This window comes from Trachurus trachurus (assembly GCF_905171665.1).
Source record: "Trachurus trachurus genome assembly, chromosome: 8".
NCBI lineage: Eukaryota > Metazoa > Chordata > Actinopteri > Carangiformes > Carangidae > Trachurus > Trachurus trachurus.
The window spans coordinates 32,201,021-32,345,199 of record NC_139905.1 but is presented as its reverse complement, the minus strand read 5'-3'; the positions used below and the strand labels follow the sequence as shown (position 1 = coordinate 32,345,199).

Below are 144,179 nucleotides of genomic sequence, written 5' to 3'. Positions count from 1 at the left end.
ACAATCCCCCACATTGTGCTTACTTGGAGACACATCTGGCATCAACCTTGACAACATATCCATTAGAACACTCTCTATAGCCCTAACAATCGCCAGGAAGACCGTTCTCATGAACTGGAAGTCACGAAAGAAAATTAACATTACACTATGGAAGAATCTACTAATAGAATATATATCAATGGAAAAACTATCTGCCTCTATGAAAAACCAAACTGCCGACTTCAATACAATCTGGCACCCATTTATCAATTATCTAAATTTGTAATTACTGCATAGATTCCTTTTTTCGTTTCCTCTCTTCTCTCCTGGCCTCCCCAACGTTTATCTGCCTGTGCCCTGCTTAATTATCATTTATTCATTTTTGCCTGCCTGCCAACCACATCACACATACCATTAACACACGTAAACGTACAAAGATTCCACACACATCCAAAAGAGGGAGAGTGAGGAGGAGGGGGGGGGGGGGGGGGGGAGTATGTACATACAGTATGTCATTGATAGGGGAGGAGGTGGGAGGGGGGGCTGGAGTGGTGAGGGGTGATGGGGGGTGGGGGGTGGGTATTGCAAATGTTACATGTTTAAACTATGTGTTTGCTCATCGATCTATCTGATGTTTTTTTTTAATTTATTTATTTTTATTATTATTATCATTATTATTTTGCATTAATTAATTTTTATCTGATTTATTTTTTCTCTTTTGTATGTACACCGAGCCAACAGCCCACTACACTACAGTACATGCATCAATTTTCCCCTCTCTACTTTCATTTTCACTCCCACCCTCTATTCTCATCATTCTCACTCCTTGTTTTTGTTTTTTTCTTGCCTAATTATTTCACCCTCTGCTCTGCCCTCCCTTCCTGTCCCCCCCTCCCTCCATTCGTGCATTTATTTAGTCACCTAGTTACCTCCCTCGATGCCAGAGGTGGGGGACCATCTCGGCTGCCCACGGGAGCTGAGGGGCTCCAGGGATGGGTAGGCTGGGGGACTGGGGGGAAGATTGACGGATATGACTGCTTTTGGATAAGACATGAACATGATCGTAACCCTCTCCAATCATAAAAACTGCCCTTCGGACCAACCTGAGCGGAACCCTCCCGTAGGGGTGGGTTCCACTCTAAAAGGAACCGACTTACAACGGACTGGCCACCTCCCTCGGGTCTGGTGGCAGCCCAAAGTACGCAATAATTAATGTGATGGAGAGAGGTAAGAATAATCAAAACGAATCTAATATTTTAAGAATAAAACAAACAAAATAAACCCAAATCAGGGAAGGAAGGGAAAAAGAAAAGAAAAGAGAAAGAATGATTAATTAATTGATACCCCTCCAGTCCCGCCCTCCTCCCACCCTGGAGGTCTTGGCCCCCGGGGCATGCTGGGGATCTAAAACAATGTTACCCTCTATCCTTTCTTACGAGACTATTTTGCTTCTTCCTGTCTCTCATCTGTCTCCTCCCCCTTGTCCCCACCTCCATCTCATGCTTCCATCGCATACTCTCATCCCCTCTATACTTTTCTCTGCAATCTTACACAAGAAGTCATTCACACATGTGTACACACACACACACACACACACACACACACACACACACACACACACACACACACACACACACACACACACACACACACACACACACACACACACACACACACACACTCTCACAAGAGAAAAATAGCCTAAATCTTTACCTACCTTTGATTATTCATTTTCGCATTCTATTTGTATTTATTTCTTCATGATATAGCTATATCCTTCTTTTTTTCTTTTCTTCTTTCATTTATTATGAAATTTACTAACTTTATTACCATTATCATAAGTATATGTCTTGTTTTGTTCTTGTCTCTTCTCTGTTTGCCTATTTGAAGTCTTGTTGGTATGATATTGTTATTTGTTAATCACCCACGTTGCACCTTTGTAGTTTGTCCGTAGTAACTGTATGTCTTTTCACTATATGGCACTATTAAAAAAAAAAAAAAAAATGAAAAAAAAAAAAAAAAAAAAAATACGTAGCTAATAGATAATGGTGTATTCAAGCACTCTCAGGTTGATTTAAAAAAAAAACATATACCATTAGGTGCAATGGTGCACAAGGAATACTGGAAATGCCATGTGAGGTTTCAGATAAAACTTCAGGTAAGATGTACAGCCTGTATGTCATGAAATGTTCGGTCACACAATAACCAGTATAATACAAGCTATAAGATATTAAGAGTTCCCACTGTGCACCTTATAAAGCAAGAAGGGAAGATGTTGTGGCCTTTTTGACTCACCGGACTCAGAAACCAACAATATTGAGTATGACTCACTTCCCACCTGTCCTGAAATACAAGATGAATTCCATTGAAACATTATCGACAGACAATCTCATTTTTACTTTCATTTGTGACGAGGGTAAAGGTGAGCTGAAACTTTAATAGTGGCCTAGTCTATTCTCACAATAGGATGATTTTCTTTGTTGAAAGGAATTTAATCGTGTTTGTTTGATCACTTACTTTATTCTAAGAAACACAAAATGTTCAACAGGTAATTCCACATTGTTCAGCTGACAAACGCAAGACTCCTGTTGTGTCAGAGGTTGCAAATGATCAGAAAAGCTCATTATGCATTCATCATCTCAACATTAAGGCTAAAATGTGGACAATGCCAGATATAAACTAAGGATTCAGTAAAGTATCATCAAGGCTGAAAAATCTTCTCACCAGGCCATCTTGGTGGAGTGTGTACTGCTGGGGTATGGTTGGTCCTATTATGAAATCCACTGTATGGGTTTCATATGTTGAACAGTTGCTTCTTTTCAGCCATTACAGAGCAACATTACGTAATCTCCTGAGGAAAATATAAGATGCTTAGATGCTTCACATTATATCTTCCAGCTTTCTTTTAACCAACAGAAAGTTCCAAGGTGCTGGAAGCAGTCCACGGTGATACCTGTGGCTAAAACCACCACCCCAAAGTTTTTAATGATTTTCTACCCGTGGCACTGACTTCCCTTGTTATGAAGTCTCTTGAAAAATTGGTAAAGAGAGATCTCCTTAATAAGACACCTACTTGACCCCCTACAGTTTGCCTGCCCTACAGGGCCGGTCGTGGAGTTGAAGACGCCACCGCCACTTTATTAAACTGGGTTTTTAAACACCTTGAAGGTAACAGCTTAGCTTGACTTACGAACTTTTTTTAACACTACTAAGAACTTTAAATCAGTTTCGTGGACTGCCTTTTCCTCATCTGACGATCTACCCTGCAACGCCGGCGGCCCCCCGCTGGCAAATCCCCAGCTGTAGCCGACCCTCTGGACCTCACCTGCGGTCTGTTTCTGCTGGATGTGTCCCGTGGCTGTCCCCCGGGTGGACTTCGGCGTCTCCGCGCTCGGCTGGCTCTCAACCACCTCCTTGGCTAGCCCGACCACTTCGGCCTCCGCCTCCGCTCCTGCTCTCCGCATGGTATCTCCTCTTCCCCGCCGACACTCGTCACCCTCAGTTTCACCTCTGTTTTTCCCGTGGATTGTCCTGGTGTGCACAGCCACAGCGAACAGCTGTCCCTCTGCACCAACCGTGCGTCTCACTGCTAACGCCAAGTCTTCTCCCACCACACCCGGCATCATGCTTCAATACTCGTCTCAGCAGCTGCTGAGACTCAACTCCCTTGCCATTCCACCTCGCATCTCAGTTATCAAACAACTTGGACTTTTACTTCGGCCCCGCTATACTCACAGAGGCTGTGGCCGCAAGTTTGTCATCCAGCGTGGTCATTCCAGAGCGATACCATCCATCTGGTCTACCGCGCGTACCGTCAAACCTCTGACGCGTCATCAGGACACTCCTGTTACCGGAACTAGAAACGGGAGAAACATCGCGAGACTACAATGCGCCAACGTAGTAAACATCGCGAGACTGCAACTCGCCAGGCAAAACGGGAAACCTGGAGTGGATTGTAATGATCACTATAATGCACTCCGACCTGTGAAATTTTCCAGCCCCTCAAGCCTAAAAATTGAACTGTTTAATGTTCAGTCACTCTCAAACAAAGCCAGCCTTATACATGATCACATTCTGGAAAAGGAGATTGATCTAATGTGCCTCACAGAAACATGGCAAAAACCTGAGGTGTACTCCTCACTAAATGAGGCCTCCCCACCTGGTTTTAGTTATTTTGAGAAGGCTCGCACTTCTGGCCGTGGTGGGGGCCTGGCTGTCCTCTATCACAGCAAACTTGATCTCTCCCCCATGTCACTGCCTAAGCTGTCTTCTTTTGAGTGTCTAGCATTTAAATGTCTATCCCCACTCCCTACAACTTTTCTTCTTATCTATCGCCCACCAAAGCCAAACCCAGCTTTCATCTCTGAATTTCAAGAGTTACTTATGACAGTTTGCACAACATCAGCCAATGTTGTTATAGTTGGAGACTTAAAGCAGATATCAGCTTCACGGCCGTTTCGGCTAATGCTGCGTTCAAGGCAGGATTTTGAAACCGTAAGTTACAGCTTCAAGTCACAACTACGACTTGGTAGCGTTCCAGGTAACCCGTGCTCATGTTTTTACCATCCTGTTGTCTGTGAAAGTTCCCTATAACGGCCACTCGTAACTTCCGACCCGTGAACTCGTACCAGATCGAACTGGTATGACTTCACAGGAAGGAAAAACACAAAGTACGAGTTTCTTTGAACGCACCATGAGTTAGCAGCCCCCGCCCTTGTCAGGCATCAATTGGTCCTCGTGCTACGTCACCACATTCACGCGCATCCCTTGGCTGCACACACAGCCCTTCATGCCGTTCTCTCTCCTCATTGGATAACACTTGTATCCCACAAGGAAAATTTTCTCCTCGGGTTACAGCAGAGCAGAGTGACGGAGAGACTCGTGTTTAGGCTGAAATACTTCATGTAAGTGATTGCTGACGGAAAATAGGACTATTTAGGACTTATATTAACAAAAACATTCCACTGATATCTGCTTTAAACATTCATGTTGACTCCCCCTCCTGTCATTCTGTATCAGATTTTCTTCAGCTTCTGGACTGTCTTCACCTCAAACAGCTTGTCGATGCCCCCACACACACTAGGGGGCACACATTGGACCTGGTTATCACAAACTCTGATCACCTCACCAACCTCCACATCTATGACCTCGGTGTCTCTGACCACAGGGTCATCTCGATGGATCTGCTGCTATTGTCCTCGCATACCAAGCCCAAACGCCAAATCAGCTTCACAAACCTCAAACGCATAAATCCGGCCTCTTTATCCTCTGACCTCCATAATGTGTCCACCTCCACAGAACTGTTATCTATTGCTGACTTAGTGGACAACTACAATAACTGCCTCAAAAGCATCCTGGACACCCATGCTCCCACTAAGACAAGGACTGTAACTTTCACACGCTCCGCCCCCTGGTTCACTCAGGAGCTACGGAAAATGAAGGAAACTGGGCGTGCTCTCGAACGGCGTTTCCGAACATCAGGGCTTGCTGTCCACAATCTGGCTTTCCGTGACCATCAGAAAACCTACTCCAAATCACTAGCAAATGCAAGATCACAGTTTGACTCCACCATCATCAACAATAGCCCTGGAAATTCCAAGAAACTTTTCTCCACTGTTAATCATCTCCTAAAGCCTCACACCACCTCCTTTTCTAACCCCACAGAGGAGAAATGCAATAACTTCATCACTACTTTCACCACAAAAATGGATACCATCCGTTCCTCTCTTTTCCCCTCCAGCCTCCCACCTCTGTCTGCACAGGCCATTGAAAACCCAGAGACAGCTTCTCCCCATACTCTGTCTTTTTTCTTTGACACCACACAGCATGAGATTGAAGCTGTCATCCGCAAAATGAAACCCACCTCGTGCATCCTGGATCCTTTCCCCACATGTCTTTTAAAATCAAATGTCCATGCCATAAGCCCCCTCATCACCCAAATCATCAACCACTCTCTTCAAGTTGGCCATCTTCCATCCGCCCTTAAAACTGCCGTCATCAGACCCCTTCTTAAAAAGACCACTCTAGACCCCGATGACCTGACAAACTACAGACCCATCTCCAACCTCCCATTCATTTCTAAAGTAATGGAAAAAGTGGTCGCTGCTCAGCTTCACGACCATCTCCATGAAAACCACCTTTTTGAGAAATTTCAATCCGGCTTCCGCACAGCTCACAGTACCGAGACAGCACTGGTCAGGGTCACAAACGACCTGCTGATGGCAGCAGATGCTGGCTCTCCATCCCTCCTTGTCCTGCTTGACCTGACCGCTGCATTTGATACAGTCGACCACAGGATCCTCCTACACCGTCTACTCAGACTTCCTCGTATAAAAAGTAACAGGTACAAGCACTCCTTGATCCCTACAGCCATCTCGCTTTGGAATTCTGTACAGGGTAGGAGTCGTACCTGACTGTTTGACTGATATTCTGTGGTTCTGTTCTCTGTTTCTTGTTTTTTGTGATGTTGATGATGATGTAGATATGGAGAATATGCACTGATTGCACTTTCCCGGCCGTTTAGTTGTTTCAACACACTGTATTGTGTCTTGTATCTGTGTTCTTTTTACTCGCTGCAACACATAAATAAAAACCTTGAACCTTGAACCTTGAACCTCTGTTCACCAGCCGGTCTCCAACTGTGTCTGCTGTCTGGTGCTGAGCAGGTAGTGGAGTGATGACTCTTCTTTTTATTTATTTATTTAAAATTTATTTTAACAGTTTTCTCTCTGAAAACAGCTGCTACTGTTTAGCCTGGCTCTCGCCAGACCCTTGTAGTTCCGCAAAGCTACGCTGAGCTCCACACAAGGGTCTGGGACTGCTCCATAGGCGATTCATTTCAGAAGGCGGGGCCTTGTAAAAAAAAAAAAATAATAATAGCATTTATTTGAATAGGGACAGTGCATATTAATGAACATTAGTATAACTAAAAGAAATACTGCTGTAAATATGCCGGATTATAGCCAGGCGGCTAATTTGCGTCCGACGTCCCTAATAAATAAATAAATAAAATACAGCAGTACACCACAAGGAATAAAAACAAAACAATAAATACAATACATATAGCGAAATACATAAAAGTGCACTACACAGACAAGAAAGACAAAACAATAAAAACAATGTTAGACACGGTACTAGGACAGGACAAACATTAATGTGCAAGACATAACAGTAATACAACATCCAGACAGCACAGTAAGTAAACAATTAATCAGTCATATCGCCCCAGGTCCAGTTAATGGTCACACTCTTGTGTGTCCTTAAGCCACTGCTTAAGATTCCCTTTGAAAGAGGAGTAAGTGGGACATTCCCTTATAGTGGAGGGAAGACTGTTCCAAATGCCTCCCCCCACCACAGACAGCACGTTCCTCCCAAATGAGGTGCGCCTGTGGGGAATCTCGCAGTCACCTCTCTCGCAAGCCCTGGTGCTCATGCCTCTCACTCAGTCTTTAGGGCTTTTTTGTAAAGAGAGTCTATTGGTTTAAGTGCGGTGGTACATGCCAGTGACCAACTCGTAAAACAGTAATCTATGTGTGAGAAAATCATACAGTGTAAAAACATCAGAGCTGCATTATTAGTTAATGAAAAAAAATCTTGTATGTGATTGGATAAACCACTTGTCCGTTATCTTGAATGACGTGCTACTTCTTCGGTCGGAAGAAGAGCGAAAACATCCTTGCCACCAATAAATGCCTTCAAAACCGTTCTCTGTTCATCTTTCAAAGAATTAATATTCGATAGATTCGACAAAACAGTTGAAATAGCAGAATCAATGCCAACGCACGACTCCTCACTGCGAGCCACCATTGTTGTTTGACTCAAACAGTCGCTTCAGCGCTACGTCACACCTCAGAAAGTCCCGCCCGGCGATCCTGATTGGTTCATTATTTTTTGCTCCGGGGAAGAAGTTTGCATTGGCCTCGAGTCCAGACCCTTGTGTGAAGCTGAGCGTAGCGCCTCTGGTGGAGCTTTGCGGAACTACAAGGGTCTGGCGAGAGTGTTATTCATTTTTTTGGGAAACCTCTGACTTTTAAATCTATTAGCCCTTAAACACAAATGTTGTACTTCTGACTCCACTACTTACTCCTTTTAGGCAGAGCTTTTGGTCTCTTATTTTGAAAATGTCACAGACACTTTTTTCATCACAGGAGAGCTCCAGCTACAGATGGAAATTAGCTGGGAGCTAAATCTGGTGCAACCATCTTTTAATTTTTTTTCCTTTAAATGATTAATGTAATTGCACACTGTCCCTTATTAAACTAATAAACTAATAAACTAAGCTCCAATCACAACCAGCTCCTCCCCCTCCTCATGTTGTGCTGCTGTTGAACAGCTCAGTTTGAACTTGGCAGTGTCCTAACACTGGCTGTACATTAGATAAACGTGAAGCAGAGTACTCTTCTTGTTGCCTTACATGAGGTTGTGTATTTTTTTCTTTCATTTTACATGTTTGCTACCTTGGTGCTATGCTGTTTTTTAGGAGCTAAGAATTAAAAAAAAATGTTTTTTTGATGTTGATGTTTTTGATGATTCAGGTGTGTTTTTATGACCATTTCTGTCAGCACTAAAACACAGTCTACAAGCTCTTAGTCTAGTCAGCAAAAAAAAAAAGATAAGTTGTTACTTCTTTTCCTTTACAACAGGGTGTTCCACATAATTAACATGTTGCTCAGTGAATCTTCCTTATGCAAACAAACATAAAACTGTATCTGATATTTCCTGTTCAACTGCATATTGTCATGCTAACTTTGTCATGTGTCAGCGCTGATGACAGCCAGAACTGGAGGCATGTTGTTGTCAGGCTGTTTGTGTGTCTGTACTATGTACGTCCAATTCAAACAGTAATCCCTTGACATATCTACTTAAAATGTGATGGAATCATTCATTAGGACAGAGGTTTAATTTCTTTTTTTGCTTCGGAAGAATCTAGGCAGCAGCCATGGATTTGTGCTTATTAACACTCCTCCAGTATTACTGACCATTCAAAATGCTTTACAGTACTTGCCATGCTCAGCCATTCTCATGGAACAGCCACCAAGTGCAACATGAACATGGGGCCCAAGCAGAGTAAGGATGAGGACACTTTAACACTCAGCCTGGAGGAGCCGGGGAACAAACCATCAACCTTCTTTTTAGTGGTCAACACCCACTGAGCCACAGCTGGCCCAGGAGGACACTGTCTCTGCCAGTGACCTCACAAAAATTTGACTCAACACAAAGGGACTTAAGACTGTCCCCTTTCTCTCTATCTGTCCTTGCTTTAATCAATTTAATTCAAACCATGCAACTATTCTTTATAATGAGGGTGTGATTTTCTTTATTATCGGAACCCACCTTGAACAAAGTGTTTCTAAATTTGGATAAAATAAAAAATATTATATATAATATATTATATTTGGTAAACACCAGACTGATGTCCTGGTTCAAATCAAAATTGAAAATGTCATAATTGAAAAGGTGGAAGAAACTACATTCCTTGGAGTGATAATCCACAATAAAATCTGCTGGAAACCTCAGATAAAAAATGTCTATTCCAAGATTGCAAAGAGTGTCTTGCAAAGAGTCAAGCATAATTACCAGACTTTACTTTCACTATATTATGCATTCGTTTTTCCTTATTTAAACTACTGTGTGGAGGTCTGGGGCAACACATACAACACCAGTTTGCATCCATTGATCATTTTACAGAAAAGAACAATCCGTATCGTTTGCAATGTAAAGCTCAATGAAAAAAAGAGTGTCAGATGTGCCACACAGGCTCAGGTAAACTTCACAGCGTTGGGTGTGCCACAAGTATGCAGCAGGACCAGTGGTTTCTGAAGGGAAATTCATTTTCTGTTTGTTCTAGGCTGGCCTCAGGCTCAGTGGAATGTGGCACTATGTTGGCTGTGGAACTACTTTAAAAAAAAAGAGTGCCAGATGTGCCACACAGCGTCAGGTATGCAGCAGGACCAGTGGTGCAGCGTGTCCTCCCAAGGTGTGGCGCCTGGATTCAGTTTTGGACAGGCCCAGGTCAGGGTTTCTCCTGGTGGTGCCTGCAGCAGCCGCTCGCCGTCACTGAAAGACTCAATTAAATCTTCGATTAAATACGCTGAGCTGCAAGCGTCGTATCTAATTTGGTAGAGGACGCCCGCTGCAGCGACCCTGGGTTTGATTCCACCTGGCGGCCCCTTGTTGCATGTCTCCCTCCCTGTTTCTCTCCAGTTGTCCTTTCAAAATAAATGCATAAATAGCCCCCCAAAAAACTAAACACTGACTCATGAGCTGGTGGCAGTGAGAAATTTAGTCACCATATTCTCTATGCAGGAAAAACCCTGGCTTGAGTCATTTTGGATGGGCCACCTATTACAGAAATTAATACTGACATACAGAAAATGATCCCTGCCTGACCCGTTTGTTTCTATATGGCCTTGAAAGCACACATCATTTCTGTTGAGACAAGCTTTGACAGCGCGGTGTGCCGCTTTCTCTTCTGTTAAAAGTTTTGGTACGTTCACACCGAAACCGCTACGTCTTATTTTGCTCTTGCTGCTCTCTCCCAGACGCTTTCATGGAAACTTTGGACAAGCGGCAAAGTAGATGACGTCAGTTGTGTGATTCTTCTTGGGTGGAGGACATCTATACTCTGATTGGTTGCTGCTGCTCCGCATCATAGCTCATTTCCATAAAGTTCAGGGGGCTTCAACGTTCTCAATGCTCTCACCGCCCAAAATGCAATGCCAAGTTGCCAACACTTTTGATGCTCTTTGCCACTGAAAGATGCCAAAATTAATTGGTTGAATGAATGGTTACGGTGCATCATTCACTTTGAAAAACCGTGGTCTTAAGTATTATATGCTCTCATTTCATTATTATAAGTGTTGTTTTTGTCATAACAGCTACATGGAATGCTGTTTTGAAGAAGGTGTGCAAGATGGCCACCGTGAAACTCATGGTCTATTGGATTCTAAACCCCCCAAAACCTATGTATAGAACCAACAACTTTGTTTCTGTGTTTCATATTCCAATAAGTTTCATGGCAGCCATCTTGCAGACCATCTTCAATACAACATTTCACATGGCTGTTGCAACAAAAACAACACGTATGAAATGTGAGACCAATAAAATACTTTGGACCAAATTGAATTGATTTTTATAATTATATGCTGATATCAGACATATTGGTACAATACCGGCCATCTCAAAATTTTTGAATGGTCAGCAGCTTTTTCCAAAAGAGTGACCCTTAGAGAGTATTTGTGCCAAATATCATGCTTGTATCAGCGAGTGAACGATTCTTGCCATAATCTGCTCCACTATTCGCTGTTTTGGGATTTTCTGTTGTTCTTTTGCTCCTGCTTTTCTTCTGATTACTTTCCCCATTGTGTTTTCATTCCTGGGTTCTGCTTCCATTTCCAACAGATGTGCGGACACCATGAAAATGAAACACTGTAATAATTCTTGTGACAGTGACCACAGCTGGCCATGGTAGTCCGGGTCAGCCCCACGTGTCAATCGCAGGCTACAGAGGTTCAGCGAAACGTGTCGGCATGGGAATTAATATCATTATTGATGACGTACGACACGCATTGCCAGAAAAATCCGATCTGTCTGTTTAAACCACAGACGTTTTGGCGAATATCTGATTTGTATCTGATTTATTTCCACATATAATGAGGGCCTGAATCTGATCTGACAATTTCTGCTTCCATGCGGGGTTTTTTTTCACATTTACACATTGATGTTACAGATCTCTGTGCCACTTGTGAGGAAAACATTGGAATTGGGCCACTTGAATCATGTAGTGTAAAGACAGCTAGTGTGTCACAGATGCAGAAACTGGACCCAAGCACAGACACAGTCGAAGACACAGATGGTAGAGTAAAAATATTATTTACATGAAAAACAAAAGGAAGGAACAGGCTGAAAAAACGTAGGGACACGGGGTAACAACACAGACGATCCGACAAAGGACAATAGGAAGACACTGAGCTTAAATACACAAGGGAAAGAGACACAGGTGATACCCATCATGAGGGGGTGCACAGGAAGAGAAGACTGATGGAACCTCAAAACAAAACAGACAGACAGCAGATGAACCATGACACAGAGAAGGAGAGAGAGTGATACTCTGTGATAGGTGCCATATCATTTAGGCTGAGAGTGAGGGCAAGATAATCTAGAGAAAAGTTATTTGGAGACAATTTAAAAGTGGAATATCTAAAATGTATCTACCTCAGTTCATACAGAAAAATGGTCTACTAATAAAAATCCTTTATATTTTTTCTATGATATGATGCTATACAATTTTATTTTGGCATGGTATTGTGTAAACATGGCTCCAAAGAGCCAAAAGTTTCCATCACTCATGACCTTAAACCAACTCTCATCATGTGTTTGTGCCATCTGTTGCCTTCTCACTACTGTGAACACAGCAGTTACAAGTCGCCTCAATATGACTTGTGCCCTCTTTATTAGCTGAGTAAGCTTAAATTGTAGTGAATGTTTTAGCATTTACTATTTTCTGAATTCACTGAATCAACTTAAATGTTTGGGCACATTTGACTTGATGGTGTATTGGACTTTCAAAAAAACTAAAGAAATGAAGTCAAAACAGAGGAAAAATGATTCACTCACGTCAGGTCAACTCCCTGACTCCTTGGCCCTGTATGAACCTCTGTCAGTGTCAGGTTAAGGTTAGTTAAGGTTACAGTATGAACTGCTGCACCACCTGCAACTATCAGAGGTTTAAACCAAGATGGCAGGAGGAGACTCCAGTTGTCCTCTGCCACTCTGTCCATGGCCCCATCCTCCAGAAACAAATGTCGGGCCTTTTTCTTGATGTGTATTCATAGTACACTGCCAGGAAAAGAGGAAAAATCCACTGGGATTCACCATACTTCCCTTCATGTTGAGAGCACAGACCCCATCCCAGCGATAACGTTAATGAGCCAAGGACGAGTGTCAAGCTGGGAGACATTACAGACGAGCAGTATGGAGGTATTTGGATGTTTTTTGGTGTGTCTTTTTGGACGAAGAAAGTTGGTATCCATTCACAATCATTATATGGGCAAATACTGTTGCGTGGACCCCCCCGTAACTCAGAGAAGCCACGGAGGACTCTGAAAATTCTCACAGCTCTTAGTCGACATGAGGGTGAGTAGATAATGAGTGAAATTTGAATTTTGGGTGAACTATCCCTTTAACATGCAAATGAAGCTCACTTGGTAGAGCTGCCGCCCCATGTTGAGGCTACAGTCCTCACTGCTTGCGGCCCCAGTTCGAATCCCGCATCTGGCAGCCCTTTCCTGCGTGTCATTCCCCCTCTCTGCCTCCCCATTTCCTGTCTCTCTCTTGACTGTGCTATCGCTTAAAGGCAATAAAACGCCCCAAAAATATACTTAAAAAAAAACATGCAAATGAAGAATCTTATAGGGTCTAAAGAATCATGGTCATAATTACTGAGTGTTGTTGAATCTGACTGTTACCAAGTGCATGTGTACGAGCAGATCGTGTGTGCACGTGCATTTACATGTGTCTGTAGCCTATGATTCCTAATTTTGTACACAAAGAAGAAGAACATAAGATAATAAAAGACAATAAAGAAAAGAGTTTAGGTGGATAATATACTACAATATAAATGCAGCCAAATCATAACTGAATCTGAAATTAAATAACATATGAAAATTACATTTTTCAGATATTTGTAAAAATGTTCACATTCACATTTATTTTCACATTATGGGAATGTGGTCAGGGAATCAACTTTATATAACATTAATATTGACATGCTTTGGGGTTCTATAAACTAGATCAACAACCTTCACCAACCTTAATTGTTCTGAAAAATTAGATTTTGAAAGAGCAAACAACTATTTTGTACAGATAAGAGGAGTCGTGACGTCCTGAGCTGAAAACCTGATCAAATGCCCCCCCCCTCCCATGACTGCCATGTTACATCACCTGAAAACACTATACCCCATCCAAGGCTCCTGGTTTCACTCCTCCCCAGCCTGACCAAGTCACATGCACTCACAGGTGAATAAAAACCCCATGAGATACTATCAGTGGGTATACTCAGAGGTTCTCTGCTTTGGCTTCCTTCTCTCCCACACAGACTCACAGCAACAGGTAGCTATGCAGCCCTCACTCTGCTTTTAAAGCTTCAACAGCACATTCAGGTTGAGCAGAACAAATCTGATGACGATTAGTTTGTAGCCTTTTTGCTGCAGTAACGTGTGTATGAATTGTTGAAGACAATTTCTGATTTCAGATTTCAGATTTTTATTTATTTTTGTAAAAATGGGAACAGTACATATTAATAGACATTGACATGTAAATATGTGGGATTATAGCCACGTGGCTAATTTCCATCCCCAGTCCCATTGGCAGGTTGATGTTTAGATGAACAAAAAAAGGCTCGCGCACATCCAGAAATGCAGCCAGGTGCTGAGTCCAAGGAAACGATAATCAAAAACAGGAGCTCATACAGTGTTGCGAGTCCTTTCCAGGTTGATGTTTAGACATAAAAGACAATGACGATAAAAAGTACAAAGAGTAAAAAGTACAAGAGGCAGGACTAGGACAACAAAACACTTTGACATCTTACACAAAACATATATGAAAGACATACATTAACCACCAGTTAACTGACCATAGACGGTCAAAAGAGTGAGTAAGGGGACCAAAAGGTTACTGAGAAGTTATAAAGTGCTATAGTGCTAGTTAAAGTGCTGTTTGCTATAGTGACGAGTGCATAAGTGCAAGATTGAATTGAATTGCACGATACCCCAATAAAGTGCAGGATTGACTTAAATTGCACTATCCCATAGCACACGATTGCACATGCAGATGTGTGTCCAGTATTGCACAAAGTTTGTATACATAAATGTATTATGTACACACCACTGTATGAAATTGAGATACATATGTTTATGTATACACAATACAGAAAAGAAAAGAAAAAAAGAAAAGGAAAAAAAAGAATACAGAGTGGTGCCCCATACAATCAACCAATCAGGCGAACTTACACCTCTAGACTTCATGATCACAGGTCTGGTTTTGCAACATTGTCTGATATGTTTCCTGTTAGAGTTACGGTTCCTCGGGGGGAGTTATGGGGTTGGGGTGGTGTGTGTGTGTGTGTGTGCGTGTGTGTGTGTGTGTGTGTGTGTGTGTGTGTGTGTGTGTGTGTGTGTGTGTGTGTGTGTGTGTGTGTGTGTGTGTGTGTGTGTGTCTGTGTGTGTCGGCTGTGTGTAACCTATATGAATTTTACACAGGGCTACACTTAACTGCAGTGAAAGCTCTGCTGTATGAGGTTATTAGTGAGATGACGTCCTTTATTAGGATTATTAGGACAAGGATGATACCTGCTCTGTCAAAACAATATAGTTTGATCAACTGCTCATCATCAAACAAAGTCACAATGTCTTTCTGTTCCCTGAAGGTTCACATACGTTTCTCTCTCAGTGCCATCCCATACTGGTAACTCTTAACCACTGACACCTCTGGAGCTCTCCTAAATATACGGGGGAGTAGGAGTGATTCTTAGACTTAAGAAGGTTGATAACTAGCTTTTATTCTTAAGTTTGAGAGTAGGACAAAATTTCCCAAATTCTCAGCACTTAAGACTAAAATGTCGCTCTAAGATGCTTGATAAATACGGCCCCTGATCTGTGCCACTTGTGAGGGAAAAATTGGAATTGGGCCACTTGAACCATGTAGTGAGAAGACATGATGGAACTTCAAAATAATTCAGACAGGAGATGAACCATGACACAGAGAAGGAGAGAGAGTGATACTCTGTGATAGGTGCCATATCATTTAGGCTGAGAGTGAGGGCAAGATAATCTAGAGAAAAGGTATTTGGGGAAAATTTAAAAGTGGAATATCTAAAATGTATCTACCTCAGTTCATACAGAAAAATGGTCTACTAATAAAAATCCTTTATATTTTTTCTATGATATGATGCTATACAATTTTATTTTGGCATTGTATTGTGTAAACATGGCTCCAAAGAGCCAAAAGTTTCCATCACTCATGACCTTAAACCAACTCTCATCATGTGTTTGTGCCATCTGTTGCCTTCTCACTACTGTGAAGGCTGTCATTGACCGCTCTCTTGAATATTTATATTTTACAGTTGCATATTGTTGAAATTGAGAACAATAACAATCTTACACAATTTTCTTTAATTCCTATGTACACAGAACACTGGGGTGTTTGCTGTACAGAGTTGAGCCTTAGTCAGAGTCAAGTCTTTACAGTGAACATAGCAGTGGTAAGTCCCCCGGTCCCCCCCCTGTGCCACCATGGAAGACCTGCCCCTGGTTACACTTCCACTGGATATGGCTGATAGGATGAAACACACTGCTGCTCCTTTTTCTCCCCATATTTTACACTCTTGCTCAAGAACCATTTACACCAACTCCAATAAGAGTGCAGCCGGCGCCATGGGAAACGAACTGAGCAATGTTTTATAATACTGACACGATTCCTGCGTCTGCAAAACAAATCATGTCAAACGCTAAATATTTGCAGTCAGATAAACAGCCAGAAGCAGGGAGCATGTCACCTGTCCAGGGCCGCAGGTGTTATACTGTATCTCATTCCCACAGTAAGGTGAAGGTAAGAAGAGTCTGTCATGATCATGTGACTCTTAATATAACAGCAGATTTAACTATATGCACTCCCTGAAGCTGATTACATTTGGATAACCAACATGGGGCAGAAGGCAGAGAATGTGCCAAACAAGCACAACCCACTGACAGTAGTTATAAAATACATTTAATCATACAACCACACAATGTGATTTATTTATTTATTTATATGGTATGTGCATATTTATCTTTTTTTTTTTTTTCCTCTGGCACATTTCATCTACGTTTTTATGATCTTATGTTGTGTGAATGGTTGTATGTCAGTGAAGTGTATAAACTGAATTGCCCCTTGGGGATAACGTTTTCTGTATCTGTATCAAAATGTATACATGAGATCACACAGTGATTAAACCACACAGGTTGGGATGTAATCTGGCTTTAACTGAGAACTAGTGTGAACAGAGAGGCCTATCAGACATTTGAGATTAATAAAGATTATTTTTATTATCAGCAGACCATGTGACTGGCAAATATGTGTTGTCAAGGAAACATGTTGGCAACTCCTGATAGGCTGATCTAATTAACCTGATCCAGCTTGGAGCTTTGCATGACGGACCAGAGCTGGAGCCTATCATACTGCCAGATATCATTTGATTTATATACTTAAAATCATCTTTTTATTGAATGAGTTATGTACAGCTCCCAACACACTGGTTAAATCGTGACAATAAGACACTGTAGTTTAGGGACAAGGGAACAAGAGAAAATTCAGCTCATGTGTGACCTCTGTGACCCAGGATGCGTGTGGTGTGTGCTTTGGGTCTGTTTCTGACCCTGGTGCATCTGTCTACTCCTCTGATGCTGGGAGCCTTCAACATCAGGTCATTTGGAGACAAGAAAGCCTCCAACACCACTCTGATGAACCTCATCACCACGGTCTGAAACTCCACTGTTTGATTTTCCTATGTTATTGTATTTATCATATCATATTTGGCATATGAAAGGAATATACTGTATTTTAAAGGATACCAGTGTTCTGTTTACATTTGACCATCCTTCCACTATCTTGACCTGGTGGCATGTTGTAGTGAATACTATATATCTCACAAACTAACAATTTAAGATATACAAAGTTTGCAGAGTTACAAGGAAGGAGATAATACAACCAACAGCATTGACATGCCTTAATTGGTAAATAACCAAAGTCTTTATATTTTCTGTCCCCAGTTTGTCTGGCAAAGACAAAGATTTTTTATTGTCTTCTCAGCTCGTACAACCCTAGTATAACCCAGATGACATCACTGATATTGTCAGGGTTATTTTCTCTCATTCTGGTCTGAGTGACTACTGAGCAGCTTTGTATAAAATGAGTCTGTTTGTTCATGATATAACACAAAAACACTAACTTTTATCAGACGTATGATGTTTTGTGGTTTCTCGGTGCGTTACAGATCGTCCACCGCTATGACATCATTCTGATCCAGGAAGTCAGAGACATCGATCTGTCTGCAACCAAAAAACTCATGGAGCATGTCAACAAGTTAGACACACTTTGTACAACTCATATATTTCCTGTATTACAAAAGACAAATATCATAGTTATAAAAATCTTCTACAGAGACAACTCATAAGCTGGCATCATAATGTCAGATAAGGAAAACAAAGCTCTTTTTCATCTCTGTGTGTGTATTTTTCCAGAGGATCTCCTGAGTCAAGGTACAAACACATCGTGAGCGAGCCACTGGGCCGTGGTTCCTACAAAGAGAGATATCTTTTCCTCTACAGGTACAAAAATGTTTTACACGTATATGTACAAGTATCCACACAGTAATGTTACATACAGTAAGTACGTGTCCTGTATTCAAAGTACAATCACAAAAGAATTGAAGAAGTATCAAAAGTACACACAGCAGAATGGTGAAAATCAGAGTGATTTTATTAAAATGACATGCTAAAATTCCTGATACGGAAACAGTATGTGGTGCCAGTCACTATAAAGAGTTGTCTTGTTTCTCCAGGGAGAAAAAAGTATCTGTGGTTAAAAACTACACCTTTGATGATGAGAAGACTGACTACTTCAGCAGAGAGCCCTTTGTTGTCATGTTCTCCTCCAAATACACCGGTAGGCTGTGGAGAAGTGTGACAAGATGGGATGAAGTTCCCACTCAGATTACCACTCTACACGCTATAAACACCTTCAAGATCCAGCTTGTTTAAATCAAAAAGGCAGTTAAATGAGTGTGATTTCAGTGATCTATGTCTGCAATATCCTGTCCTCCTTCAATCATCCCTCTCTCCATTCCCTCCTCCCTCCCTCTTGTTTTGTAGCTTTGAAGAACTTTGTCCTGATCCCTCAGCACACCTCTCCAGAATCTGCTGTGAAAGAAATTGACAGTCTCTACAATGTGGTGACTGATGTCCGCAAACGCTGGAAGACCAATGTGAATAAGTCAACTAAACCTATTAACAACATTGAAATCATAAAATCTGAACATTAATTTATCAAAGGATACATTTGATGAAACATGAGATGAGACTAATCAGACTGTCCCTGCAGGACATTGTTCTGCTGGGAGACTTCAACGCAGGCTGCAGCTACGTATCAGGCTCCAAATGGAACGACATACAACTCTTCACTGACAAGAGCTTCCACTGGCTGATCCCTGATGAGGCCGACACCACAGTGACAGAAACTATCTGCCCTTACGACAGGTACATTACACTACACTACACTGACACAGACACTTGTCCGATGGTAATCACACCTGTCATTGTGCGTTTGCAGGATTGTGGTCACCACTGACATGATGAAGGGCATGGTGCAGAAGAGTGCTGCAGCGTACGACTACATGAAGGATCTGCGTCTCAGCCACGAGCTGGTAAAAGGAGTTCCAGCTTTAACCTTTATGATAGAGTTGGCTTCGTTTATAAAGGACAAATGTTCAGTCTGATGGATAATTTAACAGGGTGTGTTCAGTGCATAGTGACATCACTGTTGGGCGTGGCTACATATGTGACATCCTCTGGAGAAGGAGGTGTCGGTATGGTTTCCGTAGCCTATGTTTCTAAGTAGCGGTGCAATTTTTTTCATCTAGCTGGACCACAAACAAGCACTATCACAATGAGACTATGTTTTTTCTTCTCTCTCAGGCACTGGCTGTCAGTGACCATTTTCCTGTGGAGGTGGAGATGGTCAGGTCATAGATACAACAACTGTCCAACAGGTCTCTGGGCTCAATCTACATGATGATCACTCAGTTGAGGAATTCTCTCCAACCACACTGGCAGGAATTAATAGACCAAAATAAACAACTCTACCAAAATATGTCATTATGATCTTGTTTCTTGGAGGAGGTATAACAAGAAATTATAGCTGCTGCGCAACGATGGGTCGGGTCCGGGCTATCTTTTGGCAAATTTAGGCAAATTCTGAGCAACAAAGAGGAGAATAGGAAGACAGGACAGTTGACCATATGATGTTCAATTTGCACCAGTTGAGGATTGACCCCACGACTTCTAGAACCAAAAACCATTGTCTATCGCACTGAGCTAATTGGCAAATGGCAGTTCAATTGTGGCTTCACAAATTGAGTAAGCCATTCACTGTCGTGCGGGCAGATTTGAAACCACTGTAAAAAGAAAAGTCAGTTTTTGAGGTAAGATTCTATTCTAACTATTTTGCACATTTGTTTCACAAAGACCATCTGGTATTTTGATGTGTTATCATCAACTCCCTCCACGGGTCTTGAACCCACATCCTCCAACACCAAGAACCAGCTCCTAACTCACTGAGCTAATTGTCTGTGAGTGAGACCAGGTGTGTGACTTCACAAATAGACTCAGGGAGTCAAAGCCAGGCAGCAGTTGTCTTGGCAGATTTCAAAAATGGTCAAAATGTCAGAAATTCTGTTAACTAAACAAAAATCTGATAATACATCAATTCTATCTAGACAGCATGGAAAGCATGGTTGGTGATTTGTTTTTAACTCTAAGTGTTTTGCTTCACAAGAGAAAATGTGATGTTTAAAAATACCACTCTTACATTGACTGCAGTTGTTCCCATGAGAGCAGAATTCAAAATGTTCTAGAAAATTCAGTTTTGGAGATAAAATTCTGATATTTGCCAAACTTCATCAACCATGACTCCAAAATATTCTCAATTTTTTTCAGGAAGATTGAAAATGTACCGGTATTTAGCAAGAATTTGATGGTATGTTTACAGTCAAACGTTTTCATGCACTGTAGGCTCAATTTTTGCTTAATCAAAAATCCCAGAAACAAGTTTGTTGAGGACGGTCTGGAGATGCTCTGTAGCAAGTTTGGTGACAATTGAGCAAACATTGTGGGAGGAGATACATTTTTGAAAAAAACAGAGTGATGGACTTCATAATTTATGATGAGTTTAAGTGAACAAAAGTTTTAGCAGTATCTGGGCTACATTGTTGTGAAGTTTCAAAACTATAGCATCTACTATTGGTTTGGTTTTTTAGATTTAAACGTTTATTGTGTCCCCCCCCTGTCCTTGGAATTGAGTGAATCTGGCATGGGACTGGACCTTTGTGCAAAGTTTGGTGATTTCTCAGCCATGGGAAGTATGACTTCCTCGGAAGAAGAAGAATTCCAAGGAATACAATAGGGTCCCGGCTACTTAGCAGCCCGCGGACCCTAAAAAGAGGTCAATCTGATATTTAAGTAAATAATAGGGGAGGCACATCTCTGATCATCAATCTTTCAATTATTCAAGAAGGGAATGCTAAATCTTGAGCAGTGACACAAGTTTCTGTGATGGAAACTGAAAATCTTGGAACATAGAAGTTGGGCTGAGTGGATGTTTCTAAAAATCTACTTCCTTCATGATGTTTACAGACACCTTAACTAGGGCCACAAAATGAAAGCATGAACAGAATCAATAAATCACACCATCTGATGATGAAGCTTCCATGAAGCTGACCATGAAGATTCACCTTCATGCGACATTAAAAAGACCAGCAAACGGGTTCAAAAGTATTTATTTGAACAAGTATGAAGGTGGAATTACAACCTAATTTAACCTAAACTACAAATGCGACAGGTGTGAATGTATGTGTAAGAAAGAAAGTGTGTGTGTGTGTATTTATCTGTGTGAAGTGTGAAATCAATCAGTGGACATTTGTTTAGAAATCAGACAATGGACAATTGTCTAAGAGTTAGCTGGTTGATCACTCTGCTTAGTGGCTCCTTTGCTGGCGATCCCAACCAGCAGACCTTGTAAAAATGCAGGTTGGTACTTGGTCTTAAATCCTGTGTTTGGCTCTAGTGTCGTTAACAGGGTTTAGTTCAGCAGCAGCTCCTGTTTAGGAGTATGGAAAATAAAAGAGGGTAGTACTTATAGTACCAGGCTTATATTAAAATGAACCTGCTGTACTTAAAAAACAAACAAACAAAAGACTCTCGTGGCTGGACAATGTGACACATTTCAAAGTGTTGACTTCTTCCATCCCATGTGAGGTCCCTGATCGAGTGTCAGTCAGGTTTCTGGATTCAGACGCTCAGAGAGTTCAGAGCTGTTTTCAGGAGCTGTAAGATCAAAAACACACTCTTTGTAAAGTCCATTTAACCAGCACTCAACTTTTAGGTACAACATGTAGAAAATCAACACAATTATCCAAAAATCTAAGTTACTGTATGAGATAATTTAAAATATTCTTTTACGTACTGGGTGGACGGTCTTTGGCTGAAAATGAGAGAAAAGACATTGTAAATGACAGGATGTGGTTGATTGACCTAAACTCAAAGACTAAAATCAAACTATTGTTAGAGTCATTAAATCAGATCATCTGCCTACTTTCCTCTCTCACCTTTCTTCTGTTTATAAACCATGAATCCAGTGACAGCGATGAGGACGAGAGCCAGAGGAACCAGTGCAGAGATGATGGGGACGGTGGTGTTACTGGGCTTCTCTGGTCAATATAAAATATCACATTTTAAGATCAGAACAGATAAACAGGTCTGAACACAAGAGTGTAGGAGCTGATGTCTGTTTACATTCATCTGGTCATTTACTGCCCCCTTGTGGAGGCGAGGCAAGGCAAGGCAAGGCAATTTTATTTGTATAGCCCGTTTTTACAAACAGTTTGTCTCAAAGGGCTTTACATGGCATCGTGACAACATCCTCTGTCCTTAGACCCTCACATCGACTGAGGAAAAACTCCATGGAAAACCCTTTTAACAGGGAAAAATTGGAGAAACCTCAGGGTGAGCAACAGTGGAGGAATCCCTCACCCAGGACGGACAGTCGTGCAATAGATGTTGTTACAGACAAGAAAGGAGTGGAGGCAGCAGGTTATTGTCTCTGGAAACTTGTCGACCATCTCTAGTTTGTGCACAGTGCTGCTCTGCTGCACTTAGTTGATGAGGTTTATTAACCAAGAGATGAGCTGCTCAGCTTTTAAACCACTGTATCTATGTTCACAACTGTTGTTGGAGATTAATTCACAGCTCAACTGTAGAACAAAGACTAAAATACCCAACAAAGCACAGACATGAGGTCACATTCAGGAGCTGCTGATGTCTCTCTTACCCATGTTGGTCCTGATCTGAGCTTTGTCCAGTTTGGTGACGATGTCGTCCTTCACTCCAGAGAGCTGAAACACACAGTCGTACCTCCTCCAGTCTTCAGCTTTGACTGATGAGACGTCCAGGTCAACACTCATCTGGAAGGATCCATCATGGTTGGGGAGGATCTCTCCTTGGTCCACGTCCTCATGAAGCTCCTCTCCATCTTTGGTCCAGAACATCAGGGCTCTGTGAGGGTAGAAACCTGTAGCGTGGCAGCTGACTGGAGAGGAGGGAGTCTTCTGGAGGAGAGACACTGAGGGGAGGACTGGAGAGAGGAAGGGCAAACAGGGTGAAGAAAGATGAAGAACAGCAACAATGAAAAGAAACAAGGAGAAAGGACGAAGAAATTCAACGTGGAGGTGTCAAGATAAAGAGGAACCTGGACACAGAGAAGCGTGTTCTATTGTGTGTTTTAATTTTGTTTTCATGAACATTTTGTAGGCTAAGTTTTTAGTGTGTGTGGCCAGCACTGGGATCATTTCCCCTAAGGCCCCTGATGGACATGGATGGTGAATGCCTGATACACGCCCAATGAGCTAATGAGTGTAGTGGGCGTGCAAGTTTGCAACGCGGATTGTAGGACAGAGTCAATGCTGTTGCTGTTGGCTTCTCTAGTAAAGCCACTTCTGGCAAAGGAAATGGGTTGGGAGTCGTTGCCACTGAAGGGAAACATTTCTGGTGATGTAAAAAGACATTCTGAACATTTTAGTCTTGCAAAGAACTTTTTATTTATTTATCCTCGTTTCAACTGTTTTATGTGAAGAACCTGCATAAACTTTAGAGTCCTACCGCTGTGTTAAGTCTCTAGGGGGTGTTGTTAAAAACATTTAATAATTTGGCAAACTGCCATGTTCATACAGTTTACCACCACCACCACCACAAGATTGGTGATTCAGGATGATCAGTATCAATACTGTTTTGATCATCAAACTACATCAGGTCGTGTCACTCTACCTGTTGTCAGCAGAAAGTTTTTCCCATAGTTCACGTACATCTTCAGCCACTCAGGACAAGTCTGAGTTAAGAAGTTCTCATTGAGGCTGATTCTGCCTTTGTCAGCATCCCATCTCAATTTGGTGACAACAGCCTGTGGTTTTGGAGCGATCCATGTGTGTGTCTTTAGGTCCAGTGATATGAAGTCTTCTCCATCATAACCATACTGTTGAAAACCAGTAACCTCTCCTGTCTCATCGTCCCATTCACATCCACCCATCCTCTGTAAAATATGGACATCTGAGACAGGGACAGACTAAAGTTAACAACGATGTACAGATGATGTCTCCACTGGACTCTTAGTTCAGATACAGACATTGATGCATCTTCCTCCCATTCATTTTCACTTGTCCCCTAACTGGTCTTATTAATAAAGACAGTCCATCAAAAAGGCCACATCACTTTTACTGAATTGATTCATTTCCAAGCATTAGTATCACCGCCAACCAACCATGTATCTCATTAAATGGCTAATAGGTCTATTGGAATCTAAACCAAAAACTGTGTTTCTATGTTTCATAGATTCCAACTAGTATCGCGGTGGCCATCTTGCACGCCATCTTCAATATGACATTTCACATAGCTGTTATAACAAAAACAACACTTATAATGATGAAATGTGAGACCCATATACTTTAAACCAAAATGAATTGATTTTGATAAGTACATGCTGACATTGGACATATTTGTACAATACCCAGAAGGCCGACATCTTTAAATATGGCCGCCATATTGGATTTTTTTGAGTGGCCAGTGCCTTTTTCCAAAAAAGGTGACCCTTTAGTATTTAGTATTTACCAGATTTCATGGAACGATTCTGATGAAAAAATAATCTTAATCTGCTGAGCTACTTTGATTGATCTGAACTTGTCTCTATCCTACTTGGTTGAATGCTTGGCCTAATGTCTGACTGATTATGATATTGAGGTTTTGTGGAGTCACTTAGAGACAGAAATTAGAAACTGTGAAAGTGAAATATGGCATTTTGCAGACTGTACCTACCTCCACTTTGGTTGTAGCGCTGCTTCAAACTATGAATACTGGCCTTGAAGAAGTAAGGCGAGCCCTCAAAACACTCTCCAGCGTACCACCGTAGATGTTCAGGGTTCTCATCCATTGCTGTTTTCATCCAGGTCTGTTTTGGTTCTACTCTGTTTATGTTGCTGTCACAGTGACCTGCCTGAATGTCATCAAGCAGTGCAACAACCACAACCTCAGGGAGGTTTGTGACTCCAGTAGATACAGTGGTGACATACACCAGGGTGTGTTTCACTGTGGGGGAAAACAAGGCTTTGATTTTAATATAAACCTAGAGTCCTCATACAGTAAATGTGATATATTCAGTCAGACTCAGTTGAAAATCCTGTTGAGATAAAAGTGAAACCAAACCATGCAGCAGTGTGACGCAGGAATAAAATCCAGAGCTGAGCAGAAGGTAAAGTGAAGTATTTAAATGTGATCCTACCTGCTGATGAACTGTGACAGAGAAGAAGAAACAAAATCAACTTTTCCATTTTGTTTTCTTACAGACAAACAAAGGACCAATGATACAGACGCTTTAACTTCTCTCTGCTGTTTCCTCGGGGAGGAAGGTTGAGGTGCTGGCGTTCAGGTATGGTGTTTTGGCACATGATGTCATCGTCAGCACATGAAGTGCATAATGGCATGAAATGTGCTCTGACATGATTCTTATCAAAAATGTGTTTCCATAGAGATGAACTGAGTCTCCTGAAACTGTGACTCATTTCAAAGATTATACAAGTGTCACACAACTTTATAAGAACAAACATCCACTGGCCCAGCATTAACTAGAAGCAACACGACCCACAGGCCTGTGGGTCAAATGATTCACAGACTCATTTTTCATTACCAAAATATATTTATTTCACATTTACATATCTAAATATACAGATGAAAACCAACTGCCACTATATAGTTATTAGATTGTTTTAGGTCATTTTCATTATTTCCATTTTTATTGAGGTTGTGTGTATCATATATTCTGTGTTCTTTCTTCAATACTGTATCTATTTTCCCTGAATATTTTATTTGATTGTATTCTTATTTTTTAATACCGTTTTATTCTTACTTAAAGCAGAAAAGTAAGCGATCCGGTCGTTTTGGCTAATGCTGCGTTCCAGGCAGGCTTTTGAAACCGTAAATTACAGCTTCAAGTCACGACTTACGACTTTGTAGCATTCCAGGCAACCCACTCGTGTTTTTCCGACCTGTTTTACCTGTGAAAGTCACTATAACGGCCACTCGTAACTTCCGACCCGTGAACTCGTACCAGATCGAACTGGTACGACTTCACAGGTCGAACAAACACGAGTTACAGGTTGCCTTGAACGCACCATAACGTCTTGTCAGCCGATGGAGTTAGCAGCCCCCGCCCTCGTCATGGATCTATTGGTCCTCGTCCCTACGTCACCACATTCACGCGCATCCCTTGGCTGCACACACAGCCCTTCATGCCGTTCTCTCTCCTCATTGGATAAAACTTGTAGGATACGAGAAAAGTTTTCTCCTCGGCTCAGAGCAGAGCAGAGTGACTGACAGACCCGTGTTTTGGTCCAAACACTCTATGTAAGTGATTGCTGTGTGAAGATATAACTGTTTAAGACTTATATTAACAAAAATATCGCTTACTTCTGCTTTAATAGGCTACTGTCTGTCTGCTTCAAAAACTTCCTGTTTGTCCGGTTTCTATTTTTTATTTTCAGGCCCACATTGACAAATATTGGATTTTGTCACTTCTCCTTTTTTGTTATTCATGGACAGGATGTCAAAGCGGCTGTATCATCGATCCGTTGATCGTCTGTGGCTAAACAAAGTGAAAATGTGGATTTTGTTTCTTCTTCTCTGTCACAGTTCATCAGCAGGTAGGATCACATCTAAATATTTAATCAACTATTCACTTTACTTTCTGCTCAGCTCTGGGTTTTACTCTTACTGCGTCACACTGCTGCATGACCTGGTTTCACTTTCACCTCAACTAGAGTTTCAACTGACTCTGATGATTGAGTATATCACAATTATGAAGGTTTATATTTATAATAAAAATCCTGTCTGTCCCTCAATGATACACGCTATAAAGTGTCTCTCCACTCTGTCTTCTGGAGTCACAAACCTCCCTGAGTTTGTCGGCGTGGCGCTGCTTGATGACCTTGAGGCTGGTCAGTGTGACAGCAACACAAACACAGTAGAAATAAAACAGACCTGGATGAAAAGAGGACTGGATGAGCACCCTGAACATCTACAGTGGTACGCTGGTCAGTGTTCTGAGTTTCTGCCAGTCCACAGAGCCACCATTCAACATGTCAACCAGCAATTTAACCACAGTGAAGGTAGGTACGGTCTGTTTTATATTAGATTTAATGTTTTGGCTGTTAAACAATGGTCCATCTACTCAGCATCAACATATTAACCAGTAAACATTAGTAGTAGTCAACAAAAATAATCTGTTTTTGAACCCTGAGCAGTAGAGAACTGTGAGAAAGGTCTAAAAGAAGAGGCATCATCTGTCCTTTAACTGTCTCTGTCTCTGTCTCTGTCTCAGGTGTCCACATCTTACAGTTGTTTAGTGGATGTGAATGGGACGATGAGACTGGAGAAGTTGATGGTTTTGTTCAGTGTGGTTATGACGGAGAAGACTTCATATCACTGGACATGAAGACATTGACATGGATTGCTGCAAAACCACAGGCTGTTGTCACCAAACTGAGTTTGGAAGCTGATAAAGGTGGAAGCCAGTATACTGCAGTCTTCTTAACTCAGATTTGTCCTGAGTGGCTGAAGATGTACGTGAACTATGGGAAGAACTTTCTGCTGAGAACAGGTAGAGTCACATGACCTGATGTAGTTTGATGATTTTCATCAGCTTGATTCACCACTGTATCATAAATCCTTGTCTCCTCCACCAGTCCGTCCCTCAGTGTCTCTCCTCCAGAAGACTCCCTCCTCTCCAGTCAGCTGCCACGCTACAGGTTTCTACCCTCACAGAGCCCTGGTGTTCTGGACCAGAGATGGAGAGGAGCTTCATGAGGACGTGGACCAAGGAGAGATCCTCCCCAACCATGATGGATCCTTCCAGATGAGTGTTGACCTGGACGTCTCATCAGTCAAAGCTGAAGACTGGAGGAGGTACGACTGTGTGTTTCAGCTCTCTGGAGTGAAGGACGACATCGTCACCAAACTGGACAAAGCTCAGATCAGGACCAACATGGGTAAGAGAGACATCAGCAGCTCCTGAATGTGACCTCATGTCTGTGCTTTGTTGGGTATTTTAGTATTTGTTCTACAGTTGAGCTGTGAATTCATCTCCAACAACAGTTGGGAACATAGATACAGTGGTTTAAAAGCTGAGCAGCTCATCTCTTGGTTAATAAACCTCATCAACTAAGTGCAGCAGAGCAGCACTGTGCACAAACTAGAGATGGTCGACAAGTTTCCAGAGACAATAACCTGCTGCCTCCACAAGGGGGCAGTACATGACCAGATGAATGTAAACAGACACCAGCTCCTACACTCTTGTGTTCTGACCTGTTTATCTCTAAAAATGTGATATTTTATATTGACCAGAGAAGCCCAGTAACACCACCGTCCCCATCATCTCTGCACTGGGTCCTCTGGCTCTCGTCCTCACCGCTGTCACTGCATTCATGGTTTATAAACAGAAGAAAGGTGAGAGAGGAAAGTGGACATTTTGACTCTATTAATATTTAGATATTAGTCTTTAAGTTCAAGTTTTTATCCAAATTGTAAAACTGAAACGAGCTTGAGTTTAAAAAATGAGTTCAGTGAGTAGAGGAGAGGATCATATTCAGTGGTGATGAGCTGATCAAGCACATCCTGTCATTTACAACTGAATTGTCTTTTCAGGTAAAGACCGTCCATCCCGTAAGTAAAACTGATTTTATCTTGTCTGAAATGATCTTTTACACCAAATTTGATTCTAAATCATTTGATTGATAATCTACAGTTTTCTTCATTTACTGTTAAGTTGAGTGCTGGTTAAATTGACTTTCAAGTTTGACACATTGTTTCTGATCTTACAGCTCCTGAAACCAGCTCTGAACTCTCTGAGCGTCTGAATCCAGAAACCTGACTGACAAACACTGGATCAGTGACCTCACATGGGATGGAAGAAGTCAACACTTTCAAGGAGTATTATCGCAAATCCAAATCCTTAATTCGGCCACTAGATGGAGCCAGGCGGAGCTTATCAGATATAAACAAGTGGGCAGCTGTCAGAGAGAGAGAGCAGCCTCCTTTAGTCCTCCCCCTCCCCCCTCCTCCTCCCTCCTCCCCCCTCCTCCTCCCTCACCAGGCTGAATGAACGTGCAATCGCGGGAAAAAGAAAACTCGCTAGTGGAAGCGGCAGCTCTACGTCGCGCACAACCACAACAACGACAACAACAGCAACTGCAACTTCCTCCTCCTTAATAACGCTGAGAGGACAGCTGAAGAAAGACACAGGGACTTGGAGACAAAGTGTTCTACCAGCGATTCAGTGACTGTGAGCAGCCTAACACTGCTACATTACTTACTGTTGCATATTTGTCCGGTTCGGGGGTCGGATTTGCGAGTTCCGAGTGCATTTTAACGCAGCAAGCGCCGGGCCGGCTTGGATCATAACAAAGACAAATGCTGCATTTGCCCCACGGACACTACACTGTTGGCGATTTTTTTTGTACATTTAGTTATGGCTCCCCCCGACCCATCTTTTGCATATTTCATCTTATTTTATGCTATTACTGCTGTATTTGCGATAATGCTCCTTTAACATTAACTAACCCTGTCATATTATCCAGCTAAAAGAGTTCAGTGTTCAGCAGATTTATTAATTCCTTTTAACATAAGTAGGATGTTTTTTCTCATAGTTCTTGTTTTATCATTAATCTTGTGTTGATTGTACTTTAGTGTTTTACAATGACTCATGAATCACATGTACATGTAAACACTGAATACAGTGTTGAAATCTTCTGTCTTGATGTGTCATTAAAACCATGTTTTTAACTATGAAGATGCAGATCATGGGAGAACATTCATGACATTTTTTGTAAAATTGGTGGAAACCAGATAATCAGTGATGATGGTTGGACTGATAAGTGGGACATGAAGTTTTATATAAACCAGTTGGACCAGTCCTTGTGGTTTATTCTAACCAGATAATAAGGCCGAGGCAGCGGCTGCAGAGCGGCTGCTCTTTGACTGAGTGAGAGGGAGAAATAAAAGCTGCTTGTAGCAACATTAACTGAGGGTCAGTGAAGGTGTCGTCTGTCTGTCAGAGACTCAGTAGATTCATGACGACACAAGCTGACACCCACTGCACTGGCTCTTGGTCGTAGCCCGGTGGTTGCTGGCTACTGTTACAGCTTAAGCTTAAGCTTCATTTAGAAAGCTCTCATTACAATCAGTGGACACACAGTGCTTTATAAAAGATGGGCCTCATTCATGAACTGTTCTTAAGAACAAATATGTTCTGATGTCACTCTTACCCATGTTGGTCCTGATCTGAGCTTTGTCCAGTTTGGTGACAATGTCGTCCTTCACTCCAGAGAGCTGAAACACACAGTCGTACCTCCTCCAGTCTTCAGCTTTGACTGATGAGACGTCCAGGTCAACACTCATCTGGAAGGATCCATCATGGACCATAAGAACAAATTTGTTCTTAAGTCCTACTTACGAAGTTTTTACGAAGATTGTGGCATTCATGAATGTTTTCGGTAACACTTTACAATAAGGTACACAAAATTAGAGTAGTTAATGAGTAACTAATGAAGAACTAATGAGGAACTAATGAGTAGTTAGTGAGGAATTGAGCTACACAAAATTACAGTAGTTACTGAGGAACTAAGGTACACAAAATTACAGTAGTTACTGAGGAACTACTGATTAATTAACTATTAGTTAATGGTCAGTTCTTCAGGAACCCCTGATCAAATTTCAGAGGAGTAGTTACTGAGGAACTAATGAGTAGTTAGTTAGGGAACTGAGATACACAAAATTAGAGTAGTTACTGAGGAACTAATGATTAACTAACTATTAGTTAATGGTCAGTTCTTCAGGAACCCCTGATCAAATTTCAGAGGGGTAGTTAATGAGGAACTAATGAGGAACTATTAATGATCAGTTCTTCATTAACTCATGATCAAATTTCATAGAAAGTTAATCACAACTTGATGATTAGTGAACTAGTTACTTCATCAGTACAGAATCATTACTCAGTAACATGTCCAGTAGTTAACCTTTATGACCTTTTCATTTCTTCATCTTCATCTTTACATTAGTAGTTCCTTAAAAAATCACAGACAGCAGGATTCTTTAGAAGATTTTATTCATTAATTTCAGACCACATACACATCAATATGACCATCCATGTTGCCTTCGAAATAAATATGATAGTTTGTCACATGTTTGGTAGGCTAAATGAATGTATCATGGGGCTGTGTAGTACTGTATACTGATCACACCGTGGTTCACAGTAAAGTTGTTTGAGGTGCACAAAATTTAGAGTAGTTATTTACTATGAAACAAATTTGGAATGAATGAGGAACTCACTATTAGTTAATGGTGAGTTCTTCAGTAACTCCTAATCAAATTACTGAGGAACTAACTATTAATTAATCATTAGTTACCCTTTTTGTGTACCTTAAGGTAAAGTGAGACATCAAAATGAGTAGGTAATGAGTACTGAATCATTACTTAATCATTAGTTACCCTTTTGTGTACCTTATAGTAAAGTGAGAAATCAAATTGAGTAGGTAATGAGTACTGAATCATTAGTTACCCTTTTTGTGTACCTTATAGTAAAGTGAGACATCAAAATGACTAGGTAATGAGTACTGAATCATTAGTTACCCTTTTTGTGTACCGTATAGTAAAGTGAGACATCAAAATGACTAGGTAATGAGTACTGAATCATTAGTTACTCTTTTTGTGCACCTCATAGTAAAGTGAGACATCAATATGAGTAGGTAATAAGTACTGAATCATTACCTAGTCATTAGTTACTATTTTTGTGTAAGGTACACAAACATTACAGTAGTTACTGATGAACTAATGAAGAACCAAAATAATCATTTGCCTCTATGTGCACCAAAATAACTTTTGTCTTCACGGGCACCAAAATAAGATTTTACCTGCACAGGTACACCAAAATAACATTTTTTTTATGTCCACACACAAGAAAATATGATAGAATGTAAAAAAAAAAAAAAGAAAAAAGAAAAAGAGAAAGAAAAGAAAAGAAAAACCTTTGTAGCTTTCTTGTTTAAATAATAGCCTAATAAAAAATAACAAGTGTGTAGCGTCCCCAGCTAAATGATGGTCACAAATGATGAAACTGATGGTTCACATTCCTTCATTCCATGGACCGTATTCAGTTGCAGACACACCGTAAGAGCTATGAGAAGAAGAAAATAAAATACAGTTACCTTTCCTTTTACATAAATGAAATTATTTTTAACTGCTTTTATCACATAAACAATCATGTAAGTTGACTCCCTTTTTATCTATTTAATCAAAAGACAATATCCAAATGGAGTGCTGTATTACCATGAAATAAATATTTTTAACCGTTTGTTTTTAATCCAATAAACCTTTTTTTTTTAACTGGTAAGGTTTTTAACCTTACCAGACCTCACATCAAACAGACAAAACAGTCCTGTTGCATTAATAAAACAATCAACGAGTTAGCTTAGCTTCATCTCACTTCAATGTATTGAAGTGAGATGAAGCTAAGCTAAGCTAACTAAGCCGAGCTGGCCAATGCTAATAGCTACCGCTAACCACAACATGTTCCATACATGAGACTATCAACGGCGACCAAACTCGAGCCGGACATAAATATAACATGAAAAGGTAACAAAAACAAACCTTGTGCCCCTTATTAGCCAGGTGCTAGGGCGTTTCATGTAAGTTAGGCACACTTTTAGCATTGAAGACACTCTGGCCTTGCAGACACACTGCCGGTAAAATCCGTAGCACCGGAAGTTTATGAGGTCTCGGCGAGACGCTTTCAAAATAAAAGCACTGAATATAACGTCGGCTTAATATATAAGAAATAAAGCCCTGACCTTGACTAATGTTCAGAAACTAAATAAATAAACATAAAAACAACAAATTAAGTAATGTTCTTATCATATTAAAGGTAATTTACAAAGTGTCATTTGTCTTTTATTTTGGAAACGAGATCATCATTTCCTGTGCACCTTTACTGTGAGGAGCAGTGAATTCACTTGGCACAAGAGAAGCAATTGACCATGCCACAAGAGAAGCAATGGACCATGCAGGGAAAAGCAAAAGAAGGAAAATCCCATTTCGACGATATCTCGAGGATGAGGGTGTGACCGTACAGTGATATTTTAATGGTATCTGTCTTTTTTTTTTTTTTGGAAGATGTGTAAGATGACTCCTCAAATTTTACTATGCTAACTTTCTCCAAAGTGACCTAGCATAGCATCGATGCTATGGTCGGTTAACAGAATGTAGCATTGATGCTACACTTGCACACGTTGTACAAAACATTAAATAACCTGTTAACTGCATCTGAATCGCGGGATTCTTTGCTTTCCGAGGGTCCTTGAATGGTGCCTCTATGAAAGTATGCTCAAGTGTTGCATTGATGCTAGCTCGGTTTAGCTCTGTTCCCTTACCATGTGGTTACATGACGCATATCGTCCCTTGTTGTCATAGAGGCACCATTCAAAAAATCCAGTGATTCAGATGCTGTTCACAACTCGTCTCTATCATATACGGTTCATAAGTTATTAAATATTTTGACAAAAATGTGCAACCTCAGCATCAATGCTATGCTCGGTTTAGCTTCTCTTCCAGTGTCACGTGTTGTCGTAGAGGCACCATTCAAGGACCCTCGGAAAGCGGATAACCCCCCGATTCAGATGCTGTTCACAGCTCGTCTCTATCATAAACGGTTCATAAGTTATTTAATGTTTTGTAAAACATGTGCAAGCGTAGCATCAATGTAACATTCGGTTAACCAAACTACGGTCGGTTTTAGAGGGCTAAATTCACTTTGGACAAAGTTATCTTACAGTAAATTTGAGGAGCAATCTTACCGAATTTGTATATATTTAAAAAAAAAAGAGAGAGATACCATTAAAATGTACTTATACTGTACGATCACATCCTCATCCTCGAGATATAGAACGTCTCTGATATAGTTGAGATGGGAGCTTCTGCTCTTCCTTGCTCTGTCCATTACTTCTCTCATCGTCGTCAAATGAATTCACTGCTCCTCACAGTAAAGCTGCACAGGTGAGCCACCGGAATTGAAGATCTTGTTTCCAAAATAAAAGACAAATGACTTTTTTTTTTTAAGCAAGTAAGTTACAAAGGTTGTTGTTGTTGTTTTACATTCTATGTCATTTTGGTGCACATGGAGGCAAATGATTATTTTGGTTCCTCATTAGTTCATCAGTAACTACTGTAATGTTTGTGTACCTTACACAAAAAGAGTAACTAATGATTCAGTAATGATTCAGTACTCATTACCTAGTCATTTTGATGTCTCACTTTACTATAAGGTACACAAAAAGGGTAACTAATGATTCAGTAATGATTCAGTACTCATTACCTAGTCATTTTGATGTCTCACTTTACTATACGGTACACAAAAAGGGTAACTAATGATTCAGTACTCATTACCTAGTCATTTTGATGTCTCACTTTACTATAAGGTACACAAAAAGGGTAACTAATGATTCAGTACTCATTATCTAGTCATTTTGAGGTCTCACTTTACTATAAGGTACACAAAAAGGGTAACTAATGATTCAGTACTCATTACCTACTCAATTTGATTTCTCACTTTACTATAAGGTACACAAAAAGGGTAACTAATGATTAAGTAATGATTCAGTACTCATTACCTACTCATTTTGATGTCTCACTTTACCTTAAGGTACACAAAAAGGGTAACTAATGATTAATTAATAGTTAGTTCCTCAGTAATTTGATTAGGAGTTACTGAAGAACTCACCATTAACTAATAGTGAGTTCCTCATTCATTCCAAATTTGTTTCATAGTAAATAACTACTCTAAATTTTGTGCACCTCAAACAACTTTACTGTGAACCACGGTGTGATCAGTATACAGTACTACACAGCCCCATGATACATTCATTTAGCCTACCAAACATGTGCCAAACTATCATATTTATTTCAAAGGCAAAATGGATGGTCATATTGATGTGTATGTGGTCTGAAATTAATGAATAAAATCTTCTAAAGAATCCTGCTGTCTGTGATTTTTTAAGGAACTACTAATGTAAAGATGAAGATGAAGAAATGAAAAACCACTCATTATGTGTCACTTTAGGTCATAAAGGTTAACTACTGGACATTTTATTGAGTAATGATTCTGTACTGATGAAGTAACTAGTTCACTAATCATCAAGTTGTGATTAACTTTCTATGAAATTATATCATGAGTTAATGAAGAACTGATCATTAATAGTTCCTCATTAACTACTTCTCTGAAATTTGATCAGGGGTTCCTGAAGAACTGACCATTAACTAATAGTTAGTTAATCATTAGTTCCTCAGTAACTACTGTAATTTTGTGTATCTCAGTTCCCTAACTAACTACTCATTAGTTCCTCAGTAACTACTCCTCTGAAATTTGATCAGGGGTTCCTGAAGAACTGACCATTAACTAATAGTTAATTAATCAGTAGTTCCTCAGTAACTACTGTAATTTTGTGTAGCTTAGTTCCTCAGTAACTACTGTAATTTTGTGTAGCTTAGTTCCTCACTAACTACTCATTAGTTCCTCATTAGTTCTTCATTAGTTACTCATTAACTACTCTAATTTTGTGTACCTTATTGTAAAGTGTTACCATGTTTTCTTATCCAGAATTTGTTCTTAATCAAGAACAAAATCTACGAACAGTCAGGAGTATACTTACGCACTTTTAAGTGCTGAGACTTCTGCAAAAATAACCGATTATAGCGTTTTCTTCTGTTCTGCAGTTGTATGATATTATATGATTTGAATAAGAATTATTTTCTTATCTTTTATGATGTTTTTAATAATCATATATTAATAATAATAATTGCCAAATCATTGCTGTTTCTTAAAAAAAACATTATAGACACTTAATTCATATCAGTTTTTTTTCCTCTTTCTTTTGGGGGGGGGGGGGGGGGGGGGGGTAAATGTGTTGTTTGTTGTTTGCAACATACAGCTGCCGATATGATTTTTTTTCCTAATTGCGGGCTGCAACAGTGTACTTACTGTAAGTGTTCACACTACACACAACTGTTTTTTTTTTCATATGTGATAATATGATGATATTTATGATGGCACACGTGAGAGTGTGGTCTCTCTGATAACAACTGAAGAGCTGCATCCACTGCTGACGCTACTAAATATAAATATAAAAATATAAACTAAATATAAGCCTTTTGTTTGTTTCTTTGTTTCATTCCTGCTGCAGTAGCTCCACTTCACTACTTAAGTTCTTTTTACGTTTGGAGTCTGGTGCTCCCTCCCAGATTTTCATTTGAGCATTTCAACTTTCTTTCTCACTTCACCTTCTCTGCTCAGTGCAGGGCCGGACTGGGAGACTTTTTCAGGCCAGGAGTCAGTCATGTAACCAGGCCACCCTGGCCTTGCCCACACGCGCACGTTCACGCCCACACCTACATGCATTGGCACGCATGTACACGCACATGCACGCACAAACACACACACACACACACACACACACACACACACACACACACACACACACACACACACACACACACACACACACACACACACACACACACACACAGTGCATTCCAAATAGAAGTTCAAATATGGGACCTATGTACAAACTTAAGTTAGGAATATACAGTAACTTTTGTGTTTGGGGCCGGGCTGGTAAATACAGTAACACAACAATCCTCAGCAAAATCCACTAACACACTTACTAGAAGAGAATAAAGGTTTAACGCAGTGCCAAGGTTAAGTCATATCATGTGGAATGTCAACTGCCTCTTTGGCATATATTTTATGTGTAGCCTACAATATAACCTAATAAACAAAGACAACAAAGTCCAAATCAAACAATTAATCAGCTATGAGGGGACAGCCTTTGAATACATGTTCACAGAACACGCACTGATAGACGCAATGTATAATACAGTCCGAGAGTATAGTTCCTAATAAGCAATCACATAATATTGACTCATATTCTAATATAGGGCTGGGATACATAACACAAGTCAGCAACAGACAGCAAAATTCAACACCACTAGTGCTTAATAGAATGGCAGCTATTACCGTATTACAAATGAGAGCCATTTATGTCAAATGGCAGTGCCTGTTGGTGTTATGTCTGCAACTTGCATGTTGTTGCTCTAGAAATGATTCTGTACCTTCTGCCAACTGCTCTGCACTGGCTTCTCCTGAAGTACCAGCAGGACTCATGTCATCATTATCACCACCTTTGAATAGCAAACATATGCTTACAGTGTTTTTCCATACACTATAGTTTATACAGTAAGATAGAGTAGCCTATGCCTCACTTAATTTTTACCCTTGTATTCATATACATAATAATGGAATGATAACAGTAAATAAAAAAAGTGGCTTGTTTAATTTCATGGCCAGGGCCTAGAGCCTACTGTGTAAAAGTGTACAGCCTCAAGGACCCAGGTCCCTGGACCTCAAAGCCTTCTGACAAGAACCAGTGTTTTTTGTTGTTGTTGTTGTTGTTTTTAGATAACTTACATGCAGAGGTAGGCTATCTTATCTCTTCTTTTTTTTACCCGGGTTGGGGTCCATGGTTTACAGTACTAGTCGAAGCCTCGAATCTCCCTCTCTGCTCGGCGCTCGCTACACACCGCGACTGCAGCAAGTACCAGACACACCACACACACACCCCTTCCTCCGCACGCTGTCTGTGTGGTTGATACGGACTGTTGGGGCGGGTGTTAATCAAAACAAACTAATCGCCTTGTCCTCCTCACATGCTACTGGCCTGAGTGGCCTCTGATTGGCCAGGCCTGCCTCTCTGACTTAGAAAAAAAAAGTCAGAGGCGCCGGCTGACCGGCAGACTTAAAAAAAAAAAAAAAAAAGAGAGAGAGAGACACAGGCCAGCAGGCCAATCATAGGCCGGCGCTTCGGGAAACCTCCCGGTTCTCCCGATGGCCAGTCCGGGCCTGGCTCAGTGCCTGTGGGTTCTGTGTGCACACGGCCCTGCAGTCTCATGCCCTTTTACGGGCATTGATGGGGCGGTTACCTATGCTAATCATATGTTAATTAGACTCACCTGGCACACGCCCTCAACTTACGAGGAGATGGCATAAGAACACAGCTGCGAACAATTCTGAGGCTTACGAACGCGTTGATGAATCTGACGTAGGGTTTTCTTAAGGAACCTCTTAAGAACAACTTAAGAAAGAATCTAAGAAGGTTCTTAAGAAGATATTGGTGAATGAGGCCCAATGTGAGCAGCTTTAATTCTTCCTGACAGTGATGACTTTTTGATTTTCTCTTCTTTACTTTTTTAACAGTGGATCATAGAAGTCTGGTTCATGTGTGTTTGTGAGATGTTTGATGATCAAGGAAACACATATCAGAGATGTTTCAGTCAGTTGTACTTCTCTGGGTTTAATCTGCATCAAGTCCCTTGATTAATAGGCTTTTTTAATATGAATTTCATTGTTTTATATCTTATCATTTTATCATTACCTAGCTACATGACGGTGAATTGTGTAAAAACACCAGCAGAACTGTCTTTTGGACATTTTTTTTTAACATAAGTTAATCTTCACCTTAATCCTGGTCATAGCCCATTGGTTGCTGGCTACTGTTACATTTTAAGCTTAAGCTTTATTTAGAAAGCTCTCATTACAATCAATGGACACACAGTGTTTTATAAGCCTCATTCACCAATATCTTCTTAAGAACCTTCTTAGATTCTTTCTTAAGTTGTTCTTAAGAAGTTCCTTAAGAAAACCCTACGTCAGATTCATCAACGCGTTCGTAAGCCTCAGAATTGTTGGCAGCTGTGTTCTTATGCCATCTCCTCGTAAGTTGAGGGCGTGTGCCAGGTGAGTCTAATTAACATAGGATTAGCATAGGTAACCACCCCATCAATGCCCATAAAAGGGCATGAGACTGCAGGGCCGTGTGCACACAGAACCCACAGGCACTGAGCAGAGAAGGTGAATGTTTCAGTCAGTTGTACTTCTCTGGGTTTAATCTGCATCACTTATATCTCACTGCAACGCTCCACATCTGATCTGATCTCAGCACTGTAACACTGTGCTAAGGCTCCAGTTTTGTTGTTTGTATGGACTGTGTCTGTAGAGAGGAAACCACAGTGGGAGTTTTAACTCCAGCATCAAGTGAACAGGATCATCAGGAGCCACAACGCTGCTGTTCACACAGTTGTTGGCTGTAACAACAGTTTATTTACAACCACAGAGCTGATTGATCTGTGAATATAAAAGAAAGAGCAGAGAGGACTCAGACCTCGGCCGGATCCTGTTTCCTGTCTGTTGATGTAACTAGTACTACTACTCTGCAGCGTTAATGATCATAAATCAGCTGCAGGTTGATTGTCATCCATCTGTGATGTGAGGATCCTCAGCTGATGGTTTAATGTTTTCATAAAAGTGTGTGAAACTTTCAGAAACTTTGAAATGAGTCACAGATTCAGGAAACGCCCCCAGCCTGATAAAACAAGACATTTCTTGATGGTGATGATGATGACACCATTGTACCTGTGCCAAGACTCCGTACCTGAGTTCACCTCCCCGAGGAAACAGTGGAATTACAGCGTCTGTATCATCGGTCCTTTGATCATCCGTCCGTGGCAAAACAAAATGGAAAAGTTACTTTTGTTTCTTCGTCTCTGTCACAGTTCATCAACAGGTAGGAGGATCACATATTTACTGAACTCTTCACTTTACTTTCTGCTCAGCTCTAGACTTTGCTTCTGTGTCACACTGCTGCATGATTTGGTTTCACTTTGATCTCAACAGGATTTTAAAATGGTTTATGGAAAATCTTGTCCATCCCACAGTGAAACACACCCTCAAGTATTTCTCCACCATATCTTCAGGAATCACAAACTTTCCTGTAGTTGCGGTCGTTGGACTGCTTGATGACGTTCAGATAGTGTACTGTGACAGCAACATAAACAGAGTAGAACTAAAACAGACCTGGATGAAAACAGCAGTAGATGAAAACCCTGAACATCTGGAGTGGTACACTGGAGAATGTCTCAAGCGTATACCCGTCTCCTTCAAGGCCAGTATTGAGAGTTTGAAACAGCGCTTCAACCAAAGCGGAGGTAAGTACAGTCTGTATTATCTTATTCTTATTAATCTAATTCACTTGTTATTGCTTAACTGCTCTGATGTAAATTTTAATTACTCTACAAAACCTCAACACAAGAATCTGTTGAACATTAGACGGTATATTAAAAGGAGGATAGAGTGAACTCAGATTGGTTTATTTAATCCGTGAAAAAACAAGGTCCAATTTGTGCAGTTTTCCTGCAGGATATTGTGCTTTATTAAATTAGAATTTAAAGGGACAACAAGGAGTTTTGGAACGCGAAGTGTTTTCACACTACACACGTTTTATCGAAAATGGAGCCATTAACAAGTGTGGGTAACGTAGATTCATCCACATTAATATGAGACTTTTTTTTTTTTTTTTTACATACAAACTCCTCGTTGTCCCTTTAAGATTTAAAAATTGTAACAAACTAGACACAACCAAATATACATTTTAAACTCCTCTAGTGTCAGTCACCACCCTGAAGAGATTTTAAAACACTGTTACATCCTATAATCTGGCAGCTTTTTATCTGGGAGCAATTTATTTGCAGTTGATAAAGACAGAGTGAGGCATGGAAGTCAGACTGACAATAACAGAAACACCATGAAGCAGCAGGTCCTACAGTGAGACTACAGGTACAGCTGCTTTAAAGCTTGAAGGGAAAAACGCTTTTACTTTGGACCAGAACGGAGGCAGAGTCAAGAACTGATCCCTTTGTAGCAGCTATAGGCCTTTGTACATGGGAGCGCTGCGCTGAAATGAAAAAAAAAAAAAAGCAACAGGCTTCACACGCGTCAAGTAGAAGGACAAAAACTCAAAGATTTCATTCAATTATAAGAAAAAGAGCTGTTTGACAGAGAAGGGGAGGAACATCAAGTGTTTAAGTAGCTGAGAAAAAGATCCGGTCTGGTACACGACATGTCCAACTCCTGACAGAAACCAAACATACGATCACCACATTATGAAATGATACAGGATTGAAATAGAATAACACAAAAAATATCACACAGTTTAACTTGTTGATGGCATAAAACATTAACGAAGGTTAAACACCAACTCCGCAGGACGATGCTCACCAGCCTGTGAAACAAGGAGCTAAAGAGTGGGGAGGGGGGGCACATCCTGCTGTACTGTCAGATGTTGACCCCCCATTTTTTCAGCCTCCTTTCAAAGGTCAATGGTGACCTGGAGTGAATATTTGTAATCACTTATTTTACATTACATATTTTAAATGAACTGACATCACTTTGTAGTAATGTTTTCACTTTGACATTAAATACTTATTTTGTAAATGTGAAAGCAAAATTAAACTGATCATGATTCAGTTTCTGGGAGCTAAACCTCACTGGTTAAAATCCTCCACAGTCTCTGACATCATGGCGCTGAAACAAACCAATCTGTGTCCTTCAGTCAGAGTTTGACTTTAAACCGAGTCGTTGCTACAGGACACATATGAGCTAAATTCAATGAAGTCACATCTGAAACCTTTGCTCCACCAGAGCTGAAGCTCAACCTTCAAACAAGCTAGATAGCACATCAACATCACTGTGGTCCATGAACTGGCCGTCACCATGACGCAACTTTGTCCCTCAGCAAGAATATTTTTTCAATGATATTTTAACTTTTCTCTTGTTTTTCATGTGTGATACTGATCAAGTCTGATCAATACTCATCAATAGTGAGTCTGCAGACTGTGAGTCAGTAGATTCAGTAACGTCCTCTTGTCTTCACCCATCCTCCATCAGCTGCTTCACCTCCATTTTATCTCTGGTCCAAAGTCAGAGCCTTTCAATAATCACAAACTGATCAAGAGACCAATCAGACTGATTGATCAGCCACCAGAGGAGTTGGATCAGTGGAGCTGCTTCTTTTCCTCATGTTGTCTGTTTCAGCTTCGACCTGAGTTCTCCCTGTAGACGAAACAGAAGACAGTGAGACAGAGACAAACAGAGACAAACAACCAGAGACAAACAAACAACTCTGACCTTTGACCTTGAGAAACACCAATCTCCATCTCACTAAGTATCCGTCCTTGTTGTAGACTTTGCAGTAGTAGTCTCCTGTGTCTATCACTCTGAAGTGTTTCAGGGTCAGACTGAGGTCTCCAGTCCTCAGCAGGTCTTCATTCATCTCTGTTCGTCCTCTGTAAACCTGGTCCTGTTCTTTAGAGCCGTTCTCATACACATGGACCTTCCTGTCGTCTCTGTCCGTCCACTCCACTCTGACGTCTTTAGACAGACCAGCTGTGGTCTTGAAGGGCAGCTGGACCGACTCCGCCCCCTCCTCCACCTCCACCTCCACCTGTTGGCCTGAGAGACAACAAACCACATGATTGATCAGACAGATCCTTTACTGAAGGATCACAGGGCTGTAGAGGGGCCTGAAGGACAGAACCAGACCAGAGGGACAGTGGACACATGGAGGAAGTCAAACAGATGTTGAAGGTGTTGGACATGATCAGAGTTTAGTTTTGTCTCCTCTCAGTCTTTTCTCTGTCACGTTGACATGTGGATGAAAACTATCCACTGAAGAGAAGAAGATGGTCGGTGATAGATTGGTCGTCAAACTGTTGTCTTAGGCCGCCCGGGCAGTTTATGCCAGTGTCGAATCAAACCCATCGCTGGCGATAATGCTGCCAGAATGTTATCAAAATCTGCATTGTTTTGACAGGAAAGAGGCAAAGGAGAAAACCGCAAAATCGACTGGGTCAGTGTGGGTGGGGCACCAAATCCACTTTTGGAGAAAAAATACGCTATTAAAAAAAAGAAAAAATACCTTCATTCCAACCATAGGAGGCAAAAATTGTGGGAATGATGGGACATTTGATAGAAAATTAAGTGTTCCCATTTAAACAATTAGAGGCCTATGTCGAACTGGTGGGATGTCGGTTATTATGTCTGTGGCGCCTTAGGGCAGATCTTTTTTTCAAGGGCACAAGGGCAAATGGCACAGGCACGAGGGCCATGGCCCTTGTGAAATTCCTGCCCTGCTGTCAACGCTGCTTTGGACCAATAACATTGATCCTGTCAAAGAAAAAGTCTGGGATGGTGCTGCTGATATTGATCACTGTTGATCAGGATTAGTGGCTGGTTTGATCTGAGGGACAGAAGGACACAGAGGACAGTTGGACAGAAAGTCCTCACTATGAAAAGGAGAGACAGCGGAACGAGACAAAAAACTGTTGGACACCATTTTACCCAGAGTTCAACTCTACAGGAAACAGGAAGTTAAAATTAACAGTTGGATAAATGTAAAAGCTCTGTAGTGTCTGGAGTCAGTGAGTGATCCTCAGGGTTAATTATCCAAGACTGATGGCAATAAATAAATAAATAAATAAATAAATAAATAAATAAATACACTCAATACAAACATCCTACCTTTTACAAGGCACCAGGCGACAACAAGTAGAACCAGGAGACCAATGAAAACGATGACTTCAACTATGACGGAGTACTTTTCTGTGGATGAGATGAACATAAACAACAACATGACCTTTACATGACCTCTGTGGCGCTGGTCCAAAGCCTAGCCAGATCTGACCTCAGACCTGGATCTACAGCTCTGATCCTATACTATAGGTGTTAGGGCCTGTCCCAATGTGCACACTCAGTCACACTTACACGCTTGGGCACTTGGTGTGTGCGTTCATGGTGTAGTGTAAGTGCGCTAGTGTGTCCCATTTCTCCAACAACCAAAAGTGCAGCGTGCTTGATTTGCACTTTAACCACACTTACGGTAAGACCGCATCGGAGCGGTATTTGGCCAGGTATCAATCCCACAATTTTTCAGTTTCAGTTTTGTTGTCTTTTTTTGTTGCTACGTTTAAACTTTTACATCTGATCATTTTTGACCTGTTATCACATAATTATGAATTTTCTCTATTGATTATACCTTATGTGAATATTTTTCATCACGCTCTGTTTAATCGTATGTGTTGTTCTTTTTTCTTTTACTTCTATTTTGTTGGGCACAATAGCACTCAGATGACGGACTGCACTTGTCCAGTATGTTTAAATATCCCTGCGCGCTTGGCCAATTGCACACTAACGGTAGATGCAAATGTACATTCCACCGGCAAAATGTCACCAAAGTGTGTGCGTAACCAAGCCCACTCAGCCAAGAGTGGAGATCAATAACTGGGTTTCCATCCAAATGTATCGAATTTAAGAGCGTTTTTTGTGAATATGCGCAAAAAGCAAATGCGAATTTATGCCCATTTCCATTCGTTATTGTTTTGCGATTATTGGGAGAGGAGGAGTGCGCCGTGAGATTACGTCATAAGAGAGCATGAATGTATCCATGACAACAGTTGACACTCAGCTGACACTCAACATCATGGACAATTTACATAGCCTACTTTCCGGACTATTAGACGCACCTGTATATAATCTGCACCAGCTAAATTTGAAAGAAAATACATATATAGGCCGCACTTGAATATAAGCGGCAGGTTTTCATGTTGTAACATGATATATTTACACAGAAAGACAGTTGGGAACTGTGCAAGTCCGCTCACTTTTCTGCTGTTTTGGTTACGCTCCTCTCGCCCATGTGCATCTGTTGACAACGAAGCCGGAGAAAAATCAATAAATGGAGCAGTGGATAACGTAACTAGGGATGGGTATCGAAAACCGGTTCCTCTTCGGAACCGGTTCCAACTTGGATCAATTCTTGGAATCGTGTGCGTGTCTGCTTTAACGATTCCCTTATCGATTTCGTTTGGTTCAGAAACTCGCGCATTAATTGATTAATTACGTGAAGTTACGTTAAAATCAATCTTCATTATAAATGGGGGTGCTTAGTGTTTATATCCACATGTCACCGTTTGTTCTCACAAAATAAAGTTAGTAAGGTGTCTGCGTGGAGCGGAGCTGCTGACAGATGCAGCTGACAGTGACGTTTCCTCATCACTAACCTGTGAGCCACCATCCGGTCCTCCCTCCCTCATGTCGTGAAGACAGGTCAACATCTCCTGAACAGGATACATTGTCTATTCTTTCTGTTTTTCTCTCTTTATTCTAACCTCTTCCTTTCAGGTTTTGCTCGTAGCCACGTGAAACGGTGCGCCGTGTCTATTCTCTTGCGCGCTCTCTCTCTTTCGCTCGCTTGCTCGCTCACTCCGCATAAAAACGAACGTTATGAAAACAATAACTAGTGAGAAGAATACAGATGCATAAAAACCATGTAATGGAAACATTGTTAAATTCCTCCTGTGAGCACAGCTGCCCCACAGCCACAGTGGTCTATAGTGTTAACCTGTCCAGGCAGGTCGGTCCTGTCTACTTTTTTAATGTTAGAGCCATTAATGCAGTGTTTTCAACCTTGGGGTTGGGACCCCATGTGGGGTCGCCTGGAATTCAAATGGGATCGCCTTAAATATCTAGTAATTGATTTTAAAATATATATATATAAACTAATTATTTTTCACAATCTTAAACAACTATATTCTTTATACATTCACTTTATTGAATATAAATCAAGATCAAATAAAATGCAGCATATACAAATATCTGAGCTTGCTCATCTTGAATGAGGGTCACCAGAAATTTGTGATGTCAAAAGGGGTCATGAGCCAAAAAAGGTTGGGAACCACTGCATTAATGCAAACAAACCCATTTCTCTTTTATTCCCTCACCCAATGAGAATCAATAAGGAATCGAATCGATAAGCAATATCGATAATGGAATCGGAATCGCTAAATTCTTATCAATACCCATCCCTAAACGTAACATAACATATACGATGTTACAGCGTGTGTGTTTGTGTAGTCTTAACCGTCATAAACAAAAGATTACGGGTTACGGAGTGTGTTCGTGTTGCGGTGCAGAGACGAGAGCTGGGACACCCGGGCGTCGTTCTCCATTTGTTTGAACGCCGGCGGGTAAAGGACTTTTGGGAAGTCGTCCTCCAGCAGCACTTCACCCACAAACTCTGGCTCAATTCGCATAACCTGTTTCCATAACAAAAAGTCGCATTTTCCTTTTATCGATACGCTGACAAATCCACCATCCAAAACTTTTATGCGCATTTACTGCCTTATTTCGAATTTCCGGCGTTTCCATCCAAGCATTTATTCGCAATTTTTGAAAATGCGAATAAAAAAGGTGGATGGAAACGCAACTAATGATCAATGTGGAGGGCCTTAGGGTGTGTTGCTGACCTTTGACCTTCAGCTGTATGTCTCTCAGTGTTCGTTTATTTCCAAACACTGAGATGATGCAGGTGTAGTTTCCGCTGTCAGAGAGGTGGAGGTTCCTCAGAGTGAGACTGAGGTCTCCAGTGGTCAGAGCGTCAGTCTTCATGGACGTTCTGCTGCTGTAAACCTGGTTCTGGTCTCTGAGCTCGTCACCCAGCTGGTGTCTCTGGTGGACGGTTGAAGGGCGGAGGTCGCGGCGGCTCCACGTCACTGTGGGGTTTCTGGGTAAGGGAGAGTCCTCACAGGTCAGCAGGACATACCACCCACTGTAGACCTCCACAGTGTCTCCATGCCAGGACACTGAGGACAGAGACAGGAACATGGATCAGTGACGTCTAGGGATGTCCCGATTATACATTTTCTTGGTACGATTATTGTCAGAGAAATAATCGCGGTACTACGATTATCACGATTATTATGGACTAATTAATTTCACAACACTGTGAATGTGTAAAATCAAATATAGTCAAAATATAATTACATTACTCACTGTTTACACAAAATATTTCAAGTATCTATTAATGTATGACCAATTCTTAATCCCCAGGGGAAACATTTGAAATATTCAGGTCATAAATTGTCATCTATACCAAATGTTTGCGTTTATTTTAATCATTTTTTGTTTTGTTTTGCTTTATGTTTTTATTATAAATGACACGCTAACATTTAAATTCCTACCAATTCAATGTTACGTTAGATAAATGGACCAGTATCTGTGCATTTACCTTTATTTTTGCGCACATCTGCCAATAAGGTTCCAACAGCAAATATTTGTGAAAGTGACGGTATTTAGGAATCTTTACGATCAATTAATTCTGGCGTTTAATACCGCGATTAATTGTGAAAACAAGTAATGTGACATCCCTAGTGACGTCCTCATGTCCACAGAGTGAAGCGAGACAGGTTAATTGACACAGATGGGATTTATTATAAACTGTGGTTATTGGCAGGAACATCAGCTGATAGAGTCTAATGTCTGTTCACCTTCAGTCAGGTCACATCATCTTACTGCAGCAGATCAACATACAGAAGATGAAGATAACACCACTGTGAACCTGAGGGCATTTATATTTAAACTGGGCTCTGATACTAAACACTAAATAAATGGAGGTGCTGCTCTCTACAGCTGAACTTCCTGTGTTGTCATGATGTTTTCTACAGGAGACGTCTGAGGACAAAAGAGGTGATTGTGTTTTAAATGTTGCATCACTAGAGGCTCAGTTTAGCTCAGTTGGTCCCTCCCCATTTCCTGTCTCTCTCTCGACTGTGCTTCCAATTAAAGGCCAAAAAGCCCCCCAAAAATATACTTCAAAAGAAAAAAAAATGTTGCATCACTAACGGGACCATAGACTCTGTGTTTCATAAATAGAGCCAATGAAGAAGTACCTTAAACCTGTTTTCTCTTAAATGACCATTAGGGGGCGACTCCTTTGGTTCCATGAAAAACAAATGTTTCCTAAACTTTGTTTCTAGTTTGAACTTTTCCTCAATAAAACATAATGTTCATTTTTTATTTGCTCCTATTTAAAACAAATAGATGATAAAGCAGAGTGGGTCTGGGGGCGTGGCTGCCACTCGACTGACAGTGAGAGACTTGTCAATTCTTTCATATCAGCTGATTAATCAGCTGTCGGCTTTTTCCTGCTCCAAACTATCGTTACTACATCAGCCTTTAAAAATCCACTATCAGTCCTCCAATGTGAAGTGCACAAGACGTCCTGGACCGAGACCATGAGGACGTCAGTCCAGGATGGAACAGCTGAGGCGAGCTGCAGCCAATCAGAGTGAAAGGCCCAATCCGCCCCCTGAAGACTCAGGCCCTGAACCCTCACTGACTGAAGTGACGTCAGCTCTAAGTGACAGAGTGTGAGAGTCTGTGAGGGTCCAGATGCTGTAAACATGAATGGAACAGCACTTATCCACTCACACGACACATTACCTTGACAACAAAATGTTGTTGACACTGCTCTTGGACCGATAATTTACCGTACTTTCAACACGCACAAATATGCGTGAGGGGGACGGACTCAAAACAAAATGATCAGATCTGATCAAATCATCATCAATAATCACAAACTGCACGTTAATACTGACAGTAAATTTATTCTTTTTTTCTTTCTTCCTTTCTTTTTTTTGCTCCTGTCCATTAACAATAAACAAACTGGCGGAGCTCTCTCTGACTACGTGTGTTAATTTACTTCTTCTTTTTTTTTAACACTCGCGTTCCAACGGCATCCCATGTGTTTGACTGCAACGCTATGAACTGTGGGTAATTTGCTTACCCAAAGTCAGCATCAGTGCTGACTTTTGGGTCAGCAGCTAACGGCTAACTGCTAATGGCTAAAACAACTAGAGCTGTGTGGAGGGGAGAGGGACACACACACACACTACGCACCCTGTGTGTTTTTAATCCCTTTATAAAGAAAGACTATGTAAACAGCAGCAGTAGCAGCGTACAGGAGAACCAGCAGAACCTTGACCCAGACTGGAAGACGTCCTGTAGCCAAGACAAACAACATCAAAAAGGTGAGATTAAAATACTTAGAAACAATAAAACAACGTTTTTGATCAAATCACTACTGAGTTCAATTCTATTCTGACACACACACATATACTAACCTCCTCTCTTCTTCATTTCTTTATATATTCTGACAGCAACAAAAACACCAAAACCCAGGAGAGTCAGGAACATCAGCAGACTCAGTAGAACAATGGCCCAGACTGGACGAGGTTCTGACACAAACAAGATGAGATTAGGTGTTGTTGTCAGTCGACAGTAGGGGTTGCACAGACTAGTCGACTAATCGACTAGTCGACTTTACTGCTCCACAATGACGTTTTCAGCTTGACGTCGACTAGTCGCTGATCATGTGACAGTCCAAGAGTAGCAGCTTGAAACAACAGCTGAGTGCGCTGAATGAAAAAAATACGAGCGCCGTCAAGCTGGATAGAACGAGATCGTACCAGACAGGAAGTCGGGCACAGAAAAGGTGAGAGAATCCGGTCGATTTTCAAAATAAAATAAATGATGATTAGTTTGCTTGTCCGTCTATAAATATTTATCAGTTGCGTCTGCAGCCGAGACACACATCCATACATACAGCGCTAGAGACAGACCTGTGTGTGTGTGTGGAAAACCGAGTAGCCAGACGGGTTGATGTTTGACTGGCGTGGAGAGAGCAGGAGAAGCTGCTGCCTGCGAGACGCCAAGCGCGGCGCGCCTGTGAGGCGTTGCGCTTCCGCGGGGAGTGTGTCGGGCTGCCGGCAATTAAAAAAAAACAAACAACTCCGCTCATATCGACAGCTTTACGTCGCGCACAACAACAACCAACCAGGAAAAAAAGCTGTGAGTGAAACTGTGACTGAGCAGGACTGTGATGGTGACGAGGCCTGTGTGTCGTTTTTCTCCCTAATTGTTTAACGGACAGTAGGTACAGTAGCCTATTATCTTTTGCACTTGTAGGCTATAGGAGTGTATGTTACAAAAAAACAAACTGATTTACAGCTTGTTGTTTATAAAGCTGCTGTTCTGTGGACTAATTTCTGTGCATGAGCGTCTGTCAGTGAATACAGATTGTTGCAAAGCATTTCCCTCCTCCTGGGATTTTAGTTATGATGGGAAATATGAATGACGTCATCAGCGACTAGTCGACGTCGACTCGACTTTCATAACATTAGAGTCGACTTTAAAAAATCTGAAGTCGTGCAACCCCTAGTCGACAGTGAAGTGACTTGAATGATCCAGACCAGGGGTTCTCAACTAGTCTCACTCTGGGCTCCACATTTTCCCATGGTCATTAAGTCGCGACCCACTTTTATAGAATTCAAACCAATATATATTTTTTAAAGCCTTTAAAGGGACAACGAGGAGTTTTGGAAAAGCGAAGCGTTTTCACACTACATTTATGAGCCTCCGCACCGTGAAATTCTTTTGACCGGCGCAAGACGGACTCATGTTTTCATTCATCAAGAATTAAAGTCAGAGGTTCAAAGAGGTTCACATACCGTCGTAGTTCCGACCATAAACGGCGATTCAGCTGCGTTATTCTCATGATTCGTTGCGAAACCGAAAGTAAAAAACGCTGGTTGGCTCGACCAGCATCTCCGCCACCACTAATAATAACAAAATAACGATAGAGACAGAACGATATATTTATCGAGAATGGGCCCATTAACAAGTGTGGGTAGCGGAGATTCATCCACATTAACGTGAGACTTTTTTATAACCGAATAGAAACTCCTCGTTGTCCCTTTAAAAACTCATTTTGCTCTTTATCTTTATCTTTAAGTGCATTTCAGAGCACATGAATGAAACTGAGGAGGACCATGACAACTGCATGTACGGAAGTGAATAAAAAAATATCAAACTGCACAAAATGGAGACCAACAAAACAATATATTTGACTTCTAATGCATCTCTGCATTCAGAGCATGTTCACAAAAGTGAATAAATATCAAATTGCACAGAATAAAGACCCACAAAACAAATCAAGATTCACTGCATTCAGGCCACATTAATAAGAAACTGATATCTTTGCATTCAGAGCAAATAATAAGAAAGTGAGGAGGAGCATTACAACTGCATGTGTTCACGGGACGCATGCCTTTCAATGTAAGTTATTTTTCAAAATAAAAGACATGTCCAACATCAGATGTGCTTTAAATATTATTTACTTTTTTGACCAGCTGTCCGCGACCCATCCAGAACCGGTCCGCGACCCACCAGTTGAGAACCACTGATCCAGACCAAACAGAGACTCAAAGCCTTGGTCATGTGTTTCATCACACAGTGACACACTGTGTTTCATCACACAGTGACAGTGTAGCAGCTACAGCACACACACATTACAGTACATACCCACTGGTTTCTCAACTACTTCATAACGAAAGACAAAGCAACTGGTGGCACCAGCTGCAAACAGGAGAACCAAGGAAACCATGACAACCATCTGGAAAACTGGAGGACGTCCTGTTGACAACACAAACAAATATTAATAAACAGTAAAACAAGGTTGAGATAAACTCAGTCTACAGCTCTGACATCACACTGACTTACATTAATTTCCTGGGCAAGTCAACGTTCCCACAAAAAGAGTCTCACACACACACACACACACAGACACAGACACACACACCCTACCTCTTTTGTCCCTCTTCCATTTATACGTTTTGCAAATCACCAGAACAGCAAAAGCCAGTGAGAGCAGGAGGCAACTGACACCAAAGACAACGAAGCGCCGGTTTACAGGATGTTCTGTCGTTAATACAAACAACAACATGAGATTAAAATATCACTACAAACAATAATGTGAAACATTAAAACACATTTCTGATGAGTCCATGTCCTCCGACCTTTGACCTGCAGTGTAACTTGACTCTTCCTCTCCTCTTGCCCCCTCACTCTGATGATGCAGGTGTAGTTGCCACTGTCTCTGGTGGTGGGTCTCCTCAGAATGAGGCTGAGGTCTCCGGTCCTCAGAGCGTCAGTCCTCATGGACGTCCGTCCTCTGTAGTCCTGGTTCTGGTCTTTGAGTTCGTCTCCGTCCGGCTGACGCTGGTGGACGGTTGAAGGACAGAAGTTGGATCGGCTCCACACCACTGAAGGCTCGTCCAGGGCAATAGAAGGAAAGTTACAGGGCAGCAGGACAGACTCCTCCCCCTCATATATCTCCACAGCTGAGGCATGCTGGGAAACTGAGGACACAGACAGAGGTGAACCAGAAACCAGAAGATAATTAGACCCTCTGATGAAGATCCAGTGTTTGACCTGGAGCTGCAGTGAAGCACTGACCGTCTCATCAACACAGACTCACACACCACAGACCTGAGTGTCGTGTCGTCAGACTGTGTGGATGTGAAAAACGACGACCAGTGCTAGCAGGCAGCAGCCATTTATTCGCCGTTTATGGTCGGAACTACGGCGGTATCTGATCGTCTTTCATACGTCTTTCATACTTGATGAATGAAAACATTCTTGGCGAGACGTCCGTCTTGCGCCGGTCCAAGAATTTCACCGTGCACGCGGAGGCTCATGGTAAATGTAGTATGAAAACACTTTGCTTTCCAAAACTCCTCGTTGTCCCTTTAAAGCAGAAGTAAGCGATCCGGTCGTTTTGGCTAACTCCGTTAGTTAGCAGCCCCCGCCCTCGTCATGGATCTATTGGTCCTCGTCCCTACGTCACCACATTCACGCGCATCCCTTGGCTGCACACACAGCCCTTCATGTCGTTCTCTCTCCTCATTGGATAAAGGTTGTAGGATACAAGGAAGTATACAAGACGTTTTCTCCTGGGCTTACAACAGAGCAGAGTGACTGACAGACCCGTGTTTCAGACCAAACACTCTAGGAAAGTGATAGCGGTCGGAAGATAGAACTATTTAAGACTTATATTAACACAAATATTCTGCTTACTTCTGCTTTAAGTACAGTAGGCCTATTGAAAAATGGGTTGTAGCGACTGTGAATGTGGCAAGGTGAAGAGGGCCCGGGCGGGCTTCGAACCCCAGACTCCCGGGTAACAGTTATGCGCGCTAACCACTTGGCCAAAGGGACATCTCCTTGGCCAAGTAGCCAGGGCGCATGATCAATTGGAGGCAGAGATGGGGACTCAAGTTTGCGACTCGAACTCGAGTCGCACTTAAGTCGCACCCATAGAGACTTCAGACTTGACTTCGACTCGTGTTTTGAGACTCGTGAACAATCATTATTTTTTTGGCTCGTGCCTCCCTCCTGACAGGACGACCGACGATCTTTTTTTAATTAATTTTTTGCCGTTAACACACCACTAGCGGAGCAGCGCCATATGACCGGTAACATTATTCAGATGGAGTTTAGATCTTCATATTGAACTCCTACAGAGTGCAGCCAAACACCAGTGTCTAAAGAGAGAGGAGCAGCAGAGCTCCTCTGACAGCGCAGTCAGCTGCGGGTGAGTGTGAACTGGCTTTTTTTTTTTTTTTTTTTTTTAATAGCCGCACCGTCCGTAGCCTACATGTGAGGTACAACGTCCGTTTGTTGTCAGACCCCATATGGAAAAGATATAGATAAATCTTATAAAATTTCTATCTGCTTTGTCTGAAACTTGTAAGTAAAGTATACAACCGTGAAATCAGATATAAGATCCTTAGTAAATTTGAACAAAATTAAACTTGTATGATTTGGGTATTTATCAGAACAATATATGACAGTGATGTTGCATACAATATCCTTAGTAGGAAAATGTAATATCAAACCTATATAAGTTGGGCAATCATTAACTGTTGCAAATGTTATATAAAATACTTACAAATTTTACTTGTGTTGCCACAAATGTGAGACATTTACATAAACAACATGATTTGACAATGTGATTACAGGTGAATGCATGATTGACTAAAAGCAGCTGCTTTTAGTCAACTGATAATGACAATGGACTTTTTTTGTTGCTAATATTGTGTAACATTTTACAAGCAATTATATCCAATAATATTCATTCCATTCTTTTTGAAGATTTTTTTTATTTTTTATTTTGCACAAGATCAGCAGTTTACATTAGATTAGTACAGTACAGTACAGTACAGGAGTACTTGTTTGGACAAATATTTCATTTTTTTTCAATTTTTTTTGACTTCCTAAATACATAGTCAAAAGAGGTGCACGCAAAGACCACCATGAATTATAGATATAAATATACAGATATAGATACAACACGTACTGCTCGTACATTTGATCACAATTTTGTGATGTTATGACATCTAAACAACTACAGACCTCAGTAGAAACCAAGAAAATAAGTTATCATAGTACCAAAAAAAAGATAAGAGGGATATTAGTTTAAACATAGTTTTTTTTGTCTCATCATTTCTCCAGAAAATACTTGCTTGTTGGAACTGCACTAGTCCGAGCAGAATGCAATTTGAGCAGTTTCAGCAGGTCTTCCATTAATACACCTGTTGTGTTGTGTCTCAATGCAAAGGAGAGAATCGAGATGATGCTTTGCCCTTCTGTTAGTCCATGGGAGGAGTGGTCATCATGTACCTCTTGAGGGACATTGTCCTAAATGATAGAAAAAGAAGCACTGCAATGAAACGAATCATGTTTCATTTGTTTTAATCATAACCTTGTTTTGGCAGACTGCACTTAGCAAATAGACAGAAGCTACAACACATGAGAAAGAAAAAAGAAGCTGATTGATGGAAAGTGTACATGTCAATGAACTGCAGAATATGTTACAATTAGTCCAATTGCAAATTAATCTAATGTAAAAAAAAAAAAAAAAAAAAAACATGTAATCAACCTCACATGTGAATGCTTAAGTTTTGTCTCACCTGCACCGGTGTGAAAGATTCTGCTCTCTGTTCTTGTCTTTGGCTTCCATCTTCATTGTTTTCCTGAGAAAGACAGTAATTAACAACTCATTAAAGTGAAAGAGAGGGATAGCGGTGGAGCAGATTATATGACACTGTAGTTTTGTCACCTGTGGCACAGTGAGAGGTTCTGCTCTCTCCTCTTCTCTCTGGCCATCATCTTCATCAGTTTCCTAAGAATGACACAAAGAAAAAACAGAGATAATAATTGTAATTTGACTGTAAGAGTAAGCAACAGAGGTAGAATGGTCTAATATTGTAGTTTTGTCTCAACTGGGCGGCTGAAGAGAAGCCAGGCTCATGTGAAGACATCAGTGAACTGTACATCTCTCTCTACTACACTGTGATTTAGCAGTGTAGAGACTTGATGTGCAAAGAACAACATAAGATTAAAGGAACGACTGTAATTTATCGTCTGATCGCCTATATGCAGATTTTAAAATCCAGGAGAAAAAAGGTTAGGCTACATAAATTAATATGTAATCATACACATAACACCAACAACAACAGTAAAGTTGATGTTAATAACAATATTTTTCAAGATAAAAAAGAGTGCTAATGTCAGAATCAGATCTGAACCGAAACATTTGGTAACGTTACACACAACCTTGACTTGGGATTCAATTATTATAGTGCTGTGGGCAGCTCACTTTACATTAGCTGTTAAAACAAAGAGGGCAATAAATAAATTACACTTAACATGTTGCGTCGTGTGCTTCCCGCTGTCACTCAAAGCTCTGTTGATTTTCCTAGTGAAACAACGGACAGTAACGACAGTAACTAGTAACGATAACGTAACGTATCGTATAATATAACGTATAATTGTAACGTAAACATCACTTGTGAGCTGCAGGGAGCGCGCATACCTTTTTTCCATCTCGACAAAGTCCGTGTAGGAACGTTTCTCCGCAGCCAGTCTTTTTCTGTTGTGCCAGGTGTCACGACTTTTATTTTCGGCATGAGCAGTCTGTTTACCATGCTACTCAGGAAGTTAAACGGTTGTTTTTAGTGTTGAGAGCGTTGATTTGCTAGGAGTAGGTAAAATCAGAGCGATAGATATAACAGAGTGGCGACACTCCCATAGGACTCCGTTGTAAAAAATGGCGGGCCGACTTCCGGGTTATGGAGCCCTCAATAGTTCCAAACATTCCTCCCGCGGCGCTGGACCACGTCTGTTTCTATGGCTGCACAGCAAGAAACTACTGAGCTACGTTGATGAAATACCGACCAATTTTAAGTTATAAAGTGGTAATAATCGTTCCCAAGTACAGTAACCATGTTGACTTAACAAAATAAAAATTATTAGACTGATCGGTATAAAATAAATAAATAAAAAAAAGGGCACTTTTTAATACGAGGCAAAAAGGGCAGGGGCTCAAGCACCCTTTGGGCCCTATGTGTGCACGTGTCTGTTTTGAACGTTGTTTCAAACTGTGTGGGTTTGATTGAACATCTTTGATGCTTAAATGTATATATTCCCACTTAATATATTGCTTTACTCCTCTTCTTATGCCATTTTTACTGTAGGGCAGGCTAATCTTCACTTTAGAGTGACAAATAAATCCTTGAAGCAAGAAGATTTTGCCTTTTGTTTGAAAACTGACATTGATGTACATACAGTAATTCAGTAACAGTTGTAAATATACCTTTGTACGGTTTATTTTTTAATATTTACCGTCCAAAAGCAAGCTCAGTGCTGTCTGTCCCATAGCAGAACATGACAGCGGCAGCCTCGTTTGGAACTATTGGGAGCTACATGAACCACGTGACCGCGCTGGCGGCGACATCAAAGGCTGTCGCCACTCTGTTATATCTATCGCTCTGGGTAAAATATCAGAATACGCCAATCAAAGGCAGCGTAGGGCGGGTCATCATGCCCATCATGCCCAATGCCCATCATGCCTGGCAGCGATCGCGAGACCTTGGCAACACGGGGCCGGGGTAGTTCATTTTGAATGCACGGGCGGTGGCGGCGGCAGCGGCGGCGGTAGGCCTCGGTTCGGCTGACGGTTGCAACGGTTGCTGCTCTCTGCATATCGTCGCCTATTTCGGATGCAATGGAGACAACTGAACCTCCCGTTAGTGGTAAGTAAAATAACGTATTTGAAGGAGTTCGCTTACATCAGTTTTTCGGTTTATGTAGCATTGCTAAAATTGATAGTTAGCTTGATGCTAAAGGGCAACACACATTTAAAAAAGTGAGAAATGTGGTTATTCTCTCTCTTCTTTTTTTTTTTTTAACAGATAACAGTTAGCCTGTAAAAAAAATAAATACAAATAAATAAATAAAATAAAATAAATAAGAAGAAATATTATTTGGCTGAGAAATAATAGATTTTAATTTTTTTTTAATTTTTTTTTCACTTTAGAACACAAGGACAGGAAATTTGCAGTGGTGCAGTGGAGTGAAGGGGAAGATTCTGGGAAGCTCAGTGAAGTAAAGACTGACAATATACGCGGGTATGATGATTCCAAGATGGACCAACATGGGGATCCCATTTCCACCTACTCAGCCTTCATCGAATGGCGCCATGGGAAGAAACAGCGTGGAGGGTGGCCCCACTACCGGGCCACTGTTATTTTTGTCAGTGGTAAGTTGCTATGGTTCAAAGTGAAGATTCTACATAACTTGAAAATAGGTGACTAAAGTTAGACAAAAAATTTTACCTGTCTGAATTTGTGTGCTTACTTTCCTTGCCAGGTGGGCAAATGCTTTCCAACAAATGCTTTGCAGGATACATAATGATTAATTACAGTATTATTGGTGGGGAAGTCATGTCAAATGAGAGATCAGAAATGATGAGCCCTATTTAAATAAGCCAACTTTTGATTTAAAATGTTACGCATATTATTTACAACAGTTTTGTCACCATTTTATCATGTGTAAATTACTGCTCTACAAAATGCTAATATCTACACAACTTCCCTCCTCTCTAAGTGAATGCCTGAACATCACTATAATACAGCAATCTCATGATGTTAACGTCTATAGCAGTGGTTCCTACTTAAGTACCCCTAACCTAACACAAATTGGAACACAAACCCCTGTCTGATAGATTTTTTTTTATAGCTGTTTAGTACAGCCCACTGAACCACAGCTCTCTACACAACACATACTATGATACTGACATTGTCATAACATAACATGGTGATACAAAAACTGCTCTTGAGTATTAAACAGTTTGTTATTAAATCTGTTTGTTTTGTATTCTTTCTTCTTTTGTTCTCTAGCTACTCGTTATGAGGCAACCCGTAAACTTAATGCACTACTGAAGGAAAATGAACCTGCAGAGCTGACCAAGAGGATACTAGTCCGCCCTCAAAAATATCAGGATGATTCAGATGTCTCGGATCCAGATGAGACAGCCATTGCAAGTCAAGGTGATATCTATTTGCTTTTAACTATTTTGAGGTTACCATATTTTTTCGGTTGTATCATGTAAATATAATGATATTTTTCTCTCTCCCTCTCTCTGTATACCCAGAAGTCAAAGGCTCTCACAAGGAAAGACCCTGCAGAGGAATTCCTTGCAATGTACAGCGATTCACCACCTTCAGTCATTCATCGTGGTAAAAATCTGACAAAGACAGTGGCTGAATTAAAGCGGGAGATCCAAGATCTGAAAGAAGAAAATGCTACTTTGAGGGAGTTGGTTGTCCAAGGTATCACTTCTTATCACTTATTTAACAGTTAGACAACCAAAACACTCTAGCCATACTTTATATTGTACTAAAGAATGATGTACCGTTTTTGTTTGTCATCTTCTGTGTATAGATGTGCCTGAACTCCTAAAGACCATGAAGAATGTCATTGGTTTGGCTGAAACTCCTAAGAGATCCAGTTTGGAGCTGACCACACCACCACTGCCCCCCCAAGATTCTCCACCGTCCAGGCCCGGTTCATCATCTGCAGATTCACTGCTGTCCCTCCCCAGATCTTCAGCATCCAGCTCCACATCAGAGACTGTTACAAGGGGCTGCCAGTCGTCCAAGGTAATTGATTTTTAAAGAATAAATAAATCCAGTGCATAAATTGAATCTACAGTACTGCCTCTCAGATGTACATGTATGGGAGATCTTATTTTTGTTTTAATATGTTAAGTCTCTAGGGGTGAGAACATTATTTTTAAACCTTAAATACTCACAATGTCTCCTTGTTTAGACAGGTGGAGATCCATCCTGGGACTGGAGTCATGGTAGAGAAACTGGCGTGGGCCTATGCAGTTAATGCAAATTCGGCTACAGTATTTGTAAGGCATCTGCTCACAGCAGTCTTCCCAATGGAGATACTGCTGGTGAGCAATCTTCGAGGGGGGAAACGAGGCAGAGGAGATGCTCGTCTACCTCTGGACAAAACTAAACTGGATGCCATCTACAGTAAGTTTTCAACCTTTTATGGTTTGCTTTTTTTAACCGATTTCATACACCATACCAGCATTCTACAGTGTGAGACTTTAGTGTCAGTTGTGTTAAATTCTATGAGACACACAGAGAGCATACAATATATACCCAACATTTCTACATTGTATAAGTGGTAATGAAACAATGCCTTTGCCAAATGGAAGAACCTAATTCATAGAATACTGTCTGATCTTCCCTTGCTTATATACTGTATTATATACACAGGTGTAATATTGGTCTACTCATGACATGCTATTGTAGGCTACCTTGTTCTCTCCTCTTTCAAGTGCCTCTTTTTTGTCCAACAGCAAATAAACAAATGAATACATTTAGGAAAATAAGTATATTTTAGTCTGAAGTATAATCTTGCCTTTGATAGAGGCATCTCTTCATCAAAGGTTATACATTTCCTTTAAGTTAACTTCTCTATGCATCTCCAATACAGTGCAATAAAGATAGCATCATTAGACATTATATTATGTATAATATGTAATTATGTGGTTTTTTTGGGGGGATTACTTTCAGATTAATAATTGTACTGTCATTCTTTTCCATTTTCCCCTATTGTGTTCATAGGTGCAACGCTTGAGAGGTGGCCTGGGACCCAGCCCTCCAGCATTGGCAGCACAATCAATGCCAAGATCACAGAGCTCCGTGCCAAAAGTAAAATTGTTTCTGTCACAACAACCCCTTAAAACACTGTCTACCACACCACAAACATGATCCACCTGGTAGTAACTGTTACTGTTACAGTGTCACATTTGTAGCCAGGTTTTTACCTGTTAGAGGGAAATTTTTATCCCTCCCTCGTTTTGCCCATGTTGATGTAATATCAGTTCACTGCAAATAAAGTCCATCAAATTAAAAGTTTGCCTAACAGCCATTTTTTCAGCATTACAGATATTGAAATATTGCATTTATAGACTGCAGTTATTATGTAGCTGGGATGGTAGAAAGTAGTATTGCAGTAGTAAAGAGAAAAAATAAGTTTTGTCACTTTCATATGTGAGTTATGATAGAAATGTATATGAAGTTGTATTAAATCATTCATAAAAAAGTATGTAATTTTTATAATCATATTGCAAATTTCATAGACTGAAATTTAAAAATTCTTATACAAAAAACATAAAGAAAACATAGTTTACTATGGCATTACAATGCCATAACATACAAAAAATCTATATGTAATGGTATATATTCCTATATGTTTTTATACAGATTTTTATTATATGCCATTTAATAAACTTATATAAAACATATAAAGACAGCATAATTCACCTGCAAAAAATATAAACTTTTCATACAGAAAACGTACATATAGTGGTATTTATTCATATATGTAAAGTATATGTCTTTAAACAGACATAGTAAAAAAACTGCAAAAATTATATGAAACGTGTATGGAAAATATACGTTGACATGTGCTTTCCTTATCTTCAACATATATAGTTTTCATATGATTGTTATATAATTCTTTTTATTATCTTGTATGAAAAGAATGCAAAAGTGGCCACTTTCAGGAGTAAATCATATATTATACATGAAACATACAATACATGAAACATAAACTGAAGCCGATGGATTTTTTTATAAGTTTCTTCTATTTCTTTTCCGTATGGGACCTTCCTTCACGGGGACTAGCTGCTGCATAACTGGCACATATCAGGCTACTGTAGGCTAAATCCTCCTGTTTATTTATGCTTTTGCTGCGAAATATGACTGAAGGCCAGTATGGAAGTCTGGACGTGTCGACACGCCCCCATGAGTTGACGGAGCTAATTAAAAAAATAAAAACAACCAGTTCTTCTCTCAGAAACATGCGGTTCCAGAAAGGTTTTGCTGCACATAAAGATGTGAACTATAGGTACCATACAGATCTTATGACCTATAATTAACAGCCTAAATCATTTTCCATGTTGTTCATCTGGGTTTTCTGAATTCAACAAAGAAAAAAAAAAGAGAAAGGGCCAGTGCAGAGGGGCTGAGCAGCCATAATTCTTTCTTGAATCAGAATACAGTTTCCTTTAAAGGAAAGCCTTCATTGTGTGTTTTCTTCGTATTGCATTGCAATATCCTGTTCAAAGTGATCATATAATAAACAACCAATCAATACTGTATGCTAATAGATAAAGCAGTGATAATAACCTACAGTAAATGCTTTGAATCTCTTAGATATAGCTGTGCAGTATCCTTAGCAGCAGATGATAGAAGGGTCATTACAACCAGAAGAGACAGGAGACTTTTATTTTTTAGAGACTTGAGACTTGACTTGGACTTGCAAAAAAAGACTTGTGAACATCTCTGATTGGAGGCATAGTAATAGGACCCTCAACCGTCACATAAACAAAAACAGTAAATTAGGAAACCTATCCTCAAGTACACAGAGTGTGTGTATATCTAAACAGAGTATGATGTTCTCACCGTACAGCAGTGTCACAAACACCAGAAACATCTTCATCTTCTCTAAAAACCACAGTCCCGTTAAAGCCGCTTCTTCCTGGACTGAGTGACGATCAGAACCAGACTGAACCACATATCTGCAACAAACGTTTACTTTCGATTTCAACACAAAGTGAAGACAGACCAACTCCCACAGAGTGTCAGGTGACAGAGAGGGTTGCCAGGTGTTGTGCCGAGAAGTGCCTGCATGCCGGTCACGGAAATGTGCACAAATGCAGAAATACCTGATCACTGAAATGGTGGCTAAGGCAAAGTACGGCTTGAAAACAGTTTAACCTGTGATCATAATTATATCGGAGGTTCATTTGTTATGAATGTTTTAATACATTTGAAAGATTATGAGAGAACAACATTCTTGATACACTCAATTTGAACATTTCCCATTTCTTCTGGCTAAAAAGCCAGGGGATGCATTATTCGGCAGGACCAAAATCAGCTCTATAAATATAATAATTTGTTAACACCAACTTACAATTCAGTAACTTCATTGTTACACAGTTAAATGTTCCCAAATGACTCCACACATCAATGGTCTCCTCTTGGTTGTAGGACAACACTTGCTTTTGCATAATTGAGGGGAATTTATTTTGGGATATATATTAAATAATTTCACTATTATACAGTGTAGTGACCCCAAAATAATTTTCTTTCCCCCAAACTGACACTTCACTGTATCGTAGTGGACTTGTTGAATATATTTCTCCTTAAAGATTTCTCCAAAATCAATCAAAAGCACATTTTTCCAGACAAAGTGGTCATCCATGAGGAGACCATTGGTGTTGATCTGAATTTTTAGTGATCTATCCAGCTGGTTTTGTGAAATTCAGGTTTATAGCTCCTCGTAGCTCGCAGTCTACCTTAGCCTACTACTTTCTGAAAGAGGCATCATGACATTCTAGAATGCGCTTCAACTTCTGTGAAGAGAAGAGTTTTCTCAAGTGAAGAGCTTTTTTCATTGAAGTGGAGAAAATCTGGGGTGTATCACACTATTCCGGCTGAGTTGAGGAGGCGTTTTCGTGGTTGCCGTGGTGCAGGTTTAAAGGCAAGGAAGTGGAGATACAAGCCCATTCTGCCGTCTGTCATCATGGGGAATGTCAACTCTCTGACCAACAAGAGTGATGAGCTGGAGATATTGGTGAAGACTCAGAAAGTTTAGCTCTCAAGGACCTGGCAGAGGAGGCAGAGCAAGGCAGCTTTTGGCTCTGGCTCCGGAGAAGAGACAGAGCATGGGGAAAGCAAGGAGCAAAGGACCCCCAAGTTGGTTCGGTATGCGGTCAGGCCTACACCTGGCTCAGGGAAATGGACAGCCCTGCCATGCATAGTCCCTTGGGGTTCATTCCACATCCACAAATACAATAAAACAAGGACAGAGCGTGGGGAAGGATTCGCAAGCCAGCTGCAGGGAGTGGCAGGGAGACGTCCCTGACACTGCCCCACCACCCTGAGATGTTCCGGGATTAAAGGGGCGAAACATCTGTGAGGGGTGGCTCCCGGCTGACGACCCTGCAGCAGGCCCACTGGCACCGTCGGAGGTGCGATAGGCAGCAATGCCCTGCAGGTTGCGTTTACCTGTATTTACACCGTGAATGTTCCAGGTAAATGTTGGCACAGATCAGTCAAAAGGGGGCGCTGTACTCCGGCTGAACAACAACGTGCCTGTCTGCTTCAGTAACAAACATGCTTCTCATGGATCTTTGACTGTTGGTAATCTGTAATGAGTTTCTCAGCTGTACCTGTTCATTGTGCGACCATGGGATTCAGTTATTTGTAAATAAAGTATATATACTGTATATACACTGAGGGGTCTGCTCCATGTGTCATGAAATCAAAAAAGGGAATCAAGAAGTGTTGGTGAAGATTTTTTTTTATTGATTTTGACATATAGAAAATCAGTTCTTATCATTTATCTCCATATTCCTTGTGTTATTCAAGCCAAAAGAGATTCTTCTGTCTCTTTAAGAAAGGTGAAGTGTATGCACAGACACACCCTGAGAGTCACGTGATTTACAGAATCCCCAAGAAAACTCTTAACAGGGAAAAAAACAGGAAAAACTGTTTACAAATTGCAATATGGAAAAACATGGAAATGGAATTGAAGTCTTTACTCAGATCAGAGCAGGAGAACAAGGTGAGTTCTGTCCTAATGATCCTGTTGGCTGTGTGTGGACTGTGGAGAAGATAAGGATCTGTTGGTTGTATGAGGTGCAGTTTTGAGTTAAACCGTGTACTGTGTGTGTGTGTGTGTGTGTGTGTGTGTGTGTGTGTGTGTGTGTGTGTGTGTGTGTGTGTGTGTGTGTGTGTGTGTGTGTGTGTGTGTGTGTGTGTGTTTGTTACTTCCTCTTCTGTCAGATCTGGATCTACTTCCTGTATTTATGCACTAACCGTCAGTGTTACTGGTTTCACTCTCAGACCGAGTGAAGTACAGAAGATGAGTGATTGTGCAGAGGAGGGGGGGAACACGGGAGAGACTCCAGGATCTGAAGACAGTAAACCATCCAAATATGACCCGTCCTCCAGTCATGAGCCTCTGGCTACAAGGTAAGAGACCTGCTACTAACATGCAGCATTTTGTTTCTGTGCTGATGGTCGACAGTTCAGAGAAGGAAATTATAGCAAGACAAAGAATATCATGAATGCTGCAGGTGCTTTCGTCTTAAATCCACTATGTCTCCTCGCTATGAAGCATTTATCAGTTTCAGAGCTCCTCTAAGGTTCATCAGGGCCGACATGCAGGAAGAAAGCCGATCTGAAAAACTACATACAGTAGATCAACATGTAGATAGATACATGTTCCTCACTTCTGGGAAATAGAAACTATGATTGAGCAACATTCAAAACTAGAATCTCTAGGGTTGCCGGTGGGGGGGGGGGGTAGGATACAAGGAAGTATACAAGACGTTTTCTCCTGGGCTTACAACAGAGCAGAGTGACTGACAGACCCGTGTTTCAGACCAAACACTCTAGGAAAGTGATAGCGGTCGGAAGATAGAACTATTTAAGACTTATATTAACACAAATATTCTGCTTACTTCTGCTTTAAGTACAGTAGGCCTATTGAAAAATGGGTTGTAGCGACTGTGAATGTGGCAAGGTGAAGAGGGCCCGGGCGGGCTTCGAACCCCAGACTCCCGGGTAACAGTTATGCGCGCTAACCACTTGGCCAAAGGGACATCTCCTTGGCCAAGTAGCCAGGGCGCATGATCAATTGGAGGCAGAGATGGGGACTCGAGTTTGCGACTCGAACTCGAGTCGCACTTAAGTCGCACCCACAGAGACTTCAGACTTGACTTGGACTCGTGTTTTGAGACTCGTGAACAATCATTATTTTTTTGGCTCGTGCCTCCCTCCTGACAGGACGACCGACGATCTTTTTTTAATTAATTTTTTGCCGTTAACACACCACTAGCGGAGCAGCGCCACATGACCGGTAACATTATTCAGATGGAGTTTAGATCTTCATATTGAACTCCTACAGAGTGCAGCCAAACACCAGTGTCTAAAGAGAAAGGAACAGCAGAGCTCCTCTGACAGCGCAGTCAGCTGCGGGTGAGTGTGAACTGGCTTCTTCTTTTTTTTTTTTTTTAATAGCGGCACCGTCCGTAGCCTACATGTGAGGTACAACGTCCGTTTGTTGTCAGACCTTCCTTCACGGGGACTAGCTGCTGCATAACTGGCACATATCAGGCTACTGTAGGCTAAATCCTCCTGTTTATTTATGTTTTTGCTGCGAAATATGACTGAAGGCCCGTATGGAAGTCTGGACGTGTCGACACGCCCCCATGAGTTGACGGAGCTAATTAAAAAAATAATAACAACCAGTTCTTCTCTCAGAAACATGCGGTTCCAGAAAGGTTTTGCTGCACATAAAGACGTGAGCTATACAATCCTGAGTGTGTGTGTGTGTGTGTGTGTGTGTGTGTGTGTGTTTGTTACTTCCTCTTCTGTCAGATCTGGATCTACTTCCTGTATTTATGCACTAACCGTCAGTGTTACTGGTTTCACTCTCAGACCGAGTGAAGTACAGAAGATGAGTGATTGTGCAGAGGAGGGGGGGAACACAGGAGAGACTCCAGGATCTGAAGACAGTAAACCATCCAAATATGACCCGTCCTCCAGTCATGAGCCTCTGGCTACAAGGTAAGAGACCTGCTACTAACATGCAGCATTTTGTTTCTGTGCTGATGGTCGACAGTTCAGAGAAGGAAATTATAGCAAGACAAAGAATATCATGAATGCTGCAGTTTGGTGCTTTCGTCTTAAATCCACTATGTCTCCTCGCTATGAAGCATTTATCAGTTTCAGAGCTCCTCTAAGGTTCATCAGGGCCGACATGCAGGAAGAAAGCCGATCTGAAAAACTACATACAGTAGATCAACATGTAGATAGATACATGTTCCTCACTTCTGGGAAATAGAAACTATGATTGAGCAACATTCAAAACTAGAATCTCTAGGGTTGCCGGTGGGGGGGGGGGGGGGGGGGGGTTATAAATGCAACATCATTTTTATTATTATTATTTTATTGTAGCTGCATAAAACAGTTAATGTTTTTTTTGTTTGTTTTGTTTTTACTACAGTACATTACATTTTTACAAGATATATAATTATCATCATATTATTATAGCTGTACATAATACAGTTAAGGCTTTTGTTTGTTTTTTACTGCACTACTGTTAGAGTAGACCATAAATATGATGAACTTTTGGTAGCCTACAGTCACAGTTTGAAGAGCAGTGAACTACATGTGATTAAACATCTTGCAGCAGGCCTTCCACTTCCCCATGAACTGTCCTCCTGACAGGTTCAGCTTCTCCAGCTATGCTTTCAGATTACCTTCTCCTCTGTCACTGCTAGCCTATCTATCAACCAGATTTGGGTCAAATTAAATAAATATAATTATTAATACATGGTACTGTATATCAGCCTCCTGAGATACAGTTGTGCTCAAAAGTTTACATACCCTGGAAGATTTTGTAACTGTGTACCATTCATTAAGGAAAACATCAGTGATCAGATTTCTCTTATTGTTAATGGGACTCAAATTAAACTGTTGAGACATCCAGAAATGACACAATCATTTTCACTGCACTGAGTCATTAATAAAAATCGCCTGACATGGATTTTCAAAAATACGGGACAAAGTGCGTCCCCTATCAGTTCAATACGGGACACGTGTTTTAGTTTCCAAATACGGGACAATTCCGTATTTCAAGGGACGGTTGGCAACCCTACCGCCTCCTCCGTCTCAGAATCTGAATTGTTGTGTAAAGCCTTTGACCTTAAAGTGGAAGTGAAACAGCCAGCCAACTAAACACAATTCATTAAACTGATTTCCAGTATACTTAAAGTAGGCACGTGGCTCAGGCAGTAGAGTGGGTCGGCAAATAACCAGAGGGTCGGCAGTTCAAATCCCGCTCTCTCCCAGTCTCTGTCGTAGTGTCCTTGGGCAAGACACCTTACCCACCTTGCCTCGCGTGAATGTGTGGTGGTGGTCAGAGGGGCCGTTTGGCACATTGACAGCCACACTTCCATCAGTCTGCCCCAGGGCAGCTGTGGGTGCAGACTAGGGATGCAACGGTTCTCGGTAAAATACCGAACCGTTCGGTATACGGCCTGCACGGTGCAATACGCTCTTGGACCGCGGTATTTCAGATTCAGCTTCCATCAGCTCTTACTGCTTTACAGGCAGCTGTGCCGTGTATGTGTGTGCCTGGCCGTTTAACCCTTTAACAGTTTCTGTATCCTGGGGGATACAGACATTTGGCAGGCTGTGGGGGGGAGGGGCATTAAGTATCTGGACTTAATATCATGAGAAAGTCTTAAGGGGGGATGGGTCAAGTACCCAGGTCATGTGACTTTATGGCAGCATTCAAAACTAAATTGATACTTTTATGTCAAACTCCAAAATGTCCACCTACGTGGACAGAGACACTGGACATAAGTAAAGTGTTTTGGTTTTTCTTGTTAATTACATTCTGGGGGGATTTGTTTTTGAAATGATTTTTCTTTAAGGATAATTTTATGTATTCTTGTTGAAAAATAATGAATACCATTAACACAACTTTGATAAACAGGCATTGAATGTCTGTATCCTGGGGGATACGTTGTCCAGATAGGGGTATGTAAACAGACATAATCACTCTCAGATATACTTATGTTTGGAAGCCTAAACTCTACAGATAATCAATAATATAAAGGTGTTAAAGGTTGAATATGGAATATTACTAGAATACCACCATCTATTGATCAATACAGGCAACAAATAATTAGAAAAGGGAGCGAACGACAGTAAAAGAGGGAGGATGTTCAGGTCATGATTAGAGTAGTATAGTGAATTCTTATGTAAAAGATCCAGTGATAGATACAGCATCTGTCTGCAACAAAACATGATGTGTTGTGGAGCGGTGTTTAGCTCAGTGTGGAGGCTATAGTCCTAATTGCAGGCGATCCCGGTTTGAATCCCGCGCCAAGTGGTCCTATCCTCCACACATACAGAGCCACAGAGAGTGGCTAATTAATTGCTTATAATATGTTTTAAAAGTTCATAAATGAAATATTTGATAAATTGGTAAATGGCAAATTTATACCCTAAACGGGCAATGTATCTTGGGAGATACAAACTCTAAAATGAAAAATAAAGGTCATATTTTGAAAAAAATCATAAAATTGTGTAATTCTATCCTAGAAACATTAGAAAATAACATTTTTTTATTTATCCAAAATGTTTATATATGCTTGCCCATTAGGCGAAAGCCCGCGGAAAGATGTCCAATCACTGTTGAGCCTCCACACACTCACAGTGACTCCCCCCCTATCACACTGAAAGTGCAGCTCACACACAGAAGAGGGGGGGAAAAAAAAGAGAAAACAAACAGGCGGCAGCATAAGCGGTCGCTGATCGTGATCGCGGGGGAAATTAATTAGTTATTAGCGCGATTTAGCACATATAGCTTTTATTAGAGTTCCAGCAGGACCGCGCGCGATAGAAAGACGATGTCCAGCAGGAGGAGTTGACTGACAGGGATGAGAGGTAGTCAAAGGCTGTTTAAAAAAACACAATAGACTAACTCCTTCTTTCCCAGTAAGAGACTGTGGCTGCCAGCATAGTCAGGGTTCCTACAGCTTAAGCCAAGTTAAATTGAAGACTTTTTAAGGATCCGTAAGAACCCTGATAGTGACGGTCTTCCATGACGGCAATATAGCGCGATCTCTGTTTGAAAGTGGTTCACCTACTGAAAGACTAAAGGAGTGTGCAGAGGGAGGAGGGGCTGTTCACAGACAGATTGTGTGTTTGTGTGTGTGTGTGTGTGTGTGTGTGTGTGTGAGAGAGAGAGAGAGATAGAGGAGAGCTCTACAAGGAGTAGCCTAATATTAGAAATAATATATTAAATTTTAAACAATATGTTGGGAGAAAAAAAAAGTTCTCTGCACAAAACACATACCGAAACCGTACAGAGAACCGTGGCCAAAAACCGAGGTACGTATTGTACCGTGGGCTACCTGTACCGTTGCACCCCTAGTGCAGACACAGCTCACCACCACCGGTGTGAATGTTGTATGAATGAATAATGGTTACTGTCCGCGCTTTGGGTTTCGGGTAACAAAAGAGCGCTATATAAAGCGCTATATAAATGTAATCCATTATTATTAAAGGAGCATTAACGCAAATCCAAATTCTTAATTCGGCCACTAAATGGAGCCAGGCGGAGCATATCAAATATAAACAAGTGGGCAGCTGTCAGAGAGAGAGCAGCCTCGTTTGGTGATAAGAAGAAAGAACAAGCCAGTGGAAGCGGCAGCTCTACATCGCGCACAACCACAACAACGGCAAAAACAGCAACTGCAACTTCCTCCTACAAATGTATGATGGTCGGTGTGACGTGCAGAGCGCAGTGGGACGACGACTCAGTCCATGAGTTTCATGTCTCAGACCGGATCATGCAGCTGCAGACACACACACACTCTCTGTGTGATCACGTCTGGAGAGAAGCAGCCTCTCGCGGTTAATGTGCTGTTAAAATCATTTTTGCGTTAAGGCGTTAATAACGCTGAGAGCAGCTGACAGCTGAAAAAAGACACAGGGACGTGGAGACAAAGTGTCCTACGGAGCGATTCAGTGACTGTAAGCAGCCTAACACTGCTACATTACAATTTACTGGGCTATTGCATTTTTCCGATTCGGATGTTGGATCTTTCCCAGTTCCGAGTGCAATCGAACGCAGCAAGCACCGGGCCGGCTTGTATCATAACAAAGACGAATTCTGCATTTGGACACTACACTGTTGGCTATTTTTTTTGTAAATTTAGTTATGGCTCCCCCGACCTTTTGCATATTTTAGCTTATTTTATGCTATTACTGCTGTATTTGCGATAATGCTCCTTTAAACATGGCATGCAAACATTAAGGAGAAAATTTAAGTTTAGTCGATGCAGCCCATAACACCACGTCCGAACATGCAGCGGTCTGTGTACAGTACAGATGGAAGACAACAAAGTAGAACCGGCCGATCAGACATGGCTGCTGCTGCGGCTAAAAACCTTTTTTCCTTTTTTCTTTCACACAATGCAAGTGGATGAAACATGCTGACCGCGTGGAACGAGATGTAACCGGGGATAATATAGATGGATTAATAAACAGCAACCAACCCAGTGATGTCACAGACTGTTGAACAACAAGATGGCCGTACCCTAGCTAAAAAATGCTAAGTTACGCCGGGTTCACACCGGACGCCGAAGCGCCGCGAAGCGGAGCGGCCGCGGAAATCGCGCGCAAGCCGCGTCCCTCCAGTTCACACCAGACGCTGATTTCTCCGCGGTGGTCGCGAGCGCCTCTGCTCCTCAGCTGTTGTTTACTCACATTCAGAGCTGTGTTTTTTACATCATGGATAAGTAAATAACCTCATATAATTATAACACCATGTGCTGTGGGTCACACAACTCCCTGTACTTCTCCACTTCCAAGATTAATTTCACGTCCTCCTTCACTTTACAACAACTCGTCTCTGCCTCTCTCTCTCTCTCTCCCTGTTTGTTTGTGTGTTTTGACCCCCCCCTCCTCCCCACTCCCCTCCTCCCTCCTGCAGCCAGCCCACCGTGTCTCCCTATCCTGTGTGTGTGTTTTCATCTCTCTTGCTCTCTGTTGAGAGTCTGACAAATATAAATACGGTCGCATTTGTCAATCGCTGTATTTTATTTTGAAAAGTGTTTTATTTTGAAAATTGACCGGATTCTCTCGTTGTTTCATGTGTGACTTCCTGCCAAGATTGACGCGATTGCTCGCGGCTCGCGCACAAAATAGAACAGACGCCGAAACGATAAATGCACGGCGCGAGCAATCGCGGCGCGTCGCCTCTGGTCTGAACTACAGAACCTGTTAACTTGGGCGCCGAAGGGAAGCGGTCTCCGTTCCGCGGCTATTCGCGGCGCTTCGGCGTCCGGTGTGAACCCGGCGTTAAACTTCAGTTTTCTTCTAAATGTTTTTGACAATTTTTAAGTACACTATAAATCCATGTTATCAATTTTGTTAAATTGTCATATCAATTCATCCTAATTTAATCTGAAAAATCTGTCTGAGTGAACTTCTTCAAGTTTGGCACAACAGTTCACCTGGACTCAAGAACAAAGATTTTTTCAGTAAAGATCAAAGTCCAGACAAAGTAAACATGAGAAGATGTCTCACAAATAGGGTTCTAAATTAACTTTTTAGATCACCAGCCAATGTGGCTAGCAACTTTCTAATTTGCTCCTTTCTCTTTAGCCTGGTGTTTGGCTGCACTCTGTATGAAAGCCAAGGAGTTCCATTTGAAGATCTAACCTCCATCTGAACACCGCGGCCATGCGCCGCTGCTCCGCTGTAGTGGTGTGTTAACAAAAAACAAACAAAAAAAAAGATTGTCGGTCGTCCTGTCAGGAGGGAGGCACGAGCCAAAAAAAATAATGATTGTTCACGAGTCCCAAAACACGAGTCTGAGTCGAGTCTGAAGTCTTTTGGGCACAAGTCCAAGTCAAGTCTGAAGTCTCTGTGTGTGCGACTTAAGTGCGACTCGAGTTAGAGTCGCAAACTCGAGTCCCCATCTCTGCTGAGAACAGTAGAGCGGCTCTGACCGTCATGATTGCCTCATGCATCACTGGCCAAACTGGCTGGTAAGTCTTTATTAACACCCGCCAAAATGATTTTTAACCCACATTTGGCGGGTGTTAATTTAGAACCCTGCTCACAAACTATGAATATTCTCTGAGACTCTGGATTAACAGGGGTCAGATCATCTGGAACTAGTCTGAGAGGAGGAGGAAACGACCTAGAGGAGGGGACTCTAGTTTAAACAGAAATGTGTCCATGTCTTCACAGTGAGAGGAAGAGGAGTGGTGTCTCTGTGGACGAGCAGCCGTCCTGTTGTGGTCTCTGTCAGGACGTCCTGAAGGATCCTGTCTCCACCAGCTGTGGACACTGGTTCCGCAGACAATGCTTCACCTCAGACTGGGACCAGTCTGGTTCTTCAGGAGAAGCCTCCTGTCCCCAGTGTGGAAAAAGACCCAGAGCCAGAGGCGACCTGCAGACAGCCAATCAGAGCAGCTCTGTGATGGACTTGGCAGGTAAGTGTGTGTAACTGTGTTGTCTTACTAGTTCAATAACACAAACTCACACAAACATGAAAATGTAGGTCTATCAGTAAACAAATGAAACCAACAGGTGTTTGTTAAATTATAAAATATATTGATGAACAATCACAGCACTAACTAGAAAATTTCCTCTCGGGAAATTTTGAATGGGCCACGGCTACTGCCGATTTTGCCATCTCTGTGAACATGGGAATCAAACCCACGATCTTAAGGTCAAGACAGAGCTGATCAGACAGACACATGATCATCTTTCTATAAGCACTGATATGGAGGAGCTGTAATCACATTAGGTTAACTGTGTGTGTGTGTGTGTGTGTGTGTGTGTGTGTGTGTGTGTGTGTGTGTGTGTGTGTGTGTGTGTGTGTGTGTGTGTGTGTGTGTGTGTGTGTGTGTGTGTGTGTTTATCTTGTGTAATAGGGCCAGGACTCAATTAAAACAATTAATCTAATTAATTAGAGGCTTTGTAATTAATTAATCACAATTAATTGCATTTTAATGGCATATAAATATTTGACCTGAGAACAGTGAGAAGCATTTTTTTCACATGGATTTTAGTATACCATTGAATGACTGAATAGCTTAAGCAACAAAACATTGTTGTTTTTTTCAAGGTGGTACTTAACCAAGACCAACATGCAAATTATCGATTAATTCATTAATCGATATTTGATACAGATTTAAATGGTCTTTCCTGCCAATACACTATGATGATTACTGTAGTATTTAACTAGGCTACATAAATCACAGTAGCATAAACTGATTTGTTGAATAGACCAGGTGATGGGCTGACTGGTCCTGTCTAACTTCTGTGTACTGGGTGCCATTGTGCAGGGTGTTAAGGCAGCCTTCCTCCACTGCAGTCCCTATGGTCCTGGACCCTCTGGCTGGTGGGGTGGGCTGCTTTCAGCTGGGGGGCACTCTATCAGCTGCTCCCACGAGAGGCATTTGACGCATTTGACACCAACCAGGTTTAACTTTAAAACCAGATTAAATCATGGTTTAAGTTTAAATTCTGTTGCACGTTAACTGTGTTTTAATCACATGAAGGTGTGTGTGTGTTTGTGTGTGTGTGTGTGTGTGTGTGTGTGTGTGTGTGTGTGTGTGTGTGTGTGTGTGTGTGTGTGTGTGTGTGTGTGTGTGTGTGTGTGTGTGTGTGTGTGACTGACTTGACACATAGTTAGTTAGTAGCTGCATCCTGTGTCAGTCTGATTTAGCTGTGTCGGTGTTTATAAACATTTAAACGAGCGCCAGGTGGATTGTTTATGAAGTTAACGAGCCCCCGCAGGCTGAGACAGACAGAAACGTGGAGAAAAAGAGCCATTTTCTGCCTCTGCACCGGTCTCACATTTAGGCTTAGCATTACAAAACGGTAACTCCTATCAGAACAAAACACAGATCAACGTTGCTCTAAGGACTTACTGAAAATGTTGGTACGATTTGGTGTTTCTACAGTAAATATTTTGGCGACGCTGGCAGTTTTAAAACATCAGGCCGTTCTGCTTCTCTCCCTGTGCTGTTTTTACCCATGAGCCAAACATTTTTAAAAACCAGAGTGTCTCTGATGTTCTCAGTTCTAATCCTAGAACTTGAGAAATTAAAAAATAAAGATCAACTATGAGTGATGACATTCACTGTTTCCTGAGGTGGGAGAAAGTCCCTATGTTGCAAGTCCAAGTAGAGTCTCAAGTCTTTGCTCTCAAGTCCCAAGTCAAGTCCAAGTCCTAAGATCTTTGTTTCGAGTCCCAACCAAGTCCTAAGATTTTTGTTTCGAGTCCCAAACAAATCGATTATAATTAATGATCATGACCACACCTCAATTGTTAAGTTGTTTATATTTTATTGTTAATGTTCTGCCACTTATTCATCTGTTTATTAGGGCCACGAGCCATCGCACCGGGCACTGATCCCTACAGCTATGAAATAGCTGCAGGGACCAGTGCCCAGGCACTACTGTTATTGTGTGTATTTTTTTTCCTTCTTATTCCTCTTCCGTACCAAATTTCGATTCACTACTAGTCGAGTTGCAGGACAGATTATATATCAAAATGTGCGTCTTGATCGGGATCGGTATGCTATTACTTTTCTGAACAGTTTACGAATTTTTCGCGACGTAAGTTTAAATTTGTAAATTGTAAATTTTACATTGAAGTCAATGGGACGGACGAAAAAAAAAGAGCGAAAAAGAACAATCACTGGAGTTTAACAAACGTCTACTGCTTAGGCATACTTTCACCTAGATACTTGATTTGAACTTTAAACAGTAGACACAAGTCTTGTATATTGGCGTATTACTCCACGTTTTGATAGGTCATATAGTTTTTGATCAATCCCTGATCAATGACCATGATCATTTTTGGAGAAATTATGAGATTATAATGGTTGTGTCGTGTCAGAGTGGGTGACATCATCGGTTAGAGTGGGAGAAAGCCCAGAAAAACTCTCCACACTCGGCCCAGCCACAATTTACACTCTACACACATAATTTTTTCAGAAAAGAGAGAAGCAGAACGGACCGATGTTTTAAAAATACCAGCGTCTCCAAAATATTTACTGTAGAAACACCAAATCGTACCAAAATTTTCAGGAAGTCCTTACAGCACCGTTGATCTGTGTTTTGTTCTGATAGGAGTTACCGTTTTTGTCACCGTAAGCCTTTTGCGAGACCAGTGCAGAGGCAAAAAATCACTCTTTTTCTCCACGTTTCTGTCTGTCTCAGCCTGGGGGGGCCCCTATCGCCGTGGTAACCTCTGATCCTCAGGCCAGAGCTCGTTAACTTCATAAACAATCCACCTGGCGCTCGTTTAAATGTTTATAAACACAGACACAGCTAAATCAGACTGACACAGGATGCAGCTCATAACATGTGTCAAGTCAGTCACACACACACACACACACACACACACACACACACACACACACACACACACACACACACACACACACACACACACACACACACACACACACACACACACACACACACACACACACAGGTATGGGTGGTTTACAGGGCCACTGTCCCCATACCAGCCCAGTGGTGGTTTATGAGGACCCTGCTTTCCCGTTGTCCTAGAGAGGTGGCTAAAAGATCAAACTGGTCTAAAAAAAATTAAAAAAAATCCTGTCTACTTAGAATTAAAATACTGTGTAAGAATCCAGAGAAACGAAAATCTAACATTTTGGTGGATTGAGAGGACGGGGCAGGAGGAGGCGTTTCCTAGCACAATGGTGATTTATGAGGACCACCCTTGTTTATTAGGACATAACCCATACACACACACAATCAGGACAAAACCCTTGTTTGTGAGGACCACACTGGTTTAACTGGACATTACCCATACACACACACACAATCAGGAAAAAACATTGTTTGTGAGGACCACGCTGGTTTAACTGGACATTACCCATTCACACACATACACACACAAAATCAAGATAAAAACATTGTTTGTGAGGACCACACTGGTTTAACTGGACATTACCCATCCACACACATACACACACAAAATCAAGAAAAATACATTGTTTGTGAGGACCACACTGGTTTAACTGGACATCAGCCACACACACACTTAAGCAATATTACCCGAGAGGGTTATATTGCGAAATACAACCATTACCAACAAAATAGAATGTATCATCAAAATATATTCATTTTGATGGACAATTTGCTCTCAAATTTGAATGTTTTTTGCGAGTGCACTGACCGTTTCCAGGGAAATACATGGGGTACAACTAATACAGGAAGAAGCAAGAAGCGATAAATCTTAAGGAGATGCACGACTACAGCAGCCGACTGAGAAGGGGAGACATTGAAAAAGACTTTGGTCGAAATGTCTGTGCTTGCCTGTCCTGCAATAAAGAATCGCCAAAGGGATATAGAGAGTGTGCTGGCTTTTTCTCCCCTTCTCAGTCCGACTAATACCTGAAACACAATCAGTTACGTCAGTAGACTCCTATGTGTAATGGAACATAGTTCACCTCTACAGCAAATAATCCGACCCTTAGTAACGACCTACAGTGGGTACTAGTTTCATTTGGACGATTTCACGCGAGATTCACGCGAGAGTCACGGGAGACTCACGCGGATTTTTTGTGGAGGAGTAATTGTGTTTTCACCAGAAGCTGCAATGTGCCCAAACAACCGCCAGGTGGCATCTGTGAGCAGCAGGACGCCTCTATAAGACAGCAGCACGGAGCAGTGAGGATATCCTGAAATAACATCCCCTCGATATCCTGAAATAACATCCCCTCGATAGAAATATGCTACAAAGTTGATAGGTTTCATCCATGTTTTGACAGAAAACACAAACAGCCAGTGATAATGAGACCGGTGACACCGTCAGCCAGCCGGCCTGTACTGCGAAGGAGATCAACTCAGCTTCATGCTCTGTGCGAGTTCACATCGAAGGAGGTGTGTGTGTGTTTTATTGAAAGCGAGGCTGGGTGTGTGTATGAAAATCGCCTTGGACCATGGAACGCATCTTATTTCCAAGTACAGTATAAGGAAATAAAAGTAGCGAAGCTCCGGACAGAGTTGCGGTGATTGTATCCACTTTATGATAGGCATTATGAAAACACATATATATTCCAGATCAAATCCGTTGGATTATCAAGGTGATTATCCATACGAGAGGTAGGCTGCCGGTTCTCACGGCCCGGACTTCTGCCAATGGTTTTTTTTTTTTTGGAGGGTGTGTGTCAGCAGCGCCGGATTCATTTTAGAGGTGGGGGGGTCATGGAGTTTGGGTTGTTACGGGGCACAGATTTACATACTCACTGTCAGTGCAATAGTCATATTGTAGCGTGCGTAATAACAGCATAATACGTAATCCCCCCCCATGCCAGCGTTTCCCAGACCATCATGCCTACCGTAACTTCTCAAAAAAAAAAAAAGCTGTGCTGGTCTGGCTGCATGTTTGAGCAAATAAAATGTTGTGAATACACCTCTTAAAGCCCGTTTGAGCAGTTTCTATAAACTGCTAGGTTCTCAACGACCCGACCCGGTCCAATCCAGGTGTTGAAGCCTGGACCTGATGCAGCCGGACTCACGAGCAGTCTCTCGGCTGGACCACGGCAAAAAAAAAAAAAAAAAGATAAATAAAAGAACCCCGTGGTCCGACCTGACCCAATTTTTAATCAGAATTTTAATAATAGAAACACCATTTGTGAATTTGAGATCTCTAAAATATTAGTAATATTACTTTTACCATGCATTTAGATTTTCTGTAGGTAAATTAATCATCATGGATCAAGCAGAAAATCAGTCTTTGTAAAAGCCGAAGTAACAGTTTATGAGCACTCAGGTCTGTGGCGCATCAGTCTGCAGCGGCTACTTTTCACCTCTTATTCTTGTCATTCATGTTTTAATAATAGGAACAATGCTTAAGGTCAACGCCTGCTGACGTTTGGACTTTATGTAGCTAAATAACTTTGTCTCAGTCCGTGACTGTGCTCGCTTCATGTAGACCACACAGACCACTCGTCCAGCTGTGGTCACATGAGTTATTAGGCTACAATGTTTCCATTTTGTTGTTTTCGCGCGTCTCTTCTTTTTCTCACAAGTTATGGTTTTTACTGGCAAAACGAGCCAGTTAGAAATGAATAAAGGAAAAGAAAAAATAATATCCAGGAGACTTTTGTCCCGTCCTCAGGACGTGAGTGAGGGAGGATCAGCTGGTAGAGATGTCTGTCACTGTCAGCTGCACATCTGTCAGCAGGTCCGCTTGACCGCTCCACACTTCACAAACTTTAGGAATAAGCTAGATGTTGATTCTGTAAACAGACAGTGACATGCTGGAAATAAGCAGACACCATAGGCCTACTCGCCCTCGTTAATATTGATTATTGAATTACGTAACGTCATAAATCTCTCGCCGCTGTAGTCCGGTTCATCACCTGTCTGTGGGTGTGTAGGCTACGTCATCTCCAGGTGAAACAACTGTAACAACTGTAAAACAACTGGAATTGATAATAACTAAAGGCATATCACCAAAGCTGAAAGGCTATTAACACGTCCTAATCAGGTTAATTCATTTTTTCCTCGCATTTTTCAAAGTAAACTTCCCTTGCTCACCGGCAGAGCAGAAGTTGCACTTTATGAGATGGTGCACTTGGTCCACAGTGTTTGTTGATGAAGCCTGAGAAGGTGACGAAGGTGAAGGTGACACTGATCGGACAATAATAAGCGGAGGGAGGACGACGGAAGCTGCAGAAGCTCCGCTCAGCTGTGCATTCACGTGGGCACCATATGGCCGGAGAGACTTGAATTGAGACTATTTACTGGGCTGCACTACAGGCAGAGCATTATTTGATTTAAAATGAAAGATTATTCTATGTTTTACTGGTTTATTTCATTTGATGTGGGTGGGACCGGGGGAATTATTGAAACCGGGATAGCTTGTTGCAACTTTAGAAAATATAAGGGGAAATTACAAACATGGACCAAAACGGCTCAGTACGCACAAAAATCCAAAAGAAACGAAAAAGAACTAAACATCATGAAGTGGTCTCAATCTGTGTTTTATTTTATTTTATTAGGCTACATGAAACACAACGAAATTTCTTCTCTTTTTCCCATCGGCTTCTGTGTACATTTTTGTCCTCCGGCTTATGAAACTTATGAACTGAGAAGTGTGAGGAACCGGTTTTTCTGTTCAAAGCAAACAGCTGTGTGAAGTAGCCTACTGTGGGGAGCAGGACTTTTGTCTGACAATGTACTTGAGTGAAGTATCCACAAACACACCCATTGGTCAGAGATAAAGAGGATGCTAATGTGTTACAGTGTCCAGCTGTCGTCACAGCAATTATTACAAGCACATGATGCAGGTGCTAATGTGTCGCTAATGTGTTATAGACGGTTATAGACCATTGTGTCCAGCTGTGGTCACAGCAATTATTACAAGCACACAGTCTATTCGGTCAGAGATAATGGAGGTGCTAATATGTCTATTAAGCTCATTACTTTCAATAGAGCGAACATGGTTCGTTTGGAGCATTTGTTTTAAAAAAAGTAGTATTTTCTTCTTCTGGTTTTCATCTATTGATATTAGGTAGGCCTTCTGTTATGATGTCAGATGTTATGCTACATTTTAACACAAATATTTCTGATTTTAAAAAGAAATTAATATTATTCAATCTAGTTTTAGAGGCTGCATTTTTTTGATGAATAATGAATGATTTTGATGAAGTTATTACGTTACATCACGTTAATAAGATGTGTGGTATTGTTTCAGACTTCCCAAAAATATATATCTGTAGCCTTACTTTCTTCAAAACGTTTTATTTAAAAAAAAAAAAAAAATCATGTCACAGTACAGTAGACTACTGTATGCTATTTACAGCAAAATGAGTCCCTTGGATGACTTTCTCGGGGTGCGGAGACACTCATTGATCTTGTCAATGCAGTCTTTCAGTTCATGTATTTCCACCCCAGGAAATCTTTTCTTCAGGCTGTCCACCACAAAGTTCTTTACATTCTGTGGCAGTTCCTGCTTGCCCCTTGAACCATCCCAATTTGTGGTTTTACTCCAGGCTTTATAGTTGTCCTCAGAGATGATCCTTCTGAAGAGCAGGCATCCATATCGGCCCACTTGGCCGTAGCTCTGTTGGTGGAGTCGGGCATGTTCCTCTGGTGCGACCATACGCAAGCTCACGTCTGGGTGCTGGCGGCAAATCTGGACGCTGTCGTCCATGGTGGTCAAGGAAAGAGCCAACGGAGACATCTGTGCCTGTGAGGATTCTGGAGTAGAGGCGAATCTGGGGATTGGTCTCACAGGCGTAGCGAAGACCTGGGTTCTCTGTTCAAGAGCAGCTTGCAGTTGTCCAAACCCTGCTCTCACCTCTTCCACAATGGCTCCCTCTCTCTGGCACTCAGAGTGATTGGTTTCCTTGAGGCTGTTGTTTTCCTGTCTGAGGCTTTCGTTCTGCGCTCTCATGGCTTCCAGGTCAGCTTTCAGACTTGCAATCGCGGCGTCTTTATCCGCAAGCAGTGGCGCTACTCTCTGTTTCTCTGCGGCAAGCTCCGCCGTCCTCTGGGCCAGAAGGTTTTCCAAGTGCACCACCCTGGTTTTATCGCCACCCCGCTCGTCATTGCACTTAAGCACCTTTGTAACAGCTGCCTGTAATTTGAAATAGAGATAAGTCATGAGTCATGAGTCAGATAAGCAGCCATGCCTATAGACTTATAGTATTATACACATGTACTGTATAGTTTGCGCAATAACACTTACCGCCTTTTTGGAGATGAGACGCTTAGCTGGCGCTTTGGTGCGTGGCTCCAAAGATGATGCTGGCTGACGTTTAACTGCAGTCGTCTGTAACACAGAAACATTGCAAAGAAATTAGAACCTGGATTTATGAATAAATAAAATAAAAAGAAATACCTTGCATTAATGGGCTTCAATGAAACGTTACATTCGCTGTGAGGCCAAACCCAAGAGCAGAGAGGAACTGATCTCCGCGATAGAGTCATTTTGGAAACATAAGCTCACCAAAGAGGCCTGCAACAGATACATTGACCACTTGGACAGAGTCATCGAGCAGGTCATAGCACTAAAGGGAGGACCGACTGGCATGTGACTGCATTGCAGACTGCGAAAAATGCCCAGGGCCGAAGGATCTCCTGCTGAAAGACTGATGTGCACACTACGCAGATTTGGGGACACAATCTGCTTTAAATTGCCTACTGCACTGTTCTGTATACCTATCGATTTTTTTTAAATAAAAATGTTTTATTGGAAGCACGTAGGCTTTGGGAAGTCTGAATTCCAGTCACTACACATCTGAAACGAACGTGATGTAAAGTAATAACTTTTTTTTTTTTAAATGCAGCAAACCAGAAGAAGAAAATACTACTTTTTTAAAACAAATGCTCCAAACGAACCATGTTCGCTCTATTGAAAGTAATGAGCTTAATAGACATATTAGCACCTCCATTATCTCTGACCGAATAGACTGTGTGCTTGTAATAATTGCTGTGACCACAGCTGGACACAATGGTCTATAACCGTCTATAACACATTAGCGACATATTAGCACCTCCATTATCTCTGACCAATAGGTGTGCTTGTAATAATTGTTGTGACCACACAAGGGTCTATAACTGTCTATAACACATTAGCGACACATTAGCACCTGCATCATGTGCTTGTAATAATTGCTGTGACGACAGCTGGACACTGTAACACATTAGCATCCTCTTTATCTCTGACCAATGGGTGTGTTTGTGGATACTTCACTCAAGTACATTGTCAGACAAAAGTCCTGCCCCCCACAGTAGGCTACTTCACACAGCTGTTTGCTTTGAACAGAAAAACCGGTTCCTCACACTTCTCAGTTCATAAGTTTCATAAGCCGGAGGACAAAAATGTAGGGGAGAGCAGGGTCGAAAGTAACATTTTTCAAATAAATGTCATTTAAAAAGATAGTATTACAGAAAGAGACATTTTTTTGTTGTGATCACCATCTCATATGTGTTCTCTATCAGGTGTTATTTTGTAAAAATGTGAAACAACGTCGGTGTAATTTGACTTTGAAGAGAAGCTGCGCTTTGTGACTTTCGTCCCTCACGGCAGGTTTGTGAGGTGCAGGGAAAGGATCAGGCGGTTCTTTGGTTTCAAAAATACTCTTACTTTATTTACTACAAAAGATTAAAACTTTGGGGAAGGGGGAAGGGGAAGAATAGGGTCGTGGTTCCTGGAGCGCGCTTGGCCGCGTCCACAGCTCGGCTTTAATTAAGGGGGGGACACCCCCCATTCAGGGAGTGACGACACATCCAGCTGAAGGTGATTCCCTCGTTAAGCCGCCGCTGCCAGTAGACGCAACAGCAGGACGAAAGTAACAGGGGGGTGGGTCAAAAGTAACACGACAATATAAACTGGACTTGTTCTTATTTTTCTTGTTTTTATTTAAAATGTCTGACAATGCTCTTGTTAATATGTGATTACAAACATATTGTGACCTTTATCTTATTTAAATTTTTTGGGGAGAGCCGGGTCGATTGATACACTTTTCATTTAAACGTCTTTTTCAAAGATGACGTTATGTACACAAACATTTTTATCATGTGATCAACAACTCACATGTGTATTCTCTTAGTTACAAGTGTAATTTAACACATATGTTGGATGATCGCGCTGTTTTATAACTTTGAACGTAAGTTGACATTTGTCTCAAACGCCCCACCTATGCGGGTCGTTTGAGACACAGAGGAGGATGTTTTAAACAGAAACTACTGTCATTACTCTCGTTTTTATGCAGCATATCAGACAACATACTAGTGTACTCGTCATTGCCAAAATGTCACATAATTTCTCACAATATAAATAGGTCAAATAAATATTTTTGTCCCGTGCGTAATTGTCAAGATCCGCATTTCGATTAAACTCACCTTTCTTCTTTTGTACGAGTTGTTGGACGACTGCATTTTCATTTCATTGACTTATTTCCCTGTCCTAAGTCATGTTTATGGATACACAGTTGAACATATTGTCATTTTACCCTCGGCATTTTCCCCTCACTTTGCTGAATATCTGTTGATTCATGTCATAAACACGAACATTAAAAATATGTGGTGTTTATTAAAATTACATGTTGTTCATTCAAATCGGTTGTTGTTCATTGCAAAACAGTTAGGCTATTAATTTGGTGATTTATATACAGATATTGATCGCGCAGTGTGACCACAGTCACTACGCACGGTGGCGTGAGGGACATTTGAAACAGCTGTATCAATCGTCCCTGCAGCGACTACTGACACTCCAACCTGTTTTGCCTCTAAACTTCAAAACTATGACATTTCATAATTTAGGACCTGTTTATGTACGAATTCATCTGTTGTTAGGTCATATTATTATTGCATGAAACACACAATACAACTTTTGATCACAAAAAAACTATCGCACCTAACATTTTACTTTCCGTAGTCAAAAACCAGTTCGCGCTAATAACTTTTGAATGGCGTGACGTAATTTCACAAGCTTTCCCAGGATTGGTCGGTGTTGAGTGCTGAACATAGTGACAAAATCTGACGGCTCAAGCTTGTGTGGTTTTCGAGGAAATCGCTGTGTATCAATCGTCCCGTGTATCAATCGACCCGGCTCTCCCCCCTACATTTAATTTTTAGAACGAACGATCAATGACGCTCATTTGGATTTTTTTTTTTAAACGTTTGTAGATCGCTTATTAGCATGCTCATTCTCTCAGCATTCTCAGTTCAAAAGTTTCATAAGCCGGAGGACAAAAATGTAGAAGCCGATGGGAAAAAGAGAAGAAATATCGTCGTGTTTCATGTAGGCTAATAAAATAAAACACCGATCCTGTGAGGAAGAAGAGAAAAAGCATGTGGTCCGACCTGACCCGAGTTATTGAATGTTTAGCCTACGTTTATTTAGAAGAAGTTTGATTAAACTTGTAAATGAATGCTGCTCTGGATCGATCAGATTCTTTCCTCATATTCTGATTATTTTTAAACTGTGGCCAAACAGTCTCGCTTTCAATAAAACACACTCGCATTCTATTACAATCAGTGAAATATATGAAAACAATATAAAACACAGTTTTTTGTTTGGATAAGCTTCATTTTTAAAAGCGCAATGTTCAACTGTCAGAAATTAAAAGCAGCCTCCTCTTGTTGTATTTGCAGCAACACTGTTGATTCAGGCTGCAGCTTTTTTGTATGCTCGAGCCTAGGCTACTTTCCATTAAAACAACCTGCTGCTCTTGGCTGAAACAAAGTCACTGGTAACAAAATCAGCATCTAATCTGTCCCTTCAAATTGTGTGTTTGGAGTAGCTGCTGACAGATGTGCATTAATGCTTCGCTCGTGAGTCCAGCCGCATCGGGTCCAGGCTGCTGGCACGGACAAAGCAGCTTAGAAACTGTTAAACGAGCGATCGTCGGCTGAGTGGATTGTTACATTCACCAGAACTTGCAGAAAATAGATATGAGACAATTTAGCCTGCTCAAACTTGGAGCCAGACCCGGCCAGGAGAGATCAAAAATATGGAGGAGTCCAGGACCCCCATGAGAACCACTGATCCTGTTGAACGTAGGCTACAGACCACTGTGATACAATATAAACAACACCATTGATCACCGGCGTAGCGGTCCCTCTCTCCATTCATTGTCTAGCTCTCTCGACCACAGCTGCAAATGAAGTACCTATGGCCTATGAACAGCGCCACTCTCCATTGCAGCTACGTTGTGGTCAAACGTGGAATTACCCCCAAAATCTTTTGAGCTGCATCTCAGTACGATGCTTCCACCTAGTGGCTACAATGTGACCTACAATTTCACGCAACGCGTGAATCACGCTTTCCGTGAGGGAAACGTCCAAATGAAACTAGTACCCACTGTAGCAACAGAAAGGATTTTCTAGTCCCAGATGAGTGAACTCTGAGCTGACGACATTCTTGGTCCCTGACACAGACTTTCCCAAACTAAACCAATACCATGTCGCCAACACAGCTGATGGGGAAAGCCAAACACTGCGATTACTCCAGATTATTTAAAAGCCCAAAAGTCAGAGAGAGAGAGAGAGAGAGAGAGAGAGAGAAACATAGAGGTATCTTCTGTTTCATCCAACGAAATATTCAGCCCCAGGCCATATTTTATTTTCACCGCGGTCACAACTAGTGTCTCTTTGACCTGCACATACAGAAGGGAACAACCACTGGGCTAAAACGGGGCTGTATATACACTAAAAAATGGGTATTTAATTGTTCTAAAATTTGAGTTTGGCACCTGAAAGGAGCACTCTACAGGAGGTTGATTAAGTTTGTGATTTATTTTCATGAGTAACATAACGTTTCTAAAATTATAAAAATAAGTATTCATACTTGTTGTATAATCACACATACAAACTACCAGGAAAAAACCTTTCTTTGTGAGGACCACCTTCGCTGTCTCTACCACCTTCATCGCCTTCATTGTCCCCGATGCTGTCATCATCTCCCTCAGCTTGACTGTCTTCCTCGTCTTCGTCATCTCCATCATCCTGCTCACCTTCGTCCAGCTCTAGGTCCAATTCATCTACAGAAAAGCATATTTGATGCAAAAAATAAATATCATTGTTGTTGCAGGTCTGTACTTCTGACATGTTATTTTTGGTATAATTTACCAAAACACTACGGCATATTTACTTTATACAGTATATTCCAGGGCTGTATTTACATCCTACCAATTCAGAAAATGAACAAAATGCTGCATACAACTTTGTTACTTTTATCAGTCTCACTCATTTGTTGAATTTATACCAGGGGTCTCCAACCTTTTTTCCTCTGAGAGCTACTTTTGGAAATTGAAAATGGCCGAGAGCTACACTGTAACATTAACTCTTTACGTTCGTAAAATCTGTGTTTCCCACTCTTCATGAAAATAGTAGCCTATTTAAGCCTCTATAATACACAATACTAAAATTTTCTACTCGATATCAACACTTAGGAATCTCTCTCTCTCTAACGTCCTCTCCCACTACAGCTGAGTTCTTCTAGTACCTCCTCAGTGGGGCGGGGTTGTGTCCGGGGCGATGGCGGGTCCACATTGTCTCTCTTTTTTTCGAGCCTCTCATCAGCAGAGGAAACATGATCATCTAGTGCTCCCCATCCTAGGCAGGAAAAAAGAAACCTTTATATTAAACCAAAAGAATCCATAACTGAAATGTGTTAGTGTTGCATTGTGACATGAACAAAGTCAGTTAAAATGGTATAATAGACAATTTCCATACCAGGACAAGGAAAATTGGAAATGTGGAATATAAAGTTTTAACCATGTCACTACACTATAATATATTGATTAAAGCAGAAGTAAGTGATATATTTGTGTTAATATAAGTCTTAAATAGTTATATCTTCCGACAGCAATCACTTCTATAGAGTGTTTGGACCGAAACACGGGTCTGTCAGTCACTCTGCTCTGCTCTGAGCCCAGGAGAAAACATTTATCGTATCCTACAGTTTTTATCCAATGAGGAGAGAGAACAGCATGCAGGGCTGTGTGTGCAGCCAAGGGACTGTAAAGTTTTGGAAGGAAGACTCCGATGCACTTTGTGACTCTTACACACTTTTAGTTAGCTTTTCCAAACACAAGAATACAGCATAACTCCTATACAAAACCCGTGTTACACTTCCGTGCTATCCGTCTTTCTCTGAACTATATTTTTTCTCTTCTTCCGGCTTAACCAACACAATACCAACTGAAGAGCGCCTCCTTCTGGACGAACTACAACATTGCATGCACAACAACATTACAACCCTCCTTTCTTCACTTTTCTTTTTTTTTCTTTTAAACATTATTCAAAGTCAGTGAGGTATGATGGTGGCCCTCTATTCATTCTGACTGGATATCTGCGAACAGGTGACTGTGACCCAGACAGGTCAGGGGCCACAGGTCCTGGAGTTTGTTCAGGAAGGATTTCAGTCCAGTCTATGACATCTTGTCCACTCCTTGTGATTGTTGCTCCACCAGACTCAGAGGGGTGATTTTTATCCGCCGGCAGAGTCTTAAAGTGAGATGAGTTTCTTGTGATGACATTGTCATTGCGTTTAGCTGTCACCATGGTACCTTTGACAGCAATGACTTCGTAAGGGCGGGGATTGTAAGCAGGGCATAACTTTCCTCCCTTCCTTTGACGACACAGGACCATGTCACCCACTTTCAGAGTCCGAGGAGCAGCATGGCGCCTCCTGTCGGCATCATGTTTCATCCGGTTCTTTGCCACAGCATCTGCCTGTCGTACTGCTGAATCAAACTGAGACTGGAAAGGAAGAGGAGCTTCAGGTAACTTGATTCTGAGTGGCCTCCCAAACAGTACATCAGCCGGAGCCGTCCCAGTCGAGCAGTGAGGCGTGGCCCGGTAATTGCGGAGGAAAGCATACAGAGTCTGTTTCCAAGGGCGGCCTTCAACATGTGCAGCACGTATTGCCTTTTCAAGGGTGCGCATAAAACGTTCGGCCTCCGCATTAGCCTGAGGCCAGAGGGGAGTGATTTTTCTATGTTTAAATCCCAGGTATGTTGCAAAATCAGCAAATTCTGAGCTTTGGAAGGGTGGGCCATTGTCCGTTTTGACCTCACGTGGAATTCCCAGTGTAGAGAATATTTTGTCAAGTTTAGGGATTGTGGCTCTGGCTGATGTGGATTGTAGAATTTCCACCTCTGGATATCTGGAGTATTCGTCAATGACCACCAGAAGGTAGTCACCAGAGGGGAATGGGCCACAAAAATCTACACCAACTTTTTCCCAAGGTGACGATGGCAGCTCAGACATGTGAAGAGGTTCTACTTTGTGATGGGGTACAACGGCCTGACATGGGATGCAGCCAGCGATCATGTTCTCCACCTGCTTGTCAATACCAGGGAACCAAACTTTTTCTCTGATCAGCTTCTTTGTTTTGACCAGCCCCTGGTGACCTTCGTGTGCAAGTGATATTGCCCGGACCTGCAAAGAGGAGGGAATAACAATCTTTGTACCCCGTAATACAACATCATTAGTAGCAGTCACTGTCAGTTCATCTTTGATTTTGCTGAATGACTGAAGTGCAGCACTGTCAACTCCATCGGCAAAATCCTGTTTGTCAGAAAGTGACTGCCATGAGTTTTCTTTAATGAGGTGAATGACTTTGCAGAGAGTAGGATCATCTTTGGTTGCAACCTGGATTTCAGTCAGAGTCATTGCCTTGGGGACAGCATTTACAGTAACAAAATTTACATACTCTTCTGCTTCATGTTCAGTGTGTGAAATATCCTGAGACACATGTGACACTTGTGCAGGGTGGCGCGACATATAGTCTGCTGGGTTGTCCTTACCAGACTTGTAACGGACAGTGTAGTTGTAGGGCTGCAAACGTAGACTCCATCGTTCAATGCGAGCAGGGGGCTTGGATTTGGGGTTGTTGAAAATCCATTCCAAAGGTTTGTGATCAGTGACAAGGGTAAACGGGGCTCCATAAAGATACATGTGAAAATGTTCACAACCCCAAACAATGGCGAGAGCTTCACGCTCTGTTTGTGAATATTTTTGTTCAATGGGGGATAAAGCCCTGCTCGCATAACTTATCACTCTGGCTGGTTCATGTGGATTGTTTCTCTGTGCCAATACAGCCCCAAGACCCACTGGACTTGCATCAACCACCAGTTCAGTTAGTTTGCATGGGTCAAAATAAGTCATGACAGCATCACTCGTTAGACTTTGTTTCATTTTATCAAGGGACTTTTGGTGTTCCTCTGTCCATGTCCAGCGAGTATTTTTTTTTGTAAGTTCCCTTAAAGGTTGAGTTATTGTGGCAAAGTCTTTGATGAAGCGGGCACTGTAATTTGCCATGCCGAGAAGACTGTGGACCTCGCTGGCATTGGTTGGGGCGGTAGCATCATGCAGTGCTTGAACCTTGCTGGGATCTGGAGAAAAACCTCCATCTGAGAATGTGTATCCAAAAAAATCCAGAGTAGATTGTGCGTATGAGCATTTGGCTTTGTTGAGAGTCAGGTTTTTTTCTTTGAGTCGCTGAAACGTGGCCCTCAAAGCTTGATCATGTGCAGCCCTTGTTTTGCCAAACACCAGAATGTCATCACTTAAGTTGATAACTCCTGGGATGCCATCCAGGGCTTGCTGAATGGCATTTTGGAATACCTCTGCAGCTGAGGAAACTCCGAAACTCAGTCTTTTATAACGCCGCAGGCCCACGTGAGTGGAGAACGTTGTGATGTATCGTGAGGATGGCTCTAGTTCCAGCTGATGATATCCACAATTTAAATCCAGCTTCGAGAAGAATCTGGCTCCATTGAGTGCTTGTATTACATCATCTACTGTAGGAGTGAGATGTCTTTCTCGTTCAATGGCCTGATTTGGTACTCTCATGTCAACACAAATGCGCACTGCTTCTGGGTCTTTTGGCTTTGGGACAGGAACAATTGGAGAAACCCATGGAGTGGGCCCATCTACTTTCTCAATGATGTCAAGGTCCTCTAACCGTTGTAATTCCGCCTCAAGTCGCTTCCTGACATGAAATGGTACTCTTCTGTGTGGTTGTGTGACTGGAGGAATGTCTCTTCTTATGTGCAGTTTGACCTGAAGGTCCTTTAATTTGCCCAGCCCATGGAACAGGTCAGCATATTCAGTGATAATATCACTTACTGCATTCACCTCTGTCTGATCAGAGGATATTGTAGGCTGTATGTGCTGACGTGGGGATGCGTGGAGTGTGTTAGCAACTTTAATTAGTCCCAGTTGACTTGCAGTGTTGAAGCCAAGTAAACAGCCATTACTGCCTCGAAGCACATAGAAGGTTGCATTGGTGAATCGTGACTTGGATTCTATCAGTGAGGTGAATTTGCCTATGGTAGGCAGTGGGGTGTGTGAACCATAGGGAAAAATGGGGACTGTGGATTTGGTGAGTGAAGGCTTATATCTCAGTCTCTGATAGGTTGTTTCATCAATGATGTTTACAGTCGCTCCAGAATCAAGCATCACTTTGATGTTGCAGTCACTAACCTTTATCTTTGCATGTGGGAGATGTGTTCTTGGTTGAGTAACAGTGTACAGATATTCTTCAGAAGACTCTGTGTCTGCAGTGCTTGCTGCTTGAGATGTTGTGCTGCTATTTCCACTGGTATGCACATAATGCACTTTGTGTTCATCTCTGATGTTGCTTTGTGGTCTCCTAGAGCGACAGCATTTTGCAAAATGTCCTCGTTTTCCACAAGCATTACATATTTTCCCCCGTGCCGGGCACGGCATACCTTCTCGGTGGGGAAAAGTACCAGAACAGTTGTAGCATCTTTTCTTTACAGCTCCTCTCTCCATCTCAACCGCCATAACATCTTCCCTTGAATGTCCTTGTGTTGCACATTGTTGCGTTGATTCCATACCTGATGCCTGAATTTCTGCAAGTGCCATGGTCCTGCCGAGTGAGAGGAGTTCCGCTAGTGTCATCTCCGGTTTCTGTAGAGCTTGACGCCGTAGTTTATTGCATGTGCATGTCTGAATGATCATGGTCTTGATCTCCCTCTCCACATCTGGAAAATCACAAGTCGCCGCTAACTGCCGTAGCCGTACGTGATATGAGTCCAGCGTTTCCCCTGCTAGTTGTGTAGCTTGTCTGAATTTATAGGTCTCATAGGCGATGTTGATTTTAGGAGAAAAGTACTCACTCAGTTTGTCTTTTGCGCGTTTATAGTCTTTTGCTTCCCCAGTGTCAGTAAGTGTGTCAAAGATGTCTTGTACACCGTCTCCAGCGTAGTGTAAAAGCATTGCACGTTTTCTTGTATCATCCTTTATATCCAGAGCGACAATGAAGTTTTCAAAGCGCTGTAACCACTTCTTCCAGCGTACGGATGAGGTTTGATCTTCGTCGACGTCAAAAGCAGGGAATGACGGCAGTGCAGCAGCCATGTTCGTGGAGAAAAAAAAAATTAAATCCTCGTCGCCAGTGTAAAGTTTTGGAAGGAAGACTCCGATGCACTTTGTGACTCTTACACACTTTTAGTTAGCTTTTCCAAACACAAGAATACAGCATAACTCCTATACAAAACCCGTGTTACACTTCCGTGCTATCCGTCTTTCTCTGAACTATATTTTTTCTCTTCTTCCGGCTTAACCAACACAATACCAACTGAAGAGCGCCTCCTTCTGGACGAACTACAACATTGCATGCACAACAACATTACAGGGACGCCGTGAATGTGGTGACGTAGGGACGAGGACTGTTATGGTGCGTTCAAGGAAACTCGTAACTCGTGTTTTTCCGACCTGTGAAGTGGTACCAGTTCGATCTGGTACGACTTCACGGGTCAGAAGTTACGAGTGGCCGTTATAGTGACTTTCACAGGTAAAACAGGTCGGAAAAACACGAGTGGGTTGCCTGAAACGCTACAAAGTCGTAAGTTGTGACTTGAAGCTGTAATTTACGGTTTCAAAAGCCTGCCTGGAACGCAGCATTAGCCAAAACGACCGGATCGCTTACTTCTGCTTTAAGCACATGTCTGAAATGAATGAAAACTGAACAACAAATATATCTTGATTTTTAAATAACTAGAATATAATAGGGACATAACGGTATCAGTAATACCAAAAGTCACGATAAGAAAAGTGACTCAATATTATCGTGGGCATGTACAATAAGAAATTATGGCGCTTCTGGCAAATACTGCAGTTTCAATGTGAGACGGTTGTCCATGTCTCGCGTCAGCCGACTGTTAAAGGATTAGTTGGCTAGTTGGCTGGGGTCACGGAAATAAAGCGTTTTGCTTCTCAAAACAATATGCGTTCAAAAGAGTGAAAGTTGGACCCACAGCTATTGACCCCTTGCAGCTACGTCACAATTAGAACGTTACGCGAGAGGCGACGCCATGACGGACGGCAGAAAGTGCTCAGTGATAATGTACTGCTCCATAGACTGTATGGGTGCCGTCCAACAATGTGGCTCGATCACTTCACACTACAACCTCACAGCATTATCACTTATTTAAAATAGAATATCTACTCATCCGTTGCAATATTCTGTTTGTTTTTTTGTTATTCGCCGTAGAATATCTCAGTTTTCTGTGCTTTTTCCACTGCTAAGGAGCTAACGTCAGTCAGTGCCACACTCCCCATACAGCAGCTGCTCCTGTCTTTGCTGCTGCTAACTACAGTTAACGGACCTGGAAAGTAAAACCTGGTCCGACCCGTGGGTGTTGAAGACCTGACCCGACGTCTGTATAATTAGTGATCATTCTCTGATTAAAGCCGGCTGAAAAATAAAAGAAAACAGGAAGCCGTCTTCGTTGTAATCGCCGCGATCCGGCGGCGGCAACTACGTTGTGACGGTGCTATGTTTAATAGGAGCGTTAGCTGTTGTTAGCCACAGCATGTAGCTCAGCTAGTTAGCTTCAACTGTGTTTACATCGACTATACACTGTAGATAAACTAACTTATAATGGCATCGATAACGTGTCTGTATATCTTCACACTGGTCCTGTTGCTCATGTAACCCCGCTGCCAGTGACCAGCCCCCGGTTCTTAGCTCTAGCCCAGCAAGGAGTTGGTGCTTCAGACCAGTTTTAACCGGTTCTTAGCTCTAGACCAGCAAGGAGTTGGTGATTCAGACCAGTTTTAACCGGTTCTTAGCTCTAGACCAGCAAGGAGTTGGTGCTTCAGACCAGTTTTAACCGGTTCTTAGCTCTAGACCAGCAAAGAGTTGGTGCTTCAGACCAGTTTTAACCGGTTCTTAGCTCTAGACCAGCAAGGAGTTGGTGCTTCAGACCAGTTTTAAGAACCAATAACCGGTTCTTAAGCGGTGGAAAAGCAAAGAACTGGTGCTAGTCAGGCTCTGGCTCCGAACCAGCACTGGAACCAGCTCAGTGGAAAAGGAGGGGAAACCCTACAACCACGGTATGTCACAAAACTATAACGCGCCCATTCAATTACATTGACGTTCACTGTTCTTTTGCCGTCCATCATGGCGTCCGCAGCTACCGCGAGTGGAACGTGACGTCACGTGCAAGGGGTCAATAGCTGTGAGAGACAGGGTGACCAGGTGATGATCAGTAATGCAGCGCAGTGCGTGATGGAAGATCAGCCCGACAAATGTACACAGACTATCAGACAATCAGGACGATTATTTCCACTGTGCTCTGGCTCAGCTGACCGGTGGTCAGATGGCGGTTATAGATCTTCACATGTTGAACTCTTTTAAACAAAGGGCAGCCAAATGCCAGGCTAGAGAGAGAACTAGCGAGGCTCCTCTGTTCTTTTATTTTTTTCCAGCAGCACTGTCCGGTGCAGGTGATGCACGCTGTCTGTCTGTGTATGTTTGTCCGTCTGATCTTCCACCATGGACTGTGCTGCAACAATCACCCATCACTCTTTCTGCTCTAACCTCTTTTATACAGTCTATAGCTCTAACTCCATCTGGCGAAGTTCAGCATTACATAGCCTATTGAGGTTCATAAAGCTCTCCCTTTAGCTCTGTGCTAAAACAAGGGATGGCTTCATCACTTGTGTCATAATCAGATATGATTGAAACAGCTGATGGAAACGTGCACAGCTGTCTACAGGTGGCAGCGTGCAGTGATGCGATGGGAGAGAAAGTAGCACCAAGTGATTGCGAGGTCTGAGAGGAGCTCGTTTTTTTTTCCGACTTATAATGAACACACCATAAGTGTCGGGAGTCACTGTCGGGATGCGAGTAACAGCTGTAAACTCGTCCCTCTGCATATTAACAATGAGCCTGTCCGTCTCTCTGCCGGTGCCGCGGTCACACTGTGTGTTACAGGAATTATTAAAACACACAACGTAGTGTACGGATTGTTTGACAGTTTGTTTTGATACTACATGTTTTACCCGGTTTCTCTGTGTCCACTGCTATTTGATTTGCCACTCAGGCCTTGTCCACACGAGCCCGGGGATTTTTGAAACCAGAGTTTTGCTCCGCGTCCACACGAGTGGTGTAATAAAAACACTCCGTATACACGCAACCGTGGAATCCGCTACCAAGTGACGCAATGCACATGTAATATGCCACAACCATAGACTGTGGCGATGTAAGGTAACAACTTCAGCTTTTCACTTCCCTGTCCCTCCTCTCTCTCTCTGCCTGTTTTAACTCCATCTGGCGAGGTTCAGCATCACATCAGGTTCATTAAGGTCTCCATTTGGCTCTGTGCTAAAACAAGGGATGGCTTCATCACTTGTGTCATAATCAGATATGTTTATGTGAACTATCCGAGCAGTAAACTCAGTGAAACAGCTGATGGAAACACACAGCCGTCTACAGGCGGCAGCGCGCAGTGATACGGAGGGAGAGAAAATAGCGCCAACCGATTGCGAGGTCTGACTTTTTCGTGGACAACGGTTTTGTGATGCAAATGTATCACTCTTTTGAACGCATATTGTTTTGAGAAGTAAAACGCTTTATTTTCATAACCCCAGCCACCTAGCCAGACTACATTAGTCAACACCAAAACCAGACCGGAACTCCGCTGACGGGACACAGTCCGGGGAAAGTCACTGTCACAGCACGTAACTGGTGATGGGGACGCCACATAGATTCATGTCAAAAGACCCGAACTATCCTTTTAATCCTTTGGCTACTGGCAAAGGGGCTGTGAGCGACTGGTAGCTCGCGAGCAACGTGTTGGAGACCCCTGCTTTAACATAATCTTTAATATAATTCATAACCAACCTCTGCATCCTCATCTGTGAAGTATGAGGGCTTTGTCAGAAAGGTGTCCTCATAATTCAGGTGTGTCAGGTGAACATCTGACACACAGCACAGTTTGCTGCCTGATCAACATGAAAGGTGGGGGAGGGGACTGTCCTTGCAGGACACTGTGTCCTCACAGTCCTGCGCTGTGTCAGGTAGTTAACAACATTCAACAGTGTATGGACTCGTGAGCACTGTCATAGAACAGATTTATGATTGGATGTAAAAGCATGTCATCACAAGAGTACAGTCAACTTACAGAGTTATCCTTCGATGTTGCAGGATTGGAACCGACCCGTCATCCGGTCATCACTTCCACCAGCAGCTTCCTGTATGTGTGTGTGTGAGAATGACAATAACAAATCTGAGATTACTTTAAGCAGAAACAATACTCTTTCATTCCAAAAATCATCAGTAATGACACCGCCATGTTTACTGCAGAAATGTCAGTACTACAATAAAGACCTGAAGGATCCAAAGCATTTCTAACATATTAAAGCAAGTAACTGTGAAGGTACAAAGCACAACTTGCCTTTTCTGATGCTGCCTCGCTTTCATTGGCCTTCAGCCTTCAGGTCACATGGTGCTTCACAGGGTTCCTGAAATTGGACAGAGGAAATATAGTGTTGTCTCATCACGCTATCACTTAGTGGTCATGTAAAAGAAGACATGAAAAATGTGTCATGTGCAGATGTACACATGCCTACAATGACCAGGCTGGCCATCTACTACACCTAATGCTGTGAACCTGTTCAATATTCATTCATTAAATATCACACCCAAGAGCGACAACAGCGCCCACTGATCTGTATTGAGACTGTTGTTATTCCTTCACCCGGGTCAAAGGATGCTGTGTGTAAAACCACGCTGTGGTGCAGACGATGGCCTTGCGACAACCTCGCCCCCGCTGAGGAGGAACTAGAAGAACTCAGCTGTAGTGGAAGAGCACCTTTACTGAGCCCAGCTGTGCCGTGCCGTGACTGTGTAGTCGAAAAGCGCCACAAGTCTCCTGAACCCTCCACTTGCAGTTGACTTGAAAATCGTCACTTACGCTGATTTTAATCTAAGTCCTCACAGGTGGAAGAATAGCTAAATGCACACAGGTTCCCCACACACTGTAATGATTGCTGCTTTAGGTTTTCCTGCAACAGTGAGGATTTAGACTAAAAACACAGTCTAAGTGATGCTTTCAATTGTGGTGATTGCAGGAGGCTTGGATGAAGTTACACAAGCAGTTCGGAGCCATTTTAAGATTTTCAGGGGCTGGTTTACTACTTCTTTTTTTTTTTTACAGAATTGGTTTCCTTTGATATTTCAGAAAGTGTTGGTGGATTAAAAAAACTTCTTAGATAATGAGGATAATGATGTTAGCATGTGAACCGCTGTGTGCGAATGTGGGGTAGGGGGTTGGCTAACATCACATGAAAGCACACGTCATCCACCCTCATCCTCAAGTGGATGACGTGTCGTGTGCTTCCCCCTCTTGATGCTCTATGGTCTGTTTCCAATATCCATGTGCCTTTCAATTAACTATTCTTTATTGAATCAATTACTCTTAGTATTAATAGCCTTTGTGTTTTTTCAGCTACTTTTATTAGAAACTAACTTCTTAATTCTTTACTTTTACACCAGGCTACAATTTTAAAGGGATAGTTCAATATTTGCCTATTGCCACAATCCATATAGTCTTAGGAGTAGGTTTGTTACCTTTGTCTCTGCAAGCTGGTTTGAGATCGGCGGGGCAGAGACGAGGTACATGGTACCTTCCGCTTTCCTCAAATACGCAATCTAACAACTCCAAAATGCTCTGGTGGACAAGTTGTGACCTGCACATTCACCACGCTATGAGATAATCATGTATAATTATGTGACATTACAACACATGAAGCAAATACTATGAACTACTTGCACTTTTAAAGTGGAAATGAAGCAGCCAGCCAATTTAACATAATTCATTAAATGGATTCCCAGTGTGCTTAAAATTAGGCAAACTAACACATGAAACACAAGCATTTAGGAGAAAATGGGAGTTAAAAATTGCATTTTTTAGCTTTTTTAGGGTGCAGCCATCTTGTCGTTCGACAGTCCGTGACGTCACGGGGTTGGTTGCCTGCGTTGGCTGACAGCCACAGACAGTGAAAGTGAAGGACATAGCTACAGACAGAGACGGTAAAACATGAAACTGTGGAGGCACTGGATTAGAAGAGACTCAGAGGAGACCTCTACTGTGTTGCTCCTTCTGTGAACTAGTTTTACAAAGGGACAACGAGGAGTTTTGGAAAAGCGAAGCGTTTTCACACTACATTTATGAGCCTCCGCGCGCACCGTAAAATTCTTTTGAGCGGCGCAAGACAGACTCATGTTTTCATTCATCAAGAATTAAAGTCAGAGGTTGGAAGACGATCACATACCGTCGTAGTTCCGACCATAAACGGAGATTCGGCGGCGTTATTCTCATGACTCGTTGCGAAACCGAAAGTAAAAAACACTGGTCGGCTCGACCAGCATTTCCACCACCACTAATAATAACAAAATAACCATAGAGACAGAACGATATATTTATCAAAAATGGGCCCATTAACAAGTGTGGGTAGCGGAGATTCATCCACATTAACGTGAGACTTTTTTATAACCGAATAGAAAGAAACTCCTCGTTGTCCCTTTAACTGCCGCTAATAAGGAGCCGCAGCGGTGGAGCTGTTAAGACTCCTCTGCTGATCTCGGTGTGATCATTTCTACAGCATGTTTACATCCAGTCTGGATGTGATCCACAGGAAACTTCTGATCAACCCTGAAAGTTGATCATTCACCGGATCGGCCCACGTTCACACCGTGATAAGCATCAGTCACCGTGGGGAGAGACAGGCTGGACCCTCTGGTCCCACACCGAGGAGCCTTCACAACCTCACACACACACACACAGCAGCGATCTGATGGCATCTGATAACATCGGTATCAACTGTAATAGCGCCCATCACCATAAAATAAGAAGGGAAAATGACTTCAAAATCTCTGATCTCATCCTCCACGCACCCAGCCCTCAGCAGAAGTATGAGGGCTTTGTCAGAAAGGTGTCCTCATAATTCAGGTGTGTCAGGTGAACATCTGACACACAGCACAGTTTGCTGCCTGATCAACATGAAACGTGGGGGAGGGGACTGTCCTTGCAGGACACCGTGTCCTCACAGTCCTGTGCTGTGTCAGGTAGTTAACAACATTCAACATTATTCAAACTGAATGTTTCATATTCAAACAATAAATATGTCTTACCTTTACTCCAGGTGTCCAAATCAGTCAGCAGCAGCAGTCATCCAGCTCCAACAGTTTAATAATCCACCGATTATTCCCTTTTACATTGCGTTCCTCGCTGCCAGCGTGTTTCATTCATTTGCATTGTGTTGAAAAAAAGAAAAGAAAAAGTTTCAGCTAACGTTAGCTTTAGCTTCAGCTCCTGACAGGAGAGGCTGACAGAGGAGACGGTGGAGCCTCTCCGCTGTCGGTACCGAGTCCAGACCACAGTCCAGAGGACCAGACAGTCCGACACACCGCAGACCGTGTCCGTGTGGAAGTAATGTTGCACCGGGAGAAAACAAAGCGGTGGAACCGGACAACACAGGTCCGGTTGATCAGAAACACGGCTGTTGCCGCCGCTAAAAAACTTTTTTCAACACAATGCAAATTAATGAAACGCGCTGGCCGCGAGGAACGTGATGTAAAAGGGAATAATGGAGCTGGATGACTGCTGCTGCTGACTGATTTGGACACCTGGAGTAAAGGTAAGACATATTTATTGTTTGAATAGTCATCTGCTGAGGGCTGGGTGTGTGGAGGATGAGATCAGAGATTTTGAAGTCATTTTCCCTTCTTATTTTATGGTGATGGGCGCTATTACTGTTAATACCGATGTTATCAGATGCCATCAGATCGCTGCTGCTGTGTGTGTGAGGTTGTGAAGGCTCCTCGGTGTGGGACCAGAGGGTCCAGCCAGAGGGTCCAGCCTGTCTCCAGACTGGATGTAAACATGCTGTAAGAAATGATCACACCGAGATCAGCAGAGGAGTCTTAACAGCTCCACCGCTGCGGCGGCTCCTTATTAGGGGCAGTTAAAGAAAACAGAAGTTTTTTTCTAGTTTTTAACACAGTAAAACTAGTTCACAGAAGGAGCAACACAGTAGAGGTCTCCTCTGAGTCTCTTCTAATCCAGTGCCTCCACAGTTTCATGTTTTACCGTCTCTGTCTGTAGCTATGTCCTTCACTTTCACTGTCTGTGGCTGTCAGCCAACGCAGGCAACCAACCCCGTGACGTCACGGACAGAACTAATGCAAAACGTCAAACTAAACTTAACATTTCTCCTTAATGGTTACATTTCATGTGTTTGAATTTTTAAGTACAGTGGAAAACAGTTTAATGAACTATGTGTATTTGGCTGGCTGCTTCACCTCCACTTTAAAATCCCTCCACCCAGCAGTCATGTCTGGAATATAGTTTCGGCTGCATTTGCCTCGTAAACAACTCTGTGTCGTAATGTTACTCGATTATTTCATATCATGGAGAATGTGCAGGTCACAACTTGTCCACCAGAGCATAGGTACCGTGTGCCTCATCTCTGCCCGTGGATTTCAGAACATGCACTAGCAATTAAGGTAATGAACCTACAGCTATGACTATAGGGAATATGGCAATATGCGAATTTACCAAAATGTTGAACTATCCCTTTAAGGTGACTACACTAGGAGAAACAAACATTAATATATTGGATGAAAAATGTACCTTTTATACTTGTTAATAAACCTTACCTCTAGGAAGGCTTTATCCTCTCCTTGAACAACATGTTCCAGTGCATCCTGGTCAGGAGTCTTTCTCCTCCTCCTCCTCCTCTTCTCAGTCATCTTTCCTGTAATAATGTCCAGATAACATTACATTTTAAACAAGCTTTAATAATTGCCATGTTGCATTCACATTCATTTGAACATTGAAACTGTTGAGTGAGCTATAGCCAAACTGATGTGCCAAACTCACATCAGACATTCTCTCTCAACATTAAACATGTTTAAATCAGGTCAACTGGACTAGACTAGACACCAGACTAGTTTACACAAACAGATGAAGCATTTGATCTGGAAAAATAAGGAGGACTGGCTCATTGCTGTTTTTTTCTCAACATAATCACATGGCATTTGCATACAATCATTGCAGCATTTACAGCAAATTAAATAAACCTGCACAAGCTCAGCCCACAAACCTGAAGTTAACCCTCATTAACACAACGTCCATTTCCACCTCGATCATTCCCTGAATGTTTGATCATCAGAAAATCCATGTTGCTCAGTCTCCCCTCCCTCCTCTCTGCAGCCTGATCTCATGTGAACGCAGCTGACCCGACGTTACTTTAATGACGTTTCTCTCCGCGACTCCTCACCTAACAAACACATGGCTAATTTGCATATGATTGATTTTGCATTTACGGGAAATTATAACATTGCGCAGTTATATTCCACTAACCTGAAGTCTTCCTTCATTAACACTACGTCTATTTCCACCTCAGTCATTCACTGAATGTTTGTTATTCACCTCCATGTTGCTCAGAGCCCCCCTCCCTCCTCCTCCCTCCTCCTCCCTGCAGCTTGATCTCACGTGAACCAGCTGATCTGACTTTACTTTAATGACGTTTCTCTCCGCGAGGGCTTCACCCCACAAACGTACTACGAAAAGCTTAAAGCTTGTTTCCACATGTGACTGGGATGCATCAACTAGGAGACGGGCTGATGGACATTTTGTTTGGCTGAGCGAGATAGGCCTACAGAGTGAATGGAGAGAGGGAGAGAGCGACATTGAAAATCAATAAAAAGAGCGAGCGTCGATCAGAAGAAGAAAACAGTTAATCAGAGAAATATACCGTAGTTTTCAGTTTGTTTGTCTTTCACAAGTGTCTCTGCTGTCTTACAGTAAGGCAGGCAGTGTCCCCCTCTGTCTCAGCAGCCTGATCTGACATTAAACTCCACTAGTGTTGTTAAATGGCCGGACTGATCCAGACGGTCCAGGCTTCATTAACCATAGTTAGACCAGCTTGGCTTTTAATTTGCAGGCTCCCCGAGCAAACCCGACGCGATTTCAACTATGCTTTAATTCGTAAAATAGCTTGTAACTTGTATGCTTTCATTCATAGTTCAGGTAGCTCGGCTAAGAGTTTATACCCTGACCTAAAAACACGGCAGTAGGCTACCGTCGATATTTCAGCTCGGTAGAAGAGAATTAACAATGAGAGCGAACGACCATGACAATAACAAACCAACAACTTTCCAATAAGCAAACGTTAACTACTATTAAACATTAGATCCTTACCTCTTTGGCGTCTTCCTCATTAAATCCTCTCATCTGAATAACCTGCGGCTGCTGGTGGGAGGAGTTCTCCGCTGCAGAGCGTCCAGAGCCGACGTTTCCGGGTTCAGCCAATCACTGAGCAGAACCTGCCGAGACCGACTTCCGCGGCAGCCAATCACTGAGCAGAACGTCACTGACGCACGCAGCCAATGACTTCTGGTCATTTTGTGTGTGGGGTGGCGGGAAATCGTGTATGAATCCAAGTGGCGCGAAAAAAAAACCGTGTGTATGACTTTGTGTATCATACACAAAAAAGTCCGATATCCGCATTTGTCGGGACATGTCGAGAAAAAGCGGGAGCAGCTAAATGGCGGCTTCCTGAATGCTTCTACGTTGCTTGAATTATGGGGACACTGGGGGTGTCCTCATAATTACATGGTGTCCTTCCTATGTGAGTGCCTAGTCCGATAAAATGTCCTCATAAATACGCCTTACCTACACACACACACACACACACACACACACACACACACACACACACAGGTAACCTAATGTGGTTACAGCTCCTCCATATCAGTGCTTATAGAAAGATGATCATGTGTCTGTCTGATCAGCTCTGTCTTGACCTTAAGATCGTGGGTTTGATTCCCATGTTGACAGAGATGGCAAAACCGGCAGTAGCCCCGTGGCCCATTCAAAATTTCCCCCGAGGAAATTTTCTAGTTTTTATTAATATTCTATTGTGATATGCTTTGTCAATATAAGCACTGCCTTCTCATGCCAATAAAGCTATTTAAAATTGACGTACAGTAACACGCCAGAAATCTTGCGTGATCAAACGTGATCTGACGTAGCTACTCTGTTGATGGTAGCCATGGAGCCGTTAGCCACATTGGTTTGTTATGCTACGTGTGCTGCAGTCAGCTCTCTTCTTAATTGGTTACATTCAATTTCACGTCACATTCCACGGAGCCGGTGACTCAGGATTGTTGAGTTCCCCCACAAACAAGCCGACTTTTGATCCAAACTGGGCCGACAATCGTAAATATTGAACATGTTTACATGAACATGTGGCTCCGATAAAAAATGTGCAGCCCAAGCCTAAACCTGAGCCCTGGTTTAGTGAGGAGACTCGTGCAGCTAGACGGGAGTGCCGCAAAGCCGAGCGGAGGTGGAAGAAGGACAAGCTGCAGGTTTCCTTCCAAATCTTAAAAGACTGCTGGCGCTACTACCAGGACACGGTCAAAGAAACCAAACAAAAATACTTGGCAAACCTCATCGAGTTAAATCGCCACAACCCCCGTGTATTATTTAAAACAATTGACACCATTCTTAATGCCCCACAGCCTGTCATCTTGGAGGTGTTGTGATATTTACCCCAAAATCGTATATTGCTATAATGTTTGGGATATTGACATTTGCCTTAGACATATGATAAGCTCGTGACAATCAGTTTAATAATGAAGCATGTAATCAACTTTTCTATAATTGGTGTAATTACTGTGTTTTGCTCTTACAGCCCAGAGAATGACATACACAAGACAGGGGAAGTAGCAGTTACACAGTGTACTGGTGGTTTGATAAACAATTGGGATATCTGGTCTTCGTACCTAGTGTAACTGTGATAGTCAGCTTTCCCCTGCGTCAGCCAAACATTATAGCAATATACGATTTTGGGGTAAATATCACAACAGAGGCATCCCTTGAGACTTGCAATAGCTTCCTGGACTTTTTTATCGATAAAGTTGCTACTGTAAGGGCTCTCATTTCAGCTCCTGCATCGGACCCCTCTGTTCCTGTTCCTTGTTCTGCAACTTTTGAAATGTTTGAGCCGGTGTCCTTATCATTTTTAGAAGACCTGATTGGCCACCTTAAACCATCAGGCTCTCCGTATGATTAGTCCTTGGGCCAGACCAGATATCGGTATCACTTAAGTGGGCAAAACCTTACCTATACTAAATTGTTTTTAGGGTCAATATAAGTAAATTAAAATATGATAGCCTTTTCATAGGGGCAGCTTTTTAAATTTTTTCCGCATTTTGTTATTTTCCCATATAGGCAGATTGTCATTAATTCTAAAAAGAACACAGATAGCCAATAAAACATTAAAAGTCATTTAATACTCTTTTTGGACATCACACATCATGTCACAGGGGACCCCAACAATGGTCAAGTGAAACCAGTAGGCTACCTTTGTAAACACACCCACACAGGCACTCTGGTGACCTCTCCCATAGAGGTTAAATACCTGGGTCTTACTCCACTGTCTTTGTCTAGCTAGTGCAGACTAGTGAGACTTGTTGCGTATAACTGATGAAGCCCCTTGGATAAGAGGCGAAACGTCTTCCCAGATAAATATAAGACCAGTTGCCTACGATTCAGTTTGCCCAGAAAAGAACGATGAACCTGGATGAATGAGAATATCCATAGACATCACACATAGTTTTTTCATGGTCCTTCGAGCCGGAGCGAACACCCATGCTGGAAAATGGACCCATGACCTGTTCAGCAACATGATGGGAGAGAGCAAGGAGAAAGGCCACAGTGGGAGAGAATGTCTCCAAGATCTACAGACTTAACTTTATGACAGGCCTCCCCAACAACCACAGGCCAGAGCGGCACCTGTATCACAGCCTCCTGAATCTGAGGCTGGAGTGGCACAACTATAATGGTTGGTATGGTTTCAGTCTTGATGGACAGAGTTGAGTAGTATGAGCAGGGTTACTCGGAGGGAGATACAGAAGAGGAATGTAATATAGAGCCCCAACAGACACCATATGCATCTAACCACCCCTAATGCCCCCCCAATGTGAGAAAGCACAGTCTGAATCAGCACCTGTACCTGCTCCGAACCCCAGAAAGGTTTCCCAGTCTTCCAAACCATTTGCTTATCACCCAAGCAGTGTTGTCCCATATCAATTCCATTACATGCCCCCTCAGCCTGCACAGCAACCTCAAGCTCAAGGTGCTGTGTCTCAGCCAGCTCCAGTTTCATATGCCCCACACTTTACTGGAGCTTTCCCCCTGCTAATCCGAGCTTCTCTTTACCTGTGGCTCCTGTACAGCAAACTATGGGCTCCAGGTTTTCAACATGAGTAGAGGGATCTTCATTCCCATATTTCAACCATGATGACCCTCATGGGTTTATACTGTTGAAGATGGCTCTGACTTACTTGTTGCCAACAGAGGAACCTGAACTGTAAAAATTTCATATCCTATTAGATCAGTTACAGCTCCTCTCTGCCCGCCATATTGCCCTTTCCTATGCACATGATCCACAACCATTCACTATGGCATTAGCAGCCTTAGAGTGACAGTATGGTCAACCACACCAGCTGGCCATGAGAGAGATGCAGACCATTTTAAATCTTCCTAGAGTAATTTCTGGAGATGATGCAGGCTTTCAGAATTTTGCAGTCAGAGTGAGATCATTGGTGGGAATGTTACAATCACTATGATCAAGAGAACGCATCGTCTCAGCATTCTGTGTACCTGTGATCTCCCAAATTCATTGTTCTTTGCATTCTTGGTATTGAGAATTTAACGTTGTTAAAGTGAGACTCTCTAACAAGGACAAACCCTTTGATACCTATGCCATCTTAGATGATGGATCTGAGTGCACAATGTTGTTACCTGGAACAGCAGAATATCTGGGCTTGGAGGGAGAGCCTGAGCAACTTGAGCTTCGTACAGTGAGGCAACAGACCGAGAAACTTGAAGAAGAACCTTAGATTATCCGCTGCCTCAAGCTTAATTGACAGGGTTTCACATCCACCACCTTTTGTTCACATTTTGTTGATCTGCGTTCATCATTGTTCAGTTACCAAAATAAAGAACTGATCCAATGTTTTAATGTGCACAGTACACCACATGGTTGTTCTGTGAGCCGGCACCACCACCACCACCCCACCCAGCATAGTTTTTTCATTGTCAATAAAGCTATCTATCTATCTATCTGGAATAAGGTATTGGGAAGAAATAACATTTGTCAAAAAGTATCCTTAACTCATTGAGTGCCGCGCTCCTTTCCAAAGTTTTAGTCAAGTGTACCGGCAATTTAGACCATTTTTGACTTTTTATGTAGAGCCATAGTGTATTCTATATTATTGCCACCGACACATACTGTAGCTCAATTGAAAGGTTTAACTTTATGCTTCAAATGACCACAAACCGTTTGTTTCTACGTGCCTCCGTTCCTGAGAAAAGTCAAGCTAAACATGGCTGGGTTTCACCAAAATCCCTCCTTTTTTTCTAGAAAAGGAGATAGAGCGTCTTTTATGAAAGGTGCGCTGTTTGTGCCTGTCGCTCTTCTGACACTCGCATTTATGGATCGAAGGGCTCGTATAAGATAAATATATACAACAATGGTTGTTCTATTCACAAAACCACCATCGGGGCGGGGGGGGCGCCACTAAACAACAATAACACAGACGCGCCGTGCCGTGTCATAGCCTCTAGCCGCGGAACGTGAGGGTCTGTCGGCCACAGCGCCTCGGGAAGACCGGTCCCGCCGGTGGTCGCGGTCCTTCTGTGGTACGGGTCGGTGCCGGCGGTCTGCTTTGGCCCAGAGACCATCAGATTTTACCGCGGGGGGACTTTGGGGAGGACACGGTGTTGCTCGAGGTGAAGACCGGGCGGGACTGTCGGCTGAGAGCTTCCTGGTTCAGCTCCCAGCTGCTGCAGCAGCGCGGGTGAGAGCGGCATCTGCATGCAGAACTCCGTTTGCAGAAGCCGAGTTATGATAAAAACTTCCAGATCATGAGCTGTCATGTGACTTTGATCGTCATCTATTTCAGTTCTCCTCGTCGTAGAGTCCCCAAATTTACATATAATGTGTATTAAAGTGTCTATTTTCATAATTTTTAAAAAAAAGCAAAAAACGAAAAATCTCATTTTTGGCACTCAACACATGGGAACGAAAAACGAGAAATTACGTGGTTGGCACTCAATGAGTTAATTAGAAGATACATTGCAATGATTTAGACCTGACCATCGGATAATTGAAGCTTATTTACACCTATATTACTGTAGATAAATTACTTGAAACACTACTTAAGGGTTTATTACAAGTCTCTATGGCTGGCCAATAGTTCAAACACACCCAAAGGAGAGGATATGATGAAAGAAAGATGAGTTCCAGGGAAAGCACTTTTTTCGTTTTTGAACAGCAACAGTCTATTCCTTTAAGAGGTGATCAATACTATAAAGCTGCCAGTCAGCAAGGTCTATCATATCAAAACTTAATCTAGGGGTGTATAGGAATAAAAAAAATCACAACTAGAATTTGCCCTCCCAGGTGATACCGATATGTGAAATTTTGGGTCTTGGCCCAAGGACTAGATGTGGTCCCTCCTGGTTTTTTAAAAGAGGTTTTTCCATGTTTAGGTCAGTCTGTCCTGTCCATCATCAATACCAGTCTGTCCTCTGGTGTTGTTCCTCAGTGTTTTAAACATGCTGTGGTCCAGCCCCTACTTAAAAAACCTGGCCTTGATGGCAGTGTGCTGGCCAATTTTAGGCCTATTTCTAAGCTGCCTTTTATTTCCAAAATTTTAGAAAAAGTTGTGTTCACTCAACTCAAGTCGTTTTTAGATGAACATGATGTCCTGGAGGTCTTCCAGTCAGGTTTTAAAAGTCTGCATAGCACCGAGTCAGCTTTGCTTAGAGTGTTCAATGACATCCTCTTGGCAAAAGACTCTGGTGAACATGTTATTTTGGTTTTATTAGACTTGACTGCAGCGTTCGATACCGTGGATCACAACACCCTAGTGGCTCGGCTACGCTACCTAGTGGGTATACGTGGTACTGCACTAGACTGGTTCAAGTCATATTTTACCGGTAGATCAATGAGTGTGAGCCTTGGAGACTCGAAATCCAGCTCTGCTCCACTGCCATATGGGGTTCCACAGGGGTCGATTCTAGGACCCCTACTTTTCTCACTGTACTTATTGCCACTGGGATCCATTCTGAGGAAGCATGGCATATCCTTTCATTTTTATGCTGATGACAGTCAGATTTATGTGCCTCTAAAAAAGAAAAATGCCTTCTCCCTCACACCACTTCTTGCATGTCTTGAGGACATCAAAGCCCGGATGGCCCTCAACTTTTTAAATTTTAATGAGAAGAAAACAGAAGTGATGGTGTTTGGTCCCAGTGGCCTCTGTGAACCCCCCCCTGTTGACTTGGGCCCTTTGGCAGAGTTTACAAAGCCAACAGTTTTAAACTTGGGTTTTAAGATGGACAGTGATTTTAAACTGGATCGACAAATTAGCTCTGTGGTAAAGTCCAGCTTTTTCCAAATTAGACAGCTGGCAAAGGTCAAACCACTCCTTGCACATCAGCACTTTGAAACAGTAATCCATGCCTTCATCACATCTCGGCTGGATTACTGTAATGCACTTTATTTTGGAGTTAGCCAGTCCTCCCTTGCACGTTTCCAGTTGGTGCAAAATGCGGCCGCACGCCTGCTAACTGGAGTACGTAAGAGGGAGCACATCACCCCCATCCTGGCCTCCCTCCACTGGCTGCCTGTGCATTTTAGAGTTCATTTTAAGATTCTTTTATTTGTTTTTAAATCTTTAAATGGACTGGCCCCATCTTACCTCTCTGAGCTTCTTCACCCCTACGCCCCTGCTCGGTGCCTCCGGTCAGCTGATCTGCTGCTCCTGGAGGTACCGAGGTCCAAACGGAAGCTCAGAGGGGACAGAGCCTTTTCAGTTGCCGCTCCAAAATTGTGGAACGAGCTTCCCCTCCACATTAGACAGGCCTCCTCACTGTCCATTTTTAAAACTCGTCTTAAAACCCACTTTTATTCCTTGGCGTTCAACTCAGCATGAGACTCTACCTCTGTTTTAGTGTTTTATGGTCTGTTCTATTCATTGTTTTTAATGTTTTTATTTTATTTTAATTGTTTTATTTAAATTCTAAATTGTTTTATTGCTTTTAAATTGTTTTAAAAGCAATAAACAATTATTATGTTATATTTATTCTTCTGTTGCATTATGTACAGCACTTTGTTTCAGCTGTGGTTGTTTTAAAGGGCTCTATAAATAAAGTTGAGTTGAGTTGAGACTGTCTCTTCTCTCTCAGCAGATCGTGGTCTGCAGGAGGTTTTAGATCAACATAAGATCAGTCTGAGGAGCAGATGTGAACGAGTGACTGAAGGAACTGAGGGAGCAGGAAGTGGAACAGGAAGTGGAACCTTCCTCAACAGGATCTACACTGAGCTCTACATCACAGAGGGACAGAGTGAAGAGGTTGATACCCAACATGAGGTGAGACAGCTGGAGACAACGTCCAAGAAGAAGACCATCCATGACACTACGATCAAGTGCAACGACATCTTTAAGGACATACCTGTCCAACAGAGAGAGGACGTCTCTACTGTCTCACCCGTCCAACAGAGAGAGGACGTCTCTACAGTCTCACCCGTCCAACAGAGAGAGGACGTCTCTACGGTCTCACCCGTCCAACAGAGAGAGGACGTCTCTACGGTCTCACCCGTCCAACAGAGAGAGGACGTCTCTACGGTCTCACCTGTCCAACAGAGAGAGGACGTCTCCACGGTCTCACCTGTCCAACAGATAGAGGACGTCTCTATGGTCTCACCTGTCCAACAGAGACCCATCAGAGTGGTTCTGACCAACGGCGTCGCTGGCGTTGGAAAAACCTTCTCGGTGCAGAAGTTCACTCTGGACTGGGCCGAGGGCTTGGAGAACCAAGATGTCAGTCTGCTGGTTCTGCTTTCCTTCAGGGAGCTGAACCTGATCAGAGATCAGCGGTTGAGTCTTCTTGGGCTGCTCCATGTTTTCCATCCAACATTACAGAAGGTCACAGCAGAGCAGCTGTCTGTCTGTAAACTTGTCTTCATCTTTGACGGCCTGGATGAAAGCCGACTCTCACTGGACTTCAACAACAGGGAGGTTGTGTCTGATGTCACACAGACCTCATCAGTCAACGTGCTGCTGAGAAACCTCATCCAGGGGAATCTGCTTCCCTCGGCTCTGGTCTGGATCACCTCCAGACCTGCAGCAGCCAATCAGATCCCTCCTACATGTGTTGACAGGGTGACAGAGGTCCGAGGCTTCACTGACGCCCAGATGGAGGAGTACTTCAGGAGGAGGTCCAGTGATGAAGATCTGTCCAGAAGAATCATCTCACACATCAAGATGTCCAGGACCCTCCACATCATGTGTCAAGTCCCAGTCTTCTGCTGGATCAGTGCTACAGTTCTGGAGCACATGTTGACCACAGACCAGAGAGGAGAACTGCCCAAGACCACGACTGACCTGTTCTCACACTTCCTGCTGGTCCAGACAAAGAGGAAGAAGAACAAGTACGGTGAGGGACATGAGACAAGTCCACAGGAGCTGATGGAGACCGACAGGGAAGTTCTTCTGAAGCTGGGGAGGCTGGCGTTTGAACAGCTGAAGAAAGGAAACATCATGTTCTACCAAGAAGACCTGGAGCAATGTGGTCTGGACGTCACAGAGGCCTTGGTGAACTCAGGACTCTGTACTGAGATCTTCAAAAGAGAGAGTGTGATCTTCCAGAAAACAGTCTACTGCTTTGTTCATCTGAGTGTTCAGGAGTTTCTGGCTGCAGTCTACATGTTCCACTGTTTCACCAACAGGAAGAGAAAGGTCCTCAAGAAGTTCCTGGGAAAACACTGGAATCATGACAACAGTACCACCATCAAGTTGAGGAAACAAGATGACAAATATGATGCAAATGAATTATTTTCTTTACATTATGATGATAATAGTTGTGATAGTGATGAATCTGATGAAGTTGAAGATGGCAATGAGGATTATGAGGATGATGATGATAATCAAATCTCTGATGGCGTCAGTGATTTAACCCTGGATGACTTCCTGCAGAGAGCCATGCAGAAATCACTCAGAAGTCCAAACGGTCACCTGGACCTGTTTGTTCGCTTCCTTCATGGCCTCTCTCTGGAGTCCAACCAGAGGCTGTTAGGAGGTCTGCTGGGTCAGACAGACAACAGTCCAGAAACCATCCAGAGAACCATCAACAACCTGAAGGAGATGGAGAGTGATGAAATTTCTCCTGACAGAAGCATCAACATCTTCCACTGTCTGACGGAGATGAAGGACCAGTCAGTTCATCAGGAGATCCAACAGTTCCTGGAGTCAGAGAACAGATCAGAGGAGAAACTCTCTGGGATCCAGTGTTCAGCTCTGGCCTACATGCTGCAGATGTCAGAGCAGGTTCTGGACGAGTTGGACCTGGACAAGTACAAGACATCAGATAAAGGACGACGGAGACTGATCCCAGCTGTGAGGAACTGCAGGAAGGCTCTGTAAGTCCAGACATGATCAATATAATTATTGATTAGTGATTTAATCATTCAGATAAACAAAGTTTTCACTGATTTTCATTATTCTCAGTTTGACTTTGAAACATTTCCAAGTGAGTTGTGTTTTATTTTTTAAGGTGAAAAGCTGTGAGTTCCTACATGGTGATCTTCAGCTTGTTGTGATTGTAGCAGTGCTGCTGGAAGTCATTTTGAGCAGGGGGTGCTGAAAAAAAGCATACAAATAAGAAAGAAAAAAAAATCTGCCCATATTTTGTGTCTTATTATTAACTAAGTCTTATTATAATAACAAAACTGGTCGGGATTTTAATAGTCATTGGCGCTATAAAGTGTCCTATAGACCTAAATAGAATAAATGTAAATAAATAAATATGGGGAAAAAACAACAGCACTTCCCATTGTAGCCAGAGACCGAGAATTTGTAACAGAAGCAGTTCTCAGATTAATATTATGTTGCTTTTAATTAAACTTAACAATAATGCAATAATGAACCATACCTAGGTCTATATTTATCTAAACCTGAGTCTCTGTACCATCATAGTCTATGACACATGCAACTCTGTGTGTGTCTCTCAAAAATCTGTTTAGGCACACCGTGAGGAATTATTATCCAACTATTTACACGTTGTTTAACAGCTCCCCTCATAGGGCTTGGCGAGACGGCCTAGTATAGTAAAATATCAGATTTTTCCACAAAAAAATCAGTTTCAGGATTTAGATCTGTTATGGTGAGGAAGTAACTTTTAAATAAACTTTCTCTAGTTTCAAACTGACAGTGACACAAATACAAGGTAAAAACCACACAGCCAATTTGAAAACTTGGTAAAAGAGCTGTTCACATGAAAGATGACCAGATGGGTCCATGTACTTCGCGGCCATTCGATTTTTCCTTTAAACAGAACTGTCAAAAAACGAAAGTAAGCTGGTAATTTGGTTTTCCGTTTCAAACCAAAAACCAAAAAAACTAAATTCAGGCTGGTTTTTTCGTTTTTTGGTTTTTGGTTTTAAAACGAAAAAACGAGTAAACCAAAATCAAATTACGGTCAAAATTGGATTGTCTTTTCATTTTTGATCTTAAACAACACATTAACGCCGATGACAGACCGGAAATGTCTGAACTTCAAAATAAAAGCCCAGTGAATTGCGTTATAGCCACAGACTGTAGATGAATGGCCTAAGAAATCTTTCTTTCTTTTTTTTGTAAATGTTGTGTTTTGAGCACATGGACATTTTCACAGCTGTGTTTATTTTTTCACACAAGCTGATCGTTAATTCATCTTCCTTATAGCTACTGCTCTCCTCGCTGCGCTGGGTCTCTGTCTCTGTTGCGCTGTAGCGCTTTGCTTTGCTTCCAGTCAGTCAGATCATTTTCACAGCGGACTTCTTTGCAGCCTGATCTGGTCTGTGTACCTCTGTGTAGGCTCCTCCGTGCCATGAGACAAACATGCAAGAAGTAGTGCAGTTTATTGTGTTTCACCGGCGAGGAGCTGTCATTACGCGCGACCATTACGCACAGCGATTCCCCTCATCTAAGCTGCCAATTAGAGTGCCCTGTGCCGGGAAGGGAGCCTGATGAAATCCCGGACTGTAGCTGAGGTCTGGGACTGGATCTCATGTGACTGAAAAGAGTAGAAAAGAACCATAAAGGGGCCGCTGCCACCTGCCAAATATGCCCGGGGTTGGAGACCTCAGGGTCGCGTTGAGTCTCTGAGAAGAGCTGGTCTATCACCCAGCCCCATGCAGCATTATTCCATAAGGTGGCGAACGTTACTGCAGCAGATCGTAATATAGCTATATTCCTCAAATAACAAAACAATCAGCCGGTATTCAATTAATAGGCGGGTCTCATATAATGGCGTTCAAGCCATAAAAAAAAAAAATTATTAATTAAAAACTATCTGCCGCCGCCTGGGACAAACTGAGGAGGAAATGTTCAGAAGCTCTTTGTGGACTGTCTGTGAAGACTGACTGGAGTGAAGCTGACCTCATCACGCTGTGAAAATGCTCTGATTGACTTGGGAGCGAAGCGCTGCGCCACGGACAGACCGAGGTCAGCACGTGAGGAAGATTAACTAATGATGAGCTTGGCCGCTAACGTGTAAAGTGTGTTCACACAGTTGTGAAAATGTATCCTTATGCTCAAAACACAACATTTACAAAGAAAAAAAGATTTCATAGGCTATTTATAGGCTACAGTACAGTGGCTATAACTCAATTCACTGGGCTTTTATTTTGAAGTTCAGACACTTCCAGGCTGTCATCGGCGTTAATGCGGGAGTCAAGCTGACCTCACCCTCTGCTTCAGAGAGGGACAGCCTGTCCGGAGCCCGGTTGGGACCGGAGACGGGCCGCAGAACACGTTGTGAAAATGATCTGACTGAATGGAAGAAAAGCGAAGCGCTACAGCGCAGCAGAGACAGAGACCCAGCGCAGCGAGGAGAACAGTAGAAGATGAGTTAACGATCAGCTTGTCGCTCATGTGTAAAAAATAAACACAGCTGTGAAAATGTCCATGTGCTCAAAACACAACATTTACAAAAAAAAAAAAAAAAGATTTTATAGGCCATTCATCAACAGTCTGTGGCTATAACGCAATTCACTGGGCTTTTATTTTGAAGTTCAGACATTTCCGGTCTGTCATCGGCGTAAATGTGTTGTTTAAGATCAAAAACGAAAAGGCAATCAAAATTTGACCGTCATTTGATTTTGGTTTAGGGTTTAGGCTACTCGTTTTTTCGTTTTAAAACCAAAAACCAAAAAACGAAAAAACCAGCCTGAATTTAGTTTTTTTGGTTTTTGGTTTGAAACGGAAAACCAAATTACCAGCTTACTTTCGTTTTTTGACAGTTCTGTATAAAGGAAAAATCGAATGGCCGCGAAGTACACGGACCCCAGATGACAAACTTACATGGACATCTGTGTGTGTAAGGACTAAAAAAAAAAAAAAGAACGTGCTGAGCTCTCCTGCCGACTCACCTGCAGCTCACTGAGAGCTGTCAGGGAGCGCTCTGCTGTTTCTCTCAGTGGGAAGATTACACACTCTACTTTAGGTCTATAAAGAGTTCAACATTGGAAGATCTAATTAGTCACCAAAACATTCAACATAAATTATTAATAGGCTACGCATTCATCATTATTTGATTATTTTTCCCAATCTCACTCCAGCCACTAGGGGTGCTGCAGCACCCCCAGCACCCCTACTTCCCGCGGTACTAGATTGTAGTATGATTTTTAACGGTAAAAACAACATTAAAGCAATACTTACCGATCTGGCATTTCACTCAGCACAGCACAAACATTTGAAAATCAACAGCTCCACCTCCCTCACAAGTCCCACCCATCTCTCACTCCTGCCGCATCTCCACGAGCCCCCTCCCTCCCTGCTGCATGCGTTGGCATGGTAACGGTAAACAGAACAGGAACGCGAGTGAAACGGGAACAACACAAACAAACACAACACCGGAGTTTTAAACCGTATAAACGGACTCAGTGATGATGACTGATGAGTTTTATAATAACCTGTTGTTAGCCTACTGCTACTGGAGACGCAGGGGAAGTGATTGTTACAGATTACAGTTCTCAACGAACCGGGCTGGCGGCCGGACCAGCGCCACCTGATGCGCTGGTTCAGGCCGAAAATAAATCCAGACCGAGCCGAGTCGAGCCGCGCCGGTCCGGAGTTCAACCGGGTCCGGACCGCTGAGAACTCACAGAGCTAACAGTAGCCTAGCCATTAGCACAGAGCTAACAGTAGCCTAGCCCCCTAGCCGTTAGCACTGGATGCTTTATAGACACATGTGACCTGTGTTTACGTATCACTCGGGGCTGCTCACTATCAACGTTACAATATCAGACATGAAACTCCGCGACCAGCTGCGGCTGCAGTTATTGGTCTTTTAAAAAACTATTCATTTCCAAAAACCTTCTTTCTTGTGTGTGTTGTGACTCTAGTCTCCTCTGCTCTCTGTGTCCTGCTACTGCTCTGTCAATAAGCGTTCTTCCTGGTCGGGAGGGGGGAGAGGAGGAGAGGGGTGCACAAAGTGATTACATATTAAGTAGGTTCGGTCGCTCGTCAAATCTTATTAATCGGACCGAATAATATTATTGGTCAGACTTTTCTCAGAATTATATGAGAATGAAAAAATGATGAGTTTTTAACCCTGTTGGGTTTCTCTTACATTTTAATGTATCATCAGATTATTAATAGCATTTTAACTTAGACAAAGAAATGTGCAAAAGTTCCAGAAAGGTAAGTATTGCTTTAAAGTATTAGTAATTGACCTTTCGCAAAAGCTCCGCCCCCCTTAGTTACCGTTGCTAGCCCGACAAGCTTCTCGGCGCTGCCCGAGTGTAAACAGTGTTTTTATATTGAGCGTCTTGCTCAGAGGCATATGAGCGCTATATTTATGAACATTAATAATCACTAAACATTCTGACACCACTACAAAATTGCGTGGTCACAATGTAAACATAATGATGATCAAAATACGGCTTTTATCGATTCATAAATTGCATCATGTGGCGCATCTGCAAGAGAATACGGGTAACAGGATGTGGTGTTTGTGTCGCGGACCGAGACCAGAGCTTCTTCTTTTCTCCCCACCGAGAGGATTCAATCTATGGAAGTACACTATAGTAGGCCTACAGTGTTTCCTCATACGTACAGCTCCTTCTATTTTTTAAAATGGTCGCAAATACACCGCTGCATGTCTTCCGTTCATTCATCTCCTCATAGCGCTGTTTGTTATTGGCCTTCACACACACAGAGCGAGAGAGAGAGAGAAGCGCATGCTGCAGCAGTGCTTGGTGAAAGTGAAAGTTGTTAGGTCCGACCCCCCCCCCTCCTTAAAAAAAATCCTAGAGGAAACACTGTAGTAGTGAGTGATTTGGGATACAGCCCTAGTCGGGAGCGTGCCTATGTTCCCACAGCCCTATGTTCCCACAGCCCTATGTTCCCACGGCCCTATGTTCCCACAGTTCTAAGGTTTTCCTCAAAATTAGGCCCTATGTTCCCACTGGACTCTCTCTACCTATCTGGACTCTATCTATCTGGCCTGTCTAGCCTCTACCGGGTCTTTTTACTAAACTTAACCAACTCTTTTCTTCATTGCCTAAACCCAACCAATGGTGGGACCAAAGGGCTGTGGGAACATAGGGCCTAATTTTCAGTGACAACAAAAGTTAGAAATGTGGGAACATAGGGCTGTGGGAACATAGGAATGACCCCCCCTAAGTCCTGCTAGCTTACCTTGGAGCAGATGTAGGCTGTATGCTTGTTTATTTTCATGACATTTAGCTGGGAGTGGGAGAAGGGTCCGGCTGCAGGGTGGGGGGGGGGCTCCCACACGGTTTGACCCATTGTAGGCACCTCTCCTGTTGTGTTTTCAGCTTTGGGAAGGGGAAGAACACGACTCCCCCAGCCAAACTCTTCGGGTAACTACTGTCCGACAATACACTTTGCTTGTCGGAGGTCCGAAGCTTGACGGACCTTGTTTACATAGTAACGGTTGCTATGATGTCTGATTGGACAATGACCGTTCGGGGGCGGGGTTTTGCGAAAGGTCAATTGACTTAAAGCAGAAGTAAGCGGAATTTTTGTGTTAATATAAGTCTTAAATAGTTATATCTTCCGACAGCAATCACTTATATAGAGTGTTTGGTCTGAAACACGGGTCTGTCAGTCACTCTGCTTTGCTGTAAGCCCAGGAGAAAACTTTCCTTGTATCCTACAACCTTTATCCAATGAGGAGAGAGAACGGCAAAAAGGGGCGGTCCTCTCTGTGTGTGCAGCTAAGGGATGCGCGTGAATGTGGTGACGTAGGGACGAGGGCGGGGACTGCTAACTCCATCGGCTGACAGGAAGTTAGCCAAAAGACCAGATCGCTTACTTCTGCTTTAATATTTATTTATTTCGTAAGTGACCATGGTATAAGCGGGATAATGCCCTTTGAGGTGTCCGATTATCAGTAATTACTGGACTTCGCGGAAGCAACGGACGCTTTGTGTCCGGCACTTCGGTTCTCGCCTCCGCATCATCCATTAATTTCTGATAATGCACACCTCGTCGGGCATTATCCCTTACTTAGGGCGCTTTCACACCTAATAGACCAAGGTCCGGACTTAATTTTTTTTTTTGTTACATTGTTTCCATATAGTCCAGTAAAGTTCGCTTTCACACTGCTATTAAGCCAGCGGACCAAAGGATCTACAGATGTTACTGGTTCAAATTTGCGGACTTCACGCGTGGTCCACGCGAGACGGCACAAGACTCATGCATTTTTTTTCTTTGGCGAGACAAGAGGTTTTAATGAAAAGCCTCAATGTGCCAAAACAACCGCCAGGTGGCATCTGTGAGAACGGAGGACGACAGGCGGATGACTCAGTGATCTGTGCAGTAATCCACAGCTTAAACTCTAGGCTATTAAACTAGAACTAACTACTGTATACACTGCCTAAATCACAGAAACTATTGTAATATGATAAAGCCTGTCTTGCTTTATGACTTGATGATTATGTATCACATATCGCCGCGATTAGGAGTGGCGCTGTTCATGATACAGAATACAAGAGGATGAAAGGAGAACTAGCTGCAGACAGTAAATAATATAGTAGCCTAGTTTTTCAATGACAAAATGTAACGGCGGCAGCTACAGTAGACTATAGCCCACGTCTCACTCTCTTTTTTCGGTCATCTGTCTCGTCATCTCCAAAATGTGTTTTTAAAATGAGCCAACTACAGTACTGTGCAGTAGTGCCGCAGATTTCTCACTCCGCACCTTGTTTGAGAGTGCAGCTGGATGATTTCTTGTGAATGAACGGGTCTGTGTCACTTTGGGGCTGGGCGATAAAACATAGGATAAATAACTTTCCCTCGATAGAAGACGCGGCCGATACAAAGTGACACCGTCAGCCATGCAGCCGGCCTGGACTTTTTATTTTTAATTATGAAGGATCATCTGCGCAAGGCAAAGATGATAGCATCAACAAAACACGGCGTAACACACGCGGCTGTATGGGACAGGCTTTTATTTAATTCAGAACAAACCGCTTAGCAAAAATGGAAAATATAGTCTATAATAATTAATTGATCTGTTGTTTGGCCACTGTTTGAAAATAACCCGAATTATGAGCAAATAATCTGATCCAGAACAGCAGTCATAATCAGACTTCTTCTAAATAAACCTAAACATTAAATAACTGGGTCAGGTCGGACCATGGGGTTATTTTTTCTCTTCTTCTTCACAGGAGAAGAGGAGGTGCGCTGCGCTCACGGACGCGTTGATGTTTTGTGATTTATCTGCTGCCTTGACTCTGCCCTTTATACATGTGCGTTCAGATTAACAATAAGACAAGCCATGGTTGAGTTTATTGAGTTTTAGCTGCTCAATCTCATTGTTTCAAAGAAAAGGGATTGATTTTTATAACGAAATGAAACGAAAACAATATTATATTGATACATTGTTGTAAAAAAAATCCAAAAGAAACGAAAATGAACTAAAGAAAATAACTTTCACACACACACATTAAAACAGTGCGATTGGTTGAAAGCTGATAATTAGCCATGTGCTTATAAGCTGATTGGCCGAAACCAAGAACAAAGCCGCGTGAATGGCCAATCGCCATGTGTTAACATTTCCATATTCCGCACATTCTGTGACAAACTGTAAACTGTTTTCTTGTCTGTAACAACATCTATTGCACGTCTGTCCGTCCTGGGTGAGGGATCCCTCCTCTGTTGCTCACCCTGAGGTTTCTCCTGTTTTTCCCTGTTAAAAGGGTTTCCATGGAGTTTTTCCTCAGTCGATGTGAGGGTCTAAGGACAGAGGATGTTGCTACGATGCCATGTGAAGCCCTTTGAGACAAACTGTTTGTAAAAACGGGCTATACAAATAAAATTGCCTTGCCTTGCCTTGCCTTAACGGCCGACATGTAAATCAGCTGTTTCGATGGGCGTTATATGAATAGAGATGTTAATGTGGTACTTTGCACATAGCCTCCTCTTCTCCTGTGAAGAAGAAGAGAAAAAATAACCCCATGGTCCGACCTGACCCAGTTATTTAATGTTTAGGTTTATTTAGAAGAAGTCTGATTATGACTGCTGTTCTGGATCAGATTATTTGCTCATAATTCGGGTTATTTTCAAACAGTGGCCAAACAACAGATCAATTAATTATTATAGACTATATTTTCCATTTTTGCTAAGCGGTTTGTTCTGAATTAAATAAAAGCCTGTCCCATACAGCCGCGTGTGTTACGCCGTGTTTTGTTGATGCTATCATCTTTGCCTTGCGCAGATGATCCTTCATAATTAAAAATAAAAAGTCCAGGCCGGCTGCATGGCTGACGGTGTCACTTTGTATCGGCCGCGTCTTCTATCGAGGGAAAGTTATTTATCCTATGTTTTATCGCCCAGCCCCAAAGTGACACAGACCCGTTCATTCACAAGAAATCATCCAGCTGCACTCTCAAACAAGGTGCGGAGTGAGAAATCTGCGGCACTACTGCACAGTACTGTAGTTGGCTCATTTTAAAAACACATTTTGGAGATGACGAGACAGATGACCGAAAAAAGAGAGTGAGACGTGGGCTATAGTCTACTGTAGCTGCCGTCGTTACATTTTGTCATTGAAAAACTAGGCTACTATATTATTTACTGTCTGCAGCTAGTTCTCCTTTCATCCTCTTGTATTCTGTATCATGAACAGCGCCACTCCTAATCGCGGCTATCAGGCTGTCAGCATTGTCCCCAAAACGTCTGAGCAGTATTTAGTACGGTGCTGCCACCTAGAGGAAAACAGTTGTGGTGAAAAGTCACGCGATCACGCGATCCTGCAGTGCAGGACAAACGCCGCAAATTTGAACCAGTAACATCTGTACCTACGTCATGACGTCATTACCCGCAAGGGCTACGCCTGCTTATAATTGTCAGTGATTGGCTTGTGGATGAGCGTATGTCTGACGTTAGCACGTAGGAAGTGCTCTGAAAAAAAAAGCGTAATTAAACCAGATTAAACCTGTGCAGGTCTCAGAGTTTCCTGTCAAACTCAGTCAGAGAAGATGAGCTGAAGCTCAGATGTTCATCACATCCTCACGTCCTGTCATCAGATGCGTCAACTGTGTTAAACACTGTGTTACTGCAGCTTTCATCTGATTTCATTCTGACACATTTGATATTTTCTCTCTTCACAGACTTGTTGATTGTGGACTCTCAGAGAGTCACTGTGAAGTCGTGGCCTCAGCTCTGAAGTCCAACCCCTCCCACCTGACACAACTGGACCTGAGTGACAACATACTGAGTTTCTTCTCAGTGAAGGTTCTGTGTGATGGACTGGAGAGTCCAAACTGTAGACTGGAGACTCTGAAGTGAGTTCACTGACTGGACCTGTATCTACCCTGGTTAAAAGATTCACGCCTCTTACTGATGTCCACAACCACTTTATTCTCTCCACAAAGTTACGGAACACCGTGAAAGCTGTAGCAAAATAAAACACATTTCACATACATTATTTTCACAGATTAGTTTCTTATATAATATCCTGCTAGTATACTACTGTACATTATGCAAAACACATCAGCTACCGCTCATATGAAAGAGCTGGCTACAAAGATTGGGACGTTACATAGCAACACGGCAGAGAGAGAAGCCAACAATGAGCAAAGTCGAGCAAACACAGACACTGCTTGGCCAAAACATGGTTGTACGTTTCCTCTTACCTTTGCTGTTTTGCCGTGAAAAGGTTGTTTTGTGGGTAAATCCACAATATTTCCAGTTGAACTCTGCCTAGTGTTTACATCTAAATCAGTCTGGCCACGATCCGACGGCTTTAGGACCCGGGGGGAAGCTTTACGAGCGCACACAACACCACGTTGGCCTGACAAACAAACCGTTAAACGTTGAAACAAACCAATACAGTGAATTTGAATGGTTTAACGGTTAGTGTGAGTTATTGTGGGAAGAAATAAAAGTGTTTCATTTACTACTTTACTGCTCTATTTCTACTTTCAGTCTCCTCTTAGAACCTAGACATTAGACATACCTGCATGGTTGGTGGAACACACGCCAGGTGGGTTACATACAGGAAATACGAAAGTCAAAGCTGTGTTGCCAGCTTGGCGACTTTTTTTTGTCAAAAGGGACTAGTGACAATCTAACGACTTTTCCCGGTGTTGTTACAGACCAGGGGTGGGCAATTATTTTTTCCAGAGGGCAACACTGACTCCGATAAAGTAAGTGGAGGGCCACATAATTCGAAATTGAATTGAAACATGAAATATTTATTGCTGAATTATATTAAACTACATATATAATAGGCTATTTGACAGCCTGCAATCCATGTAATCGCATTTTCAACTTATATCCACCACAGGTCATTGAAGAAACATACAGTATTATGATTTAAATATGGACTCAAGGCAGATTGTTTTACTATTATTAAAACTCACTGACCATTAAAGCAGAAGTAAGCGGAATGTTTGTGTTAATATAAGTCTTAAATAGTTCTATCTTCCGACAGCAATCACTTACATAGAGTGTTTGGTCTGAAACACGGGTCTCTCAGTCACTCTGCTCTGCTGTAAGCCGAGGAGAAAACTTTCCTTGTATCCTACAACCTTTATCCAATGAGGAGAGAGAACGGCATAAACGGGCGGTCCTCTCTGTGTGTGCAGCCAAGGGATGCGCGTGAATGTGGTGACGTAGGGACGAGGGCGGGGACTGCTAACTCCATCAGCTGACAAGAAGTTAGCCAAAACCACCGGATTGCTTACTTCTGCTTTAAGTAAATGACTGACCAATTAATAATATTCACAGACACCTTATCATGAATATTACAATTAAAGCAATACTTACCTTTCTGGAACTTTTGCACATTTCTTTGTCTAAGTTAAAATGCTATTAATAATCTGATGATACATTAAAATGTAAGAGAAACCCAACAGGGTTAAAAACTCATCATTTTTTCATTCTCATATAATTCTGAGAAAAGTCTGACCAATAATATTATTCGGTCCGATTAGTAAGATTTGACGAGCGACCGAACCTACTTAATATGTAATCACTTTGTGCACCCCTCTCCTCCTCTCCCCCCTCCCGACCAGGAAGAACGCTTATTGACAGAGCAGTAGCAGGACACAGAGAGCAGAGGAGACTAGAGTCACAACACACACAAGAAAGAAGGTTTTTGGAAATTAATAGTTTTTTAAAAGACCAATAACTGCAGCCGCAGCTGGTCGCGGAGTTTCATGTCTGATATTGTAACGTTGATAGTGAGCAGCCCCGAGTGATACGTAAACACAGGAAGTCACATGTGTCTATAAAGCATCCAGTGCTAACGGCTAGGCTACTGTTAGCTCTGTGCTAACGGCTAGGCTACTGTTAGCTCTGTGAGTTCTCAGCGGTCCGGACCCGGTTGAACTCCGGACCGGCGCGGCTCGACTCGGCTTGGTCTGGATTTATTTTCGGCCTGAACCAGCGCATCAGGTGGCGCTGGTCCGGCCCCAGCCCAGCTCGTTGAGAACTGTAATCTGTAACAATCACTTCCCCTGCGTCTCCAGTAGCAGTAGGCTAACAACAGTTTATTATAAAACTCATCAGTCATCATCACTGAGTCCGTTTATACGGTTTAAAACTCCGGTGTTGTGTTTGTTTGTGTTGTTCCCGTTTCACTCGCGTTCCTGTTCTGTTTACCGTTGCCATGCCAACGCATGCAGCGGGGAGGGAGGGGGCTCGTGGAGATCATAGACTGTAAAAAGAATGGACGTAGCGTCCGTGACGTCACCCATTGGTTTTGGGGAGTCTGTTTTGTGCCGCTACTACGGGGATTAGAACCGCGCCATGTTGGATTCTACTTGCCATATTTGGAGCGGTGCGGCCGTTGGCCGGCCGAGAGCCCGCCCACTGGCCTCGTAGCAGCGGTCGCCGGACCTGTCACTCAACGGGTCTGCGCCCTGATTGGCCAGAACTTTAACCCTAATAATAATAAAACGGTAGAGTTTTAAAAAAAATTCACCCCCCTCAGAGTGTGTGCGGGGGTAGAAACTATCGATTGAGACCAAAAAAATAAAATGTACCAGGCTGTAAATATGTTTTTTTAAGCTGTAAAATCGGCTATTTTAACATGGGGCTCGATTGGAGTTGCTCCCTTCTGGAGCCAGCCCCCAGCGACAGCCCAGGGGATTGCAGCTTTTTGAATGCGGAAGTGAGCTTCACTTCTCAGACCGACAACTGCCCCCTTGGTGGAGATGCAGGAGGAGGGAGAGGTGGGTGGGACTTGTGAGGGAGGTGGAGCTGTTGATTTTCAAATGTTTGTGCTGTGCTGAGTGAAATGCCAGATCGGTAAGTATTGCTTTAACCACTCAGATCCTTTTCAGTTCTGATTCAGTAAGACTGTTCTATTTGTGTAGATAACTCAAGTTTTATTCATGAAGAAACACACAACTCCTTTGAAAAAAAAAAAGACTGATTTGATTAGTGTAACCATTGGTGGATGGAGGCTTCAGACACACGTGGCTACAATCAGTCATAAAAACCCAGCGATCTCATAAAATGCTCTTTTAATCACCGTTTGCTTAACTTCAGTCTTTGGGAAGTTATAATTAGGTGCCGTGATGGCGCTTTATAACCGTCAGCAGTTATGACATGGTTCGGCTGACGGAGGGTTGTGAAACACCGGTCCGGTCCCTGGTCTACCGCTGACAAGGTCGCACTGGTCAGAAACTCCGCTGTGGAGAAAACCTGCACCAGAGCGGCTCCTCTCTCTCCTCCGTCAGACCTCCGGTGTCCGACAGAGAAAGAGACTGAGCAGCCGTTCATCTCTGTCCTGCAGGAGATCTTCTACCTGGAGGAGGTTTCTGTCTGCAATGTGTAGGCGACTGCTCTAACGGGGCTGTCACTGTTTCAAACAGCTGATTAATGCACATCAATAAACATAATAAAAGCAATCGGGTCATATAGAAGTTCAAAGTCATTGTAGGCCTACTCATTCTGGTCTGTTACAGACGTTTGTGGTTTGGAGACTCCGACGTGAAAGCACGTAGTATCCCTGCTGTCTTCAACGAGCAGTGTAGAAAAGGCCCCAAAGTTATGACAGGTTATGTCTGTGTGTGATGTGTTATGGATGTGGTGTTAGTCAGTCCATAGGAGCGCCCCCCCTGCTGGTTACGTAGCGTAACTGACGGCGCTCAGTCAGTGAAGGTATATGCTCCGGTGAGTAGGCAGAGTGAGGATTACCGTCAAGCCGTTAATTAACGACCCGGCGATTAACGACCCTGCAAGTGGTCTGTGCGTGTATGAAACGTGAGTATGTGTGTATGTTGATGCACTGTATTGACATTACTGCAGCCGTAGATTACTTCTGATGTATGGGTTGACACTCGACATGCTATCACTGTTTAAAGACCCACTCCCGTGAAAATTGTGTTTTTTGAGCTTTTCACATGTTCCTGTGGCATTTTTCTTGTGTTAGAGCACATATCAGCAGAAAAGGAAGTGCAAAATTGCATTTCTGAGTTTTTCTGCCTTCAAATTGCTGTGAACCAATGGCAGACGCAAACTGGCAGTTTCAGGGAGACTGGAGCTGACGTGTCACAGCTCCAGGGGAGGGCACTAGTGCTACAAGCTCCCGCCCCGCTCCGCATCTGGCTCAGAGGTGAAAGCCTTCACAGCTCGGTGTAGCTGTCAAGGTATAACAGGTAGGCTATAGCTCACCTGGTAGAGCAGCTTGCACAGTGAGCAAGGACTATGTTCCAGTCTGGGATCGAATTCCAGTGTGGAGTTTTACGCTAAACGCGCTGAATCTGTAATTGTACAATGTCCAGCTGTCAGCAAGCGGGGGGTGGGGTGCGAGGAGGTGGCTGGGCGGGTGCAGAGCAGCGCAGTCTCCGCCCACCCCCCAGAGGTGCATTGCTAATGAGCTGGTTTTAAAATGACCAAAAAGGGTCGCGGGAGTGGGACTTTAAGCTAGTTTAGCATTTAGCTCACCTGTCGACGATCGAGTGTACGTCACTCCACATGTTATGTTATTATTATCGTTCCGCCTCATTAGCGTAATGTTAATGGTGAACGTTACGTAAACATTACCATGTGCTTTTGTTTACATTATGTTAATTTGCTAATAAGTCAGGTGAAGTGTGTTTCAGGGCTGTGATAGTGGGAATTAAAGGCAAATGGAGATGTAGTAATTTTAATACTCCTTTCATTCTGTTTATTGGAGATTAAGGGATTTATTCTTTATTCATTTGTGTATTTGTTATTATTTCTTTACATAGAAAAACCACACATAACCTCATTGCCTGAAAAGAAGAAAATAAACCCCCTGAACTGTCCATCACCTGCCTCTACATTTGGACCCTCTGAAGTCTAACTGGCCTTAAGTTGGTGTTCTGGCCGACACCCCGGTGTGAACTTAGTGATTAACCCTGAATCGACGCCAGATACAGTCCATTCCCCGTGTCTCCACTACAAGCATCGTCTGCTGCCGTAAGCCCCACCCCCGTCCCAAAGCACTCACCAGCTGTCAGTCTCACAGTCACAGCAGTATGTCATCGGCTTCAGCTGGGGCCGTGTATACACGTAACACGGATTGAATGTGGATAGCTTTATTTAGCCTTCATGTATGCAGATCAAATAAGATTCATTTAATATCTGATTGTTTTCAATCAGATTGGGGAAAACACTGCATGTAAACGCAGCTAGAGAGTCACAGAGACTGAACAGAGAGCGAGGATGAAGGATCTGATGAGGGATTCATGGTCCACAGAACCAGAACAGAACCAGCTGTCAGGATCAGACTGAGTCCAACAGGTATTGATCAGATATTGATTGTATATTGACAGACTGAGCTGAGGTCAGCAGCAGCTGATGAATCTGTGCTGACATGTCGATGATGTGTAGAAGGCCACATGATGAAGATCCACCAGAACAGCTTCTTACCATCACAATCAACTGATTTAAAAAAAACTGAAAAAAAGGTTCAGAGACACTGTAAAAAAACAACAACAACTCTATCTTCTTCTTTTATTCTTTATTCAGATTGGAGCGCTGCAATTTGCCAGCGATGAGCTTTTCTTCTCTGATCTTAGCTCTGAAGTCCAACCCCTCCCACCTGAGAGAACTGGACCTGGCTGAGAACGACATACAGGAGACAGACCTGTGGCATCTGAAAGGTTTTCTGGAGAGTCCAGACTGTAGACTGGAGACTCTGAGGTGAGACTCTGGTTTATTTCTGTGTTCAGATGAATGTGATGTGAAAGTTATGTTGACACTGAGCTGCAGACATGAGGCTGATATTATACTGATCCGCACTGAGGGTTGTCATGGTGACGTTTGTTTTCTTCTTCTCTGTTTTTTGTCCAGTCAGCTACAGAAACACGTGTAATGTGTCAGACAATAACTGATCTATAATCAATAGCTGGTGGCTCCACCTCTTTCCTGAGGCTCTGTCATGTTTGTAGTGAAACAATCAAGGCCAACATCCCACAATAAGCAGGTGTGTGTGCTGGTCAGTTTGTCTCTGAGCTTCATTCAACATGTTAAAGCAGAAGTAAGCGATCTGGTGGTTTTGGCTAACTTCCTGTCAGCCGATGGAGTTAGCAGTCCCCGCCCTCGTCCCTACGTCACCACATTCACGCGCATCCCTTGGCTGCACACACAGAGAGGACCGCCCGTTTATGCCGTTCTCTCTCCTCATTGGATAAAGGTTGTAGGATACTAGAGCACTGGAAAAGAGAGTAACGACACGCATTGGTCCAATGGAAGCGCCTCCTGATGGAAGAATATGGGTATTGCAAAAGCGCCCAAGAACTGACAACCATTGTTGGTGAATGAGCAAGTGTGGTGTTTTCAATAATTTAAGGACATTTATAGATCACCCATGTTAATAGCATCATTGAGGATCCTTTACAGATAAACATTAACACATAGGCGAGTAAAAAAAAAACACACAAAAAAACAGTTGTCTACATTAATGTTTCAATCAACATTTTGTAATAAACAAATTATAAGTATAATTTGATAGGACCAAGACACCTAAAAACAAAAACACGGCCGTTTTCATCAATTTACAAGCAAGTGGGCAACACACATACATTGGAGTGAATGGGTTTTCTGGGCGCTTTTGCAATACCCATATCCTGCCACTCGGGGCACAAAACCCTTACCACGGGAGTCAATGGTGGTGTCGTTACTCTCTTTTCCAGTGCTCTAGATACAAGGAAAGTTTTCTCCTCGGCTTACAGCAGAGCAGAGTGACTGACAGACCCGTGTTTCAGACCAAACACTCTATATAAGTGATTGCTGTCGGAAGATCCAACTATTTAAGACTTAGACCGTGTCCTAACTGGATGCGACGCGAGCGAGCGACAGCTGCAAAATTAATGGTTTCCTATTGTAATGTCCTAACTGGCCGCGAGCGACGCAGCATGATGTGGCGCGTCGCGATGCGCCGTTTAGAGCCTGACGCCCGGTTTCTATTTCTGTCGCGTTCAGCGTCGGAAATTAGCGGCGGCCACGGGCCATTTGGCCCTCAATTTGACCAAGAATGCCCCCCAAAAATCATGATAGTTTTTTCAGAAACAAATATATTTATATCTGTACGTTATCATACTTTAATTTTCATTAATTTACTGTCACGTCTCATTATTCTCCTGAAGTCGGCTTAATGTATGTACAGTGGGTACTAGTTTCATTTGGACGATTTCACGCAAGATTCACGCGTGAGTCACGGGAGAGTCACACGGATTTTTTGTGGAGGAGTAATTGTGTTTTCACCAGCGGCGGCAATGCGCCCAAACAACCACTAGGTGGCATCTGCGAGCAGGAGGACGCCTCCATAAGACAGCAGCACGGAGCACGGTCCTCAGTCTCGTCAGCTCCAAAGACACCCGTCTGTGTTTTTAAAATGAGCCAACTACTGTACAGTAGTGCCACAGATTTCTCATTCCCCACCTTGTTTGATTGAGAGTGTAGCTGGATGATTTCTCATGAATGAACGGGCAAGAGCCTGTGTCACTTTCGGGCTGGGCGATAAAACGTAGGATATTCTGAAATAACTTTTCCTCGATAGAAATAGGCTACAAGATGTGGCCGGTACAAAGTTGATGTGTGTGTGTGTGTGTGTGCCGAGCGGACCTGTTTAGAGAGACACGCGTCTGTATGGGACAGGCTTTTATTTAATTTAGAACAAACCTTATGCTCAGCAAAAATGGAAAATATATAGTCTAATATAATAAAATGGTTCTGTTGTTTGGCCACTGTTTAAAAATGGTTCTGATCGATTCAGAGCAGCATTCATTTACAAGTTTAATCAGCACCAGTTAAACTTCTTCTAAATAAACGTAAACATTCAATAACTGGGTCAGGTCGGACCACGGGCTTCTTTTTTTCCTCTTCTTCCTCACAGGAGAAATGAGGTGTGCGCTGCGCTGCACTCACCTCGCTTCTCTCAGACGCGTCGGTGCTCTGTTTGTGATTTGTCTTCTGCCTTGAATCCGCCCTTTATACGTGCGCGTTCACAGATTCACAATAAGACAAGCCGGGGTTGAGTTACCGAGTTACTAAAAACATGCCAGCTAGCCTAATCCTCCAGTCGGCGCCCCTGACCAAAGGCACTGGCTCATAATCTGGAGTTGGTCCCCGGGCGCCGCACCGTGGCTGCCCACTGCTCCTCAGGGATGGGTTAAATGCAGAGAAAGAATTTCACTGTACTAGCTGTATATGTGACAAATAAAGTACCTTTACCTTACCTTACCTTTACCTTAATAACCACGTGGTACCACTGATCCGGTTACATGCTGCCATTCCGACATGCTGCCACTCCGACATACCGCCATTCCGACATTCTACTATTCAGACATGTCACCATTCAGACATACCACCATTCCGACATGCAAACGTCCTGCCATTCCGACAAGGCTTTTTGTGATACAGTCAGTGGAAGCTTAATAAATAAACAAACACAAAGTCTCGCCATTTACAATCACACACTCCGATGTCAGTTTGTAACAATTTCCCTTACAATAAGGATATAAGGGGAACTGGCACAACTGCTGCAGGCGGATCTAGGCTCGCTACTGGTGCGTCCAGGGAAGCAATAATCAAAGTCACTACTTAGTCTGAGTCTCTGTATTTCACTGAACTCAAAACGCGCCCATCACAGGCGGCATATAATAAACAATTACACACAGATCAACAGAACCCGAAAGACCTCCCCCCTCCCGCTGTCCATTAAATCCGAGTCCCAGCTGCGTGTATATGTGTGTGTGCAGGGGTGCGCGAGCGCACAGTCAGTGTGTGTGTGTGCGTGTGTGTGCGTGCGTTGACGCGTGGTGAGTGAGAGAGAGTTTGTTTGTCCTACTGTCCACACGGGAGAGACGCCGCGGCTCCGCCGAGGTGACCACCAGTCCTCTCCCTCGTCCCGCTTGGCTGAAAACGGGCTGTGAGGTGTCCAAACGGGCCTTTATGATCCACAGGGTAATCCACCAGGAAAAATAATCACTCTCCTCCCCTCTCACCACGTCATTTCTCCATTTAAACCCTCGGTCCCACTAATGCACTTTTACTTTTACGCATTACGCACAACTTACAGCAAAAAAGAAACATTCATTCATTCATTCATTAAAGGTCCGCACGTCCCAGTGCGCAAACCATAAGGATAATTGATAATTTCCCTGGCCTAATACACAATGAAAAAAACCTGGGGAGCAAACCTGCAAATCAACTACCCCAGCTGGCCAGGCAAAACCCAGTGTATCACTACAAGTTGTTGCAACTTTTGGGAATTTACTCCTGGTAAAAGGCTTACAAATATGGACCAGGACGGCTCCATAATACGCACAAAAATCCAAAGGAAACGAAAGGTAACTTGAAAAAAAATAGCAACAGCACGAAGTAGTCAAAATATGTGTTTTACGCATGCCTCTGTGCGTCTGCAGATCAAATTGTCTATAATTAAACTTGGAGCCAGACCCGGCCAGGCTACAGGAGAGATCAAAAATATGCAGGGGTCCAGGACCCCCATGAGAACCACTGATCCTGTTGAACGTACTGTAACCACTGTGATACAATAAAAAACAACATCACTGATCTGATTCACTGGCGTAGCGGTCCCTCTCTCCATTAACTCTCTAGCTCTCTCGACCACCAAACTAAGTAGCGCAGCGCCAATAATAATAATAATAATGCATTTTATAATCGAGATGGATGTGACAAGTGCGTTGACCAGAGTCAAAGTGCTGTTAGAGGAGAGAGATGGGCAGGCAGGGAGGCGGTGATCATTATTAACCTACACATTTAATGACCCTATGTCGGAATGGCGGGACGTTTCCAAAAAAGGAAAGTACCGCCATTCCGACAATGGAAACAAAAATTGTCGGAGTGGTGGGACGTTTTCAATCAATGGAAGTGCCGCCATTACGACAACTAGACGCCAATGTCGGAGTGGCGGTATGTCGGAATGACCCGCGGATACCCACTGATCTGGAGTGACAGTGTTGTGAAAAATCGCTATGAACTGGTGCTCTGGTTTTTAGGTGCTCTGCATAGTTTCAAAGAAAATGGATTGATTGATTTTTACTTAAGGAAATGAAACGAAAACAATATTATATTAATATATTGTTGTAACTTTAGAAAATATAATCCAGGGGAAAAAAGGCTTACAAACATGGACCAAAATGGCTCAGATACGCACTACACATTTTATGAACGTGATGTAAAGTAATAACTTTATTTTCTTTATATATATATATTTTTTTTAATGCAACCTCTAAAACTAGAATGAAAAATATTTTACTATGTTCCACCTTCTCGGCTCTATTGAAAGTAATGAGCTTAAAGGGGACCTATTATGCTTTTCCAGCTTTTCAGACTTTTATATATGTTTAAAATGTTGGATAATGGTTCTAGAGGCCGTGGAAGTGTCATATCCTGAGGTTAATGCATTTGGAGGTAAACCCTGCTAGATAATTGGGATTTCTCTGCACACCTGTTACACTCGGTTGCGCTGAGTTTTTTTTTTACATGAGCTCGCGTCTACGTCATGGCGTGCCGGACTCCCCTACATGGTCATGCCGAGGTGTCTGCTCCAGCCGGCCCCGCCTCCTCCCATGCTGCTCTGTTGTGCCTGGTGTCACAGCGGAGAGCGGAGCGGACTACTTCCTGCTTCTTCCCTGCATGTTTTAGCGCTGTAGCGTCACTTTACTAAGTTTTATTTAGAAGTTTACGCCGACGTTTCATGTAAGTGAAGCTGTACCTGTGTGAGGAGCGACGTACCGCCGGGGCGACGTTGTTCGCCGGACCGACGTAACGCTGGACCGCCGGAGCACCGGAGCTCCGCAGCTGCAGCGGTTCCTCACACAGGCAGAGCCCGTCTGCAGGCCTCCTTGGCCGGGCAGGCGTCCGTGCTCATCGCGGTAGAGAAAACCATCGCTAATAAACATACCCGCAGGTTTTTTAGACGTTTACCGCCGTGTGGTTAGTCTATTTAGTAGAATGTTGGTCTCATTGATGAAATCTTGTGGCAGTTGAATTAGTTTGAATGAAAAGTGAAGCTGTGAGAAGGAGGAGGAGAGAGAGGAGCAGTGCTGCGGAGCTCTGTAGTCTATGTGCACAAATCACCACATTTACATCAATAAATAACTGTTTTACAATGAACTGACCATTCTGCATATATTTTTAATTTATTTTATATATTTATTTTTGCATTTTTATATTACATGTTACATGGTTACAGTAGCCTACATGGCAAAGACTACTCCATACTATCTTTGGTTAGGGTGAGACTAGGTCATGGGCACATTTCATTACACAATGTAGACTGGTCAGATGCAGACTGGAGATCTGGCAATTTGCCTACTGCAGATTTAGCTTTTGTTTGCATACTACATTTTGGCCAAATCAGTATGGGCACTAGTAGTAGACATCGTCATGGTAACGCAATGCTGAGGGAGTGGTTCATTTGCATTTAAAGGGAGGGGCCACTGAAACAGACCGTTTTGCAGAGCCCTGTTTTTGAAAATGCTGTGATGTTTGATCTTTGGGGTATTTTGACCGAAGCACGTCACAGACATGTATTTAAGACACCCAGGAACTATTTTAGTTGGTGCAAAAAGGAGCATAATAGGTCCCCTTTAATAGACATATTAGCAATGACCAATAGGTGTGCTTGTAATAATTGCTGTGACGACAGCTGGACACAATGTAACACATTAGCATCCTCTTTATCTCTGACCAATGGGTGTGTTTGTGGATACTTCACTCAAGTACATTGTCAGACAGAAGTCCTGCCCGCCACAGTAGGCTACTTCACACAGCTGTTTGCTTTGAACAGAAAAACCGGTTCCTACAGTAGCTGTCCTCACACTTTTCAGTTCATAGTCTAAGTGAAGAAATTTCATCGTGTTTCATGTAATAAATTTCACATGTAAGGGGAGTTGAACATAAAGCCTCCATTCCGAACTCCAAGACACATGTGCCAGATGCACAGAGGCATGCGTAAAACACAGATTGAGACCACTTCATGATGTTTAGGTTTTTTTTGTTTGTTCATTTTCGTTTCTTTTGGATTTTTGTGCGTATTACTGAGCCGTTTTGGTCCATGTTTGTAAGCCCTTTTTCCCCTGGATTATATTTTCTAAAGTTGCAACAATATAGTAATATAATATATATTGTTTTCGTTTCATTTCGTTAAGTAAAAATCAATCAATCCGTTTTCTTTGAAAATATGAGATTGTAAAGCAAAAACCATAGCACCAGTTCACTGTAGGGATTTTCATACACACACCCAGTCTCGCTTTCAATAAAACACACTCACATTCTATTACAATCAGTGAAATATATGAAAACAATATAAAACACAAATTTAAAAAATGACAGTTGTTTTTTGTTTGGATACGCTTCATATTTAAAAGCGCAATGTTCAGCTGTCAGAAATTAAAAGCGGCCTCCTCTTGTTATATTTGCAGCAACACTGTTGCTTCAGGCTGTGATCAGTTTTTTTTGTATCGCTCGTAGCCTACTTTCCATTAAAACAACCTGCTGCTCTTGGCTGAAATCAGCCCATTGTGGCTCCATTCTACGATTAAAGTAGCATCAACAAAGTCACTGTTAACAAAATCAACATCTAATCTGTCCCTTCAAATTGTGTGTTTGGAGCAGCTGCTGACATATGTGCATTAATGCTCCGCTCGTGAGTCCAGCCGCATCGGGTCCAGGCTGCTGGCACGGACGAAGCAGCTTAGAAACTGTTTAAACGAGCGATCGTGGGCTATGAGTGGATTGTTACATTCACCAGAACTTGCAGAAAATAGATATGAGACAATTTACTCAAACTTGGAGCCAGACCCGGCCAGGCTACAGGAGAGATCAGAAATATGGAGGGGTTCAGGACCCCCATGAGAACCACTGATCCTGTTGAAAGTAGGCTACTGTAACCACTGTGAAACAATAAAAAAAACAACAACATTGATCTGATTGACCGGCGTAGCGGTCCCTCTCTCCATCCACTCTCTAGCTCTCTCGACCACAGCTGCAAATGAAGTAGCCTATGACCTATGAACAGCGCCACTCTCCATTGCAGCTACGTTGTGGTCAAACGTGGAATTATCCCAAAATCTTTTGAGCTGCATCTCAGTACGATGCTTCCACCTAGTGGCTACAATGTGACCTACAATTTCACGCAACGCGTGAATCACGCTTTCCGTGAGGGAAACGTCCAAATGAAACTAGTACCCACTGTAAACGAGAAATACGCTGATACACAAGAGCAATGGGACAGACAGCGGGGCAGTGCTGCAGCTGCTTTGCTGCGATGGACCTGATCAGACTGGTGGTGGCCCACAGTGAATCAGTCCCAGATCCTCCACCGTCACTAGATCCCCCGAAAGCCCCCGCAAATAATACATCAACAAGAAGTTAAGTGGCAAATTGCATCTTTTCATCGGCTTATTTGCGTTTAAAAAAAAAAAATCTTAACGTTACTGCAACATGCGGCTCTCTACTCAGTGCTTGTCGGTGTTTGTGTAGTTAGAGCTGTGTCTTCCTCCTGTTTCCCAGGTAGGAGGGACAATAGCCCACTAGGGCTGGGTGATAAAACGCTATAAATTGTGAAATAACTTTTCTTCGATAGAAATATGAGACGTGGTCAATAGGTTATTCATCCATGTTTTGGCAGACAATACAAATAGCCAATGATATTGAGATTTCCACCGCGCCGAACCAAACATGTGGCTGGAATTGAGCCAGTCAACAGTAACATGTGCATTTGTTTGGGTTGCTGCGGACGTGCACATCAGCTGACACCGCCGGTAAAAAAAAAGAGAGAGAGAATGAGTGTTGTCTCTTCCTCTTCACTCTGTATCTGTAAGGAGTCTCTTACTCTTACTTACTCCAAAAAAGCCCTTGTGGCCAAAAATATATTACATCCGTAGTGATAAGAACTACCATAAAGAATGAATGGTAAAAGTTAAAGACCCACTCCCGTGAAAATCGTGTTTTTGTTCCTGTGGCATTTTTCTTGTGTTAGAGCACATATCAGCAGAAAAGGAAGTGCAAAATTGCATTTCTGAGTTTTTCTGCCTTCAAACTGCTGTGAACCAATGGCAGACGCAAACTGGGAGTTTCAGGGAGACTGGAGCTGACGTGTCACAGCTCCAGGGGAGGGCACTAGTGCTACAAGCTCCCGCCCCGCTCTGCATCTGGCTCAGAGGTGAAAGGCTTCACAGCTCGGTGTAGCTGTCCAGGTATAACAGGTAGGCTATAGCTCACCTGGTAGAGCAGCTTGCACCGTGAGCAAGGACTATGTTCCAGTCTGGGATCGAATCCCAGTGTGGAGTTTTACGCTTAACGCGCTGAATCTGTAATTGTACAATGTCCAGCTGTCAGCAAGCGGGGGGTGGGGTGCGAGGAGGTGGCTGGGCGGGTGCAGAGCAGCGCAGTCTCCGCCCACCCTCCAGAGGTGCATTGCTAATGTGCATGGCTAATGAGCTGGTTTTAAAATGACCAAAAAGGGTCACGGGAGTGGGACTTTAAGGAAGTTAAGCTCTACTATTCCGGGTCCCGGCGCAGGTGACCAGGGATCGAATCCCGGGGTTACACCCCGCCTTTCCGAAACCCCACCTTTCTGAAAATAGACTTCCATTCTTCGTAATAGCGGGTTTCCTTTTTTTTCTAAAGACCCTGCTATTCTGAAAAGGCTGTTGGGGAAAACCCTCCATTCCGAAACCCCCCCACTCCGAACGGACAGACGGACGCAATCAGAAAGGAAACTGAGGCTGCACATTGATCCTTTTTTCCTTTTTGGCGTCAAACGGATCATGCGCATAATTAACTGCAAAACAAGTGAATAGCCTACTTCATATTCAGGGTTCTAAATTAACTTTTTTGATCACCAGCCAATTTTCAGAAATCAGAATTTCCACTAGCCAAATTTTTTCCGGTGAAAATAAGAGAGATTCTTTACGTTCGTACTGTGTTTCCCGTGAAAATAGCATGTTTTTGGCCTAGCTATCATACTGACAACTGAAATAATTACTTTCAGGTATTGCGCCTCCTCTATTACAGTTTTTCTCCATTGGTTTGGCTCATTTTTCAAAATAGAAATAACATTCTCAAAACAACATGGACAAACCTCCAAACCACTTGGCAAATGTTCACAAAAGAATTGTATTTCTCATTAATTTCATCATTGTAGCCTAAATGTCTTCATACATCTTTGAAAATGATTAAGTACAGGTAATGTGTGATGTCAAACCTTATAGGCTACTCTTACCCTAAAATCCTGTTTTTATTATTTTATTTGATTATTTATTTATTTTTTCAGTTTTATACAATTGTATTGTGTTAGTTAGTAAAAAAAAAACCCAAAAAAACTAGTCCAGTAACTATTGTCAGTGAATGACTGGGCTAAGACTGAGAGGTGGACATGAGGGATATTTCAGTGTTTCTCTTCTATAAAGCACATTCTACATGTGGGGGCAGAGCTCTGGGAAACAGTCGGGGAGAACCAGCTGGACAGGGAACCAGGGTTTGACACAACACCGACAAGCACTGAGAGCCAGGTAGCATGTTACTGCAGGAGAAGCAGGTCCGTAGCTGATCGATTCACATGACATGCAGTTTGCTTGCTGCCTCCCAAAAAGTTGAGCTTTTTCATCTGTGCGCCGCGGACATGCACGAAAAAACAAAAACCTGCGACGCATCGTCTGCCGCCGCTACGGCTTCACCTTGGTTGTGAACGGGCATGTGGCGCGGTTACACGTTGCATCTGAACGGCCCCATGCACGCACACACGCTTCAACCGGCCCGGTTTGGGAAAGGCTCGCGAATTACGAGCGACGTGTTGGAGAGTCCCCTGCCGCTGTAGCGTGAAACACCGGCCTGCGCGCAGCCAATGGGCGTCTGATACGTCATCACGTAGCATGCAGTGTTCATGGGAAATGTAGTAAGTGCTGCCAGGGGACAAATGACTGAGCGGCTCTGGCCGTGATGATTGCCTCATACACCACCGGCCAAACTGGCTGGTAAGTCTTTATTAACACCCGCCAAAATGATTTTTTACCCGCATTTGGCGGGTTGGCGGGTGTTAATTTAGAACCCTGTTCATATTAATAAAACGCTAGCCTGTCTAGCCTCTACCTGGTCTTTTTACTAATCTTAACCAACTCCTTTCTTCATTTCCTAAACCCAACAAAAGCATCTCCCCCAGTCTGCTGTCAGCACGAGCGGCTGCAGCAGGCTCGCGCCCGAGAAATGGGCTGGAGCCGGGTTCAGCCGCACTTGAGCGGAGCGGGGGAGAGAAAAATAAAGTGTATTTATTTTACTCTGTGGAGATCACCCACAACGGAGTGGGAGAGAAAGCAAGTGGGACAGATCTGTCCAGTCCCTGAGCAGCGCACGTTTCACAGACAAGCCACAACACAAAATGTAAACAACGTCATGCGGTTCAGCACCTTGGACAGCTGCAGGGTGGGGGCTCGGAACAGCGGCGTTTCGGGGGGATGTTCGGAATAGCAGTGGACAGGTCATGCTTGGCCGCTAATGAACGGTAAAGGCGCTATATCGCGCTAATTGTACAGTGTTCAAATTACCACGACTTTAATGGCCCTTTCACACCGTGGACGTAATGAATAAACGACACAAAATTCAAAACCATTCACACCAGCGGTGACCACTGTTCCCTCTAAGGTGTTTTACTGCGCAATTGCGCACTGCTCCCCACACCTCTTTGCGCAGAAGACAAAAAAAGTTGCGCACTTGAATATCCCCAACTAGTTTACGGTTTATTTCTCCCTAATGTGCGCTTCCAATTGTGAAATTTATGACCTCTGTGGTAGAGGTCGACCGATAGTGGATTTTTAAATTCCGATATAATAACGATAGTTTGGAGCAGGAAAAAGCCGATTAATCGGCCGATACCCCCCCCCCCCCCCCCCACCAAAAAAAAAAATTATATATTAATAAAAAAAAATTAATTTAAATTTTTTTTTTTAATAATAACATATAGCTATTAGCTAGTGTAAAACTAAAGGATGTGGGACACTGAATCATCCCTGGACCCTGTGAGTGACGAACAGCCAAACTCCACACGTGAGTTTGTTTACATCAGAACAGCTGTAGTGAGGACGTGACGCTGCAGGAGAGGAGACTGTAACTAAACAGGACACGTTAGCTCGTGGTGTGGTTACGCCGTACATTAACAGGTGACTGTTTTACTACAATTAGCCTACTGTGTGGAAAACCCATAGACTGTAAAAAGAAAAACCACGCTGTAATGATCGTGATCGAGTTGAACGAGTGTGTTTGGAGCTGACGGGAGGAGAGAAAAAAGAGAGCGAGACGCACGTAGCGGCCGTGATATGACAACCTCGTCCCCGCTGAGGAGGAACTCAGCTGTTACGGAAAAGGACCTAAACCAAGTAGAGTAGAGCCCATAGAGCCCAACTTTGTAGTGTAAAGAGTAGTGTTGTCACGATACCAACATTTTGGTACCGGTATCGGTACCAACATGTTTTTCGATACTTTTCGATACTTTTCGGTACTTTTCCACATAAAAAGAGAACACAAAAAATGTCATTATTGGCTTTATTTTAATAGAAAAATTTTGGACCATAAAACAGGAAATCAGTAAACAGTTACTGCTGCTGCAGGATTAACATTCCATCTATATTAATCTGAACTCTTCCTAAATTAAAAAATGTCTGTTTAAAAATGAACATCAACTTGTTTTCTTTGCATTATTTGAGGTCTGAAAACACTGCATCTTTTTTTGTTATTTTGACCAGTTGTAATTTTTGGGAGAAATTGTTATCAGTAGTTTAGAATGAAACACAAATGTTCATGTTACTCAAACATACACCTATTGTTTCCCATATGTAGACCAAATTGATTCTGTTCCCCCCCACCCCCATCAACGCAATATCGTTCCGTTAATTCATCTCTGCGTAGCGCTGCTTCGCCGTGCTCACTCACTCACAGAGAGAGAGAGAGAGAGAGCATGCAGCCGGTGGTGATCCGCGGTAAAAACAAAACTTATTAACGAGGCTGTGGCGGCCGTCTCTCTCTCGCACGCGGCGCACACAAACACAGGCACATGGACAGGTGGCGCTGTAACGGTAATGATAAAAAGCACCTTGCTTCGTTTGTGACTCGCTCTCTCGCTCCTCGCGGCTCAAATTACAATGCGGCGACTTCACGCGGCGACGTCACCGCTGCTGGCGGCGCAGAATGAAAGTACCGGTCCCATCTAAGCGCAGTATGGTACCGTTTTAAATGCGTTAGTACCCCGGTACCAATCTAGTACCGGTATACCGTGCAACCCTAGTAAAGAGCCATTATTGTGCGTCTGCCCCAACTCTGAAGCTGAAGCGGTGCTCTCTCTTCCTCCTTCCCGTCTTTCTCTAGCTGTCCTTTCAAAATAAAAGCACAAAAAGCCGGAGGGGGGAAAAAAAAAAAACACTGACTCGTGAGCTGGTGGCGGTGAGATATTTAGCGTGGCAGCCACCACCAAATTATCTATGCAGGGACCCTGTACAAATATGATTAAGAGAAAATACTACAGTGTTTCTCATTAAATAACAAGAGTGTTTCGTTCCAGTCAGCCCCTCCACCTGCCGCCTCTCTCTTAGTGCGGTCGCACCGCACCTACAGTACAGTACCCTCACCTGGGTCACTTCTCCGCTGCTGCCGCTGCACACGCCCCGTCTCTCTCTCTCCCATGCTCTGTGTGTGTGTGAAGAGCAGCCCCGGCCCTCAGTGATCAGAGAGACAGAGAGCGGCAGGGAAGAAGCAGTTTATGGCGCTGTGGAAAAAACTGCAGCCATCGGCCACTATCGGAGCCAAGTTCCGCTGATTCTGATGGTTTTGTTTTTTTTGTAAAACGTCCTATCGGCCGATTAATCGGTCGACCTCTACTCTGTGGGCATTTATCACTGCAATGAGTGACAGTGACAGGGTGCTGTCAGCCAGTGATCATTAAAAAAACATGCCCACGAGGCGCTGCCCAGCCAATAGGCAGCGGTTGTTTAGCTTGACAGCCAATCAATGTGTTATGACGAGTAGCCGCTGTTGTGGCGTTTTTGTTACTGCATAGCAATTCAGCCATGGCTAAACCGGAGGATTGTGAGACTGCCGGGAGAAAAAACGAACGTCGTTGAAAGTGGAGTGGCTGCCACAGTCTGTGGTCACAGTACAAATACGGACGAGCGAACACCGCTGAAAGTCGGCGACATTTTTTTCTTTTCCAACCGAGACTGGAGTCGTGCAGTGACGTAAAAGGAAAAAGCGAGTTTTCAGAGGGGAAAGTGTGGAGTGGACAATGTTTCCATCCCCCTCTTTCTTTCTTTTTGTTTAACAGTTAACAGTTCAAGCTCTCTCTCTCTCTCACACACACACGCACTGTGGTCTGTAAAGTGCAACTACGATTTAAGTTTTTGCTTTAGAATTATTATTACTGTTCATATCAAGAATGCTAGTGCCAAGAGTTGATGACATCAACTTGATGTTAGTTATTTTTTGACATAATTGTTCATATGGCAATAAATGCAAAATCTATTTTGCCAAAACAATATTGTATTTTGTTATAATTAACTGTAACTGGAGTAGCCTAGGTAATGTTGTCAAAATAATCAATTATTAAATATATATATATATATATATATATATATATATATATATATATATATATATATATATATATATATATATATATATATATATATATATATAAAATCATATAAACGTATATAATCATATTATGCTTGAGCTTTTGCTCACAGCCGCTCAAGGGTTACATGCTGCTATTCCGACATGCCGCTATTTCGACATTGAATTCTAATTGTCGGAATAGCGGCATTAACATTATTTTTCAAGCGTCCCACTATTCCGACATTTTTTTTTCATTGTCGGAGCGGCACTTTACTATTTTTCAAACATTCCGCTTTTCCGACATTGATTGATTACGTTATAGTGAGACGTGTCCTTCTGATTTTTATTTTTATTTTTTTCATCTGAGACACTGTTTCTCATAAAATAGGCCTATAGAGAGAAGAAAAAACAAACCCGCCAAGTTTAAAAACACACTGGCAGCAGCGCACACTGATCTGCAGCTACTGAGACTGTTATTATTCTGTCACCTGAGATAACGAGGTGCACGTGAGTTTGGTACAGAGCCCCCAAAGGGACATGGAAGGAAAAAATTTTATTGCGAGATCTCGCAAAAAAAGTGCCCTGTCCGCTGTCTCAGTGCTGAAATGTGACAGCGTGTCACTGCCCGTGAGAGAGAGAGAGTGCATGTAAATGAACCTGACGTGCTGTTGTTCTGTTGTTCTGTCTGTGCTGTGAATTAGCTGCAGGTGTTAAAGTGACAATGTGACGTGTTGCTGCACGGCGTCAGCGGCACGGAGCGCACGCTGTGTTGTTTTGGTGCACTGCCCTCTCAAATGCTGGACCTGGTTCGGCACATAGTTACAACAATGACAACAGTTCCAGTGAGTCTGAAACAAGTTATGAACCAGTCACCATCATGGGCCAGGCAGTCGTTGGTCCCTGAAGACCCTCTCCCTCCTTATTCTCCTCCAGCGGTGCCGCGGTGCAGCATTACGCACGGGGCTCACCGCTGTATATAGGCCTATTTACAGTAATTAGACTGATCGATAAAACTTGTTGAGTCAGTTAGTGGTATCCTCCATCCTGAAATAGCCTATATTCTTCAGAATTAACATGACGCTTTTATTTATGCCGATTTTCTCTCGGTTTTTGTGATGAACAGCATTAAGTAGGACTGATAACAAGAAAACAGAGTGTAACGATTGTGATAGTGGCTTTTTCCCAGTCTTTGATATTTAATTGACTCTCGATAGGACCGGATGCTTTATCCCATGCAGCCGCGCCGTCCTCTCCTCCTGCTGCGCTCTGGGAGTGGACAATATGACGGAGAGATGGTGGTGACATCAGTCCGATGCTAAATAACGCTGTTGAATTAAATCACCGTGTGTGTGTGTGTGTGTGTGTGTGTGACTGTGACCTTGACCAAGCGCGCTGTCCGCTGTCTCAGTGCTGAAATATGAATGAATGACAGCGTGTCACTGCCCGTGAGAGAGAGAGAGAGAGAGAGAGAGAGAGAGAGATGGTCAGGTTATGTCAGATGAATTAGTCCTCTAACACAAACTACAGCTTGACTTGTCAGTTTTTCTAGTAGGATGTAGTTAACGGACAGCGTATCATAGGGTCTGGGTTGTTTGGGGAGCTCTCTCCATGCTGATCGCCCACGGTGATTTAATTCAACAGCGTTATTTTGCATCACCATCTTTCCGTCATATTGTCCACTCCCAGAGCGCAGCAGGAGGAGAGGACGGCGCGGCTGCATGGGATAAAGCATCCGGTCCTATCGAGAGTCAATTAAATATCAAAGACTGGGAAAAAGCCACTATCACAATCGTTACACTCTGTTTTCTTGTTATCAGTCCTACTTAATGCTGTTCATCACAAAAACCGAGAGAAAATCGGCATAAATAAAAGCGTCATGTTAATTCTGAAGAATATAGGCTATTTCAGGATGGAGGATACCACTAACTGACTCAACAAGTTTTATCGATCAGTCTAATTACTGTAAATAGGCCTATATACAGCGGTGAGCCCCGTGCGTAATGCTGCACCGCGGCACCGCTGGAGGAGAATAAGGAGGGAGAAGGTCTTCAGGGACCAACGACTGCCTGGCCCATGATGGTGACTGGTTCATAACTTGTTTCAGACTCACTAGAACTGTTGACATTGTTGTAACTATGTGCCGAACCAGGTCCAGCATTTGAGAGGGCAGTGCACCAAAACAACACAGCGTGCGCTCCGTGCCGCTGACGCCGTTAACAGCTGCAGCAACACGTCACGTTGTCACTTTAACACCTGCAGCTAATTCACAGCACAGACAGAACAACAGAACAACAGCACGTCAGGTTCATTTACATGCACTCTCTCTCTCTCACGGGCAGTGACACGCTGTCACATTTCAGCACTGAGACAGCGGAGAGGGCACTTTTTTTGCGAGATCTCGCAAAAAGTATTGCGAGATCTCGCAATAAAAAAATTTCCTTCCATGTACCTTTGGGGGCTCCGTAGTTTGGAGCCGACGAGAGAATAAAGAGTGAGACAACGCGGCCCTGAGGAGGAACTGTGAAGGACTCAGCTGTAATGGAAAATGACCTAAACGAGTCCAGTAGAGCTGTAACTGTATAGTGGAAAGGCGTTCAACTATCGTCCTGCTTTACATTGTTTTAACATAGGTAAAAGAAAGAAAAAAAAAGATTTTCTGGGATAAAGGGGCAGATTACATAAGATTATTCTTCTTTCTGCTCCCTTTTGTTGAGATTTGGGAGGTTTTTGTTTTTATTGTAGTTTATCAAAATGCAAGATCATTTTTCTGACTGATTTGTTGCCCGATGCCATGTATCTCGCTTTCTTTCCCCCACCCTCCGCCCGTTGTCTTCGTTGTTGCGCACCATTCTTGGAACATTGGCGGTGACACGAATATGCGACAGGTGCGACAATTATATTCCAAAATTTCGCCTTGCGACGGGTGGTTCTTTGCCTCACGTCATGTCTTCAATCTGTTAATTATCCCTCACATATTCACTATGCCACTGTCGTCTTGTTGTCAACTTCACTATACTAACACAGCAGCTCACTGTCTGATCACTGATTAATATCTGATCACTGTCCTGACACTATATAAAAGTCAAGAGATGGTGAGAGCAAACACACTCTATGGCTATTTCTAAACTGTCTTAGATGAGAGACACAGGTTGTTTACATTGTTTACATTAGCGGCCAAGCGCGATCTGTCCATGCGCCCGTGTCCGTGTGTGTCGGGGGGGGGGGGGGGGGGGGGTGCGATCGGACGGTAGGCTAGAAGTTTCGCTTTCACTATTGTCATGCATGCGCTCTTCCCTGTGTGTGTGTGTGTGTGTGTGTGTGTGTGTGTGTGTGTGTGTGTGTGTGTGTGTGTGTGTGTGTGTGTGAATGCCAATTAGAAACAGCGCTATGTGGAGATGAAAGAACGGATGACGTGCGGCGGTGGTGTATTTGCGACAATTATATAAAAAAAAAACGGCCCGCCAGTCTTTTTTTTTTTTTTTTTTTACACTCCTAAATGAATGTACGGGAAACACTGTGTATATTTTCAACGAAGTGTGAACAGGCGTCAGGCGCTAACAACGTGATAACGTCATAAGTACAGGAGCCCCAGGTGATCAATGCTAATGAGCTCGCATTTAAAGACTCGAATCTGGATTGAAAACTACATTTTCAGGCAAACACATTTACCAAAAATAATGCTTATTACAGGTTCGAATATTTAGAGCTGCCTTAATATTCGTTTGAATATCACTTTTTTTTTTATATTCGAATAACGAAGTTTTATGTCAAAGCCCTATTAGACAGAAGCATAATGAGCGTTATATGTCATGAAGTGCTTGTTTTGCAGTTAATTATGCACATGATTCGTTTGATCCCAAAAAGGAAAAAAGGATCAATGCGCAGCCTCCGTTTCCTTTCTGATTGCGTCCGTCTGTCTGTTCGAAATGGAGGGGGTTTCGGAATATAGGGTTTTCCCCAATAGCCTTTTCAGAATAGCGGGGTCTTTAGAAAAAGGCAATGGAATGGAAGTCCATTTTCGGAAAGGCGGGGTGTAATCTGTTCTGACACGGGGGTTGTGATTTACCTCCTTTTCACGCTACATGATTGGTTGATACGTTTATTTGCTGGGCGAAAGTTCAGAAAAATCGACCTCCGGGAAAAAAATGTGTCGCATTTTCGCCGCATAACATTCGTGGTCGGTGTGCAAGGACCCGTAATGAAAACCGGGGTTCGGAAAAAAATATTGATGCGTGAATTATTTGCACGAAAAATACGTCTCCGGTGTGAAAGGGCCTTAAGAGTGGCATTTTTAAACATCAGATTTTCTCTTATGAACTAAAACACTTAGGGCCGGATTTACTAAAGGTTTGCGTGTATTAAAACGTGTGCAAACGTGATTGCATGCGCAAACACACGTGGAACCTGATCTACTAACCGGGCGCTCCGAGGATTGCGTCTCTCAAATGGGCAAAATAGCACGTGCAATCCATTTAGCGTGTGCCCATCACAGGCGGCATATAATAAACAATTACACACAGATCAACAGAACCCGAAAGCCCTCCCCCCTCCCGCTGTCCATTAAGTCCGAGTGGGAATGAGTATGTGTGTGGATGCGCGAGCGCACTGTCACTGTCCGTGCCGGCGTGTATGTGTGTGTGCGGGGGTGCGCGAGCTCACAGTCAATGTGTGTGTGTGTGTGTGTGTGTGTGTGCGTGCGTTCGTATGTGTGTTGGTGCGTGGTGAGGGTGAGT

At 42.6% G+C, this 144,179-nt stretch overlaps 4 protein-coding genes and 2 long non-coding RNA genes across 6 annotated transcripts; 3 read left to right on the top strand and 3 right to left on the bottom strand.

The window, feature by feature from the left end:
• Window positions 1-17,354: 17,354 nt before the first annotated feature.
• LOC310990686 (deoxyribonuclease-1-like) lies at window positions 17,355-19,775 on the top strand (the record flags this gene model as incomplete). Its single annotated transcript, XM_083978165.1, has 8 exons — window positions 17,355-17,492; window positions 18,008-18,096; window positions 18,255-18,341; window positions 18,575-18,678; window positions 18,885-18,997; window positions 19,114-19,268; window positions 19,342-19,435; window positions 19,707-19,775. 8 exons carry the CDS (start codon window positions 17,355-17,357, stop codon window positions 19,758-19,760), a joined length of 834 nt encoding a protein of 277 aa, XP_083834291.1. The 3' UTR covers window positions 19,761-19,775.
• Window positions 19,776-22,007: 2,232 nt separating this feature from the next.
• LOC310990682 (major histocompatibility complex class I-related gene protein-like) lies at window positions 22,008-25,716 on the bottom strand. The gene is made up of 6 exons (XM_083978159.1): window positions 25,612-25,716; window positions 25,149-25,418; window positions 24,108-24,386; window positions 23,116-23,418; window positions 22,252-22,269; window positions 22,008-22,112 (listed from the first exon to the last, which is right to left on the bottom strand). The coding sequence occupies exons 1-6, from the start codon at window positions 25,658-25,660 to the stop codon at window positions 22,063-22,065; spliced, it is 969 nt and encodes a 322-aa protein (XP_083834285.1). The 5' UTR covers window positions 25,661-25,716; the 3' UTR covers window positions 22,008-22,062.
• Window positions 25,717-27,254: 1,538 nt separating this feature from the next.
• Window positions 27,255-28,398, top strand: LOC310989757 (major histocompatibility complex class I-related gene protein-like; the record flags this gene model as incomplete). The annotated part of the gene is made up of 3 exons (XM_083976904.1): window positions 27,255-27,493; window positions 27,706-27,984; window positions 28,070-28,398. The coding sequence occupies exons 1-3, from the start codon at window positions 27,370-27,372 to the stop codon at window positions 28,396-28,398; spliced, it is 732 nt and encodes a 243-aa protein (XP_083833030.1). The 5' UTR covers window positions 27,255-27,369.
• Window positions 28,399-54,484: 26,086 nt separating this feature from the next.
• Window positions 54,485-55,239, bottom strand: LOC310990015. The gene is made up of 3 exons (XR_014595564.1): window positions 55,112-55,239; window positions 54,963-55,025; window positions 54,485-54,690 (listed from the first exon to the last, which is right to left on the bottom strand). It is a non-coding gene; the product is annotated as an uncharacterized lncRNA (long non-coding RNA).
• A 16,730-nt stretch (window positions 55,240-71,969) lies between these two features.
• Window positions 71,970-119,682, top strand: LOC310989756 (NLR family CARD domain-containing protein 3-like; the record flags this gene model as incomplete). The annotated part of the gene is made up of 6 exons (XM_083976903.1): window positions 71,970-72,004; window positions 72,300-72,454; window positions 108,071-108,345; window positions 108,598-109,676; window positions 109,830-110,300; window positions 119,505-119,682. The coding sequence occupies 6 exons, from the start codon at window positions 71,970-71,972 to the stop codon at window positions 119,680-119,682; spliced, it is 2,193 nt and encodes a 730-aa protein (XP_083833029.1).
• LOC310989619 lies at window positions 85,182-99,556 on the bottom strand. The gene is made up of 5 exons (XR_014595552.1): window positions 99,457-99,556; window positions 95,188-95,258; window positions 94,919-94,984; window positions 85,978-86,087; window positions 85,182-85,513 (listed from the first exon to the last, which is right to left on the bottom strand). It is a non-coding gene; the product is annotated as an uncharacterized lncRNA (long non-coding RNA).
• Window positions 119,683-144,179: the final 24,497 nt, after the last annotated feature.

Coding starts and splice junctions, on each gene's coding strand:
- LOC310990682 (XM_083978159.1), bottom strand. CDS start 25,660: ATGGAAAAGTTGATTTTGTTTCTTCTTCTCTGTCACAGTTCATCAGCA. Junction 25,419..25,611: donor CTGTCACAGTTCATCAGCAG/GTAGGATCACAT, acceptor TTTCCCCCACAG/TGAAACACACCCTGGTGTAT. Junction 24,387..25,148: donor GCGCTACAACCAAAGTGGAG/GTAGGTACAGTC, acceptor TCCCTGTCTCAG/ATGTCCATATTTTACAGAGG.